Below are 144,179 nucleotides of genomic sequence, written 5' to 3' on the forward strand. Positions count from 1 at the left end.
AAATAATGCAGTTATCAAAGTACAAGTATGCTTACTTGTAAACACAACCTTAAACAGGCTTGCAGATTTAAATCCATTTAGAAATGATGAACAACCAGCCAGCCAACGATCTAACAGAAATTAACATCTGCCTGTCAAACAAAAATGATAACAAACCGACCGAATTAAATCCTTCACTGCCACACAGGCAAATGACAAATCGCTTAATAGCCGAACTAATTATTATTAAAGTGTCACTCACAGAGTGTGCATTTTACCGTTATGTTCTTTTCTTTTTCGTTGACAAATTGAAAATAATGTGCGTACTTCCATAAACCAAACGCTGTCCTCTCTGCCATCTAGACGGGAGTTCGAAAAAAAAACAAAAAAACACACACACACACACACAGGGTCAGGCGCAGGGCACAGACGTATCACAGCCATTGACTTTACGATCACAGAGCTTCGGCTCCGCTGATACATCCGCAGGTGGCACAGTAGACCTAGGCCTACTGTCTGACAAAAAGCAGGCTGCAGTCGGGATTTTCCTTTCCTTAAAATAACGGATTACTTTTTTTAAAAAATAACGAAGTTACTGATTACTTCCGCACGAAACTAACGCGTTAAGTTACACATTTCAGGAAAAAAGTAATTAGAGTACTCTAACGCGTTACTTTGTAACGCGTTACCCACAACACTGGTTATGAGAATGTTTTCACTCAACATTATGAGAACATCAGTCAAGTACAAATAACACCAAAAAAAGACGTTACAAGAAAGTTGTTATGAGAACCTTTTTGCTTAACATTACGACAATGTATTTTAACTATGAAAACATTATAAGAATGTTCCAAAAAAATTCTAACATTTACATAACTTTTAAATAACATTAGTGGATGTTTTGAGAATGTTCCCTGTTAGCTGGGCAGTATCTGGTGTGACCACTATTGCCTCAAGAACCGGTTGCATCGGTTTTCGGATCACCAGTAGTTCTTTCGAACAGTTTGATTGAATAAACCGGTTCTTTTGCGCTAGAGCTAATGACTTAATTTGCTATGATTGCCCTTGATTCAAGCCTTCGGTTTACCTAGGCTCATAACATTAGCACAGTATCTATCATCAAAAGAATCAATTTGGTTCAGACACTCTGTGTATCATTCTGCTTCACGCTGAATCACACATGAGCAGTATCATCAGCTCATCGGTTCTCAATCTGGATGCATCTGACAGACGGTTCTTGACTCGAGAACGAGTCAATCTTTTGTTCGTTATCTGGCTAGGCTCAGTGTTCATCTTCAGTCCTCTCTTCACACCAGTTCAGTCAGTGTCGTGTTTGAGTACACAAATTACTCCGGGATATTGGTTTGATATTGGTTTAACTCAGAGGGAGGGTTAGCCATTAAAAAAAGTTAATGGAGATGCGAACAATTTTAAACGATTCACTTTGATTTGGTGAACTGGTTCAAGAAGATCCAGTTACATCGAATGATTCATTCGTGAACCGGATATCACTATATTGAACTCTCTCAAAACAGACAAGGAAGAGAAGACAATGATGAATAAAGTCGTAGTTTTTGCTATTTTTGGACCAAAATGTATTTTCGATTAAAAAATCTAACTGACCCTCTAATGTCACATGGACTACTTTGAAGATTTTTTTCTTACCTTTCTGGACATGTACAGTATACTCTGGACACAGTTTCAATGGAGGGACTGAGAGCTCTCGGACTAAATATATAATGTCTTAAACTGTGTTCCGAAGATAAACGGAGGTCCCACGGCTTTGGAACGACATGAGGTAGAGTTAATAATAACATAATTTTGATTATTGGGTGAACTAACTCTTTAAGGACTCCTCTCATCCTAAATACAGACTGTGTAACCTCCTACCCTCCTGGAAGTGCTTCAAGAGCCTCCGGACAAGGCCCAGCAGATACAGGAACAGCTTTTTCCCTACAGCTGTCTCCTTACTGAACTCTGTCCTCTGACACCATGAACACAGACTCCTCACCCCTCCTCATCACATCTGATTTATTTACAAACAAGCACAAAAAAAGTAAACCTATTACTTGCAATACTGTCTGTTCATCCAGAATACGGAGTAATCCATTTGCACACAGAAATATTTTCTATGCACTTTACTATCCATTGCACTAGTGTAAATTATGTTCATATGTTCATAGTTTCTGCCTATAGTGTACATACACTTTTCCATAATCAATATGTATAGTATGTTCATAGTACACATATCATGCTGATAGTATTTAAAATCTGTAAATTATGCCCATAATACTGCCTTATCTGTATATGTATTGTACATTTGTAACTTCACCCTTACATCTAATCTGAAAGCGAATAGTAAGCATATTTTGGCGTGCTGTCCTGGGGGAAGGGTCAATGTCTTACTGGTGAGCCCTCTATGCCACTATGAGAGGAGCACGATGCCGGATAGCAAAAAATGAGGGACTCTTGCTGCATCCAAGGGAGCTGCGACTCTGCTGTACCGGAAGGTAGCCAGCGGCTGTACCACATCGGGAGGGAGATCCCGGGCCGCCATTGAGCATGTGACATAACTCACACGGGGGGTTCACACTGCAACCGAAGGGAGCTGTGGGTCTGCTGCACCAGAAGGGAGAGCCCCGTCAGATGCTGAATAGGCAGTGAGATTCAAGGTGGGGTTTGGCGCATAGGATGAAGGGCTCCTAATGCAACCGAAGGGAACCAGCAGCTCTACTCCACCTGTAGGGAGAACCCTAACCACCACTGAGCATGAAACATAACTCAGATGAGGGGGCTCACCCTGCGACAAAAAGGAGCCATGGGTCTGCTGCACCGGAAGAGGAGCCCTAGTCCGATGCTGAGAAGGCAAAAAGACGTGACTGATGGAGGGACTCCCGCTGCATCCGAAGGGAGCTGCAGCTCTTCTGCACCGGAAGGGGAGTCCCCCATTGCGATTTGATGAGAGGCACGGTTTTACGCCTCAGAGAGCTCTCTCAGCGACCAAAGGGGGCACGCGACTATGTTACGTCGGGAGTGCTGCACCGGAGGGGAGAGCCCTGATTGAGGCTAAATGGAAAATGACTGGTGGAGGGACTCTTGCTGCGTCCAAAGGGAGCTGTGGCTCTGCTGCACTGGAAGGGCAAGTCCCCCTTGTGACTAAAGGCATGCGAGGCATGGTTTGATGCGTCTGATGGAGGGCTCTCACTGCAAACGAAGGGAGCCAATGGCTCTATACCACCAGGAGGGAGCAACGTCCCTGTCTGATCCTGAGTAAGCAGTAATACGCGACTGATGGAGGGACTCTCACTGCGTCCGAAGGGAGCTGCTGCTCTGTTTCACCAGAAGGGAGAGTCCCCCTTTTTACTGAATATGAGGCGTGGTATGATGCATCGGATGGAGGGCTCCCACTGCGTGTGACCGAAGGGAGCCGATGGGTCTGCTGCATTGGGAGGGGAGCCCAGTCCGATGCGGAGTAAGCAAGAAAACGTGACTGATGGAGGGACACTTGCTGCGTCCGAAGGGAGCTCCGGCTCGCTGCACCGGAAGGGAGAGTCCCCCTTGTGACAGGATATGAGGCGTGGTTTGATGCATCGGATGGAGGGCTGTCACAACGACTGAAGGGGGTCTTTGGCTCTGCTGCACTGGGAGGGAGAACCCCGTCCGCCACTGAGAACGCAGCACAACTCAATGACAGACAAAAGGCTAACACTGCAACCGAAGGGAGCCACTGCCTTGCTACACCAGAAGGGAGAGCCCTGTCCAATGCTGAATAGGCGAGATGATTTGTAATGACAGCTGGAGGGCCCTTATTTTGACCAAAGAAGCGATAACTGACTGTGTTGGGAAGGAGAGCCTCCCATTAATCAAGTAAAAAACATGATTTAAAATGCAGAATTTTTTTTTTTTTTTACTGATCAGGGCTACATGGGTTGCCTTAATTGGAGTGGAGTTGATCATACCTGATGTAATTTGTAAATGTTGTCTGATGACCAACAACCGAGGGCCTCTATCTCATTTTGTGAGAGGCCCTTTTTGAGCTGCTGAAGTTGCTGCCCGATGCGAAATGAGTGGCTGGAAAATTTTCTGCGGGTAGGTCTGGTTGAGCAAGGATCATTTTTAAGTTTTTTTTTGTTTGTTTAGTTTTTTTTTTTTTTTTTAACCAAAGTCGTTGCCGAAGAGAGGCTCCAGCGTGAATTTAGATTGAGCATTCCGGAGTTGGACATAAGAAAAGCAAGCCTGATGAGTTTGAATTGGAGAATGGAAATTAAAAATTTTACATGTAGTGGCTTTTCCTTTCTCGGTCCACCTTTATCTAATGAAGTAGTTTTGCTATCAAGTATAGACGAATCAAGAGTTTGTGTTTTTTTTTTCTTGAGGCTCCTGCGGGAGTGAGACTGCTGTGGCAATAAGAGGGTTCGGTGAAGTTTTTGATATATAATTGGACTGACCACTAATAGGTCTTCGTGCTTGCTTCGGCTGCTGTAGTTTTTGGCTGCGGGAAACTAGAAGGGTTAGTAACATTTGATGAGGCAAGCTAAAAATGTCTGGGCAGCCTACTGTGCTGCCAGCTTAGCAATTGGATGCCTGATTTGACAATTGCTCAAGCCTTGTCCGCATTAACACATTCCTGTTGGAAAAGCATCTTTTCATCTCATTTCCGGCCTTTTTAAACGGCATCCAGAGCTAATAAATTTGGGATGCTGTTTTCCTGTTGTTGTATGGACTGTGGAAACAGAGGCTTGTGGAAACAGAGGCTTGAAAACGATGTAGCATGTTTAGTTTTGTAAAACATTGTACCAATAGACATGTCCATAGCATTAACGTTTATTGCAGTTATGTGATATTCAAATTCAAGTTGTTTCTAAAGATATTTACTTTGCATGCTTTTCATATTACAGTCCTAAAAAGAAAACAGAAAATTTACTCACACTTGCTGTCCTGCAGCAAAACCCGAGGGTAGTTGCATCAGAACAATTCTGAGTAATCATGCCAGTAAATGGTGAAATGTCCCTAAATAAATTGATCCTGCCAGAATAATTGCATGAAACTTATGTCTGTATCATCTCAGTGAGGTTTAAACATGCACAGTAAGGCAAATGTAATGTCTTCAGACATTTCAGTGTGGATGACAACTCTGGAAAAATGCTTTGTTTCGTGGTTAACAGTGGCAACTCCAACAGAGTTGTGTCATAACGTGGTTAAACAAACTTTAGCCGTGAAACCTGCATTTAGCGTCTTCACCTGAAAATGTACTGTTTTATAATGCACTAGTGGTGGAAATTATGATTCTTTCAAAAGATTCGTTCATTTTCAGTTCATTCACCAAAATGATTCGGTCAGTGTCCATTTCTTCGTATTACACAAAATATGCCAGCAGGTGGTGAAAAAGTGTCATATGTGTTATGTCTTATGTCTTAAGTCAACAAACGTATTCACTTGTTACAAAAACTGATTTGGTTTTATTAAAATGTGCGCATAATCGCATTCAATATAAAGTCTATTTAAATTATTTAGATGAACAAAGCACAAGGTTTCATAAATCAGGGATTAAACTTGGATTATGTTTTGTATGCTAAATATGAAAAGAAGCATTGTGCACAGTACCTATAACTGCACTTTGCATTTTACGAGATTGACATGCTAAATGGCCAACTGGATAAGCTATGTACCAGTTCATAGCATTCACGAACGACATGTATCCGTTCAATCAACTCGTTCGTGAACAACATGGGTATCAGTTCACCTAAAAGATTTGTTAAAAAAAAACGATTTGTTCATGAACGACACATCACTATAATGCACGGTCTTTGCCGCTAGTGGAGGCAGCCTCAAACTGCACCACGGCCAGAATAGCCACAGTGAAAGGTTGACCCGCGGCGGGAAGCGAGAGAGCCTTGCAGCGGTGAGAATTGGGATGCGCCCAGGCTGGTTGAATGCCCGCTGCGATCCAACATTCTAAAAGAGCCCGGTCTTGGGCTGGATATCGATCGTGATATCGAGTGAGGCGACCTCGGGGCTTTGCACGGTCTGTTGGCCGCAATGTGTGGCTTGGCGAGAAGAGCAGCTGACGCGATGACGCTTGTTGATGTTCAGCTGCCATGTTTGGCAGGGTAGAAGTGATCATGGGTCCAGCAAAAATGCGGCAGATCTGAAAAATCCCCAGTATAGATCTCTTTGTCGGAAGGAAAATTGGTTCTGTGATAAAATGACAGAGCAAACCGAATGCTGACAAACTGTCCATGCCAACTGTCATAGGACATGAGGTAGGAAGGCTGGATATATATACAGTTGTTGTTCTAGTTAAGATGGTTAGCTGAACGAGATGCACCTGTGCCAAATTAGATGATTAACTGATCGTGCTCCTCCCAAACTTTGTTAATAAAACCCCATATATTGTAGACCTTGTATATTCTGTACTTACTGCTTATTGCATTTCTGGTTAGATGCTAACTGCATTTCGTTGCCCTGTACCTTACATGTGCAATGACAATAAAGTAGAATCTAATTTAATCTAATTATCATTTATGACTTCAAGGTTAGATTTTTGTAATGCTTTATTGGGTGGTTGTTCTGCACGCTTGGTAAACAAACTACAGCTAGTCCAAAATGCAGCAGCAAGAGTTCTTACTAGAACCATGAACATATTAGCCCGGTCCTGTCAACATTGCACTGGCTCCCTATCAAACATTGTATAGATTTTAAAATATTGCTTATTACTTATCAACAAAACTGTTGTTTTATTGTTTTATTTTTAGTATGTTGTTGCATTATGTATGAATGTGTGCACTCCATTTTTGTATGTAAAATGTATTGTTTTATGTTATAAGAATATTTCTTTTTTTGTTGAAGTCTATAGACCCCTGGAAGAATAGCTACTGTTTCTTTCAGCAGCTAATGGGGATCTTAATAAACTAAACTAAACATAACATTGTTCGGGAGGCACAATCTTGCAGTTTAAATCTAGATTAAAGACCCATCTCTTTAACCTGGCTTACACATAACATACTAATATGCTCTTAATATCCAAATCAGTTAAAGAATTTTTAAGCTGCATTAATTAGGTAAACCGGAACCGGGAACACTTCCCATAACACCCGATGTATTTGCTACATCATTAGAAGAATGGCATCTATGCTATTAGGCTATTTCTCTCTTATTCCGAGGTCACCATAGCCACCAGATCCAGTCTGTATCCCCTTGTAAAGACCTTGTCTCAGATGACCACCAGGACAAGACCACAGGAAACAGATGATTCTTCTGCACAATCTGACTTGCTGCAGTCTGGAATTGAACTGCTGGTTTCATCTGGTCAGAGGAGAACTAGCCCCCCAACTGAGCCTTGGTTTCTCCCAAGGTTTTTTTCTCCATTCTGTCACCGATGGAGTTCCGGTTCCTTGCCGCGGTCACCTCTGGCTTGCTTAGTTGGGGTCACTACATCTACAGGGATATCGTTGACTGACTTCATTGGAAATAAATGCACAGACACTATTTAAACTGAACAGAGATGACATCACTAAATTCAATAATGAACTGCCTTTAACTGTCATTTTGCTTTTTTTTTTTTTTCAGTGTGGAAGTATAATGTCAAGTACTGTATTTTAACCTGAATGCAGAATTAGAAATACTGTTTCCTGACCATGTTCTTGGAAGCACACAAACACAATTTCAAACTCTTTCTAATTAAAGATGGTTCAATTCATATTTTTTTAGAGAATTAAATACATACATTTTCCTGATAACTAATGAATGCGTTCACAAGACAGTAAGTAAGACAAGGGAGAAAAAAAATTCTCTGCATAATATATATATATATATATATATATATATATATATATATATATATATATATATATATATATATATATATATATATATATATATATATTCGATCATAATTGTCGTTTATGATGATCAATTAAAGTAGAAGTTGTTTTATAGAAAAGTAAGGAAAATACTAGATATATTGTAGTTATTACATGTAAATTTATATAAATTAAACACCTTTCTCCTTCTTAAAATCACAGGTTACCATTTCTCTGGTGCTCAACCATGTCTCAGCCTTTTCTGCTAACTAAATTCCAGCATGTTTTGAGCTCCTCCCCTTTTCTTCTCTAATTCGGGGCTGTCCCAACAATAAGAGCCCACCTCTTGTAGCACAGCATTACGGACAGACCGTGGAGGAAGAATACGTTAAAGGATTTGTACACAGAAGCATTAGTTTTAAACCGAGCTGTTGCCCCGCAGCGGGGGCTGATCAATCGGGGCAAGATGTGGGTTTGGTACTTTCTGCTCGGTTCGGGAACACGCACGGTCTCGATCGGTGAGTCGCTACGCCTTCATCCATTGTTTTTCCGAAGCTCCTTCTTTAGCGCCATTAGTGCAGCAGCTATAGTGTTTCAGGAGTGCTCAGCCATCGCAGCTGTTGCACTTTCCTTTATAAGTACTTATGTAGCAGCATAACTTTTGCAACATGTTATACAAGTAACGGATTAGTGAAGCACACCGGTATTACCGTGCACGCCCCCCCCCCCCTCTTTCCCCTTTAAACGATTAGTTATTTGAACCATATTTGATTTAGGTCGACGCAGGAGTCTACATACTTATGGTATGAGCCTGTGAAGCCAATTGAAATATATATAAATAATATATATTTATAAAGTGAAATATAAATAAATAGTTGTATCATTTCCCTATTTTTCTGGACTTTTTCCAAAATATTACTAATGAGATCTAAGCCCAAAATGGAGCGTCTGTATCTGCTGAAGGTCACCAGAACAGCAACCATTTAATGGTCAGATAAACAATGCCTGACAAAGTATCTTTTCTACTTAAATTGTTATTATTATTATTATTATTATTATTAATTATTTTATTTATTTTTTGCACCAGATAGTTATTATAAAATTTATAACAAGATTTATAACCATTTATAACAATAGAGGAAAAATATTTTTTGATTGGTCAAATATGTTACATTCTAAGTAAAAGGGCATCTTTATGTATGTGTATGTGCTTAAATTTATCATTATTTTATTGCAGTGTAAGGCTTTTAGTACAACATAGCATGTAATTGATTAGACCTACTTTTTATTATTTACTGATAAAAGCTGTTGTATTTTATGAAAATTGGACGGCACTAATAAGTGATCTATAGCACAAGTTCATGCGCTTTACAGTATCCAGTTAAATTTATTGATCGATTAGCAGGAAGTGGCAGAGGTTTTAAACACTCTGAGGGCATTTAACTAATACCATTTTCAACTAAAAACAGGACACTTTTGTGCATTTTGGCCCTTCATTTACACAACATCATTGTTTTGTGGTCCTAAAAAGCAAAGTTTTGAAACAGGGTTTCAGAGTTTAAAAACCCAAATTTGTGAAAATGGTGGCATTATGCACATGCATGCATCTTGATTTTTTGTATTCACCGCTCTGTAGAAGAATGCTTTTCATAAAATGACATTGGCACAGACAACACACAGTAAAGAACAACCTTAGTTAAAGGGTTAGTTCACTCAAAAATGAAAATTAGTCCATAAATTAGCCCCTTGAGGTGATCCCAGGTGTATATGACTTTCTTCTTCATACAAATCCAGTCAGAGTTTTATTTAAAATTGTCTTTGATTTTTCAACCCGTTTGATGCAACTCAGTGGGTGTTGCACTCCATCTGTCCATGAGAAGTTTAATTGAAAGCGCCTCCATTAAAAAAGTGACTCACATGGATCCAGGGGGTGAACAAGGCCTTCTGTAGTGAATCAGTGTGTTTTTGTAAGAAAAATATCCATATTCTATGGAGCCACATTACATGACATGCAAGAAAAAATTAATTGTGCGCAAGATTTACTAATTTGTTCCCTCAGTGTACTAAAACTATTGCTTTCCCTCGATTTGCCAAATCGTGTGCACCAGTGTGCACTTTTAAAGTGGCCGGTGAGTGTATATATTTCTGTTTTTCTATTTGTATTTTTATCTGTATTTATGTTTAAAGTGGTTAGTTCATTTCGTGTTCAGTGTTTTCCAATGTTCCTATTAAAGACTTTGAAAATAAATAAAGTGAATGTAATTTTATATTAGGGATGCACCGGTTGACCGCCCATAAATCCCACAAAACCCACAGATCAACTTCTCACGTGTTTTTTTTTTTGTAAATTAGAACTTACATACATGTTTGAAAAGCCAGAACTAAACGTCAGTTCTGCATTTGGATGATTATTTTTATTTTACCTTAAAATTACATAGACTTTATTTGATTTAAAAGTCACCTGCTGTAGCACACTCAAAGTGTTTCATTCACCCAAATTAAAAAATATTAGGGTAATGATTCACATTTTTTTTTTTTTTACTTGAGACAATAGTTATTTATTTTTCAGTAAAAATATATATTTTTTTAATTGGATGAATGAAACACTGCATCTTTGTTTTATTCACACCAACATTATTTGATTTTAACATTTTAGAATAATGTATTTATATAGCATACTTCTAGTGTCACTGGTAAAGACCTTTTTTTTTTTTTTAAACTAAATTTAAAAACTAAAACAAATACTGAATGCTGATTAAGAAACCTTTTATTTAATGTGTGTTGATTGTAGTGTTTGGACTGTAGAACTATGCAGTTTTTAATCTTACAGTTAAGTTTTCATTTAAGGCCAGTTCTATGTAGTTTCAACCCAATTCAAAAACAAAAGCTAAATGCTGATGTCTGTACCATCTGTGTTTGTATTGAATGTAGGCTACTTACTGTGCAGTTACTGCTTTTAATTTCAGATGGTTACTGTTATTGTTTTCAATACCCAAAAGCCAGTTTGGCCTATTAAATACCAAATAAACATCTTGTTTATGCACACTTTCCTTCTTGTTTGTTGCTTAAAGATAAAAAAAAAAAATCGGAAATTGGTATCGGCCATGAAAAATCATGATTTGTGCATCCCTAAATTATATGTAGTCATTTAGCAGATGCTTTTATCCAAAGTGACTTACAAATAAGGAAAATAGAAGCAATCAAACCAACTAGAGAGCAATATTGTGGAAGGGCTGTTACAGGGCCCAGTTAGTCTAAAACTTTTTAGCACTAAAAATAAAACCAATGCCATTCTTTATACTTATTTACAATTCTGTTTAAAGTTTTTCTACAAGTTATATAATTATGAAAAACAGTAAACAAGTATCACCCAAATTTAATTTGTCTATTAATTTATGAAATTTAAACACATTTTATTTTTGGTAAATAAAGGGGATTTGCTATTAAAATTAAAACATGAAAACATATTGTGATTTATTTCTTTAAGAAATAAAGTTTTATAAATTTTTTCAACAGTAGTAGCAGTATCACGTACATTTTACTAAATAATAGTAATATTTCTAGCACAATGCCTTTATGTAAAAATTAACTTTTAGGCCGCATATTTGTCATTTTAACTGAACTTAAGACTGGTGGTGATGCTTAAGATATTTTTGGTCATTGAGGGTTTCTATAAAAAAAATAGTAATAGATCATATTATTTATTATTAAAAGATAATACTACTAATTCTACTAATCATACTAATGTATATACAATGCACTATGAATTGATGAGCTGCTGGGTTCATGAATATTAATCATATTGTCTGCGTTCGGTCAAACTGATTTGCTGAAATCAAAACAGGGATGGTACTAAATCAGCGCCAGCCAATGAAATTGCCAAATGAATATGAATAATTCTAAATGAACTCCATTATTTTGACAGGAGAAGAAAACAAAGAATAGTTTACATATAGCGTGTCGATTCAGCGTGGTAAGACTCTCGCTCTCTCTCTCTTTGCATTTGTGAGAAACAGCGCTATCAGTAATGCGATGGTGAGTCGTGCGCCTTCACAAAAAGTTTACAGAGCATCAAATACAGGTGCGCTGTGTGTCCATTGAGATGAACTGAAAAGTTCAGATCGCTTGATGGAGAGAGAACTCTGAAGCTCAGATGCTGAAATTAATGCAAGTGTCATACGCTTCAGTCTATGTAGTAAACAAACCCACACGTCTCTGCCATTCATTAATTCACACAGAGACGCGCAGAATACGGATTCATATTTCAAACAACTTTTGCGGCTTAACATTTACAGATACTGGTCCATATGGAGATTTGATTTGATTAATTTATGCTAACTTTGACAAATTCCATGACTGTCCATATTAAAATGTAAGTTTAATTTTCATGACTGGGTTTTGAGATTCCGTCCTCGTCTTCTGCTTCGCGGAAATCATAGCGCTGAACCGGGTTTGAACGGGACCTCGGTACTAACGGTATTTAAAGGAACCTGGTACCGTCACATAAAAGAAATCTTTAGTACCAACGTACCGGATCTTTTGACAACACTAGATGCACCGATACCACTTTTTTCAGTACTCACCCGATACCCTAATCCTTGTTACTTGTTGATACTGAGTACCGATACCAGCATTTTTATTGCATTTGTTTTAAATATTGGGTATAGAAACCAAAAGAGTAAATATTATTTTAGCTGGTTAACTTATTTTATTAAATAGATACAGTCAAACCAAAATTTATTCAGACACCTTCAACATTTCACATTATCACAGTTTATTCCCTGTAGTTTAGAAGATGGTAATAAAATATGACAAGAACTTATAGTTAAACTGTGTCAGAACAAATTAATCTTGATAATGTTAGATAACTTTGATAGAAAAGTATGTAATGGATTAAAATCAACCAAAAATTGTTGAAAAACTGTTAGTATGACAGTATTTAGACAACTATCAATACTTAGAGCCTTAATGACTGCCTGTAATCTCCTGGGCATGCTGTCATCCAGTTCATGCAAACTTGAACTTCAATTTATTTCCCCAGACTTGGTCTGAATAATTTTTGGTCCCAAATTTGTATCAGTTTTACTGGTAGTCCACTGTATGAATAATTTTTGGGTATAATTTGTCAGTTTACTTTATTTTTCTATGAATTAAGTGTCCTGCACCCACAAGTAAAAAAAAAAGTGAAAAAAAAGTATATATATACAGTAGGTGACCAACCAAAACAAAAATCACAGCATGTACCACCGCAATGTCTGCAAAGTGCATTTGCAGCTCTTGACCACTGAGTGGCGCTTTAACCACAAGTTATCAAACAAGCACATCAAACAAGCGCATCAAAACACATTTTTGCAAATAGACATCAGCTTTGTGTCACAGTGTCTGGTCTGTGTTTCCCTGGGTGTCCACTAGTGGTCTCACTTCCCCATAGTCACCCAACTGCAGGCACTACATTTCCCACATAGCCTTGTCCCTTCATCACTGTTAATTGCACACCTGTTAATGGCACTCAGTTGTCTCCACTTTCATCGTTTTCATCTGTCTATATAAACCGGTCTGTTTCTATCTGTTTCATCTGAGTCCTTGTTTTCCGTCACCCGGCTTTCTCGTTTTCCCTTGTGTTTTTCTTGTTTCTTGTTTTGGACTGATTTTGTGGTCATGACCTCTTTCCTGTTTTTTGGATTTTGATTTTGGATTACCCCATTAAAATACTGCGACTGGATCTCTCGTTTCCTGTGTGCATTTGTTACACTTTGCCTCACAGAAATGTTACATTTGACAGCTGCAGCCAAGGTAAATGAAAGAAAAACACTGTAGTTAAAATGTTTAATATTCACAGATGAAAGTTTATTTATTATGAAGTTATGTGCGTTTCTTAGAACGAATTTAAGCAGGATAAATGTCAAGCCTATAAGCCTGTGCTTATATTTTCTTTAAGATACACAGTATTAAACCATACCCAGTATTATTTATATAATATGAATATTATTTTAAAGAAATTGTGTCATCAGAGCATTAAAAGTGGTAGTCTATTTTAGTGAGCTGCCTATATTTAAGTTTTTTGGGAAAAGATATTTGTCTGTACACTGATTTAAGAAATTGTTGCGCATTTTATAAGTTGTTTCCTTTATTTTAGTCAAACGTGAGGCACTGTAATTTAGCTCGCATTGTTAAGGTCTAATTAAAACAAGAAATGAATAAATTAAACCTCCACAATTTAGTTAAATCATTGAAAATCTAAAGAATGGACTGATTAATAGAACGTCCTCACATTTAAACTCAGTTCCTCTCATTATAATCAGCAAAATGCACACAATGTAAATAAAAGATTAATTAATTAACAACTTCAGTGATTTTAAAGGGAGCCTTCTTTACTTTCTTTCATATATATTTAAGTAAAAAAAAAATCCAGCTGCTTTTAAATGCAGGTGTGTATCATATTCTGATGCTGAGTGCGAAGCAAAGCATTTATTCTTACTTCTCTACTTATTTATTATTATTATTTATTATCATTTATTTATTTTGGATAACTGCATGTAAAAATGATTTACTTTGTAATGGATATGCAAAATATGAATTATTATTCAAATTCAAGTGTTTGTGTGAAAATTATTAATGCGCATGCATGACAGGGAGGCGTCCTCTCAATCACATTATTTTTTTTTCTGAAAATGACATTGGGGTGTCTCACATACATGACAAATATATCTACAGAAAGCTTGAAACGTCTTTTTAACAAATCAATTCAAAACTAAAGGATTATGTAATCTGTGAAGGTTGCATTTCTCAAAAGTACGTCCATGTGGAGAGAGCCAGCACTGTGAATTTCATCTTGCAGCCGACACGAAAAAATTTGTTTATAAAGAATTATTTAAAATGTCTCCTTTTTCACAATTATTAAGCTACTTCTGCTTGTGCTTTGTGACAAACATGTGCTTGAGCACAGAATATATTAAGGCTCATTATGGATTATAGATGTCAATTTTGACTTGGGAAATCCAAGATGGCGGCATGTATGGTTTGATGTGTGTTTGTCCTCTTATCTATATTCATTTGTTTGTGCTCATATATGGAGTAAAATTTTTAGAAGATTCTATGATTGAGCTCTTTGGTTTTTAGATGAAATAATTTTTTAATTGGATTATGGACTATTTTGATGCAGAAAAGCTTCCATCTCCAGGCTCTACTTGGATCCTGAGGCTCTGTTAGCTTCTCTAGGCCTTAGCAGCCTAGCAACCATCTCTAGGCTCCAGGCCCTAGCAGCCTAGCTACCATCTTCCTTTTCTAGCCCAGCTCCAGCATCATCTCTAGGCTCCAGGCCCTAGCAGCCCAGTTTCCATCTTCAGGCTTTATTTGGATCCTGAGGCCTTGTTGGCCTCTCCAGGCCCTAGCAGCCCAGCTACCATCTCTAGGCTCCAGGCCCTAGCAGCCCAGCTACCGTCTCTAGGCTTTGTTTGGATCCTGAGGCCCTCTCCAGGCCCTATCAGCCCAGCTACCATCTCTAGGCTCCAGGCCCTAGCAGCCCAGCTACCGTCTCTAGGTTCTGTTTGGATCCTGAGGCCCTCTCCAGGACCTAGCAGCCCAGCTACCATCTCTAGCCTCCAGGCCCTAGCAGCCCAGCTACCGTCTCTAGGCTCTGTTTGGATCCTGAGGCCCTCTCCAGGCCCTAGCAGCCCAGCTACCATCTCTAGGCTCCAGGCCCTAGCAGCCCAGCTACCGTCTCTAGGCCCTGTTTGGATCCTGAGGCCCTCTCCAGGACCTAGCAGCCCAGCTACCATCTCTAGGCTCCAGGCTCCAGGCCCTAGCAGCCCTGCTACCATCTCTAGGCTCTGTTTGGATCCTGAGGCCCTGCTAGCCTTTCCAGGCTTTACTTGGATCTTGAGGTTCTGCTAGCTTCTCTAGGCCCTAGCAGCCCAGCTAACATCTCCAGGCTCTGCGTGGATCCTGAGGCCCTGTCAGCTCCTCTTCTGCTAACATGGCTCTTCTCTTAATGCTGCTTTGTTCATTGTTGTGCAGAATCTAAGACCAAGTGATTTATACTGGATGAGTACATCGTACAATATTTGTGGCTCTTTGGACATAGCCTATGGATTTAACTGTTCAGCCTTTGTGCATTCCCCTCAAATGCCAAAAGAGTTGGCAGAGGACTTAAATTTAGTCTGGTTGCTATCCAGAGATATTCTTCAGCTTCAGAATCTTTTGATTTTAAATGACTATTTTGCATTTGATGGCAGACATTACTGGGACTCTCATTTTAAAAACTCTACAGATTCTTCATATACTGATGGTAAACGGAGATGGTTAATATTTTTATTGCTGCTTTTATCTGGCAATGTGCAGCCAAATCCAAGCCCTGAGTTGCAGTGTATTCCATTGCCATCTGATGTGAAATCCATGTCTGGTTTGAGTATAATTCACCTTAATGTTCGCAGTTTGTTACCCAAAATGGATCTGCTTAGAATTTGGGTGAATTTAACAGATGCAGATATTGTTGTGCTATCTGACCTGGCTGACAAAATCAATCACTGATATGGATATTGGAATGTGTGGTTATAACGTGTTTCGTGCTGACAGACCAAGGAAGGATGGTGGGGTTGCTATTTAGGTCAAATCTAAATTTAATGTGAAGTTAGTAGATTCAGAATCAATCGGTAAGCAGCTGGAATTTTTGGCAGTGAAGGTGGAGTTGGCCAAGGGCCTTAATGTTACTGTCGTTGGGTGTTATAGGCCTCCTTATGCCATGAGTACTGCATTGCAGACTCCTATTCAACTCTTATCCAGATTGGACTACTCTGAAATTATTTTAGCAGGTGATCTAAACTGGGATTGGCTGAAACCTTGTTTAGATGAATTTAAGTCATTTTGTGATTCTGTCAATTTTACACAGTTAATCAATTCTCCCACTCGTTTAATCAATCAATCAATCACCTTTATTTATATAGTGCTTTAAACAAAATACATTGCGTCAAAGCACCGAACAACATTCATTTGGAAAACAGTGTGTCAATAATGCAAAATGATAGTTAAAGGCAGTTCATCAATGAATTCAGTTATGTCATCTCTGTTCAGTTTAAATAGTGTCTGTTTTTATTTGCAATCAAGTCAATGATATCATTGTAGATGAAGTGACCCCAACTAAGCAAGCCAGAGGCAACAGCGACAAGGAACCGAAACTCCATCGGTGACAGAATGGAGAAAAAAACCTTGGGAGAAACCAGGCTCAGTTCGGGGGCCAGTTCTCCTCTGACCAGACGAAACCAGTAGTTCAATTCCAGGCTGCAGCAAAGTCAGATTGTGCAGAAGAATCATCTGTTTCCTGTGGTCTTGTCCTGGTGGTCCTCTGAGACAAGGTCTTTACAGGGGATCTGCATCTGGGGCTCTAGTTGTCCTGGTCTCCGCTGTCTTTCAGGGCAGTAGAGGTCCTTTCTAGGTGCTGATCCACCATCTGGTCTGGATACGTACTGGATCCGGGTGACTGCAGTGACCCTCTGATCTGGATACAGACTGGATCTGGTGGCTACGGTGACCTCGGAACAAGAGAGAAACAGACAAATATTAGCGTAGATGCCATTCTTCTAATGATGTAGAAAGTACGGTGTTATGTGAAGTGTTTCCGGTTCCGGTTTACCTAATTATTGCAGCCTAAAAATCCTTTAACGGATTTGGATATTAAAAGCATATTAGTATGTTATGTGTATGCCAGGTTAAAGAGATGGGTCTTTAATCTAGATTTAAACTGCAAGAGTGTGTCTGCCTCCCGAACAATGTTAGGTAGGTTATTCCAGAGTTTAGGCGCCAAATAGGAAAAGGATCTGCCGCCCACAGTTGATTTTGATATTCTAGGTATTATCAAATTGCTGAGTTTTAAGAACGTAGCGGACGTAGAGGAGTATAATGTAAAAGGAGCTCATTCAAATACTGAGGTGCTAAACCATTCAGGGCTTTATAAGTAATAAGCAATATTTTAAAATCTATACGATGTTTGATAGGGAACCAGTGCAGTGTGGACAGGACTGGGCTAATATGGTCATACTTCCTGGTTCTAGTAAGAACTCTTGCTGCTGCATTTTGGACTAGCTGTAGTTTGTTTACCAAGCGTGCAGAACAACCACCCAATAAAGCATTACAATAGTCTAACCTTGAAGTCATAAATGCATGGATTAACATTTCTGCATTTGACATTGAGAGCATAGGCCGTAATTTAGATATATTTTTGAGAAGGAAAAATGCACTTTTACAAATGTTAGAAACGTGGCTTTCTAAGGAAAGATTGCGATCAAGTAGCACACCTAGGTCCCTAACTGATGACGAAGAATTGACAGAGCAACCATCAAGTCTTAGACAGTGTTGTAGGTTATTACAAGCATAGTTTTTAGGCCCTATGATTAACACCTCTGTTTTTTCTGAGTTTAGCAGTAAGAAATTACTCGTCATCCAATTTTTTTAAATCTTAAGTGCCATGAGAAATCCACCTTAATTGATTTAATTTTGACTAATGTCCCACACATTAGTTTTTTTAAATTTTAAGTGCCATGAGAAATCCACCTTATTTGATTTAATTTTGATTAATGTCCCGCACAAATTTTCTGCTGTTGGTGTTTTTTGCTATGACCTTAGTGATCATTGTGTTGTTGCTGCTGTAAGAAATACTAAGATGCCTAAATGTAAACCTCGTGTAATATGTAAGAGGAATCTCAAAAAATTTAATGAACAGGGCTTTTGCCATGATTTGTTTAATTGTGATTGGAGTAGAATAGAGCTGATGAGTTAAGGGGTGGGACAATCCCTGGTTTTCCTCTGAGCCTGGAGATATTCTTAATGACCGCAATTTAGCTTGGGTCAAAGCAAGAAAAACGGGCTCTTCGTCTGATTGGCTTGTTTTTAGGCAGTTAAGAAATAAATTTTCTTATTTTATTAAGAAAGCAAAATCTGACTTTTATCTTACAGCTACTACTAACACCTTAAATGATCCAAGGAAATTTTGGAAGGCTATAAAATTACTTTCTTTAAACAAAGATAGTATTAATGTTGCTTCTTTTATTATGAAAGAGTCTGTAGTAGTTCATGACAAGCTGGAGATATTGAACCATTTTAATGAGTATTTTATTCAGTCTGGTTCTTTGTTTGACACTGCTTGTCCTTATACTGTGACACCTTGTAGAGATGTACCAGTCTCTACAAGTGTCTTCAATCTCACTCCATTCTTAGTGGCTGACGTTCAAAAAGCCCTAAAAGGGCTGGCTCCTGAAAAACCTCCAGGACCTGATCTTATAGAGCCCTACTTCTTAAAAATAGCTGCTGATTGTGTAGCACAGCCTCTAACGTACCTTTTTTAATCTTACTTTAGAGAGCAATACTATTCCTCAAAATATGGAAATCTGCATTTGTCTGTCCATTATTGAAAGGGGGTGACCCTTTAAATTTAAATAATTACAGGCCAATTTCTAATTTGTCTGTTTTGGCCAAAATGCTTGAATCCCCGGTGAGTGATCAGATGAAAGACTTCTTGCATGTACAGGACATTTTATCCCCAGTTCAGTCAGGTTTTAGAAAAAAACATAGTACCATCACAGCTGCAATGAAGGTGATAAATGACATCTCTGTTGCTCATGACAAGAAGCAGCACTGTGCAGCACTTTTTATTGATTTGTCAAAAGCTTTTGACACAGTTGATCATGATGTTTTAAAGATTAGGCTTCTTAATTCGGGGTTTTCAGAGAATACTGTCTCTTGGTTCTCAAACTATCTTAGTGACAGAACCCAGTGCATTAAGTATGATGGTGTTCAATCGGGTATTTTACCAATCCTTAAAGGGGTTCCACAAGGCTCTGTGTTAGGCCCTCTTTTATTTACTATTTATATAAATAACCTTAATCAGCATGTGTCTGATGCAAACTTTCATTTTTATGCAGATGACACAGTTATTTACTGCTGTGCACCCTCTCTTAAACAAGCCAATGCACATTTACAGAATGCCTTCACTGTGGTCCAAAACACGTTGCTACAGTTGAAACTTGTGCTTAATGCAGAAAAAACCAAATGTATGCTCTTCACGGGCACTCGGAATAGACCACTGAATGTTCCTTCAGTGATTACTCTTGACGGACGTGAAATACAGACTGTTACAACTTATAAGTATCTTGGAATTGTTATTGATGATTGCCTGTCATTTAAGCCTCATGTTCACTGTCTAGTGAGAAAGTTGAGGCTAAAATTGGGTTTTTACTTTCGAAATAAGCTGTGTTTTTCTTTTAATGTTAAAAAACGGTTAGTGGCATCCACTTTTTTATCTGTGCTGGACTATGGTGATATATTATATATGCAATCATCTGCTCAATGCCTTCATATGATTGACACAGCCTATCATGCATCGCTGAGATTTATTACTAATTGTAAAGCTCGCAGCCACCGCTGTGAGCTGTACTCTCATGTAGAGTGGTCTGCTCTGGCCACACGGAGGCTTTGTCATTGGTACATATTCATATATAAGGCTATTCTTGGTGTGCTTCCATCCTATTTATGTTCACTTCTTATGAAAAAAAGTGCTGGTCATTACTCTCTCCGTTCTCAGGCTGTTGTCTTGTTTTCTGTCCCACATGTCAGTACTGAGCTGGGTAAAAAGGACTTTGTTTATTCTGCTCCCTTTACATGGAATTTGCTGCAGAACAACTTAAAACTTAGTAAATTGATTCCTTTGAGTGTTTTTAAGTTAAAAATTAGATGTTTTGAGTTGGACTCCCTCACATGTCAATGTTTTTAATTGAGATTTCATTGTCAGTGCATAACTGGCTTTCAAACTGTTTCTATTAATTTTTGTTTTTATTTTCATGTTTTTTTGGTACGTGTACGTGTCTTTGTACGTATGTAATGATGTGATGTTATTCAGTTGCCTATCTTGGCCAGGTCTCCCTTGCAAAATAGATTTTTAATCTCAATGGGCTTCTCCTGGTTAAATAAAGGATAAATAAAAAAAATAAATAAAAAATAAAAAAAAATAATTCAATATAAAACTGCGGTTAGTTGAATAATGCAACGAATAATGACAAATGAACGACTAGTAACTAGAGGGTTCTCTAGACATCTCTATTAAAGTTTTTAAAGCATTTTATATGTGTTTGCATAAATTCTTCTTTCAGAACAGTCTGTAATGGAGAAATGCTTTAACAATGATTTCTACTCTGAAACACAAAAACAAAAATTTAAATAAAAATTATATTTTATGTTTTGAGAATGGCCAGCCCTTCTCTGCAGATATTGTTGCTTCTGGTTTGTGCATTGTAAATACAAATAATAATAATAATATGAATAATGTTTCCAAAAAATCTAAAATAGAACATGTTCATAGACATTATTTTACTGATGTCTGGACTCTGTTTGGGATTTAGAAAAACTAGACAGGCTACATTCTGTGAGAATTTATATTTCACACTTTAAAAAATACTATTTAGTCGAAACAAAAGAAAATTAACACAACCGTTAGCATAGGCTATTTTATTTTTATTTTTTTTGGAGTTAAGGCAACTTCCTCTGAAATTAAGTAATAATAGCTAATAAACCCCGTGGCTATATTTGTCATGATCCTGGTTTCTTCTTTCTCTGTCTCCCTCTTGTGGTCACACACCCACTCACACAATCAGGCACACACATCCACCCCTCCGCTCATTATCTCTTTCAGCTGTTTCCCCTTTCGTTCCCCTATACTCACCTCTCTCTTGATTGTCTTTGCTTCTTATTCCCTCTTCCTAGTTCAGTCGTCTGGCTATTTCTGTTTTGGCTCTGATTGAAGCCTGTGATTTATGTTCTAATTATTCAGTGAAGGCAATTTGCTTTATTAAACACTGTTAACTGCATCCTTGGTCTTCCATTGTTCTTACCTCTAACAATATTGTGCTATACAGTAGTCAACATTTGAAGAGGATCAAAACCTTTCTTCAGCATTATTCTAAAACCAACATGATGAGACAATTGTTCTACTTTGTCTTATGAAGGTTTCAAACTTGCAGAGCAGGTTTAGCCAGTGTCCATATGAAAGAGCAAGAAATTTATTGTTATTTGTGAACGTAGATGAAGAAGAATACTTTAAGTGAAGTGAGAGAAAGTGACATTCAGCCAAGTATGGTGACCCATACTCAGAATTTGTGCTCTTCATTTAACCCATCCGAAATGCACACACACAGAGCAGTGAACACACACACACACCCGGAGCAGTGGGCAGCCATTTATGCTGCGGCGCCCGGGGAGCAGTTGGGGGTTCGATGCCCTGCTCAAGGGCACCTAAATCATGGTATTGAAGGTGGAGAGAGAACTGTTCATGCACTACCCCCACCCACAATTCCATCCGGCCCGAGACTCGAACTCACAACCCTTCGATTGGGAGTCCGACGCTCTAACCATTAGGCCACGACTTCCCAAGCGGAATCCTCCATCAGCTGCTCCTCCTTCACTGCACACGACTCATGCAAACTGACCCAACATTTAGCAAGGCAGGAAAACCTTCAGTCTTCCTGAAGGAAAATATGTTTCACTGTAATTTAATGCTGTTAAATAGAAAGTGTAAAAAAATGAAAAAACTAGTGTAGGCTATTCTTTAAAATATATAATTCTACTTGCAGTATATAATAATATAGGGTTGGCTATAAACAAACAAACACACAAAAAATGTTAAGCAATGCATAAGGTAAGGTTGGGCTCTCTCATTCCCTCACTCAGGAGAAATCCAAACGTTTACATATGCGTGATGTTGCCCATTTGAAGCTTAACTATTAATCATTGGGTAAAACAGGTTGTAGTTCACGCGTGTTTCAGTATGGATGGAAAATTATAATTAGCAAAAATAAGCCTTCATATTGTAACCTTATCAAAGAACCTAATAAAATATGAAAATATGGAATATAGGCTCTGTGAAATTGCACTAGTGATGGTTCGTCCATGAACAAATCTATAAGGCTTTCTCATGTTCCCTTGTGTTTTTCTTGTTTATTGTTTGTTTCTTGTTGTTATGATCTCTTGCCTGTTTTTTGGATGTGATATTGGATTCCCCATTAAATACTGCTATTGGATCTCTCGTTTTCTGTGCGCATTCGCTAACAGAAACCCCCTTTCTAACGACAACAAAGGGAACCCCCTTTACACAGGCAACGCCAAGTAACTTATCTCCAGACTCTGATCTGTACTGATGTATCTAATATAATTTTACCTTCATCGATGAACTCAATGGGAGGGTTAATTAAGTGACCGATGGCTGTTCATGTCTATGCAATTTAACGTATTGCTGTAAACTTGGGATTTCACATTTTCATTCTCTTTTTCTCTTAAACTCATTCTTTCCTGACTTTCTCTCTTCCTGCAACTTGTGTGAATGTGTAAGCGCGTGTGCGTTAGATTAGTTTATGTAGTTTATTTAAAATAAAGCCTTATTCTTATTGAAAATTGACGATCTTGTTACTGTCCTAATTAATTGTGTTTTAACTATACTTTGGATATTAATATCCAATGCAGAGTTGATGTTATACAGCTCTTTCAATGAATCGCTGGCCTTCTCAGTGATCAGCCATGAAACAGTGATTCTGTTCAAATTCCCTTTAAATCTTTAATGATTCCCTTTCAGCTAAACTGAACTGTTTCCCTTACATGCCCCTTCACTTAACCAAAGGGCCAGCTATGAGGGTCTATGGACCCTTCCCTCGAAATGCAATTAACACGTCAAACCTGCCTCCTCATATTTGCGGTCGGCCTCCTCAACGATGTGTTTGGCCTCTTTGAGCTGGATCTCCTGGATCTCCATCTTCTCCTCATCCTTCAGAGCCCTGTTCTCAATCACCTTCATGCCTCTGGAAGCAGAAAGCAAGAAATGGATTGAAAGAGACAACAAAATCTCTCTATAGCATTACTAGGACTCAGTTTGGATCGATAGCTTGCTAAAAAAAATAAAATAAAAGAGGAATTTTTTTTTTAAAGCAGCCAACTTATCTGCAACTAAGCTCTGGGATCAAAGACAAAGTTTAAGCTTCTAAATGTTTTCTTGCATTATCACAACAGTCACTGTCAGAACAGATGAATGGGAGGGAAAAAGCACTTAAGAGCTAGGCCAGGTCTCGGTACAGAGTGGTTCTATGCAGGCGTGCTGGGCTGGAGACAGAGGGACTCTGTGTGTGCAGACAAAGGGAGGGAAATGCAGCCTAGTGGCTCTACAAATTACTGTTTATTCAGGAACCCACTGGCTCTACGCAAACAACTCATGTCAGTGGTTAAGGCCAAAAACAGCATCACATAACTACGACCGACCGAAGTTTTTTCAAAACGTTCCAAAAAAAAAAAAAAAGTGTTGGTGAAAAGTGAAAACCAAAATGAAATAAAAACTTGACACACATTTTTGGATGTTTTATACTACAAGTATTTTTAATGTATGAAAAAAATGCTTTGATTTATTTTATAGCATTATTTAGTTAAAATTAATTTATTTTATTGTTAAAATAAAATAAAAATAAAAACAAACCAAATTATTTCATATTATAAAGTTAAAGCAATAATAATAATAATAATAATAATAATAATAATATTAATAATACTTCCCTAAACCACTACGATTACGAACTACTCATGTAGGGTCGTGGTGCTGGTGATAAACAGATTACATGGACTTCCCTCGGCGCACACAAACAGTCTTTATGCAGGGCACCAGATGTGCAGTGCAGGCAGCATGTTGTCATTTCAATAGCAACACATCGGCGGAGCTGCGGAGCTTCCATGGCAACCAAAGACATACCATCTGATAACATTATTTCTAGGGCTTAAAGTCATATTATATGTTGGTATATATAGGCAATATATTATTATTTTAAGAATCAGTCAAAATTTTGCATCAACACACAATCAAGTTCCATTTACCAATTGCCATGCTCTCAGACAAAGGGTTGTGAAATCGGTCGTAAAACCCCTCCATAACTGCATTTTCTCAGATCTTAAGAGATTTAATGTCTCTTTTATTCAGTTAATCTAAGGCTGTGGCTAAAGAAAATTGTAGTTTGTGATCTTGTGTCTCTTTCTTTCAGTGTTTGTTCACAGCAGATGTTGGAATGATTGAAATAATGTTTCAGAAGCATCATACTAACTTTTAAATAACATTCTACTTACATTAAGGTAACTGGATATTTGAATTTTTTTGGAATGTTACAAATAAAGGTTCCTAGAACGTTGAATGTTTGAGTAACATCAAACCTTTTAAAAACGCTCCAAATTTTATGTTCCCAGAACCAACACTGAATATTTGGAGAATGTTTTTGTAACAAAATTTTGTTAGCTGGGTCGCTGGAAAAACACATTAGTAGATGGCAATTTAATTCTCCTACAGTTACTACTGACAGCTCATTTAAATATTTGTAATTATTCATAATTAATTGTAATTATTTATATAAATTTCCCTTTTGACCTAATTTACTACAAGTTATTAAAATGGCTACCAAGATAAGTTAGGAGACTAAACTGCTCAAGACATTTTTTGTCCCTCAATTATCTAACAGTTGTGTCAGGAATGTTGTTTCTGGAATCCTTTCACCAGTCTTATAATCTTCAATAGACTGTTAGTATAGACTGTAATAGACTGTAAATGCAGTTGTCTCTTTTCCTCAGATTGTCAGCTTCTACCTGGAAATAACTTTACAACAGAGTGCAACATTCCAGGAAATTTTATGTGCAGAGATGGTGAATGTATTCCTGGAGGTTTGCAGTGTGATGGCTTTTCAGACTGCTTCGACAAGAGTGACGAGAAGGGATGCCGTAAGTCTTACCTTCACTGCACAGTAGAGTCCACACAGAGCTGAACAAATTTTAATCTATAAAAATCTCTTACATTGTTAACCACCATTGCACTTCACCATCTAATAGGGGACCAGTGTCCTTCAGCTTAGTGAAATCACTACTACATTGCCAGATCTGTTGCTGTGTATGTTTAGCATGTACAGTTTAGCCTGTGTGGAAATGGCCATGCAATAGTGAACAAAATGGTGACCTAAGCATGGAAACATCTAAATTAACTGATATTGTTCAAGTAAAAATAATTATTTAACATCACTGAACCAAACTTAAACACGTCAGGTTACACCAACAAAACTCATTTTATGGGTTTAAACAAGTAGAGAGAGCTCTTTAAGGTAACAACTGCAGGTCAATACTTGGAAGAGTGAAGAGTGAATTTGTTAAATAAAATGACTTTGGTCCCCAGTTAGATGGCGATCTGCGATGCCTGTTTGGCTGATTTTCCTTTTTTTTGCATCATAAACACACTGTATATGATTTAAAAGTCAAAAAGCAACATTTAATGACAAATTGCTGCGTTGAAAAGTTTCAGTTGATTTCGATAAAATACATTTTAACATTGGCACTTAATGTACTTAAACTTGACCATTTATGGCACTCAGATAGGTATGTTCTACGCACTAGTTTTGATAGTGATAAATAAGCTATATATCTGGTTTCAACATTATTTATCCATTAGCCATTCTCTTTAAATATAATAAGAACCAGCTGTATGCAAAGTGACAAAACGTATAATTCCCCTTCAGGAACTTGAGCTGCGTCCGAAAGCGCTATGGGAACGGCCTTCAGCGTGACCAGTTTTGAATAAGGTGTAATCAGTCCCATGAATGGGCGTGATGTCATAGGCTGGTGACGTAGGAAGCTATAAAAGCATGTGAGGTGGAATGAGCATCAATTCTTTTTTTCATTGTCGGGGCTAATGGTGAATTGCTTCAGTCAGATTAATAAGGCTCAGGAGGCAGAGTTCCAGATGTCAAAATATAGACTTTATTACTCAAAGCAACAAAGCCGAGATAACGGGCACCACATCTGAGTTCTCTGTCTGTCTCTTTTTTTTTTTTTTATACATTTTTTATTGTTTTGATGTCTTTCAACTCACAGAATGATTAAGACAACATTCAGCCATTACAACAGCAAGGAAAAAAATCTCACAACAAAACATAACATACAAAAAAAATAAAAAAAATAATAATAAATAAATAAATAAATAAAAAATTATTAATTTTGAAAAAGTATATAAAATTAAAACATGGATGGAAAAGAAAATAATAATAATAATAATAATAATAAAATCATTAACCGTTCGGTTACACTGAAGTGTAAACAACAGATATAAAAACAAAAGATGCATGTATTGCTTCAGAATATGCGAGACTGTACATGTATAACAGTGCTGAAAGAAGTCTATAACAGTTATAGAAAAGGCAATTAGAACCAAAACAGGGAACTGTAAATACAATTATAAACATATATAAAAATAATAACTAAGTGTATAAAGAAATAGAGGGAGAAAAAAAAAAAAAGCAAACAAAGCCTGAAACCTGGGGGGGGGGGGTTAATCTCCTTAATTCAAGTCAGTAGACCTTTGAGCTTCTCCAAAGTTTGAGCCCAGAGTCTGATGGTGTCCTCTCTTGCACCATGAATGCGTGCAGTGGACAATTCGAGATATACCACATCTATAAATGTGAGAACCCAATGTTGTTTATTAAGAGAATGTGGAGGCTTCCATCTCGTTGCAACTAATTTCTTGGCAGCTGTTAAGCCATCTAAAAACACCCGTTTCTGAATTTTGTTAAGTTGGATGCCAGAGAGCTCATTTAAGATTAAAACAGATGGAGACAAAGGGACAGAGACATTTAATATAGTGGACAAATTATCTTTAACCATAATCCAAAAGTTAGCAACCCCAGGGCATTCCCAAATCATGTGATAAAAAGTACCAAATTCACTTGTGTGGCAGAGTGTACAATTAGGATCAGGTTTAAGTTTCATATAATAAAGTTTACGTGGGGTCAGGTATGTCCTATGGATAAAATTAAAATGGATTTGTTGATGATCTGGATTCCTAGAAGCAAGCATTACCATAGCCCAGACATTGTTCCAATCAAAACCAGGGGAAAGGTCTGGAATATCTGCCCGCCAAGAAGAGTCTATTGTCAAAGGGGGATACACTTTTGAAGAAAAAAACCATATAATTTAGAAACTAATCCTCTCGTTCCCTGGGTCTCACATAATATTTTCAGTAAAGGGTGGTCTTTAAGAGGAGCCTTCCAAGGGACCCCATAGGCCTTCATGGCTGCTCTCAACTGCAAGTAAAAAAAAAGGTGGATCTCTGCAGATTAAATTGAATAGAAAGCTCTTCAAAGGTGTAAAGGCCCTTGTCACCCATTATATCACCCAAGGAATCCCTTTGTCTTACCACTGTCGACACTGGCCAAACTTAATAGGGTGCTTACCAATGAGCAAACCATAGTTATTAAAGATAGGAGAGTAGGGATTCCAATTAGAGCTGATATCACATGCTTTTCCTGCTGCTCTCCATACTGAAAGAACGTGTGACACTAAAGGACCGAAACAAAGTTTACTTTTATTTATAGGGATATTAGCAAATAAAACTTCGTCCAACTTTAGTGGAAGAACCAGATTCTCCTCCAGGGAACGCCAAGAGACATAAATTCCACCATCATACCAGCTGAACAAGGGACGTAATGTAAAAGCCCAGTGATACAACTTAAAGTTGGGGAGTGAGAGTCCACCAGCAAATCTATCTCGTTGCATTGTGGAAAGTTTAAGAAGTGGTCGTTTGCCATTCCAGACAAATTTGGTGATTATGCTCTGTAACCTGTCCCAAAAACGGGACGGAGGAGGCAAGGGCAGCATGGAACTTACAAAGTTAATTCGAGGTAGTACATTCATTTTTATAATCGAGACACGTGATCTAAGAGAATTTGGAAGTGACAACCAATTGTCCAGGTTACAAGAAATTTTAGACAGAATACCCTCATAGTTGGTTTTAATTATATACTGCAATGAAGCACCAATCGTGATACCCAAATACTTAAATTGCTGAACCACTGGTATATCTGAGGGTAGAGCTGTTTCTCATTGCGTCATTCAGTGGAAGAAGTGCCGACTTTGACCAGTTTATTTTATATCCAGAAATCTCGCCAAAGCGGCCAAAGATTGTTAAGATGTTACGTATGGACTGCAATGGGTTACCTAAATAAAGAAGGACATCGTCTGCGTACAACGAAATATGATGACTGGTTCCACATATTGTGATTGGGGTGATACCTTTATCTATGCGTATGGTCTGTGCAAGTGGCTCAAGCGACAATGCAAAAAGAAAAGGACTTAGAGGGCATCCCTGACGAGAGCCTCTGGCTATGTCAAACAACGAAGAACAAGTTCTACCTGTCAACACCATGGCTGTGGGATTTGCATACAACACTTTGATCATACGAATGTAAGAGGACCCCAAAGCCATAACCTTCAACACAGACCACAGACGATCAAAGCGCTTTCATAGCATCTAGAGAAAGAACAGCAGCAGGAACAGTTGATGAAGAAGTGCCATATATTATATGGAGTAATCTTCTAACATTATCAGATGTCAACCTGGTTCTAATAAAACCAGTCTGGTCACAGTTAACAAGCTTAGCCATGACTGGCTGAAGCCTTCGTGCAAGCAATTTAGCATAAATTGTTAGATCAGCATTTAGAAGAGACAAAGGCCTATAACTTGAGCAATCATTTGGGTCCTTGTCTTTTTTGAGCAAGAGTGAAATAACGGCAATATTCACATCTCTAGAAAAATACCCTCTTTCAACAGCAGCTTGAATCATATCAAAAAGTAGAGGGCCCAAAGTGTCCCAAAAGGATGTGTAAAATTCAGGGGGAATTCCATCCAACCCAGGAGACTTACCGCTACGCATATCGGAAACAGCCTCCTTTAGCTCATCTAAGGTTATGGGGGTATCTAATTTTAAAGAGTCTTCCTCAGATAGTTTAGGGAGCAGTATTTGTTTTAGAAAATTGTCACACGTATCCTGGTTATGCAATACCTACGAGCTGTATAATTCAGAGTAAAAGCTGCGAAAGGTATTATTAACCAGTGAGGGTTCATTAAGAATGTCACCATCTTTGGACTTGAATGCGCTGATATCTGAAAAATGTTCATTTGACCGCAATCTAAGAGCGAGTAAACGGCTGGGTCTAGACCCATTAAAATAGTACAACTGCTGCGTCCTATGAATTAAAAATTCTGTGCGCTGCTTCATAATAGCATTTATCTCTTTTTTCACAAGATTAAATTGAAGCCTTACATTCTCATCATAACTTTGTTGTAAAAGGAAATCTAAAGCTGAGAGTTTAGACTCTAAACAGTGTAATCTAGATGAATGAGCTTTCCTTATGCTAGAAGCATAACATACAGTAAAGTTCCTAATAAACCCCTTGATAGCATCCCAGAATATGCGTGGGTCCTCGACTGAACCTTTATTTATATTGACAAAGTCTATTAGTTGACTTAAGAACTTGGATTTGAATGCTTCGTCTCGGAGAAGTGTGGTGTTGAAACGCCCTCTAGGGGCCTGAGCTGGATTAGAGCTAAACAAAACAGAAGCAATCACTGCCTTGTGGTCAGAAAATGCCACTGGCAATAAGCTAACATTAACAATCTTATGAAACAAGCCTCTAGAAGAAAAAATAAAGTCAATTCGCGAGACTGTCTGTCTCTTTTTATACCGTTATTTCTTACCAAAGTTGGTAGTTCCTGTTTTTATTTGGCACTGCCTGCCCGGTTTTCCACACTTTATCACAAGTCCACCTAGTCATTTTTTTTTTTATGATGGAATTCGGACAAATCAACAATTAAGGAATCGCCTCTCCCTATTGGTTGGCTGTGGTCACGGGGGCCATACAAGCCATAATTAATTCTGGCACTCTCACACACATACATTCTCCATTTACCTACATTTCTACTCTCACACACTTACATTCTCTTTTCACATACATACATTTCTAGGTTGCACTTTATTTTACAGTATGTGTACTAACATGTACTTATAGTGTACTTACAGTGTATTTATCTAAGAAAGTTCTGGTAATACAAGGTAACTACATGGGGTAGGGTTAGGTTTAAGGGTAGGTTCAGGGTTAGTACCTAGTTATTACATAGTTATTGTAATTACTATAATAAGTACATGGTATGTACATGAGGAACAGGACTGTAAATTAAAGTGCTACCCATTTCTACTCTCACACACTTACATTCTCCGTTCACATACACACATTTCTACTCTCACACACATACACTATCCTTACACATACATACATTTCTACTCTCTCTCACACACTTACATTCTCCTTTCAAATACATATGTTCTTGCTTTATACACATACATTCTCCTTACACATACATATATTCTTGCTTTCACACACTTACATTCTCCGTTCACATACACACAGTTTTACTCTCACACACATAAACTCTCCTTACACATACATACATTTCTACTCTCTCTCACACACTTACATTCTCCTTTCACATATGTGACCCGTCACGGAAACCAGTGACACAAGTCGGCAGCACAACTTTCGAGCAAAATGAGAAAGAAGCGTTTTTTTTTTTCAAAATTGGTGATTTTCGTTTTTTTGCACAATCTGTTAGTTGATATCACAAAAAAGCCTCTCCGTGTTTGAGATAGCAGTATTGGTATATTTAAAAGCGTACATTTTGAGGTTGAAATCAGGTTGTTTGTCGGAGATTCTAGCACGCAGTAGGGGCGTTTCATTGTCTGTCTGTATTTCCATACTGGATAAGCCGGCTTTTGTTTCTTTTGTTATTGCCCCCGCCCTCCGAGGGACGTGTGGCTACTTAGTAAGCAGCGCTCTGGCCGGCTGTAGCTTATATCAAAATTCAGTGAAGATGTACGCCGCAAAGATGATCGCAGACAAGCTGAACCATGGCCGTTACACCTAAAATGTTTTGAAGTACTTCTTCGACAAGCCGGATGCTTATAATCAAGCGCTCACTGATTCTGAAGACGATCTGAGCAAAGATGAAAGCGGCATAATAAGACTGTAATATCCCCCCCCCCCCCGGAGGGATCTGGCGGCTCCGAAGGAAATCATCAATGAGAGAGCGATCCAGGACGTCCCGGGATGGAACCCAGCTTCTCTTCCCAGGACCGTAACCCTCCCAATCCACTAGAAATTGATGGCCGCGACCGCAACGACGCATATCAAGAATCTTGCGTACAGTGTAGACTGACGTGTCTACGGCCTGAATAGGAGGAACGGAAATACGAGAAGGAACGCGTACAACTGACTTTATGCAGGAAACGTGAAAAACCGGGTGAATCTGTCAGAGCTTAGGAGGTAGCCTCAATTTTACCGTGACAGGATTGATGACCTTGGAAATCTGAAAAGGTCCGATAAAGCGGGGAGCTAATTTACGAGACGGTGCCTGAAGAGGCAAATTGGTAGTGGAAAGCCACACTCTTTGACCACACACGTACCTAGGACTCTTGACACGACGTTTATTAGCATTTCTTAGAACGCGGATCCTTGAACGACCCAGAACGTCTCCAAGTGCGTTTACAGCGTCTAATAAAAGCTTGAACGGAAGGAACGTTGGACTCGGTCTCTTGCGAGGAGAATAGGGGGGGTTGGTATCCCAGACAACAGTGAAACGGCGACAGACTGGTAGCGGAGGACGGGAGCGAATTGTGAGCATATTCAGCCCAAGGTAATTGTTCGACCCACGAAGAGGGATTCTGAAACGCCAGGCTGCGCAAAAGTTGACCGATTATCTGGTTGGTGCGTTCCGCTTGCCCGTTAGTTTGGGGGTGGAAACCAGATGAGAGGCTGACCGACGCACCAGTCAGACGACAGAATTCCTTCCAGAACTGAGACGCGAATTAGGGACCCCTATCGGAAACTACATCAGAGGGAAGCCCGTGATTCTTGAAAACGTGAGATACCAGTACTTGGGCGGTCTCCTTAGCAGAGGGGAGCTTAGGAAGTGGTATAAAGTGAGCGGACTTGGAAAAACGGTCTACTACAGTGAGAATTACAGTATTACCAGCCGAGGGGGGGAGGCCGGTAATAAAATCAAGACCAATGTGGGACCAAGGACGCGACGGAATGGGAAGTGGTCTAAGGAGACCGGTCGGAGGAGAGTGACCAGTCTTAGTCTGAGCGCAAACAGCGCAAGAGGCTACGAAGCGACGTACATCGGGCTCCAAAGTGGGCCACCAAAGACGCTGACAGACTGTAGCTAACGTGCCCCTAACGCCAGGATGGGCAGTCAACTTGTTAGAGTGGGCCCACTGAATAACTGCCAAGCGAACAGAAACCGGGACAAATAGGAGGTTCTTAGGAACGTTACGCGGAGCGGTCGATTGGGACAGAGCGCGCTTTACGAGCCTCTCAATACCCCAGACTGCGGTACCAATTACTCGCCCCGGAGGGATTATCTCCCGGGGTGTGGGGATGGCGTCTGAGGAGTCAAATAGACGAGACGAGGAGTCAGGCTCGACGTTTTTAGAGCCAGGTCGATAAGAGATAGTAAAATCGAAACGCGTGAAGAACAATGACCAACGTGCCTGACGCGCATTAAGTCTTTTCTACATTTCTATGATCGGTCGAGACAATAAACGGAATGGTAGAGCCCTCTAACCATTGTCTCCACTGGCCAAGAGCCAAACGGATGGCAAGGAGTTCACGATCCCCCACATCATAATTACGTTCCGCAGGGGAGTGGCGGCGAGAAAAAAACGCGCACGGATGAATTCTATTATCTGAGTCTGAACGCTGGGAGAGGACGCCCCCAACGCCCGTCTCCGACGCATCAACCTCGACTATGAACTGTTTGGATACAGTATTGTTCAAAATAATAGCAGTACAATGTGACTAACCAGAATAATCAAGGTTTTTCGTATATTTTTTTATTGCCACGTGGCAAACAAGTTACCAGTAGGTTCAGTAGATTCTCAGAAAACAAATGAGACCCAGCATTCATGATATGCACGCTCTTAAGGCTGTGCAATTGGGCAATTAGTTGAATTAGTTGAAAGGGGTGTGTTCAAAAAAATAGCAGTGTGGCATTCAGTCACTGAGGTCATCAATTTTGTGAAGAAACAGGTGTGAATCAGGTGGCCCCTATTTAAGGATGAAGCCAACACTTGTTGAACATGCATTTGAAAGCTGAGGAAAATGGGTCGTTCAAGACATTGTTCAGAAGAACAGCGTACTTTGATTAAAAAGTTGATTAGAGAGGGGAAAACCTATAAAGATGTGCAAAAAAATGATAGGCTGTTCAGCTAAAATGATCTCCAATGCCTTAAAATGGAGAGCAAAACCAGAGAGACGTGGAAGAAAACGGAAGACAACCATCAAAATGGACAGAAGAATAACCAGAATGGCAAAGGCTCAGCCAATGATCACCTCCAGGATGATCAAAGACAGTCTGGAGTTACCTGTAAGTACTGTGACAGTTAGAAGACGTCTGTGTGAAGCTAATCTATTTTCAAGAATCCCCCGCAAAGTCCCTCTGTTAAAAAAAAGGCATGTGCAGAAGAGGTTACAATTTGCCAAAGAACACATCAACTGGCCTAAAGAGAAATGGAGGAACATTTTGTGGACTGATGAGAGTAAAATTGTTCTTTTTGGGTCCAAGGGCCACAGGCAGTTTGTGAGATGACCCCCAAACTCTGAATTCAAGCCACAGTACACAGTGAAGACAGTGAAGCATGGAGGTGCAAGCATCATGATATGGGCATGTTTCTCCTACTATGGTGTTGGGCCTATTTATCGCATACCAGGGATCATGGATCAGTTTGCATATGTTAAAATACTTGAAGAGGTCATGTTGCCCTATGCTGAAGAGGACATGCCCTTGAAATGGTTGTTTCAACAAGACAATGACCCAAAACACACTAGTAAACGGGCAAAGTCTTGGTTCCAAACCAACAAAATTAATGTTATGGAGTGGCCAGCCCAATCTCCAGACCTTAATCCAATTGAGAACTTGTGGGGTGATATAAAAAATGCTGTTTCTGAAGCAAAACCAAGAAATGTGAATGAATTGTGGAATGTTGTTAAAGAATCATGGAGTGGAATAACAGCTGAGAGGTGCCACAAGTTGGTTGACTCCATGCCACACAGATCTCAAGCAGTTTTAAAAAACTGTGGTCATACAACTAAATATTAGTTTAGTGATTCACAGGATTGCTAAATCCCAGAAAAAAAAAAATGTTTGTACAAAATAGTTTTGAGTTTGTACAGTCAAAGGTAGACACTGCTATTTTTTTGAACACACCCCTTTCAACTAATTGCCCAGTTGCACAGCCTTAAGAGCGTGCATATCATGAATGCTGGGTCTTGTTTGTTTTCTGACAATCTACTGAACCTACTGGTAACTTGTTTGCCACGTAACAATAAAAAATATACTAAAAACCCTGATTATTCTGGTTAGTCACATTGTACTGCTATTATTTTGAACAATACTGTACATCAGGAGTCATGAGAATAGGCGCAGATGTAAATAGATGTTTTAAACGATCAAAAGCCTGCTGAGCAGCCTCTGTCAACCTAAAACTTGACTTGACCGAAGTGAGAGCTGTGAGAGGCGCGGCTATTTGGCTGAAATTGCGTGTAAAGCGTCTATAGAAATTGGCGAACCCAGGAAACGCTGTAACGCGACTCGAGACTCAGGAATGGGCCACTCGGTAACGGCTCGTACCTTAACGGGATCCATGCTTATTCCCCCTGCCGAGATTACGGAACCAAGAAAGGTAACGGAGTGGGCATGAAATGTGCATTTCTCGGCTTTTACGAACAGACGGTTCTCCAGGAGGCGCTGGAGAACACGGCAAACATGTTGGACATGAACCTGGAGGGACTGTGAGAAAATAAGAATATCGTCTAAATAACGAAGACGAAAACGTTAAGCATATCTCTCAGTACGTCGTTGACTAATGCTTGAAAGACTGCAGGTGCATTTACAAGGCCGAATGGGAGAACCCGATATTCAAAGTGCCAAAGTGGGGTATTGAAAGCGGTCTTCCATTCGTCCCCCTCCTTAATGCGGATCAGATGATATGCGTTACGTAAATCTAACTTAGTGAAGACCCTCGCTCCCTGTAAAAGCTTGAATGCGAATGCCATAAGCGGCAAAGGATAACGATTCTTAAAGGTTATCTTGTTAAGCCCCTGGTAATCGATGCAAGGTCGTAGTGAGCCGTCCTTCTTCACAAAGAAAAACCCGCACCTGCAGGCGAAGAAGAGGCGACAATGGTTCCTGCGGCTAACGAATCTGACAGATAATTTTCAAGTGCTTTGCGCTCAGGACCAGATAATACAAACTGCCACGAGGGGGCGAAGTACCGGGTAACAGATCAATACTGCAAATCATAGGGACGGTGTGGAGGGAGAGAAGCGGCCCGGAACCGACTAAAGACCGCCCTCAGATCATGATACTCCTCCGGAACCCCAGTCAAATCGGCTGACAGGGACAGGGGAGACAGAAGGGTTAGCGGATAACAGACAATTGACATGACAAGACAGGCTCCATGACAGAATACTATTACTAGACCAATCGAAGTGGGGATTGTGTCTGACTAGCCAGGGGTGACCTAGAACTGTCGGGGAGTAAGGGGAGTGAAAAACTAAGAATGAAAGAGTCTCTTGATAGTTACCTGAAACAGTTAAAGCTAACGGGATAGACTGAAGACCGATACTGGGCAGGGGACTGCCATCTAAGGCAAAAAGGGGTGTGGTCTGTTTACGGCTCCTCAAAGGAATACCTTGTCTACGAGCCCAGGCTTCGTCAAGGAAATTCTCCTCAGCACCTGAGTCTATTAAAGCCTTGCATGCAACGGTGGTACCAGCCCAGCTTAAGGTGATTGAAATGGTTGTGCAGGACGTGGACAAGGAGGTCAAGGAGGTTGCGGTCGCCAGTACCCCCTCTCCTACTGGCAAGCGTTGGCTTTTACCGGGCAGTACAAAACAAAGTGGTTGGCCGCTCCGCAGTACAGGCAGAGTCGATGGACTAGGCGCCGTTCTCTCTCCTTGGCAGATAGACGCAGACCGCCCAGCTGCATTGGCTCTGGAACAGGGCTGGAGGTGGGAGGAGACGACGCTGCAGCCGTAGAATAGGAGGTGGAGTCAATGCCTCTGACGCGGCGACGTAGTTCAAATCTCTTCTCCACGCGGATAGCGAGATCTATGAGTGGGTCGAGACTCGTAGGCAACTCGAGGGCTATGACTTCATCCTTGACATGAGCGCTAAGTCCCTCCAGAAAGCGTGCCGCAAGGGCGGTCTCGTTCCAACCGCAGGTGGTCGAGAGAGTATGGAACTCTATGGAGTAATCCACCACGGATCGCCCTCCCTGGCGGAGTGAGGAAAGCAGATGGGAAGCCTCCTCACCATGGGCCGAACGGTCGAATACCCGTAACATCTCCTCCTTGAAAGTATCGAAGCACGTGGTATATTCGCCCTTGCTTCCCACGCAGCTGCTCCCCAACTGCGGGCACGCCCAGTCAGAAGAGAAATGACATATGCAATCCGGGCTCGTTCATGAGCATAGGTGACTGGCTGGAGGGAAAAAAACACCTCACACTGAGTAAGGAACGGACGACATTGAGTGGGCTCTCCACTATAGCACGGGGGATTATTCACCCGCGGCTCTGGTGTGTCAGGCGACCCTGGAGGGCGCGGTTGATCTCTCCGGAGCAGCTGAACCTGGGTGGACAAATCAGATAGCTGAGCAGCCAGCGTCTCGACCGCTCGACGAGTAGCGGTAAGTTCCTCATCATGTCTTCCTAACATTGCACCCTGCAGTTCAACAGCCGTGTGTATGGTTCTCTCCTTTGCTGGATCCATCGTTGGCCAGATTATTCTGTGATAAGGATGAGATCAGATCCAAAAATGCAATGAAAAGAGTTTATTGAGAGAGCGGAGACACGAGTCTCTTCAAACGGGAACTCAGGAAGTTGCAGGTTATGCAAAATAAATAGTCTCTTTTAACTTTAACACAGGCTGATAGCAAAAAGGACAAAGGAAAGGTTACAGGGCGGTCTCAGAAGAGGGTCCCCTTTTCAACGGGTCAGTGGCTCTCTCGTGACTCTTGTGAGTAGCTGGTATGCAGCAGGTAGTCAGGGAAACCGGTTAGCGGAACCTTGACTTCTCATCCCCACGTACTGTGTGGCTGGAATGCACAGAGCTCAGCTCAGGGAGATCGACGACAGGAGAAGGGCTGGGCACAGTAGAAGAGAGGTTAATAGGCAATGATATGGTGTAGCTGACCTGAACCAGACAGAGACAGGACTGTGACACGACAAGAGAAATACAGCAGGGTTTGTAGATAGCCACCAGCATCACACTCTGACGAAATAATCCGGCAACTGACAAGAAAGCAGAGGACATTAAGTAGCAAGCGGGTTAGAGGGGGGAACAGGTGAAACGGATCAATGAGACAATAACTAATGAGGCATAGCTGAAGAGGGAAAGGGAAAGAATGAGATAGTAATCAGCGGAGGGAGGAAAAAGGAAAGGAAAAGCCAGAGAGAAGAACCAGACTCATAACATTATGGAGTGAGTTTCCATAAACATCAAAGTTTGTCATTTTGTGTTCATTCTAAGAACACGTACACGTTATCTCCTGTTTAGTCCATGTTTAGACCTTCCCATATCTACCTATTGTTATTAGCTAGCTCATAGCTCATCGGTTATTACAGAATCCTGTTAAAAAAGTCCTAATGCTACACAATTAAATCAATTCACCAAGTTTTATGTAGAAAATTAGCATCAATATGTACTTTTTGTTTACATAAACATTAAAATAATAACATTAAAAATGATGGCCACATTTGAAAGAGTAAAGATTTTTTATAAAAAGATAAAACACACATATTTTCAATCATTTTTAAAAAAGTCAAAAAAGATAAATTACGGACATTTACAATGCACATTCTCCTTTATTATTAATAGTATGCGGTCTGATTTTTCCCGTTGTGTCTATTGTTGCTATGCAGGGGGTATGGCTTATCTAAATGGAGATGTAAATGAGCCCCATTGTCACTCGCAGCAGTGAGAACTGCAAATCTTCAGAGGCTATTTCTGCTGTTCCAGCTTTTTTGAGTGCCTACCTTCAAATGGCCACAGCTTCTCCAAATATTATCAGATTTCCATGTGTTACACATCATTGGAAAGCTTGGAGACTACACTTTCAGAATCTGTGAATAACTCAAAATGCCCCAGACTTGTGTCCCTATTTTCCGTGATTGGTCACATATGTTCTTGCTTTACACACATACATTCTCCTTACACATACATCTTTTTTTTTTTGCTTTCACACACATGCATTCTCCTTTTACATATATATATTTCTACCTTTTGTGGTATCCATTACTTCCTGTTTAAGCAGGAAGTCACTCTTTATTTATTTTACTATTTTTACTATTTATTTTAATATTTGTACTTATTTATTTTACAATCAATTGAGCCGATTCCCATTCTCGTTGCCAATTTATTTAGTTCTTTGTTTTTTCTTTTTTTTCTTTTTTTACATTTATGAAATGTTTATTTTGCTCTGTTACTGGCCAAACTAACCTTGAGCAAACAAACAAACAAACAAACAAAAAATATGCAACATGAAGCAAGTGCACAAAACAAAAACATCAGATTGGCTGAATTAATATTTTATTATTACTATTTATTATTATTGGTTTTATTTCCTTAATTATATGTGTGTCTGCACTATATTTGTAGTTTCTGTATTGGAAGCTCCTGTCCAAATTTCTTCTGTGTCAATAAAGCTCTTTCTGATTCTGATGAAAATGCTAATTCAATCTCTGACAGCAGGTGGCGCTTATAGAACACTAATATAGCACTGAGTTATTGCTGCACGCAGAGCTGCAATTGAAGAAACACAATATTAAATAAGTAAATGAAAATCTAAAAATGAATAAACCACAATGAGTCTTGAGTTATTTAAATAATACAAAGATATCGCTGTCCCTAACTTGCAACCTCCCACTTAATTCACTTCCTAAATTAAATGAAAAAAATAAAAATAAACTCGGACTCTTATAATACGTCTATCTGGCAACACGACTGAGGCTGAGCTCGCATCCTCAATCACAACTCGCTCAAAGGACGAGGCCATGTAACCTTTTCAGAACAATAATATGTATTTATTTATTAAAACCCAGACTATACTCCTTCCGTTTCAACTAAACGCCTTCCGTTTCCACTATACTCTCTCTCGCACATACATACATACTCTCTCTCGCACATACACACATTCTTCTCTTACATACATACATTCTATATATGTATGTGTATATGTATGTGAAAGGCGAGTGTATGTGTGTGAGAGTAGAAATATATGTTTGTAAGGAGAATGTATGAGTGTGAAAGCAAAAATATATGTATTTGTAAGGAGAATATATGTGCGTGAAAGCAATATATGCATATGATAGGAGAATGTGTGTGTAAGAGTAGAAATGTATGCATGTGTAAGAAGAATGAAAGTGTGTGAAAGCAAGAATATATGTATCTGAAGGGAGAATGTAAGTGTGTGAAAGCAAGAATATACGTATGTGAAAGGAGAATGCAAGTGTGTGAAAGCAAGAATATATGTATGTGAAAGGAGAATGCAAGTGTGTGAAAGCAAGAATATATGTATGTGAAAGGAGAATGTAAGTGTGTGAAAGCAAAAATTGTATGTATGTGAAAGCAAGAATATATGTAGGTAAAAGGAGAATGTAAGTGTGTGAGAGTGCCAGAATGAATTAAGGCTTGCACGGCCCGCATATATATTAGGGGTGTAACGGTTCACAAAATTCACGGTTCGGTTCGATACGATACACTGATGTCACGGTTCGGTTCGGTTCGGTTCGGTACGTTTTAGATACAGCAAAATGTAAAAACATCTCAACTTTTCAGAATGCTGCAAGCGCACCGCGGGTCATGTGACAAGAACTAACCAATCAGCTTCATCCTTTCCCGTAACAACGTTGAAAACTCAGCCAAGATGAAGGATCAGCTGATCATAGTTGTATATGGATTGCAATTTTGAAATAAATTTAGTAGCAGAGCTACTGCAAGCGATTTTTAGAGCTTGCAAATCCATTTATCATTCGCTGAAATTTCCGCGTCTCATGGAGAGAGCACGTCATTGTTGCTTAGCAAAGACAGACGCCTCATGAGCGCTTCTGCCCGAGCGCTTTGGAAAGGAGGAGAAAGACGTGCTTAGTGTTTTCCACGCGTTTTTAGGCGCGATATGTGAACGGCCCCTAAGGCGCTCGCTCACTCAGTACGCGCTGAAGGCTCGTTGCAAAATGTCTAATGCATTTAACAGACCAGAAATATAAGATCCTAAAATAACCAACAGGTCTGGTGTGGGTGCACTTTGGATTCCCTGTAAGCTATAATACCGGTGTCTAAATGCTGCAGGGATAGTTTGTTGCGTGCTTGTTTCTCATTTTTTTCGTCTTTTCCCAGATACTGACACAATAAGGTGATGTCAGCGTAAATGAGTTGACATGTTTCAAGTATTCCCGCTGGTGGTTTTTTTTTTTTTTTTTTTTTTTTTTTGTATTCCCGCTGGTGTACCCTGTCGTGTTGCAGATGCGACATACCGTTGTTTTTTTATCCACCACTCTCTTGCCAATTCATACCTGTCAAGTATCCCGTTTTGGCCGGGAAAGTCACGTATTTTACCCTTCTTTCCCGCCGTCCTCCCGTATTAGTATTTTCCCGTAAATCTCCCGTATTTAATTTTTTTTTATTATAACCTGCGTTATTAATAAAATAATAATAATAAAAACATTCCCAATCTGAGCTCTGTCACTAGTCTCGCGATAACTGCCACCTGTAAGTAGCCTTTCGCGAGGGGTGTGTGAGGTCAGGTGACATGAGTTATAACGCGGGAAAAACAACAACAACAAAAGAAAAAACCGAGACGGATGATGGATGCTACGATAGAGAGTGAAGGCACACCTGCCAAAGAACCAAAACCCATGTGTAAATACCAGGATAAATGGGACAGCGAATTTACTTTTTTAAAGAATGCAAAGTCTGCAACAAATTTGTACAACAACTCACTAAAAGAGTAAAAGAAAAGTTATGTGAAATAAAAAGAAAAACTGTAAAAGAAAAGCAATATGAAATGAAAAGAATGTGTGGAATGAAAATAAAATGTAAATGTAAAGACAAGCAATGTTATATTAACAGAAAATATGCAAATAAGCCTTTAAATAAATGCTCTTCATATATACCCTTTTGTGTTTTCATTTGGGCTATAACACCTGTCTTAAAATGTAAGGAGCTCTGTTGGGGTGGTGGGACTGTTTGCGGTGGGCGCCGGAAAATTTCCCTTATTTTCAAATTCAAAACTTGACAGGTATGCTTGCCATCACCATTATAGCTTAAAGGGAATCCAAAGTGCACCCAAACACCAGACCTGTTGGTTACTGGAGGATCTTCTTTTTTCTGGTATGTTAAACACATTGGCCATTTTGCAACGAGCCTTCAGCGCGTACTGAGTGAGCGAGCGCCTGACTGAGTACCCTAACATAAACATATAAGATGGTGTTTTTTTCTTCTTCGGGAGTGTCAGGGGCGTTGCCTGTTACGTCGTTTGGGTTATTGGGATACCTTGTTGAACGCATATCATTATATTTCTCTTTTTTTTTTTTTTTTTTTTTTTTTTTTTTTAATATAATGAATTAGTCCAACGAACCGTTCGGTATACATAATGCGTACCGCGTACCGAACCGAAAGCGTCGTACCGAACGGTTCAATACGAATACGCGTATCGTTACACCCCTAATATATATATATATATATATGAAGGCGAGAATATATGCGGGGCCGTGCGAGACTTAATTCATTCTGGCACTATATATATATATTTCTGGCGTATATATATATATATATATATATATATATATATATATATATATATATAGTCATATATATATTTCTTTTTTTTATATATTTCCAACAAATCAGCAACCTCGGGAAACCCCCTTTCAATGACAACAAAGGGAACCCCCTTTACACTGGAGACAGCAAGTAACACCTCCAGGCTCATAATTTAACTTCATTTAAGAACTCAATGCAAGGTTTAATTAAGTGATAGATGGCTGTTCTTGACTATGCAATTTCACATATTGCTGTAAACTTGGGATTCCACATTTTCATTCTCTTAAACTCATTCTTCCCTAACTATCTATCTTCCTGCACCTTGTGTGAATGTGTGAGTGTGTGTGCTTATGTGTTAGATTAGTTTATGTGTCTTAGATTTATCTAATAAAGCCTTATTCATATTGAATAGAGAAATATCTTGTGTTTTGTGCTTACAAGTTAATGTCTTAAACTGCCGATCTTGTTACTGTGCTAATTAATAGTGTTTTCACTATACTTTTAATATCCATACAATAATATCCAGTGCAGAGATGATGTTAAATGGCTAATTCAGTGAATCACATGGCGTCTCAGTGATCAGCCATGAAAAGTGATTCTGTTTAAATTTCCTTTAAAATATTAAATGATTCCCTTTGAGCTAAATTGACCTGTTTCCCTTATAAAAACAATGGACCAACACCAGCAGGTGACATTGCACCCCAAATCATCACAGAATGTGGAAACTAAACTCTGGACTTCAAGCAACTTGGGCTATGATCTTCTCCACCCTTCCTCCAGACTCCTAGGACCTTGGTTTTCAAATGAAATACAAAGCTTGCCTTTATCTGAAAAGAGGACTTTGGACCACTGGGCAACAGTTCTTCTTCTCCTTAGCCCAGATAAGACGCCTCTAACATTGTCTGTGGTTCAGCAAATTCCTTGACAGGTCTGTGTGTGGTGGCTCTTGATGCCTTGACCCCAGCCTCAGTCCATTCCTTTTAAAGTTCAAATCAAATTCTTGTATCAATTTTGCTTGACAATCCTCATAAGGCTGCGGTTCTCTTGGTTGGTTGTGCATGTTTTTCTTCCACACTTCTTTCTTCCAGTCAACTTTCTGTTAACATGCTTGGATACAGCACTCTTCTTTGCTAATGAATGTTTGTTGCTTACCCTCCTTGTGAAGGGTCAGATCAGCAGTCTTCCCCATGATTGTGTAGCCTAGTGAACAAAACTTAGAGACCATTTTAAAGGCTCAGGAAACCTTTGCAGGTGTTTTGAGTTGATTAGCTGATTGGCATGTCACTATATTCTAATTTGTTGAAATGTTTTGTTGTTTTCACAATTTGAGTTGAATTATTGAAAGAAATGAACTTTTCCACAACATTCTAATTTATTGAGATGTACCTGTATATTAGGGATGAATGCTTAAAATGTAACTGACAGTGTAATGTGATTTTTTTGAGCAATTTTACAGCATCTGCTGAATAGTTAGAAAAATATGCTACACATATCAAACTTAATTGTGTCTTTGAAAGAAAAAATAAATAGGTTCATATGTTTAATTAAACTCAGAAACAATTAAACAAATAAACACTATAAACACAGCAGGCTATTTAAGTTTCCCTCAGTCCACAACAAACCCTTTAAATTTAACAGTATTCGACAGTAACAGAATTGTTGAGTATTAGTATAATGCGTTTATGATGCAAGAAATGGCAAATAAACCAAACAGGCGTCTCACTTCACCATCTTACTGGGGAACAAATTTTATTTGAACAAATGCACTATTCTGTGTCCTCACCACACTGCTTAAACTCTACCAAAGTATCAAAGGCGGTGCTCAATACATGCAATTTTTCTTGTGCTTCAGAGTTCACTGTTGTTCCTACAGATGCAGTAAATCAACACATTGTTGGCCTAAATGGTCCCCAGTTAGATGGTTAAGGGTGACATGATCTGTTCGGTTGTCTTTACATTTAACAATTTAGATTGTGTACATTTTTCAAAGTGTCAATGTTGAAATGTATTTTATTGAAGTCATTTGAAAATTGCAAATCAAAAATATAATTTTGCATCTTGACCTTTAAAACTTAGTTTGTGATCTAATAAATAGAGAATCAGCCAAACATGTGTCGTATTTACCATCTAACTGGGGACCAAAGTCATTTTATTTAACAAATTCACTCTTCCATTCCAAATTCACTCTTAAAAGATTTGACATGCAATTGTTACCTTAAAGAGCTCTTTCGGCTTGTTTTAACCCATAAAATGAGTTTTGTTGGTGTAAACTTAAGTGTGTTAGTAGGGTCAGATTAAGGTGGTCAGGGGCCCCTAGGCTGCTCTTTGCGTGAGGCCCCCACTTAATCATTATGCTTTACTGTAGAAATTAATATAGTGCCATAAATGGTCCAAATGCAAATAGTAAGGAGAACTGGCATACACACACACACACACACACACCAGTCCTACAGTGTTTCCTCTACATTCCCAGTATTCCTGCAGGATTTTGTGAGACTGTTATGGGTGCACTATGGTTCCCCTTGTCTAAAGAGTTTTGTGGGTATAAGAATATTTTGTTTATTTTTAACTTAAATGCTTAAGTCTAGTGCATTTTGAGAGCAGAATCAAGTGACTAGATCAATGAAGAATGTGCTCTTTCTTAGCAGTAATAGTTTATTTATATGGTGGTAGGGAATAATTTACACTATATAAATTCTAATAAAAGCTACAAATGCAATTATGTCAAGAGCAGGGAATTATTTTTCTCCACATATTTAGTTGTTAAGAAAATATTTTTACAGAAAAAAAAAACTCAATGACCACATACATGACTGGAAAAAAAATGAATAAATTCTACTTTCTGAGTATGAATCATCATATGCAGTAAAAGTCATAAAAGTCTCTTTAAACCTTAGAACTGAACATGAATTATGAGCTTCTAGAATGTTTATCTACCAAACTGAAGTCCTTTCCACAAATTGAACATTTAAATAAAAACAGAATAAATAACAAAAAAAGTCATATTAAGTGCAAACAATAAGTGCTCTCTCTATATTCAAAGTGCAAATAGAGACCAATTTATTTTAAAGCAAGATGCAGAGGTAAAGACAACTACAAGTCCTAAAAATCCTCCTTTGATATTTCTTATGGGCAATGAGTTTTTTTTTTTTTTTTTTTGTGTGTGCTCAAGAAAATTTAGAATAACAAAAAAATAGTCCGGCGGTCGACTTCCAGACGGCAGATGGAGTAGACCTGTTTGCCGTTAGAGTGTCTCACCCACTCTAACTATTTGTTTTGAGTCACTCCATATGTTAATTTCCCCTTTAAACAGATCATAAGGACAAAATGTATACTCTTTGGTCTCAAAAGTGAGTAAACAAGGTAGAAAAGAAACCAAACCGGACCCTACTGACAGATAGTCCATTGAGCTCAATATGGCAGGGATCACTAAATTGTTGGATGAACATCGTCAGGCCTTAACAATATTCACAGCCGGCGAAACAATATTCACTTAATTGGTATGCCGGAATCTATTGAGGGGCCCCGTCCTTCTGCATTCTTTTCACAGCTCCTATTTGACGTCCTAGGGAAGGATGTTTTGTCTTCTACACCTGAGATTGACCGTGCTCATAGGGCTCTCATCAGAAAACCTGCGGCCGGAGAAAAGTTGTTTTCTATATGTTTTGCCGTAACTAGGATTTACACAAGCTCCAGTCTGGATCCAGAACACCTGAGAAGAGATGATGCTGACCCTCAGAGGACCCCAGATGATGCTAACCCTGAATGAACAAACAGAAATAACAAATATTGCTACAAGTGTGTCTGCATTATATAATAATTGCTGTTAATAATGTTCATCATCTGGCTGACTATGACTTGTATTATTTTTTTCTGAAAAATCCTGTCATACGCGCACAAACTGGCAGTCACCACTTATAAGCTACTACTAAATATTGTAGAAACATACTTTTCTGTAAAGTTGCTTTGTAATGATTTGTATTGTAAAAAGCGCTATACAAATAAACTTGAATTGAATTGTGTGCTGTCATCATTCGACTGCACCGTTATCAGCAAAAAGACCTGATCATCCACCAGGCCAGAGCTAAAAGAGGCAAGCTGATGTTCCAAGATAGCCTGATCAACATATATGAGTACTATGCACCGGAAGTGATGGTATAAAGATCTAACTATAGACAGGTGATGACTGATCTGTAAAATTTGGGACTCAGACCAGCTGTTATCTTTCCTGCGAGGCTGTCCATCAGGACCAAAGATGGGAGTAGGAGGTCGTTCTCGTTGTTGTCTGAGGCCCCGTCCACACGGAGACGCGTTTCTGTGAATACGCACAAATTTTTTATCGGATAGGATCCGGTGTTTTCGCAAGGTGAAACCGCTATTTTTTGAAACCGGGTCCCAGAGTGGATAAATTTGAAAACGCCGTCTTTGCGTTTTCGTCTGGACGGCTAATCCGTATATTTTCTGAAACGATGACGTCATCAGCCCACGTCTCCCCCCTAGTCAGACACCTCTACGTCACGTAACAGCAACAAAAACATGAACAAACACATGTTCGTTTGTCTACCACGCGCAAGGTTTATGAGCATAGTCCAAGTCTTCTTCTCTGTTTTTAGTGTATCTCTGTGGCAGAATTACAGCGCCACATACTGGTCTGGCATGTATACTACATCATTTTGCGGTTTCGTGTGGACGCGGATATTTCTTGCGACGAGAAAAAAAAAAGATTGGATTGGGGTAAGCTACGTCTCCGTGTGGACGGGGCCTGAGACTAAAGAGTATGTGGCATTAGTCCAGAATGACTCTCTGTAGTAACTAGTGCATCATTCATTCAAAATATAAACAGCAGTTTATTTCAAATATACAGTATATGTATATGGCATAGACTGTATTTCAGCCTCACCCAGATGTTATAGTTACACATACTTATGAAAAGGGATACATTGATTTTAGTTTTGCAGTGTCACATTTACTGCATTTACATTAATGATATAATTTACAATTTTATTATGAAAGCGTCCCTGCTTTTTTGTATTGTATTTTATGATTGATTTAGTCTGGACCACTGGTAATGCAGCCATGTTAGCTGAGTCAGTTCAGTGTATGCCTCTTTGAGGACAGGTTCATCTTGTTTCTTTGTGCATCTAAGAGCCTTATTTAATCAATGATCTGTATTTAAGTGATTTACCCTCGGCTCATTTGCATTGAATTAATATGGCATATTTGGGGTTCTGCATTTATTTGTTTGGTTATTATAATTTTATTTTCTTCTTTGTTTACTTATTCTTTCTTTGCAAGAAGTACTGCAGACGTCAATTTTCTAACTCCTGACTTCTTGTTTTGATCTTGTGAGTGTGTGGGCTCTAATTTTTGCCTCCGTTTAAGTAAAGTTTTTCTGTGTGGTGAGTTTTTTTTTCATGTTCCTTTTTTCGTTGGAGTTTTGGGTTGTTCTCTTCTGTTCTTCTCATCTTTCCTCTTTTTCAGTGTGGACCTTATCAGAATTTTAAATCTATAAAATTACAAGTGTGACTACAATGACAGACCATGCACTGTGTCTAGTCTCTTGGAGTGTCAATCTACCTGCTTCTTAAAAAAAGATAAAGACCCCACCTCTTGTGGTAGCTACAGACCTACAGTCACTCATTAATGTTGATTGAAACATTTTGGCCAAAGTCTTATCTTGTTGTCTTCAGTTGGTTTTACCATCTTTTTACACCAGGGATACATTCATTCTTTAATACTAGGAGGCTCCTTAATATTCTTATCTCCCCTCCATCTGACTCACCAGAAATAATTCTGTCTTTAAGTGCCGAGAAGGCATTTGACAGTGTTGAATGGGTTTATTTATTCTTTATTTTAGTGAAGTTTGGGCCTTAACTTTATTTCTTGGATTTAGCTTCTTTACTCATCATGGGTTGCTTCAGTTTATACTAATGGCTTGCATTCACCTCTTTTTTTCTCTCCAGCATGGGACGTGTCAGAGCTGTCCTCTTTCAACTTTACTTTTTAATCTTGCTATAGAGATTCTAGCCATTTCGCTTTGTAGCCATACTGATTTTAAGGGAATGTCTCCTTATGGTTCAGTTAATAAACTATCTCTCTTTGCTGACAATCTTTTATTGTACATTTCAAATCTCGCATCCTCCTTGCCTGTGATTCTGGACATTCTAGATAAATCCGGTAATCTCTCTGCTTACAAGATAAATCTGCAAAAAAGTGAGCTATTTTATTGTCAACTCCGAGGCTAGCAAGATCTCATATTCTCTTTTTCCCTTTAGAATAGCTTCAGGTGGTTTTAAATACTTGGGTGTTTTTTTTTCACCAATTCTTTTAATAACTTATTTGCCAAAAACTTTCAACCACTTGTTGTCAAGTCAAGTCAAGTCACCTTTATTTATATAGTGCCTTAAACAAAATACATTGCGTCAAAGCAACTGAACAACATTCATTAGGAAAACAGTGTGTCAATAATGCAAAATGAAAGATAAAGGCAGTTTATCATTGAATTCAGTGATGCCATCTCTGTTCAGTTTAAATAGTGTCTGTGCATTTATTTGCAAATAAAGTCAAACGATATCGCTGTAGAGGAAGTGACCCCAACTAAGCAAGCATAGGTGACAGTGGGAAGGAACCGGAACTCCATTGGTGACAGAATGGAGAAAAAAACCTTGGGAGAAACCAGGCTCAGTTGGGGGGGCAGTTCTCCTCTGACCAGACGAAACCAGCAGTTCAATTCCAGGATGCAGCAACGTCAGATTGTGCAGAAGAAGCATCTGTTTCCTGTGGTCTTGTCCTGGTAGTCGTCTGAGACAAGGTCTTTACAGGGGATCTGTATCTGGGGCTCTAGTTATCCTGGTCTCAGGGACCTCTTTCAGGGCTGTAGAGGTCCTTTCTAGGTGCTGATCCACCATCTGGTCTCGATACATACTGGATCTGGGTGACTGCAGTGACCCTCTGATCTGGATACAGACTGGATCTGGTGGCTACGGTGACCTCGGAAATAAGAGAGAAATATTAGACTAATATTAGCTAAGATGCCATTCTTCTAGTGATGTAGCAAGTAAATTGGGTGTTATGTGAAGTGTTCCTGGTTCCGGTTTACCTAATTAATGCAGCCTAAAAATCCTTTAACAGATTTGGATATTAAAAACATATTAGTCAAGTCAAGTTACCTTTATTTATATAGCGCTTTAAACAAAATCCATTGTGTCAAAGCACCTGAACAACATTCATTAGGAAAACAGTGTGTCAATAATGCAAAATGACATTATGAAGTTTCAATAACATTATACAATACTATACCATTCAAAAGCTTGATGTAAATAATATAAATGTGACAAATAGAGATAACTCTAACAAATGTAAAAACAATGCAGTTCTTTCAATTTATTCCCCCTAAAAAAAACCTGAAAGATATTCTCAGCTCTTTTCAACATTTAATAATAATAATAATAATAATAATAATAATGATAATAAATGTTTTTTAGTTTTTTTTGGGTAGAAAATAAGATTGTTAAAAGGATTTCTGAAGGATTGTGTGACTGGAGTAAGGATGTCAAAAAATTTGTTTGAAAGTAAGCTTTGATTGTCCCTAATAAACTGTTTAACTTCTCCCCCAAGTGGATATTAAATTATGTTGTGGGATAATTAAATATATTCTTAATAAACTAAAAACATAAAATTATATAGATTTATTTTATTCTCACATTCTTTCTTGTAAGTCCTCCCTCAGTGTCACAGCTGAATGAGAGGCTCATTATGCAGGCCTTTGTCTTCTCAGGTGTAAATCACAATGATTTGCATGATAGTTGACGCCTACTCGCATATGACTTTTACCAACAAAAAGTGTCTTAGAAAATTTAAATCAATATATTGTTTTCTGTGAATGAGTAAACAAGATGATTTTCACATAATTTAGAAAGAAAAATTCTAGGGTACAAGCTCCAGTTCTCAACAATCCCGGGACCCAATGTTATGTATGTGTTCTATGGCCTTATTCAAGTGATTTAACATTTTTAGTTTTTCACTAACCATGCATAACATTTTTTTCTCAAAAATACAATCATGTACATGCATGCATTTAACATATTATTATAGCCCAGTTTATGCTGATTACAGTGATATTAGACTTTACCCATTTAGATAGAATGGGTAAAAAAATGAAAAAGAAACTGAAAAAAGCACAAATATCAGGGCATGACAAAACTTCTCCAGGCCCCAAAAATACCATTAGACTCCAGAGGGTTAAAGGCAGGTTATCATTGAATTCAGTGATGTCATCTAGGTTCAGTTTAAATAGTGTCTGTGCATTTATTTGCAATCAAGTCAACAATATCGCTGTACATGAAGTGATCCCAACTAAGCAAGCCAGAGGCGACAGCGGCAAGGAACCGAAACTCCATCGGTGACAGAATGGAGAGAGAAACCAGGCTCAGTTGGGGGGCCAGTTCTCCTCTGACCAGACGAAACCAGTAGTTCAATTCCAGGCTGTAGCCTTACTAGGTGCTGATCCACCATCTGGTCTGGATACGTACTGGATCCGGGTGACTGCAGTGACCCTCTGATCTGGACACAGACTGGATCTGGTGGCCACGGTCACTTCGGAACAAGAGAGAAACAGACAAATATTAGCGTAGATGCCATTCTTTTAATGATGTAGCAAGTACCTAGGGTGTTATGGGAAGTGTTTCCGGTTCCGGTTTACCTAATTAATGCAGCCTAAAAATCCTTTAACAGATTTGGATATTAAAAGAATATTAGTATGTTATGTGTATGCCAGGTTAAAGAGATGTGTCTTTAATCTAGATTTAAACTGCAAGAGTGTGTCTGCTTCTTGAACAATGTTAGGTAGGTTATTCCAGAGTTTAGGCGCCAAATAGGAAAAGGATCTGCCGCCCGCAGTTGATTTTGATATTCTAGGTATTATCAAATTGCCTGAGTTTTGAGAACGTAGCGGACGTAGAGGATTATAATGTAAAAGGAGCTAATTCAAATACTGAGGTGCTAAACCATTCAGGGCTTTATAAGAAATAAGCAATATTTTAAAATCTTTACGATGTTTGATAGGGAGCCAGTGCAGCATTGACAGAACCGGGCTAATATGGTCATACTTCCTGGTTCCAACCACCCAATAAAGCATTACAATAATCTAACCTTGAGGTCATAAATGCATGGATTAACATTTCTGCATTTAACATTGAGAGCATAGGCCGTAATTTAGATTTATTTTTGAGATGGAAAAATGCAGTTTTACAAATGCTAGAAACGTGGCTTTCTAAGGAAAGATCGTGATCAAATAGCACACCTAGGTTCCTAACTGATGACGAAGAATTGACAGAGCAACCATCAAGTCTTAGACAGTGTTCTAGGTTATTACAAGCTGAGTTTTTAGGTCCTATAATTAACACCTCTGTTTTTTCAGAATTTAGCAGTAAGAAATTACTCGTCATCCAGTTTTTATATTGACTATGCATTCCATTAGTTTTTCAAATTGGTGTGCTTCACCGGGCCGCGAAGAAATATAGAGCTGAGTATCATCAGCATAAAAGTGAAAGCTAACACCATGTTTCCTGATGATATCTCCCAAGGGTAACATATAAAGCGTGAAGAATAGCGGCCCTATAACTGAGCCTTGAGGTGCTCCATACTGCACTTGTGATCGATATGATACATCTTCATTCACTGCTACGAACTGATGGTGGTCATATAGGTACGATTTAAACCATGCTAATGCACTTCCACTGATGCCAACAAAGTGTTCAAGTCTATGCAAAAGAATGCTGTGGTCAATTGTGTCAAATGCAGCACTAAGATCCAATAAAACTAATAGAGAGATACACCCACGATCAGATGATAAGAGCAGATTATTTGTAACTCTAAGGAGAGCAGTCTCAGTACTATGATACGGCCTAAATCCTGACTGGAAATCCTCACATATACCATTTTTCTCTAAGAAGGAATATAATTGTGAGGATACCACCTTGGTCTAGTATCTTGGACAGAAAAGGGAGATTTGAGATTGGTCTATAATTAACTAGTTCTTTGGGGTCAAGTTGTGGTTTTTTGATGAGAGGCTTAATAACAGTCAGTTTTAAGGTTTTGGGGACATATCCTAATGACAATGAGGAATTAATAATAGTCAGAAGAGGATCTATGACTTCTGGAAGCACCTCTTTTAGGAATTTAGATGGTATAGGGTCTAACATATCAGTAATGATAATTTGTAACTGATACAGAGCTTAATAGTTAGCCAGTGCAGAGACTGTGAAATTGGGGTAATATGATCATATTTTCTTGGCCTGGTAAGCACTCTAGCTGCTGCATTTTGGACTACATGTAGCATGTTGCTGTCTAATATAACACCCAGATTTTTGACTGTAGAGGAAGTAACAGTAAATCCGTCTAGTTGCAGATTGTAATCTACAAAATTCTGTGTAGTGTTTTTTGAGATGCAGCCTTGATCTGACGCAAAAAGCAGGTAATTTGTAATTTTAACTAGTACAGTTTCTGTGCTATGGTGGGGCCTGAAACCTGACTGAAATTCTTCATACAGATTTTTGTGCAGGAATGTGCTCAATTGAGCAGACACAACTTTTTCTAAAATTTTTGACATAAAAGGAAGATTTGAAATAGGCCTATAATTTGCCAGTTCACTAGGATCTAGTTTTGTTTTTTTAATAAGAGGCTTAAAAACCGCCAGCTTGAATGTTTTTGGTACGTGACCTAAAGATAACGACGAGTTCACAATTTAGTGGGTACAGGATCTAATAAACATGTGGTTGGTTTAGATACAGTGATAAGTTTATTTAGCTCTTCCTGTCCTAGAGTAGTAAAGCACTGCAGTTTATCTTTGGGTGCGATGGATGAAACTGAAGTGTTAGATGCTGTAGAATCTTCATTCACAATTTTATTTCTAATGTTATCTAGTTTATCAGTGAAGAAATGCATTACTATTAAACCTTGGTGGAATATTTGAATCAGGTGGCGTCTGGTAATTTATTAATTTAACCACTGTGCTAAATAAAAACCCTGGATTGTTTTGGTTATTTTCTATGAGTTTGTGTATATGCTCTGCCCTAGCAGTTTTTAGAGCCTGTCTATAGCTGGACATACTGTTTTTCCATGCTGTCCTAAAAACTTCCAAGTTAGTTTTTCTCCATTTGCGTTCAAGACTACAAGTTACTTTCTTGAGAGAGTGAGTATTACTGTTATACCATGGCACAGTACTTTCTTTGGTGACTGGAACAACAGTTCTGCCCAGACGCTGAGACATATAGTTAATATCAGTTATACGCAGCATGCACGATACAAGGAAGTCTGTAACATCATCACATTGAGGTACAATATCTATAGCAGTAAGATCCATTCCATGCGATATAATTAAATCTAGTGTATGATTAAAACGATGAGTGGGCCCGGTGACATTTTGCTTGACTCCAATAGAGTTTATTAGGTCAGTAAACGCAAGTCCTAATGCATCATTTGTATTATCAACGTGAATATTAAAATCTCCCATGATTAGCGCCTTATCAACTGTAACCAGAAGGTGATGCTGTTTGTGAGGTTGTTTAATCAGATCTTGAGAGATATAATGTATTTTATTTAAGCAGATTTTGTCTAAAGCTGTGGCTGAATTCAGTTGTAGTAGTTCTTGTGTTTCTCTTTCCTTCAGTGATTCTGTTTGTTAACAGCAGCTCTTCATCACTAATGCTCAATCAGCACTTAATTACTTAACTGCAATGTATATCTTGTTTTAGTGAATTAAACTGTATTAAGTTCTCACAACCAGATGTGGGTAGAGTAGCCAAAAATTGTACTCAAGTAAAAGTACTGTTACTTCAGAATAATATTTCTCAAGTAAAAGTAAAAAGTAGTCATCCAAATAATTACTTGAGTAAGAGTAAAAAAGTGCTTGGTTAAAAACTACTCAAGTACTGAGTAACTGTTGAGTAACGTCTGATTTATTTTTTAACAAGCATTCAATCAGACAGACAAAAATACAAAATAATAATGTTTAAGCAAATTATAGTTCATCAAATCAATAAAATCATTTAAAATAGATTAATTAATTACAAAAAACTTAAATTAAAATAATCCAGGTAAATTCAAGTAATTAAAAATAAAATAAATAAAATAATAAAAAAGAAATAAACACAAGTAAACACAAATTTCCAAACCTTTATACTTTTTACCGTGCTTTGCAGACAGAACTAGAACAAGGCAGCCCATAAACTCTCATAAACTGTGTGTGTGAGAGAGTGTGTGTGTGTGTGTGTGTGTGTGTGAGAGAGAGAGAGAGAGAGAGAGAGAGAGAGAGAGAGAGAGTGTGTGTGAGAGAGAGAGAGAGAGAGAGAGAGAGTGTGTGTGTGTGAGAGAGAGAGAGAGAGAGTGTGTGTGTGTGGTTTTGTGTGTGTGTGACAAAACATGCAGAAACAACTTCACAACAACTTCTTTTGAGTGGACTTAAATTGTTAAAATGTGTGTGAGAGAGAGCGTGTGTGTGAGAGAGAGCGTGTGTGTGTGTGAGAGAGAGAGTGTGTGTGTGTGTGTTTTTGTGTGTGTGTGACAAAACCAAGGGGCAAGGAACTCGACCGGAAGTTGAAGTCGGGTGGGGGCTGCCATCTTTTAGCAGAACTTCACTTGCGTTAGCATTCCCATTGACTCCCATTCATTTTGGCGTCACTTTGACAGCGAATAACTTTACATCTGAGGCGTTTAAAGACTCTGTTTGTCCATTATTTATTTCTAAAGATACACGACAATGTATAAAGGGCTCCATTACCTTCTATGTTACATTATGGACCCGTAGAAACAGTTTTTGTAAAAATAGGCTAACGATTGCGTCATAACCACTCGGCTCTCTGTCGCATTACCGTACAGACAGGAGGAGAAGCTCGCAGGCAATTAACTTAATATGGTGTACTGGCGTTACATTTTAAAATACTATACAAAATAATTAATCAGAATACTTACTCCTGCTCACTCACGACAAAGAACTCTCCGCTCAAGCTCGCCGTCTCTGCAAAATTAACGATGGCAGTTTACACGCACAGCCACTTAGAAGATTTACATCTGTCAGACAGGTTGCTGACATCGTCAAGCTTCGTTTGAGTCTGCGCGTCAGAAACGGAAGTGCTAAAAAACGCTAAAACTGGGCTTCATTTGTCTCAATTGAGTTCCAATGGGGTCGCTGTGTCCATTTCTTTTACTGTCTATGGACAAAACATGCAGAAACAAACAACTTCACAACTTCTTTTGAGTGAACTTAAATTGTTAAAGTGTGTGTGTGTGTGTGTGTGTGTGTGAGTGAGAGAGAGCGTGTGTGTGTGAGAGAGCATGTGTGTGAGAGAGCGTGTGTGTGTGTGTGAGAGAGAGAGTATGTGTGTGTTTGTGACAAAACATGCAGAAACAAACCTTTATTTATTTTATTTATATAGTGCTTTAAACAAAATACATTGCGCCAAAGCACTGAACAACATTCATTTGGAAAACAGTGTCTCAATAATGCAAAATGATAGTTAAAGGCAGTTCATCATTGAATTCATTGATGTCATCTCTGTTCAGTTGAAATAGTGTCTGTTTTAATTTGCAATCAAGTCAACGATATCGCTGTAGATGAAGTGACCCCAACTAAGCAAGCCAGAGGCGACAGCGGCAAGGAACCGAAACTCCATCGGTGACAGAATGGAGAAAAAAACCTTGGGAGAAACCAGGCTCAGTTGGGGGGGCAGTTCTCCTCTGACCAGACGAAACCAGTAGTTCAATTCCAGGCTGCAGCAAGGTCAGATTGTGCAGAAGAATCATCTGTTTCCTGTGGTCTTGTCCTGGTGCTCCTCTGAGACAAGGTCTTTACAGGGGATCTGTATCTGGGGCTCTAGTTGTCCTGGTCTCCGCTGTCTTTCAGGTCAGTAGAGGTCCTTTCTAGGTGCTGATCCACCATCTGGTCTGGATACGTACTGGATCCGGGTGACTGCAGTGACCCTCTGATCTGGACACAGACTGGATCTGGTGGCCACGGTGACCTCGGAACAAGAGAGAAACAGACAAATATTAGCGTAGATGCCATTCTTCTATTGATGTAGAAAGTACGGTGTTATGTGAAGTGTTCCGGTTCCAGTTTACCTAATTAATGCAGCCTAAAAATCCTTTAACGGATTTGGATATTAAAAGCATATTAGTATGTTATGTGTATGCCAGGTTAAAGAGATGGGTCTTTAATCTAGATTTAAACTGCAAGAGTGTGTCTGCCTCCCGAACAATGTTAGGTAGGTTATTCCAGAGTTTAGGCGCCAAATAGGAAAAGGATCTGCCGCCCGCAGTTGATTTTGATATTCTAGGTATTATCAAATTGCCTGAGTTTTGAGAACGTAGCGGACGTAGAGGAGTATAATGTAAAAGGAGCTCATTCAAATACTGAGGTGCTAAACCATTCAGGGCTTTATAAGTAATAAGCAATATTTTAAAATCTATACGATGTTTGATAGGGAGCCAGTGCAGTGTGGACAGGACCGGGCTAATATGGTCATACTTCCTGGTTCTAGTAAGAACTCTTGCTGCTGCATTTTGGACTAGCTGTAGTTTGTTTACCAAGCGTGCAGAACAACCACCCAATAAAGCATTACAGTAGTCTAACCTTGAAGTCATAAATGCATGGATTAACATTTCTGCATTTGACATTGAGAGCATAGGCCGTAATTTAGATATATTTTTGAGATGGAAAAATGCAGTTTTACACATGCTAGAAACGTGGCTTTCTAAGGAAAGATTGCGATCAAGTAGCACACCTAGGTTCCTAACTGATGACGAAGAATTGACAGAGCAACCATCAAGTCTTAGACAGTGTTCTAGGTTATTACAAGTAGAGTTTTTAGGCCCTATGATTAACACCTCTGTTTTTTCTGAATTTAGCAGTAAGAAATTACTCGTCATCCAATTTTTTATATCGACTATGCATTCCATTAGTTTTTCAAATTGGTGTGTTTCACCGGGCTGCGAGGAAATATAGAGCTGCGTATCATCAGCATAACAGTGAAAGCTAACACCATGTTTCCTGATGATATCTCCCAAGGGTAACATATAAAGCGTGAAGAGTAGCGGCCCTAGAACTGAGCCTTGAGGTACTCCATACTGCACTTGTGATCGATATGATACATCTTCATTCACTGCTACGAACTGATGGCGGTCATATAAGTACGATTTAAACCATGCTAATGCACTTCCACTGATGCCAACAAAGTGTTCAAGTCTATGCAAAAGAATGTTGTGGTCAATTGTGTCAAACGCAGCACTAAGATCCAATAAAACTAATAGAGAGATACACCCACGATCAGATGATAAGAGCAGATCATTTGTAACTCTAAGGAGAGCAGTTTCAGTACTATGATACGGTCTAAATCCTGACTGGAAATCCTCACATATACCATTTTTCTCTAAGAAGGAATATAATTGTGAGGATACCACCTTTTCTAGTATCTTGGACAGAAAAGGGAGATTCGAGATTGGTCTATAATTAACTAGTTCTCTGGGGTCAAGTTGTGGCTTTTTTATGAGAGGCAAACAACTTCACAAAAGAATTACTCAGTGATGTCACTATTAAGCTTCAACAGTAGTTGGCTCTCAAGGTTCTTGCTGTGAAGCCGTGATCGTTTAGCAGTGAACATGAGTCCTGCATGACTGAAAAGTCTCTCACAGGCTGCAGATGCAGGAAGACCTATGTTGAGTTTGAGTGACAGCTTCTTGATGTGAGGAAAGGAGTGGAGTAGATCCATACCTGCAGGGGACATACATGAAAGGTACCTCTCCAGCTCTCCTACTTGTGATTTTCCCAACTCCATGGATGCAAAGAAGTCGTCTTCATCAGAGAGGCTGCTGTTTGTGCTGGTGATATCATCCAAGTCGGTGTCTTTCAAGGAGGTGATTTCTGATGTAATCAAGGCCTATAGCAAGAGAAATCGTTTTTCAAAATAATTAGGTCTGCACATTATTCTTACCCTTCTACTGTATAGGCTGTCAAGCTGCTGGTGTTTGACATTAAAAGCTACCTGAGTTTCTAACTATATTGTCACCCTGTGGTTTGTCACTGACACACTATAATCTTAAATGACAGTAACATTATACAGATATATAAAGGTCAATGTCTACTGGTTCACATTTGAATTGATAAACAAGTATATTTACCAGCATTTAAGATGTTCTCCTCTGTGGTCCAGGATGTTCTGAATCTTGGTAGGAGTATTGCTGCTGCAGTCAGCTCAGGCTCTTTCATGACGTCTCCAAAACGTTTCTGGATCCCTTGCTGCAGGGTGTGAACAAGAGATGTACACATTTTACAAGATGACTCCAACCTCTTCAGCTTGTCCCGCAACTGGTAAAGTGTTGGCAGCAGGAGGGCAGCCCATATGCACAGATGATTCCCCTTGGAGGATATTAAGGGCCATGGCAACAGGCTTCATCACAGCAGCATACTCGACCAAAAAACCCATTTCAGCTTGATTGAACCTATAAAAGATGTAACAATAAAAAGATTACTTATAGCTATTTCTGGTACAATGTCCTTATTATGCATTGTACATGTTAAATACACAAATTAAAAAAAAAGTAAAAATACAATAAATCACATGAATTCAAGTCATACACAATTGTTACACCACCATGCAAAGAAAACTTGCTTGGATTCCCCCATTAATCTTTTTTTTATTATTCTTTAAAAACAAAATATAAAGCTCGTCAACTTACATCTTTATCTTTAATGCTGTGCAAACATTGCGAATTGCTTGTTCTCCTTGCTCTCGGTGAATGCGCACAATCCTTTCTCCAGCGTGTCTGATTCGGTCGGAGAAACTGCAGCTTGCATTCTCGTTCCACTGTTTCATGAGCCATGGTTGACCTGCTGGTTTTATTCCAGAGAGCATGACATTTTGCAAAAGCAGACCGAGAGTGCTTCTTGTAGGTTTCGTTTGCAGCTCCTCCTGCAGCAGTGGCGTCAACTGTGGATATAAGATTGAGGAGATGGCATGCACACTTTTGGTGCCTTGGAAGTTGATACTCAAGGCCTGTGTTGTCATCCAGAATAGCAGACACATCTTAATACTCCACCTCTGACTCACTCTGATCTTCTGTTGCATCATCAAGGGTGGAGTCACTTTCCTCTTGCTCATTGGTGGCTTCCTCCTCTATCTCCTCACCATATAATCGAAAGGCTTTTAGGAAATTTGAGCCACTGTCTGTTGTCGTCCTGGTCACTTTTTCCCTGATGTGGTACTCTGAATGTATTTCCTCTAATGCAGCAGCAAGGACGTCAAACGTGTGCGAGCCTTTGAGCCTTCTACAAGCTAACGCAGCAGAGTGCCTCTCCAGTGAGGTGTTGTCTATCCAGTGACAGGTGACACCTAAGTAGCTGCGTTGTCTGGCAGACCAGCAGTCTGTTGTGGTAGCAACATAGTTCACCGCACTCAGTTTTTTGATGAGTATACTCTTCTTGTGTTTTGCAGCTTCTTGTATTCTTGTGCATAATGTTTTCATTGTCATTACTGTATGAGGTTTGCAAGGTCGGTGTATTTAGACAGTTTATTGGGGTGAACCCTCTGTGCATAAAAAAAAACAAAAAAACTGTGAGGCTACATGGAGATCAAGACAATAAAAGAGACTTATCACATCAAATTTGGATATATATATATATATATATATATATATATATATTAGGGGTGGAACGGTACACAGAAGTCAGGGTTCAATTCATACCTCGGTTTCTGTTTGGTAAGTGTACCTGAATTAATTTAAAATTACAATTAATTTGAAAGTTAATTTGCTACATTTCAGATTAATATATTTGTTTTCCTTAAAATTTTATTTAACAGTAACTTCAACACTTTGCAGTTTGAATGATGTCCTGCATAAACAAAATTATGGAAAATGTTTGTTTCCACTGTTTGATCTTGCCCACGCCTCATAAACACACACACACACATTCACACACATACAGATATAAGTAAACACTTTGTGACTTTTCGATCGCGCCCACGCCATTCTCTCTCTCTCTCTCTCTCTCTCTCTCTCTCTCTCTCACACACACACAACATACTAAAGCATTGCAATGCAAACGCAGCCTGCTTCAGAGCTAAAGCGGGACTACAGATTAAGTGTCCCTAAAGAACCCACGTATCTAACAGTAGTTCTGCATTATATTAATTAATTTGCACGCAAGTTTTATTTATTTTTATACCGTGTAAGTTATTCTCTGTGTAAGTTAAATGTATGCACCGAACCGTGACGCCAATACCATTTCGGTTCAATACAAATACATGTACCGTTCCACACATAATATATATAGGAAATGTTTAAAACATATGTAACATAAAAGACAAACATTCGTCTATCCACAGAAAAAAAACAAAACAAAACAAAAAAACGATTTTAGAAAACTTACTGCTACATGTTTCCTCAAGTTAGATGTTGAGTTTTTGAATGCTGAAATGTCCGTTTGTTTTGGGAGACACAGAAGACACCGCATAATGTAGCTGGTGTTTCGCACTTTTACTAAGGTAAACATGCTTTCAAAAGGAGGCCAGGGGTGTTCCTCCTCGCCTGTGTCTGCATTGCCGATGGTTGATTGTGACATTTTTGTTTTGCTACGACTGTAAACTAACACGTCCCGCCGAACGCCGCTGAGATTGAGTATGGTCACGTGACGAGACTGCGCAACTACGTTTGATTGGTGAAACACAGTCACATGGTAGAGCCTTTGGCAGAAGTCTCACTCTCTGTCAAAATAAAACAATGACGCATAGAATATCAAAGAGGTCAAAAGAAAAGTAACGAGCTTATTGTAGCCTAATGTAGCGGAGTAAGAGTACAGTTTCTTCTTCACAAATCTACTCAAGTAAAAGTAAAAAGTATAGTGATTTAAAACTACTCCTAGAAGTAATTTTTTCAAAAACTTACTCAAGTAAATGTAACAGAGTAAATGTAACTCATTACTACCCACCTCTGCTCACAACTGTATGTTTTAAAACTTAAATGGTTTAAGGGAATCTGTTTCCTCAAACTGTTTGAGTTGACCTCACTCACTTGCAAGGTTTTGAAGTCAATCCGTTTACTCAAATGGTTTGTGTTATGTGACTTGTCGGGTTTTACAGTGATAGGTGCAGTCTTGCATTGTAAATTTATTGAAATAAGACTTTCCATTGTCTATTCATTTAAAATCAAGCAAAAAAACACTCTTAACTGAAAAACGTACTCGGTTACTAACGTAACCTCGGTTCCGAGTACTGCGTTACTAACGAGTACTGCGTCGAAGACGCATATTGGAAAAACTCCTTTTTTTTCTCCTGAACTGAAGCCTTATTCAAACACGCAGTGAAACTGCATGGCCATTGGATCGTGCAGTGTTATTTAAACAAACCAATGGCTTGGCAGTGGTGCTGCACGAACCTATGGCAGCGAAGCCCGCCAAAATGGGCGGAGAATCTGGCTATATATTGTCCGCTTCGCCACAGGAATTCAGGTTACTTCGACTGAAGCGACGACTTAGTTGTGCAGCCTTTTTAGCATGGCAAGGAATGCAGTACTCGTTCCAGTATTTCAGGGAACCGAGGTTACGTTAGTAACCGAGTACGTTCCCTTTCAATACTTCACTCGTACTGCGTCGAAGACGCATTTGGGAACCCAGTTCAATCACGCCATGCTAAGAAGGGGGGACGACCAACGCAATCATACTTGATCTGCAAAACCAAGATATGACAATAGCAACTAGGAGCAGAATAAGCTCAATGAGGTTACGTCTGGCCTAGCCTGATCATCCCATGTTCGTATCGCCTCAGTACCAAAGGGACCGAGTGCATACGAATAGAGTTTGAGTCTTGGGCAAAGAATGGCCAAGAGCAAGCAAATGAGGAACATAAAAGGTGACCTTCACACAGAAAGTACCCTAGCATGAAGCGCTGGGACGTTTAGATTATAAAATCTAGCAAATGTGGACGGCGAGTTCCAACCAGCCGCCGCACAAATTTCTGCAATGGTCACACCACTAGACCATGCCTAGGACGAAGACACTGCTTTTCTCGAATTGGCTCTTACTCCAATTGGGCTTTGCAGGCCCAGAGAAGAGTAGGCTAGCTGGATTGCATCAACAATCCACCTTGAAAGCCTTTGCTTTGAGACCGGTAACCCTCTGGTGCGGTTTCCAAAGCATATGAAGAGCTGCTCTGATCGCCTTGTTGGCGCAGAACGCTCAATGTAGACTTTTAAAGCCCTCACTGGGCAAAGCAGATTCAGCCCTGGATCATCCTCTGTGTTTTGTAATGCAGAGAGAGTGACCACTTGTGCTCTAAAAGGTGTGGAGAGCACCTTTGGCACATAGCCATGCCTCGGTTTCAGGACGACTCTTGAGTCGTTAGGCCCGAATTCTAGGCAATTAGGGCTTATCGAGAGTGCTTGCAAATCGCCCACACGCTTAACAGACACAAGTGCCAACAGCAGAGCGGTCTTTAGCGACAGGGCCTTAATGCCTATGGACTGTAGTGGTTCAAAGGGGGCCCCTTTTAGGGCTCTCAGTACAGTGGGCAGGTCCCATGAAGGGACAGTGGGAGGGCAAGGGGATGAAGCCTTCTGGCACCTCTCATAAATCGGACGACTAAGTCGTTTCTGCCCACCAACTGGCCTGCTATAAGGGCGTGTGATGCCGCTATAGTTGCTACGTAGACCTTGAGCGTGGAGGGGGATCGTCCCTTCTCTAAGAGCTCTTGCAAAAATGACAGTATCACTGATACGTCACAAGAGGTCGGGTTTTCACCATGGTCTGAGGACCATTTGGAGGCATAGAGGCGTCGTGTAGACGGAGCTCTAGCCTGTAAAATTGTGTTTACGCACGCTCGGAGAGTCCTGCGGGCTCCCGTCGAGTGACCAAAGGTGCAGAGACCACCTCTCTGGGTGTGGATGGCAAATCGTTCCATCCGCCTGAGAAAGGAGGTCCCATGACGAGACGGCATTTGCAACCACGTCGTAGAAAGGTTCTTTTAGAGAAATTTGCTCTTTTAAATTTATCTCTCTCTCGCCGGATGGCCGCAGGGAAGCGATGAGTCTGCAGCGGGGACCAGCAGTCGCGTTCCATTGCAAGGCGTGTCAACGGTGAGCAGTTCAGCATAGATCAGCGAAGTGATGTGACGTCGTCGCTGAAGGAGAAGAAATCTGAATTCCTGTGACGAAGCAGGCAATATATAGCCAGATTCTCCGCCCATTTTGGTGGGCTTCGTTGCCATAGGTTCTTGCAGCACCACTGCCAAGCTATTGGTTTGTTTTAATAACACTGCACGATCCAATAGCCGTGCAGTTTCATTGCGTGATTGAATAAGGCTTCAGTTCAGGAGAAAAAATTAGTTTTTCCTATATGCGTCTTCGATGCAGTACGAGTGAAGTATTGAAAGGGAACTGTAGCAGCTTTAATAAACCCTTTTTAGCTTGATACTGGGTGAGTTTCAAGATTTCTTTGTTCTATTGCTTGTATTTCTTTGTTCTTCATTTCATTACATACTGACAGTTCGCTTGACCTTTTGAAAGCAATATTTGTAGCATAACATAAGCTACATGTTTTTGCTATGTAGTATTGCAGTGTTATCTGATTCTGTGTGTTTGCAACCATTTTGTCTTAATGGGGTTTGTACTTGCTTTGATAAGAAAGTGTTTGCACTGTCCTACAGAATTTTTTTTTTCTCTGTTTCTCTCTCCCTCTCTCATCTCCTCACAGTGAAGGTGAAGGCAAAATGTGCACCCACCTTCTTTGCTTGTGCAAACGGGGTCCACTGCATTATTGGCCGTTTCCAGTGTAATGGTTTCAGAGACTGCCCTGATGGCAGCGATGAAGACAACTGCAGTGAGTATCCAATGTGCCGCCAAGTCAACTGTTTGTTCTAATAGCAGCCATTACATTTAAGGTTTTCAAATGAAGAAGGTTACTACAAAAATTTATGATTATAGCATTATAGTATGGGCAGGCCATCTCCTAAGTAACCCCGAGGTCCAGGCCCATCTATGTGCCCAAGATTCCTACTACCTCCTTCAGCAGTTGTGAACCTGCAAGTGCTGCACCCAGAGGAGGCAGACCCAGCCATAGCTATACTCTGGCCTTAAGATAGTACGTGGACCAGATACAAAGCTCCAGGACCTCAGATAAGCTCTTTGTCGGTTACAGATGCCATCTCTAAGCCCACTCATGTTGTGAGGTCACTCTACTAGGAGTGTTGCATCCTCCTGGGTGCTGGCTCATGGTGTCTCGTTGATAGATATTTGTAGAGCTGTGGACTGGGCAACTCCCAACACGTTCACTAGATCAGTGGTTTTCAAACTTGTCCTGGAGGCACCCCTGCCCTTTACATTTTGCATGTCTCCCTCATCTAACACACCTGATTCAAATCATCAGCTCAATAGTAGAAACTGCAAGACCTATTTTGGGTGTGTCTAATAAGGGAGACATACATAATGTGCAGGGCAAGGGTGCCTCCATGACAGGTTTGAAAAGGAAAGTGGCCCTGGAAGGACCAAGGTTGCTCAGCCCTGTCTTTGAGTTTTCAGTAATGAGCTGAGTTGAATCAGGTGTGTTTGAATAGAGAGACATCTAAAATGTGCAGTGTTGGGGGTTCTCTAGGATTGGGATTATATACATTAATAATACAGCTAATTTATTAATCTCTCTACACACTCCACAGTTGATAATCCTCTGGTGTGTTCATCTGCACGTTTCCACTGTGACAATGGACGGTGTGTAGATCGCAGCTTTCTATGCAACGGACAGGATAACTGTCAAGATAACAGTGATGAAGAAAACTGCCTTACAACAGCAGGTACAGGCATATACCACCCAAACACCTTTTCACACACCTGATTAAATGCATGTTTTGAATACATTTTAAAACAACTTCACCAAAATGTTTATGCTTAATGTTTTAAATTGTAATTCACTTTGCATAGAAATTTCTGTACCCAGAGGTCAAAGGCTCAGTTTCCAAGAAATACCTAAACTGCTAAAGTGTATACTTTTTAGTGCTGTATAAGTTAGTATAAAGTTTCATTAAAAAAATAACTGAATATTTTAATAAAAGTTAAAAAAAAAAAAAAAAATTTTATGTAAGGATAAATAAATGTCAGCGTTTGTCTACAAAACGTCATAACCTTTAACACACAAAAAAAAATTGAGATCCTGACAGTCTCCCTCATGTAACTCACCTGATTCAAATAATCAGCTCATTAGTTGAGACTGCAAGACCTGATTTGGGTTAGTCTGATAAGGGAGACATACAACATGTGCAGGGCAGGGGTGCCTCCAGGACAGGTTTGAACACCACTGGGCTACGGTGACCTTGGAATAAGAGAAACAGAAAGACTAATATTACCTTAGATGCCATTCTTCTAATGTAGTGGTTCCAAATCCTGGACAATGGAAATGCTGTACATACCAGATCCGTCGTAATAACGAGTCATAAACACATCCACAGCTGTAAATCCCGGTTTAGTTAAGAAGGTAAGGGTCCACTGAACGACATCTCATGAAGCACGTTTCGTCGAACGAAGCAATAACGTTGTAATATGGATCATAATTTCTTTATTTACGTTTCAGTTCTTCAGCGACAGTACTGTTTGTGTCCATTATGGAATACCTCAAGGTCAGAAACTGCATCTTGGTAGTAAAAAAACGGCATGGTTTTGCAGCGTACAGTGTCACTAACAGAATGAGACAATCCACCGGAAAAAATAATGAATGAAAGATAGGCGAAAGATAGTGTATTTGAATTTTGGTGCTCTCTCCTGAAGGCCTGTGACGCTCTGACGCACCTTTCAGCTGGAGGCGGAATTTATAGCGATCGCCTTTTTCTTTGTTTCTTTTATTTTTCAACAGTTTTTATATATGTGAGAGTGTGTTTTAAGTTGAATGTGAATGTATCTGCATGATTACCATCTGTTTGAGGGCAAATCAGCCCAAATCAGCTCGCTATTACTGTACGATCACGGCTATCAAAGTGAACGCGTCTATATGAATAGAGAAGTGGATTATTTACTTTATGGCGCATTTGTGTTATTACCATCTGTAATTCATAGTAAATGCTGCATTTCTAGCAATCTCAGGATTTTCTGTAATTGGCAAACAAAGTTAAATCTTTTTTTTCTTATCATTCTTATTTTTCTTACTCAAATTATTCTTATTTTATTTTTCTAGTGCTCAGATAAATCACTTATATGATGTCTAAGTTTCTGTCTATTGTTTTATAATTGAAAAAGCTATGCAGTGGTATGTTTAATGACTAAATAGTTTGTAGAAGCCTTCAATACAGTTTTTTAGATTTGGGTGTGGGTTGGGGGTGTAGACATAGTCTCATAAAAATATTAGCAGGAGTCTCATTTTTCATGATCTCTTATTCAGATTTGAAATAGAAACTCATGAGACATGTGACTTTCAACCCATTTTCCTACTTGTCTAGATTGCTCCAGGACTGATTTCATGTTTTTTTTATTTCAAATAAAAATATTTAAGTGTGGTAAAAAAAAAATAAAAAAAGTGTCTATAGCTTTTAATATTTTTGAGCATTATCAAATCAGGTTGATAAAAAATAAAGCCCAAATGGTCTTCTTTCCAAAGACACCAAAATTATGTTTGTAACACACTGACGTAGGTAACTGTTACAATTATAAATTAGGTAGAGCACTTTTAGCTGTGAGTCCCATAATGGGTGGGAGGGGGTGCTGGCTAACAGGTTAAATACACCTGAACCGGCTAATCGTTGTCTTCAAGACAAGAGGTGGGACTTTCAAGCTGTTATTGAGAATTACAGATAGATCAGATCTTGATGTTTCATCGGTTAAAATTATGTCACCATCATGGAGACCAGTGTTTGGGCTCTTTAGTCTAATAGTCACAATAACTGAATTTTTAATCTACATAATATAAAAAAATTGAAGAACGGTTGTATTTAGACACAGAGAAACATCAAGAACCAGTATATGAATCTCAACAACGGTATTTCAACAAAATAGGCTTGTTTGAGATGTGCCTTGCTTCGCCCGAAATGTAGGCGAGAGTAGGCGGCTACAGTAAGAGGAGGGGTCAAAAAAGACCTTTGAAGTGGGACACTTCCCGGATCTCGCTGTTTTGTCGCCTGCAACTGTCAGCAATGGAGGAGATCGCATTCGCGTATTTTATCGCAGACGAAGTGGATGTAATCGAAATACCACTGTTTTGTCATCATATGCATCAATTCCTTTGTTCTGCTGAACACAAAAGAGGGAATTTAGAAGAATATTTGCAAACAAGCAGGTTTCTGCCACCATTTCACGTCCATAGTATTTTTCTATATTATGCAAGTCAAAGCTGTTTTGTAGCAAACATTCTTCCGAATTTCTTCCCTTGTTTTAAGCCAGACCCTGATTCAGATGAAACCACACAAAGATGAGGCATAATGGTTAAACAGTCTATTTAGATATGTATGTGTGCATGTATATTTTTAATGGATTGATTTTTTATTAATTCACACAAACATACAATAGAAAAAAGAGAAAAATTTAATAAACGCATGTCCAAATTCTTCACTTCACTAGGCGTGTTGTTTTTGCTTAGTTTATGCATGTAAATATTAATAAATTAATCGGTCATCTAATTCTTAGAATAAAGAGAAAATGTATCAGCTTACATTCTCAGCCAATGAGCATGAGGCTGTGTCATCAGCCAGTCGTTTCCCATCATGCTTTGGATCAGCACAGTCGGTGGAGAGCAACTGCGCTTGACTGCTCAATCTGACACAGCTGCCTCGCCGTCGCGAGAGTTTTTTGCACACGACATCATGACATGACATGAGCAAGGCTGACGTAACTTGAACACTTTTCTAACCGGCATGCATCTCGCGGTGATCACCGGTGATTAATTCTGTGCAGAAGTTGCTAATCTCAAACTAGCCTATTATTTCATGCTGCAATGCATTCTGGGAGCCACCATAGTAAAAACTCCCATCATGCACTGCTGTATGAAAAACATCAAGATCTGATCCTCTGTAATCTTAACCCTTTGGAGTCGATTCACCCGTATACTTGATGACATACATCAATATACATTACATCAAAGCAACTGAACAAAATTCATTAGGAAAACTGTTTCAATAATGCAAAATGACAGTTAAAGGCAGTTCATCATTGAATTCAGTGATGTCATCTCTGTTCAGTTTAAATAGCTTCTGTGCATTCATTTGCATTCAAGTTAACGATATCGCTGTAGATGAAGTGACCCCAACTAAGCAAGCCAGAGATGACAACGGCAAGGAACCAAAACTCCATCAGTGACAGAATGGAGAAAAAAACCTTGGGAGAAACCAGGTTCAGTTGGGGGGCCAGTTCTCCTCTGACCAGATGAAACCAGCAGTTCAATTCCAGGTTGCAGCAAAGTCAGATTGTGCAGAAGAATCATCTGTTTCCTGTGGTCTTGTCCTGGTGGTCATCTGAGATAAGGTCTTTACAGGGGATCTGTATCTGGGGCTCTAGTTGTCCTGGTCTCCGCTGTCTTTCAGGGATGTAGAGGTCCTTTCTAGGTGCCGATCCACCATCTGGTCTGGATACTTACTGGATCTGGGTGACTGCAGTGGCCCTCTGCTCTGGATACAGACTGGATCTGGTGGCTACGGTAAACTCAGAATAGGAGAGAAGTAGATTAGCATAGATGCAAGTACATCGGGTGTTATGGGAACAAGTGGTACTGAAAACAAATATTCTGTGATAAAGTAATCCATATGAAAACACCGCGATGTCCAGTCTTTCACATCTCCCTTCATTATATCTAATGAGACCACGCCCATGCGCTGAAGGCGCTATTGAAATTATAATGTCTCACTGAAGCGCGCGGCTTGAAAACGCCCATTCAGAAAACAAAGCAGCGAGACTGTTCTTCAAGTGTCATTTTATTTTAACGTTTGCTTCATGATGAGAGGAATAAGACATAATTCACCCCAAGAAGATGTGATGAGGATTACTTCAGGATTTAAGATTTGGATTTCCTCAGAAAAGCAATGAAACACTTAATCATAAACATGAGTAAGTCTCTTTTTATTTATTGATATACTTTGTATTGATATACCCGTGGTGACTAGATGCATAGCACATTGTCATCACTCAATGGCTGGATGTCTAAGTGGTGTCCACAGAGAAACATAGGTTTCATATACAATTGGACAAGCTTTTGGGGCAGACCTGACCTGTTGAAAAGAGATGGTCTTCATACCTCCTGGGGTGGCGCCGCTCTTCTCTCTAGAAATATGGCACATAGTCTTAGAGTTTATACTTGACTAACTGGGGCCCAGGTCAGGAAGCAGACAGACTGGCTAAACCGACCGTCTGCTAGCTGCCTCACGTCACAGAGGTCAGTTAATTCTCAGCACATAGAGACTCTTTCACCTAGATATCACACTATAGAGACTGTGTCTGTTCCATGAACTAGAAAATACAAAAAACGTCCAAACCAAGTTAAGAGTAACAATTTAATTGAGGTTCAACAAATAAAAAACAGATGCAATACGGATAAACAAATGATAAAGCTTGGCTTATTGAATATCAGATCCCTTTCTACGAAAACACTTTTTGTAAATAATATGATCACTGATCATAATCTAGATGTGCTCTGTTTGACAGAAACCTGGCCAAAACCTGATGATTACATTATTTTAAATGAGTCCATCCCCAAAGATTACTGTTATAAACATGAACCTCATCTAAAAGGCAAAGGGGGAGGTGTTGCTTCAATTTATAACAACGTTTTCAGGATTTCTCAGAGGGCAAACTGGTTTGAAGTAATGGTGCTTTATATAACATTATCCAGAGAAACAAATGTTAATGATAAATCCCCTGTTATTTTTGTACTGGCTACTGTATACAGGCCACCAGGGCACCATGCAGACTTTATTAAAGAGTTTGGTGATTTTACATCACCAATGTAAGTTAGTTCTGGCTGCAGATAAAGTTGTAATAGTTGGTGATTTTAATATCCATGATGATAATGAAAAAGATGCATTGGGATCAGCAATTTTAGACTTTCTGAACTCTACTGGGGTTAGACAACACGTTTCAGGGCCTACTCATTGTCGAAATCATACTCTAGATTTAATACTGTCACATGGAATTGATGTTGATAGTGTTGAAATTATTCAGAAAAGTTATGATATCTCAGATCATTATTTAGTTTTGTGCAAACTTCATATAGCCAAAATTGTAAATGTTACTTCTTGTTACAAGTTGTTGCGAAGAACCAGACAGAGTTGGATCCATTTGCAGCTCTTTATTTAGGATAGTCAAACAGACGGGGTCAAACGACAGCAAACTGAGCAATGGGGGCGAGACAGAGACAGGTAATCAGGCAGAAAGTCGCGGCAGGCAGAGAACAATCAATTACGTTAAACAGTCCAGGGTCAAGAGAAGAAAACAAACACGGGTAATAACGCTCAGAACTGACAGCTGGGGCAAATCAAGACTTCGCAATGAGTGTGTGTGTGTGAGCAGTTTATATGAGTGTGGAAATGAGGTGCAGGTGTAATTAGTCCCAGGTGTGAGGCCTTGTGGGAAATGGAGTTCATAGTAAACCTAATATTCGGGCGATGGCTCCCTCTGGTGGTGCAAGGGAGGCGGTACAGGAACCTCCTCTGTAGCACAAGTATGGAAGAACCATCACTTCTACCACAAAAGACTGCTTTTTTAAGTTATCTTCCTGATGTATCCAAATTCCTTAGCATATCCAAAACCTCAGAACAGTGGCTAAATTAACCCTCTGTAGTCGATTAACGTATATAGGCGTAATGAGTCATTTTCTCCTGATAACCCCGAAAATAACTTAAATTACACTTTCAGTTTTAATCGTACAGATAAGATCAATACATCAATTGAATCTGTAAAGGTACTACTTTTTTTGGATACAGACATAATAACAACAAAACTTTGTGAACTTATAAAATAAAGATAACAAACAAGGTGTGCTATCTGCAGCCTTTTGTCTGCACTGATCTTCATTTACAAACACGTCTTTAAAATGAACTGTAACTCTGTGAATACGAAGAAGAGAGATGAGAGAGATATCTATAGAAAGCTTGACATGTCTACTTTTAGACTAAACAATTGCCGCCGAAAACAAATATTCTGTGATAAAGTAATGAAAACTATATGAAAACAACGCCATGTCCGTTTTTTACTCCATTATATCTAATGTGACCACGCCCCCACGCTGAATGCGCTATTCAGATTCAAACTGAAGCGCGCGGCTTGAAGTTGAAGTTTTTTATTTTTTATTTTACTGTTTGCTTCGCGATGAGAGGAATAAGACACAATTCACCCCAAAAAGATGTGATGTGGTTGAGGATTTGAGATTTGGATTTCCTCAGAAAAAAAGAATGAAGCACTTTATTCAGCAGAGATCATAAACATGAGTAAGTCTCTTTTTATTTATCCATATACTTGTACTAGTTTTCACATAACCTGTAAACATTTTACTAGTTAGACTTTTTCCAAAGACTTTTTCCAAACTATAATTCCTGACTAAATGTATAATCAAATGAAATATTATGAAGTTTCAATAACAATATACAATATTATACCATTCAAAAGCTTGATGTAAATAATATAAATTTAACAAATAAAGATTACTAACAAATGTAAAAACAATGCTGTTCTTTCAATTTATTCCCCCTAAAAAAACTGAAAAATATTCTCAGCTCTTTTCAACATTAATAATAAAAATAATAATAATAATAATAATGATATTATTATTATTATTTTTTTTTAGAAAATAAGATTGTTAAAAGGATTTCTGAAGGATTGTGTGACCGGAGTAATGATTAGTTTAAAAGTCAGCTTTGATTGTTCCTAATAAACTGTTTAACTGCTCCCCCAAGTGGATATTAAATTATGTTGTGGGATAATTAAATATATTCTAAATAAACTACAAACATAAAATTATATAGATTTATTTTGTCCTTTTATTTTTATGGCTTTATTCAAGTGTTTTCAATTTTTTAGTTTTTCACTAACCACGCATAACTTTTTTTTTTTTTCTCAAAAATACAATCATGTACATACATGCATTTCACATATTATTATAGCCCAGTTTGTGCTGATTACAGTGAGATTAGACTTTACCCATTTAGATTTTTATAAGAAACTGAAAAAAGCACAAATGTCAGGGCATGACAAAACTTCTCCTGGCCCCACAAATCAATCAATCAATCACCTTTATTTATATAGTGCTTTAAACAAAATACATTGCATCAAAGCACTGAACAACATTCATTTGGAAAACAGTGTCTCAATAATGCAAAATGATAGTTAAAGGCAGTTCATCATTGAATTCAGTTATGTCATTTCTGTTCAGTTGAAATAGTGTCTGTTTTTATTTGCAATCAAGTCAATGATATCGCTGTAGATGAAGTGACCCCAACTAAGCAAGCCAGAGGCGACAGCGGCAAGGAACCGAAACTCCATCGGTGACAGAATGGAGAAAAAAACCTTGGGAGAAACCAGGCTCAGTTGGGGGGCCAGTTCTCCTCTGACCAGACGAAAGCAGTAGTTCAATTCCAGACTGCAGCAAAGTCAGATTGTGCAGAAGAATCATCTGTTTCCTGTGGTCTTGTCCTGGTGGTCCTCTGAGACAAGGTCTTTACAGGGGATCTGTATCTGGGGCTCTAGTTGTCCTGGTCTCCGCTGTCTTTCAGGGCAGTAGAGGTGCTTTCTAGGTGCTGATCCACCTTCTGGTCTGGATACGTACTGGATCCGGGTGACTGCAGTGACCCTCTGATCTGGATACAGACTGGATCTGGTCGCCACGGTGACCTTGGAACAAGAGAGAAACAGACAAATATTAGCGTAGATGCCATTCTTCTAATGATGTAAAAAGTACGGTGTTATGTGAAGTGTTTCCGGTTCACCTAATTAATGCAGCCTAAAAATCCTTTAACGGATTTGGATATTAAAAGCATATTAGTATGTTATGTGTATGCCAGGTTAAAGAGATGGGTCTTTAATCTAGATTTAAACTGCAAGAGTGTGTCTGCCTCCCGAACAATGTTAGGTAGGTTATTCCAGAGTTTAGGCGCCAAATAGGAAAAGGATCTGCCGCCCGCAGTTGATTTTGATATTCTAGGTATTATCAAATTGCCTGAGTTTTGAGAACGTAGCGGACGTAGAGGAGTATAATGTAAAAATAGGCAAACATCAATGCATAAATACCCTTAGACTCCAGAGGGTTAAAGAAAAATAAAGCCTCAACAAGTGTTGACATTTCCCAAAATCACAGCAGTAATGACTTTATGAACTACTTTACTTCTAAAATCGATACTATTATAGATAAAATTGTAACCTTGGAGAGGTGAGGTGTCCAAGTCTCAACATCTAACTACTGGGGTGCCTCAGGGCTCAGTTCTTGGACCACTTCTCTTCTCTGTCTACATGGCATCATTAGGTTCTGTCATTCAAAAACATGGCTTTTCATACCACTGCTATGCTGATGACACTCAACTCTACCTCTCATTCCATCCTGATGATCCGACGGTAGCTATTCACATCTCAGCTTGTCTAACTGACATTTCTTCCTGGATGATGAACCATCACCTTCAACTCAACCTTGCCAAGACAGAACTGCTTGTGATTCCAGCAAACCCATCGTTCCATCACAATTTCGCCATCAAGTTAGGCAAATCAACAATAACTCCTTCAAAAACAGCTAGAAGCCTTGGAGTTATGATTGATGATCAGCTGACTTTCTCAGACCACATTGATAAAACTGTCCGATCCTGCAGATTTGCTTTATTCAACATCAAGAAGATCAAGCCCTTTCTTTCGGAACATGCTGCACAACTCCTTGTTCAAGCTCTTGTTCTGTCCAGGTTGGACTATTGCAATGCTCTCTTGACAGGTCTTCCAGCCAATTCTATCAAACCTTTACAATTAATTCAGAACGTGGCAGCAAGATTCATTTTTAATGAGCCAAAAAGAATACACGTCACACCTCTGTTTATCCATTTGCACTGGCTTCCAATAGCTGCTCGCATAAAATTCAAGGCATTGATGTTTGCCTATAAAACTACCACTGGCTCTGCACCCATTTACCTAAATTTGTTACTTCAGACTTATGTGCCCTCTAGAAGCTTGCGTTCTGCAAGTGAACGTTGCTTGATTGTGCCATCCCAAAGAAGCTCAAAGTCACTTTTATGGACTTTTAAATTAAATTTTCCCTTCTGGTGGAATGAACTCCCCAACTCAATCCGAGCAGCTGAGTCCTTAGCCATCTTCAAGAATCGGCTTAAAACACATCTCTTCCATCTTTATTTTACCCTCTTACTTTAACACTCACTATTCTAATTCTATTCTTTAAAAAATCTAACTACCTTTCTAATCTTTTTGTATTCTATTTTCTTTTAATTTATTATGCAATTGTATATGTATGTGTGTGTGTTTGTGTAAAGACCTCTAACTAGCTTGCTCTATTTTTTCATTGTTTTATTCTATCTGTTTTCTTTTCATTTATTATATTAGTTAAAATCCCATGCTACGTGTACTGTGTTAACCTAACTGAGACTTGTTATAGCACTTATATATCATTGCTCTTTTTGTTGTTTTTGATTGCTTCCACTGTCTTCATCTGTAAGTCGCTTTGGATAAAAGCGTCTGCTAAATGAATAAATGTAAATGTAAATATAACCATTCAGCCGTCAGCTACAGTATCGCATCAGACAGTGCACTATAGGGGAACCTGAGGAACAGTTCCACTCATTCTCTACCATAGGAGAGGAAGAATTGTATAAACTTCTTAAATCATCTAAACCAACAACATGTATGTTATACCATCTAAGCTCCTAAAAGATGTGCTTCCAGAAGTCATAGATCCTCTTCTGACTATTATTAATTCCTCATTGTCATTAGGATATGTCCCCAAAACCTTCAAACTGGCTGTTATTAAGCCCCTCATCAAAAAAAAAAAAAAAAAAACACAACTTGACCCCAAAGAACTAGTTAATTATAGACCAATCTCGAATCTCCATTTTCAGTCCAAGATTATAGAAAAGGTGGTATCCTCACAATTTTATTCCTTCTTAGAGAAAAATGGTATATGTGAGGATTTCCAGTCAGTATCATAGTACTGAGACTGCTCTCCTTAGAGTTACAAATGACCTGCTCTTATCATCTGATCGTGGTTGTATCTCTCTGTTAGTTCTATTGGATCTTAGTGCTGTGTTTGACACAATTGACCACAATATTCTTTTGCATAGACTTGAACACTTTGTTGGCATTAATGAAAGTGCATTAGCATGGTTTACGTCATGTAATAATCTAGAACACTGTCTAAGACTTGATGGCTGCTCTGTCAATTCTTCATCATCAGTTAGGAACCTAGGTGTGCTATTTGATTACAGTCTTTCCTTAGAAAGCCACGTTTCTAGTATTTGTAAAACTGCATTTTTATATCTCTTGACTTGGTTACAAATAAATGCAAAGACACTATTTAACCCTTGTGGATTGTTCAAATTCAATACCCTTTCGAGTTGTTCTTTTTTTTTTTTTTTTTTTTTTTGAGTTGTTCATCATTTATGAACTTGTCAATTAAAGAGTTAAAATCTTGGATTTTTTTAAAACGTGGTAGTTTTGATCAGGACTGAGGTTGATTAACAGATTTATGCAAAAAAAAAAAAAAAAAAAAAACAGCCACCAACAACAAATTAGGGAGAAAAAATTTAAATATAATGCTGCACAAAAACTAACAATGCATCAAAGCCAATCTTGTTACTAATCTTTGACATGCCCAAGACTGTGACAAAAGGTAAAAAAATATCCAGTCCACAATCATTTTTTATATTGAAAATATGTAATTTTGTGTTTTTTTTTTTTTTTTTTTCAAATCAGTGACATCATTTATGATCTTGGTAATTAAAAAGTTAAAATCTTGGAATTTTTTTTTTTAATTTAGTAGTTTTGATCAGGACTGAGGTTGATTAATAGATTTACGCAAAATAATTTAAAAAAATATTTATCTGATACATTTTTACAGCAGTTTAATTTAGTGAATGTTTTCATCCACGAACATCCCGAAAGGGTAGTGAATTTGCCCATAGTGTACCGTTGAGTTTTTGAAAAATTTCGTCCCCAACAACGCACAAGGGTTAAACTGAACAGAGATGACATTTAACTGTCATTTTGAATCTGTGTATGATTCGTTCTTTCATTTTTCTAATTGTAACCAAAAATCTGTTAAATCTGTTTCCAAAACCAAAATGAAAAAACAGATAAAAAGCTTCATTTTACGATTTTCAAAATTGTGCTAATATCAAAAAAGAAGAAAAACGGATAACAAGCGTGTGTATTTCACTTTGTTGTTCTCATCTGATGCCAGTTAGTGACGGTCATTCTAGAACGATTTGGTCATTTTAGACAAATCTTTAATGTGACTCGGGAAGAACAAGTCATCTCGGGGAGTTGATTCGTTCAGTCGCGCATGCTCAAAATTCTATAGTTTCTGTACAGGAATTAGTCTAGTTCACCTGTTTCAGTCAATGCAGTCTTAGCTGGAAAGAGAATTGATTAGTTCATCTCATGAGTCTTTCGGGTTTTCGAGTCGCTCCTCACGTGACAGACCCATAAGCTTTGACCATAGACTGAAGTTACCCTGGCAACAAATCTCTGTGTATATTATTATTATTATTATTATTATTATTTGTCCTTATGATTTTAAGTGTACTGCCTTACAGGTCCCGTTTTTCGTGCTTTTTTGAAGCTTTGATTGTGTTTACAGTGTGCAATATAACGTGTTCATTTTTCACGTGTAAAAAAACTGTATTTTTCACACAATTCACCTATCTGTATACTGCTGTTTTCACTGTCATAAAAATGGGCTGATGACTTTCTTGTTCTATGAAGTCCCTCCTTCAGAAATACGTAACGATTTCTGATTGTGCCTGTGGTTCCTGTGTTGTGATTCGACGAGCAGCTTAGCCCACGCTGCCCTCCTGGAAACGCGATTGGGCTAGCTGATTGAAGCAAGTGGGCATGATTTGTTTTGAAAACCTGGCAATCCTGATCTGAACGCATGGGCTGGAGATGTACATATAATCAAAGGAGCGTTTTTACTGACGAGATGCGCATGAAAATCACATTAAAGTTTTTTTGCACAGCCCTAACATCTAGTTAACAAAGCTAAACAGTGTTGCCCTTTGTGTGATAAGTTACAGAAACTGTTAAACGCACCAACTTAAATAATAGAATACACTTACCGGTTGTGGTCTATAAACAATGCCTTCTCCAGACAAAGAGGGAACTGCTTCATCTTTCAAGAATAATCTTTGTGCGAATCCGGCATTAAACTGATTGAGATTGAGGATGCTGTCCTCAGCAAAATGTGCTGCACATAGTTTTACATGTGGATTATAATATTCAGGAACCGAGTTAAACATAAATTGTAACCATTGATCTCCAAGTACAGTGTCCCTGGAATGGCCAAACAAAGATGATTGGGATCCGAGATGAAAATAACAGCATTTCGACGACATGGTGACAAACTAAAAACGCAACTCTTCCTCTTCTCCGTCGGGGCGCAACAAGACATGTGGGCGGAGGTTAGTCAAAAAACTGTTTTAGTGACGTCATTACTGCAGGAACTAGAGGGATGTAGTCCAAATGGGTCGTTCGTTGTAGGCGAATTCTGTTAAATAAAATATCTTGCTTGGCATTGAACTTTGAGCTTTAGAACTTTAAAGATATTATTTATACTCTAACAATAACATTACACACTAACTAAAGTTTAAAACATGGGATCATGAAGAACGAGACCTTTTAATGTTTTAATGTTTGTATTGTTTAATACTAATAATAAAGACTGTATAAAAGGTTTTATCCTATCATTCGTTCTTTTGTCACGTGACGTGACAGCATTGGATAGAGAAATTAATTTACATGCTTCCTTACAAATAGGTGCCTAGTCATTATTATAATCATCATTGTCATCATTATTGTAATTATTATTTACTCTTACTGCATTTCTGAGCTTTTTACTTCTTAAAGTTTATTAATGTATAAATTTATATCATAATGGTTATTTTCTATACACTGAATGTTGTAACAAAGGTAATAAAGAGTACTTATTAATGAACACATATGATTATGGTGGGTTTAATTTCCTTGATTCTTCACCTCCACCTCCCTCCTTGTTCTCCCTGTTTTGTGTTTGCACGTCTGGTGTCTGTTCCCCATTTACATGTCCCCATTTTTTCTGGCCCTCCGTCCCTCCCCCTGAGCCTCCACCTGTCCGCCTACCTCCTGGTCTCTGGTTTTGTAATCTTGTCTTGGAACATCTGGGAGCAGCTCTATAGAGGGAGGGTATTGTCACAGTGTCTGGTTTGTCAAAGACACCTTTATTTATATAGGGCTTTAAACAAAATACATTGTCAAAGCAACTGAACAACATTCATTATGAAAACAGTGTGTCAATAATGCAAAATGATAGTTAAAGGCAGTTCATCATTGAATTCAGTGATGTCATCTCTGTTCAGTTAAATAGTGTCTGTGCGTTTATTTGCAATCAAGTCAACGATATCGCTGTAGATGAAGTGACCCCAAGTAAGCAAGCCAGAGGTGACAGCGGCAAGGAATTAAACATACCACTGCATTTTTTTTATTATTATAAAACGCTTGACAGAAAATGAAACCGAAACAGAGACATCATATAAGTGATTTATTTGAGCACTGGAAAAATACAGTAAGACTATTTGAGTAAGAAAAAAAAAAAAGATTTAACTGTATGCCAATTACAGGACATCCTGAGATTGCTAGCAATGCAACATTTACAACTGCAATGAAAATATGTGCTGATGGCCAGTTATAGAGATGGTAATAATACAAATGCACCATAAAGAAAATAAACTACTCTATTTATATAGCAGTGATTACACAGTAATAGCGAGCTGATTTGCACTTAACATATGGTGATCATGCAGATACAGGCACATTCAACATAAAACACACTCACAAATGCAAACTGTTGAAAAATAAAACAAATAAAGAAAAAGGCGATCACTAAGTTCCGCCTCCATCAGATGACAGGTTTGAGTCAATAGGGCTGTCACGAAAGAGCGCCAGAATTCAAATAAACTATATTTCACCCATTTTTCACTTTTCACTTTTTTGTGGATCATCTCATTCTGTTTGTGACACTGTACACTACAAAACCATGCCATTTTTTTTTACTATCAAGACGCAGTTTCTGACCGTGAGTTATTCTATAACGGCCAAAAACAGTTCTATCTCTGAAGAACTGAAATGTAAACAAAGGAATTATCTCCATATTAATACGTAATTGCTTCGTTGGACTAAACATGCTCCCTGAGATGTCGTTTAGTGGACCCTTACCTTTCTTACTAAACAAAAAGTTTAGTAAAGTTTGGTCAAAAACCAGATTGATTTGAACACAAAATAGAGAATTCAGTAATATATTTGAATAATTGTTCAAATATTCGTTTTTCAAAAACTTTTGCTATGCTAATGATAATGGAAATAGGTCTGTAGTTGTTGAGATCGAGTGCATCGCCCACCTTGGTATAACTCTGGCAGATTTCCACTGAAGTGGATTAAGATAAATTAAATATATCTGATAAAGGAAATGCCAGTACATGAGACGCGAGCTTGATAAACTTAATCTCCAGATAATCAGGATCAAAACCATTACCCGACTTTAGTTCAGAGATTACCTGCTGAACGTCAGTAGGATTTATTGAAGCAAATGAAAAGGAACTGTTAGGCTCATCTGCCAAACTATAGAAGGGAAAATTAGAAAATTGTTAGCTACAAATATAGGAAAAGTTTTGGTTAAAAGCATTGGCAACCGCGTAAGGATCAGAGATAACATCATTATTAACTTTATTTTTGGTAGCAATGCTTTTAAAAGAATTGTGTAATAAAGAATTACATTTTTTTCAGAACTTCTAAGGATTATTGAAGTTATTAGACAAAGAGCTTTTAAAGTAATTCGATTTAGCATTTCTTGTTTTAGTCATACACATATTTCTTAATTGTTTATATGCAGCCCAATCTTCTGAGTCCTTTGACTGGCCGTACTTTTTTTTCCATGCGTTCTCTTTGTTTAAAAAGATGTATTAAGTCAGCTTCAATACATGGTAAATGTCGGCCCTTAACCTTTACTGAAATCCATGGGGCATGTTTATCAATGACTGTAAGATCTTCTGTTTAGAAAAAAATCCAAGCATCCTCAACAAAGGGGATAAGATAAAACCTATTCCAATTTATATCTTATAAGTCATTTATAAAAAAAATCGCTGTTAAAATGTTTGTTTTGTCTTACCCTGATCACCTTGGGTGGTAGGCGAGGTATTGTAATTTTCCATACACAGAAGACCATTGAATGATCACTAAAGCAATCAGGGAGAACACCAGATTCAGTAATTCTGTTAGAGTGGGTGACCAAAATCCAATCCAACAAAGATTTGTATCTGTGGTCAACTCGAGTAGGTTCTCCAATAAGTATTTTCCTTATTGGCTATAGACTCAGATAATGAAGTTGAGGAGAAATAAGTAGCTACCCCTCCTCCATGATTACCCCATCAGCTCTATACAAAACATAACCATCCAGTTTAATTTCCTAATCTGATATATTGTTATTCAACCAGGTTTCAGACAGTGTGATAACATTAGGTTTATTATAGACAAGCCAGGCTCTTAGAAGATCGATTTTATGTTTCAAGCTACATGATGACAAATAAACCTTTACCCATGTTGACTATTCATAGACATAGAAAAAAAAGGTAGGAAGGTGGGGAGCAGCATACACACAAACATGCTCGCACACAACAATCATAGAGTGTGTAGGTCAAAACAACAAAATATAGATACGGTCTGCTAAGTTTCTCACTAGAATTACATGAAGTGAAAATCTGATATTAAATAATTCATAAAAAAAGAATCATTTAAGACAAGCTGAGTCCAAGCCGTTAATTATGTGAAATAAAAAAGTACATTGGTTCATATCATTATAAAAAAATATATATAAAAAGAAGGCCAAAATTATGTTAATCGGCCTGAGAGACAGGTAGCTCACTTCAATAAATATATAGGCCTTTCATGCCACAAATGACAACAGTATCATGATCATATCAGTTGAATACCTCACCAGTTCAATGAGACAAACGAAGTCAGTCATTCTGGGAATGAGCCTCAAAATCCCGGACGAAAGACTCCGCATTATCAGGATTTTTCCGGAACATACAAAAAATGCAGGTTGTATGCCCTGCTACGATTCTCTGCATCCTCGATTTTATCACGCAGGTAAGAGTTTTTGCTCTTTAATGTTTTGACATGCTTTTGAAGTTCCGTTAAATTGTCTTCATTTGCGCTTACTCTTTGTTCAAGTTCCGACACATGATCACCAAGTGTGGACATTGAGCCTAGTATTGTTTGTAAGCCCGATTGGATATGATCCATTTTTGCGTCGAAATGAGAAAACATGTCCAATTACAGTTGCTGTATAGCGTCCCAGATTGATTGATTGGAAATCAGTGTTTTCTCCATTGCGAACTCTAGACACGCAGATCTCGGATTAGATGATGGAAACTATGAAACAGTTTCTTTGCAACAAACTAACGTTCAGTTCGTATTCAATTTGTTGCAAAATTGTATGTATGTTTAGGATTAGGGCATGAAACTGAGCCTGGTTTCTCCCAAGGTTTTTTTCTCCATTCTGTCACCGATGGAGTTTCGGTTCCTTGCCGCTGTCGCCTCTGGCTTGCTTAGTTGGGGTCACTTCATCTACAGCGATATTGTTGACTTGATTGCAAATAAATGCACAGACACTATTTAACTGAAGAGAGATGACATCACTGAATTCAGTGTTGAACTGCCTTTAACTATCATTTTTGCATTATTGACACACTGTTTTCCAAATGAATGTTGTTCAGTTGCTTTGACGCAATGTATTTTGTTTAAAGCGCTAAATAAATAAAGGTGACTTGACTTGACATGAAGGCCAAAATTATGTAATTTAGCAGACTACACCTGAAGTACATGTCACTCATGCCGCCATTTTGACTTTTTGTTTTATGGGTGTATGTGCAATCAGTGCAATGGATAATAGGAACTGTAGTCCAGAGTGACATCTGTGTGGTGTAAGAGGCAATATGAAGGAAGGGCGACCTCTGATGGTGAGTGGACAGAAGACCATGAACCAGATTCATAACAGAGACCTCCCACCCCACCAAGCTTCCAGATGCTCCAAACCCAGAACAATCTAACTGGCCAGGTCCATGAGGAAGTGAACAGACTGGGAACTGAGGCAAAGCCGGCAGAGCACCAATGCAGACCAGAAGGGACTAGAGCCCACCAGGGAGGAGCAGACGGGACTGGAGCACATCAGGGCAGAGCATATGACCACCACAGTGGAGCAGATATGGCAGAAGACCTCCACAGTGGAGCAGATGGAGCAGGAGCCCACCAGACTGGGGGGGACGGAGCAGGATTCCACCAGTGCAGAGCAGACACATGGCATTACAAATAACTCAATATAAGGGAAATACTGGACACTACTATAAGTCAAATGGCCACAGTGATAACAAAAATAAAATATTTCACACATATTACACAGCCTTCTACTCATGCTGCTTAAGAGTGCACTGATTGCACTGGGAGATGATTCTTCTGCACAATCTGACTTTGCTGCAGCCTGGAATTGAACTGCTGGTTTCGTCTGGTCAGAGGAGAACTAGCCTCCCAACTGAGCCTGGTTTCTCCAAAGGTTTTTTCTCCATTCTGTCACCGATGGAGTTTCGGTTCCTTGCCGCTGTCGCCTCTGGCTTGCATAGTTGGAGACACTTCATTTACAGTGATATTGTTGACTTGTTTGCAAATGATTGCAGTGATTCTATTTAAACTGAATTGAGCTGAATTCAATAATGAACTGTCTTTAACTGTCATTTTGCATTATTGACACACTGTTTTCCTAATTAATGTTGTTCAGTTACTTTGACACATTCTTTTTTTTTAATGAATGATATTTTTTTTTTACTTTCTGTCATCAATTCTTGTAGGGTAGAATGTAATTATGCTTTCGAAACAGGCTGTGTTGCCCTGCCATTAGCTGATGCTGTGTGAACAAGCAACAGGAAAAAGAAGAAAGCAAGCCAGCTAATCAATCGGTTGTCCTATAATTCTTCTGCACAATCTGACTTTGCTGCAGCCTGGAACTAAACTGCTGGTTTCGCCTGGCCAGTCAATTGCACAGATACTATTATACTACTGATATGAGTAGATACTACTGATATGAGCTGTATGATGACATCACTGAATTCATTGGTGAACTGCCTTTTTGCTTTATTGACACTATTTTCCTGCTGTTCAGTTATTGTCACAATCTGTATTGGATTGGATCATTATTGCAGAGATGAATATGTTTCTGGCATGTTGTAAGTTTGGCAACAATTCTTTGATCCCTAATTTATTCAGTGTGTAGCTATTTCACCCATCATTCAAGGATGATAAATGTAAGATTTATTGAATCCCAACTGTGAAACAGTGGTTCAGTGAGCATGAAGAATCATTTTTCTTTTATGAATTGTCAACGACAGAGTCCTGAGCTTAACCTTATTGAAAGATTCACCTATTCTATTGCCAATAAAAGATCTTGGCCAGAGATTAATGTGACTCTTGATTGAAATAAATGCTGTGGCATTGCATAATGCTGTTTAATATAACAATAAAACAATGCCACAATGAATACATTATAATGTATAACAATGCATAATAAAAATGTGATCCTTAAAAATCTTAATTTTGCAGTCCTCTGTCTCTGTTTTGAAACCTGCAATTGCAGTTATTTGCAGAATTATCTACTTTGCATCGGTTGTGCACCAGCATGGCTAAAGCGCAGGAGTATGTGTGGCTGTCAGTTACCGCACTGGTATGAATACTGTACTTCAGAACCACAGATTCTAGCCTATTTTATTTTTTAATATATGACCCAAATTAAAACGGATTTTGACATCTGAACAATTTGGAATCAAGTCTGCCACTTTTTTTCTAACCAACTGATGTAAAAGCATTACAAAATAATCGCACTACAAATATTGATTAAATCATGCTATCCATCAGCATCAATCACATCAAACCATGCTAATTGTTTTTGTTATAATATTATTAGCATATGTATTAGCATACAGATTTCAATTTTAGTACAGCCTAATATCTAATTATCATACCATGTGAATTTCATAAAACAAAAAAGTTACCCAAAAAGCAAATTGTCTTTCCTTAGAACTGGTTCTCTTTAAAATACAAATCTTGTGTAATACCACATAGACCATCTGTAATCAGATGCACATTTAAAACTGGAATATAATCTAATTTCGGTCAAACATGTGTTTATAAAAACATAATCTTATCTAGATTACAATCTGACATCAAAATTATTGATTTAATTATTCCAGCTGCTGTTAGAAAAGGCTATAAATGATCCACCACCTGCTGGATCTTCACATGCGATATAGCCAACTAGGCAGGATGACTTCTTTATAATTGCAGAGTTGACATAATGACTTGGTGGCATGCTCGATTTTCCCACAAATTCCTACCAGTACCACTCAAATTAGAAAAGATTATTATAGGTTTACTGTTGTGAATCAGGATTAGGAGGTAGTTTTGAATACTGGCTGGTTATGTACTTGCTCAAAAAAGTTATTTCAGATCATGTAGCTTTTTGTTTTTTTCTTATTTAAATACAGATACACCGACTATTTTATTTATTTATTTTACACAACTTTAGTCTCATTTATACACTTATTCAAATCACTTTACTGTTTTGTTTTTGTTTATAGTGTGTACAGCTTTTTTAATAATTCAGATCTTTTTCCACATTTAATGTAATATTAAAATTTGTGGGGGTAAACAAACTAAAATGAAACCAGTAATACAGGTAAAAGGAATTTGTTAAAAAAATATATTTTCTGTTCCTCTCAGAATCCCCTGGACAGGACTTTGTGACACTGGACTATCAACTACACTATTACCCCAGTATCACGTATGGAGTTATTGGCAGTGCTATCATCTTTGTCCTGGTATTGGCATTGCTGGCCCTTGTCCTGCACCATCAGAGAAAGCGAAGTGTCTTGCTGCCACAGGGGGTCTACAGAGGTGCCTGCCATCAACCACTCCTGCTCTCCCGGCTTGTCATACTGGAAAGAGGACATACCCATCCTGGAAGCCATGACCTTTCACCCCAGTGTTCATCCTCAACAGAGGCATTCAGCTCAGTTCATAGTCTCCAGTTGCTCTCTCTTTCACAATATCCAAGAACTGCGATAGACTTGCCACCATCATACTCACAGGCTGTAATGGATATTGGGTATGCTTACAAATTCTAACAATAGTGGTTGGCCAATGTGAATTATTTTATTTTTTTGGATGTCTGATGCCAATATCTTAGAAAGTAAAGTGGCCAATGGCTAATATGATGCTGAAATATAGGAGATCATTATTTAATTTAAAGGTAGTAAATAACATATGCTAAAGAGATGTGCGGATGAGCTCAAACGTCACCCGAATCTGCTGCTTCAAATAAATTATCCACTCTCCACCTATCCACACCTGATCATATATTTTTTCTGATTTAGATATCCCACACCGACCTGCACCTGATCATCACAATACATTGATTCTAATTAAGTTTTGCATGATGGTATGATGAATGTATGGTTCATTTTTAAAAGCAGATTCAGTGATGTGAGAGTTGATCTGCCATCACTGCACACCACTGTTACACTGTAACTTCCTGAACAGGCGAACACACACACTAGAAAAAAATTGCATCTGCCTGATTAAAATGTATATGCATTTAAAACACATGGAAAATTAGACATTAGAAAATATTTGTATCATGAATGATTTATCTCATCCACCCACATTTATTTATTTTTATTACCCAACACATAGATTATCCACAATACCCTACTTATAAATTAAAACAGATTTATACTTTAGATAACTTCATACTTTAGCAAACAGATACATACAGATTATGGGATTATATTCTGTAATTAACATAGGACTTTTAAAGAAATTAAAAAAAAAAATGAATGAAAATAAAGTTAACACAATGGATACTCTAACCAAAATAGTACTCTACAATGTGGTAAGTCTGATGACTCAACATAGCTGTATGATATATATGAAAAGGTATTATAGCATTTGCCTTTTTTGCCTTTTTATCATTAATAATATAAAGAATTTGATCAGCTGTAGCAGTTCTGGCTTCATCCCAGGAAAGGTTGAGGTTTTTGTGTGGTCTTCAATGAATGTCCATTGCCACATGATCTTGGGATGTCCTTGTTTCATTTTCCTTTGCTGTGAGTTTCAAAGTATGGCAGTTCATGGGAGCCTGGTAGGCAGCTGTCGGAGGACATATATAGCAAAGTGCATCTGATGCTTGACCACGTTTTTCACCAGCGGGCAAGTTGATGTCTGGCTATCCACTTTTATTAGTCACCCAATATCGATATGTGATTTTCAGGATGCATCTCAGGCAACAATGTTGAAATTTATTAATGTATGATCTTTGCCCTCATCTTCCCCATTTCACAAGCATAAATAGCTGTTGGAATGATGATGGAATTGAGCAGTCTTATCTTGTTATCGCAGAGTAGGTCGCTTTTCAGGACTATTGTAGTTTTCCCAGTATGGCAGAGATTTTCATGGTCCATGTCACCATTCACCAAAATATTGCTGCCCAGATAGGTAAAACAGTTGACGTCCTTAATTTGCTGATGGCCACTGGTTATGGGTACTCATCTGCGGGTATACCCAACCCACATGATCTTGGTTTTAGAACAACCTATCCAGAGCCTGATCTTTGCTGACTTCTTCTCCATAATCATATTAGCCAAGCCAGGTTGGGTGGAGGCCAGCAAATCAATATTGTCGGGGAAGTCCAAGTCTGCCAACTGCTCCATATGTACCCGTGGGAGACAGCTTCCTTGTCGGTCAAATGACAAAGTCCAATGCCAGTTGGAACAGGAATAGAGATTAGACACAGCCTTGGCCTTCTTGTTTTTATGGAGAAAAAAAAAAATGTTGATGCTGTTTTTAGTCAGCACAGTAGAGATCGCGGAACAGGTCGATAAACTTGCACGGGATGACATACTTCTTCCAGGATGATCTTCCACAGGGTCTCATGTATGTTGATTTGTAGATTGATCTGAAACTGGATGACCATGTGCAAATCCTTGATTTTTACAACGTCGAATGGACATGGCTGATGAAAAAATAAATCTTAAATTCTCATAATATAAAGGCAAACACTATAATACTTTTCATTTAAAGTTTACTTTATCTTTATATATACATATATATATATATATATATATATATATATATATATATATATATATATATATATTGGTAAAGGTTTCAGTCATCTGCTTTCATCAGATGAATAATGAATAATTTGCCTCATTTCTCAACCATAATCACATATCTAAAGGTTGAATATTACCTTTTTATTATTATTATTATTTTAATGTGTTTTTTTTTTTTTTTTTTCATACAGCCGACCTACATGGTTTGATCTCCCACCTCCTCCTTACCCTCCAGAGACTACTACAGCTCAGTCTGAGAGAGAACCACCTGTATATGAGGACCCAGCTGAAAATACAGAATAAGCCAGAGCTGTATTATCTCAAATCTGGATCAACAACAACACTGACACCAGTTGTGCAGAGTAAAGAGTATTGGCAGCCACCACTGTAAATTCAGAAGATATGGACTGTATGTGTGTTATGCAAAAGTCTGTGCAGAGTTTTTAGAAAATCATTATTAATTTAGATCTATGCAAATTCACCAAATATGTGTAGGAGCATCCCAGCTAACAGAATGTTGTTACAAGATCGTTCTCCAAATATTCAGTGTTGGTTCTAGGAACATAGAAAATCACCATTTTTTTTGATGTTAGGGGTAAAATTCTAAAAGGTATGATGTTCCTCAAACATTCTGTCACCTTAATTTTTTATTTAAAATTCAACATTCTATGAACATTGATTTGTAACATTCCAAGAACGAAAAATTTATTTTTCTTTTTTAAAGTTTCTATAATGTTAGCAGAATGTTATTTAAAAGTTAGTATGATGTTCCTGAAACATTATTTAAATTATTTAAACACCTGTTGTGAACAAGCAAAAGGGAAATAAGAACACAAACTATAACTTTCTTCAGCCACAGCCTTACAAGACTTGGAATCTCACAAGATCTGTTTAAACAACTCCACAAACAGCATTGCCAGCTTCACAGTATTACTAACCAGATTGACTTTATTTCTTTTACATGTCTACAGAATTTCTGGTTGCACTTTATTTTACAGTACGTGTACTAACATGTACTTATAGTGTACTTACAGTGTATTTATCTAAGAAAGTTTTGGTAACACAAGGTAACTACATGGGGTAGGGTTAGGTTTAGGGGTAGGTTCAGGGTTAGTACCTAGTTATTACATAGTTATTGTAATTACTATAATAAGTACATAGTATGTTCATGAGGAACAGGACTGTAAAATAAAGTGCTACCGAAGTTCTTATTGTCTGTATCCAGATCAAAAGAAAGGACCTCTACAGCACAAAAAAGACAGCGGAGCCCCAGATACAGATCACCTGTAAAGACCTTTTCTCAGACAACCACCGGGACAAGACCACAAAAAAAACAGATGATTCTTCTGCACTATCTGACTTTGCTGCAGCTTGGAATGGAACTGCTGGTTTTAGCTGGTCAGAGGAGAACTGGCCCCCCAACTGAGCCTTATTTCTCCCAAAGTTTTTTTGCTCCATTCTGTCACAGATGGATTTTTGGTTCCTTGCCGCTGTCGCCTTTGGCTTGCTTAGTTTGGGTCAATTCATTACAGTGATATCGTTGACTTGATTGCAAATGAATGCAGAAACACTATTTAAACTGAACAGAGATGACATCACTGAATTTAATGATGAACTGCCTTAAACTGTCATTTTGCATTATTCAATTCAATTCAATTAAGGTTTATTTGTATAGCGCTTTTTACAATACAAATCGTTACAAAGCAACTTTACCGAAAATTATGTTTCTACAATATTTAGTAGTAGCTTATAAGTGGTCACTGTCAGTTTGTGCACATATGATACGATTTGTAGAAAAATTTATACAAGACGTAGTCAGCCAGGCGATGAACATTATTAATTTTATTAATAATTAATAATTATTATATGATGCAGTCACACTTGTAGCAATATTTGTTAGTTATGTTTGGTGATTCAGGGTTAGCATCATCTGAGGTCCTCTGAGGGTCAACATCATCTCTTCTCAGGTGTTCTGGATCCAGACTGGAGCTTGTGTAAATCCTAGTTACCATGGGATTTCCTGTGGCAAAACATAGAAACAAATAGAGACATCATTAGCATAGCTGCTGATCCAACAAAGTAAAATGAATTAGTTTAACCCAAGCTACAGATTAACAATGCACATTTGATCAGATGCAACTAGACACAATTTAAGAGATACATTATTCGAATGCTTGGCAAAAGAGATGTGTTTTTAATCTAGATTTAAACAGAGAGAGTGTGTCTGAACCCGAACATTATCAGGAAGGCTATTCCAGAGTTTGAGAGCCAAATGTGAGAAAGCTCTCCCTCCTTTGGTGGACTTTGCTATCCTAGGAACTACCAAAAGTCCAGCATTTTGTGACCTTAGGGATGGATTGTAACGTGGTAGAAGGCTAGTTAGGTACGTAGGAGCTAAACCATTTAGGGTCTTATAGGTAAGTAATGATAATTTGTAACTGATACGGAACTTAATAGGTAGCCAGTGCAGAGACTGTAAAATTGGTGTAATATGATCAGATTTTCTTGACCTTGTAAGGACTCTAGCTGCTGCATTTTTGGACTACCTTTATTGAGCTGCATTTTTGGACTACCTGTACTCGATGGCGCCGCGCATGGCTGCTTCAGTGCTTGGCTCTCCAGTGTTTGTACTGTTTTTGTTCGTTTTTCCTGTTTTTTGTTTAACAAACACTATCAGTTTCACCAGGGATGAACTGCTGAACATTCGGCAGAACACACCACAAGATCTTTTACAAGATTTAAATTATTCAGACGTTTTACTGAACGTTGTTATCGGAGGAGCGGCGGCGCTGATCAAACGTTTCAGGACGCGCAGACGGGGGAAGCGGGAGCGCTCGTCAGACTCAGGAAGCGCGGATTTCGAACGCTGTTGCCTAGCATCCATCTGGCAAATCTCCGCTCTCTACCTAACAAAACAGACGAACTCCTTCTGCTCTCTCGGACAAATAAGGATTTCTCTCACTCTGCTGCTCTGTGTTTCACGGAAACCTGGCTGAATGACGCCATACCGGACAGCGCGCTCCATCTGCCGGGCTTTCAGCTGTTCAGAGCGGATCGCGAATCAGAATCCACGGGGAAATCGCGCGGCGGCGGGACATGCTTTTACATCAATGAGCGGTGGTGTAGAGATGTAACTGTGTTAAAGAAGATGTGCTGTCCTGATCTAGAAATGCAGTTTGTCAACTGCAAGCCGTTCTATTCGCCGCGGGAGTTTCACTCGTTCATTCTGGTTAGTGTTTACATCCATCCGCAAGCGCACGTGAGCTCAGCTTTACAGAAACTTGCTGATCAGATCACAGAGACAGAACAACAACACCCGGACTCTGTTTTAATCATTCTGGGGGACTTTAATAAAGCCAATCTCTCCTGTGAACTGCCAAAATACAGACAGCATGTTACATGTCCCACCAGAGACAGTAATATATTGGATCACTGCTACACCACAATAAAGGATGCATATCACTCTATTCCACGAGTAGCTTTGGGAAATTCTGATCACTGTCTGATTCATCTTATACCATCCTACAAACAGAAACTTAAATCTGCTAAACCTGTAGTAAGGACTGTGAAGAGATGGACCAGCGAAACGGAGCAGGATTTACAATCTTGTTTTGACCTCACTGATTGGAGTGTTTTTGAAGCTGCTATCACCGATCTGGACGAACTCACAGAGACTGTAACATCCTATATTAGTTTCTGTAAGGATATATGCATTCCTACCACGACTTATTTAACATTCAACAACAATAAGCCATGGTTTACAGTAAAACTCAGACATCTTCGTCAGGCCAAAGAGGATGCCTACAGAAATGGGGACAGGGTCTTGTACAATCAGGCCAGGAACACACTGAACAAAGAGATCAGAGCGGCTAAAAAGACCTACGCTAAAAAGTTGGAAGACCAGTTTTCTTCCAACGACTCAACTTCAGTTTGGAGAGGACTGAGGGCCATCACAAACTACAAGACACCATCCCCTTGCACTGAGGCTAATCAACGGCTTGCTAACGACCTGAATGATTTTTATTGCAGATTTGAAACCCCCAACACCCATTCTGACAGTCTCCCTGCACAACCATTAACACCTCCTGCAATCCCCCGTTCCACACCTACTGCTCTTCAAATCTGTGAAGATGATGTGCGCCAGGTCTTCAAGAAGAACAAAAGAAGAAAAGCACCAGGCCCAGATGGTGTTACACCAGCCTGTCTGAAAATCTGTGCTGACCAGCTGGCCCCCATCTTTTCACAGATCTTCAACAGATCCCTGGAGTTGTGTGAAGCACCTTCCTGCTTCAAACGCTCCACCATCATCCCCATCCCAAAGAATCCCAAGATAACAGGACTTAACGACTACAGACCTGTGGCTCTAACGTCTGTCGTCATGAAGTCGTTTGAAAAACTGGTTCTGGCTTATCTGAAGGACATCACTGGACCCTTACGGGATCCCCTGCAGTTTGCTTACCGAGCAAACAGGTCCGTGGATGATGCAATCAACATAGGATTGCACTTCATCCTGCAACATCTGGACAAAACAGGGACTTATGTGAGGATCCTGTTTGTGGACTTTAGTTTGGCTTTCAACAACGTCATCCCAACAACGCTCCAGACCAAACTGACCCAGCTCTCTGTTCCTAGCTCTATCTGTCGGTGGATCACCAGCTTTCTGACAGATAGGCAACAGTTAGTGAGACTGGGGAAATTCACATCAAACAGCTGCTCCACCAACACTGGCGCTCCTCAGGGATGTGTTCTCTCCCCTCTGCTCTTCTCCCTTTACACCAACGACTGCACCTCTAAAGACCCCTCTGTCAAGCTCCTGAAGTTTGCAGATGACACTACAGTCATCGGCCTCATCCAGGATGGTGATGAGTCTGCTCACAGACAAGAGGTTGAGCAGCTGGCTGTCTGGTGCAGTCTTAACAACCTGGAGCTGAACACGCTCAAAACAGTGGAGATGATCGTGGACTTCAGGAGAAACCCCCCTGCACTTTCCCCACTCACCATCATGAACAGCCCTGTGACTGCAGTGGAGTCATTCAGATTCCTGGGAACCACCATCTCTCAGGACCTGAAGTGGGACAATCACATTGACTCCATTGTAAAAAAGGCCCAACAAAGGTTGTATTTCCTTCGCCAGCTGAGGAAGTTTAACTTGCCACAGGAGCTGCTGAAACAGTTCTACTCAGCCGTCATTGAGTCTGTACTGTGTACTTCTATAACTGTCTGGTTTGACTCAGCAACAAAATCGGACATCAGAAGACTACAGAGAACTGTTCGGACTGCTGAAAGGATTATTGGTGCTCCCCTGCCCACCCTTCAAGAACTGTATACATCCAGAGTGAGGAAAAGGGCTCATAAAATCACTCTGGATCCCTCACATCCAAGTCACCCCATTTTTGAACTTTTGCCATCTGGCCGGCGTCTCAGAGCCGCAAATACCAGAACAGCAAGGCACAAAAACAGTTTCTTCCCCCAGGCAATCTACCTCATGAACAGTTAAATGTTCCCCACTTATGCTTATGCAAACAAAAGTGCAACATCCTTATATTTATTTATTACCCCTCCATCCTAGTACATCCCTGCATCTTTTTCAATCCTATCCCATTATCATTTATAGCACAATTGTTTATACACTTATTTATTTGACTACATTTTTTTTTTTTTTGTCTGTGTGTTGGTGTCTCTGTGTACTGGAAGCTTATGTCACTAAAACAAATTCCTTGTATGCGCAAACATACTTGGCAATAAAGCTCTTTCTGATTTCTGATTTCTGATTCTGATTCTGATTCTGATTCTGAAATACTGTTTTCCTAATGAATGTTTTTCAGTTGCTTTGACGCAATGTATTTTGTTTAAAGCGCTATATAAATAAAGGTGACGTGACTTGACTTGACTTGACTTGAATGTCTTTTATTTTCAGTTCATCTAAGGCTGTGGCTTAGGTAAGTTTGTGTTCTTATTTCTATTTCTTTTAGTGCTTGTTCGCAGCAGTTGTTTGAATGATTCAATGTTTCAGGAACATCATACTAATCTTTAAATAACATTATACTAACATTATGGAAACTGGACATTTTATGTTTTTGGAATGTAACAAGTCAATGTTCCTACAAAGTTGAATTTTAAATCTAAATTAAGTTAGCAGAAAGTTTGAGGAACATCATACCCTTTAAAGACGTTTCTCTAACATCAAGAAAACTGGACATTATTTATGTTCCTAGAACCAACACTGAATATTTCAAGAACGTTCTTGTAACAAAATTCTGTTAGCTAGGATGACAGTACCATTATTGGGTGGCCAATTAACTGCATTACTCTTATCATAAGCAATGCCATTGGCAGCTAAAAAAGCACTATACCGATGGTGCTAATCTAGAATGAGCTTTTTACTACTGTTGCAGATGTACAATTGATACTCTCAACTGCAGTAATTATACAAGTATAGACGTTACCTGCTAGTGTTTTAAAGGTGTCAAACCTCATTCTCGTGAATGGCGGTTTAAGTAAAAGATGTGCTCAAATAATTTTCAAGATTTACATAAAGAGTGTTATAAGTGTGTAAAACAGTGTGTTTTAATATTTAATTATCATGGGTTTACATGTGTTTCATTACAAGGGTTTCATTGGCTATGTTTACATGCACACTTTTTGGTTCGATCGCGCTGAATTCATTATGACTGATGAATATGATTGAAGTGTTTACATGAACGCAAAATTAAGTGATGCACAAGCTTCCAATCGAAATAGTTTTTTTTTTTTTTTTTTTGACATGCACACACTGCTCAAATAGTGAAAGTGAAAAGTGAAAGTGACATATAGATAATATTGAGTTTCTCACTGTTTGCACATAATAACCACTCTTCTACACGGTTTCTTTAGTTTTTAACAGCAGACTTAATATTTACCCGTTTATGGATAAATATACAATACATATAAAGCGCTGTGCTGTTCATATTTATCAAGCAAAGATAAAAAGCTCTCCCTGTGCCCAAAACTGTTTGCCTGTGGATGAGTATCCAAAACAAGGTTGTCTTGCTCCACTTAACAGTTGCAGAGTAAAAGAAGAGTTTTATAATGACAGGACACACATTCATACAACACTTTTTTTCAAAAGGAAGAGCCTCTCGTCCTTGCGTCATATATCATTACGTTATTTCTGTGTCATTGCACATACACAGTTCTTTCAATTTCGTGGTTCAAGTCGATCGTGTGTTTACATGTACGGTCAATCATATTAGAAGAGAAATGAACCACCTCCTTCAATCCGATCAAAATTAAATTATCGATTTAGGTCTTTATATGAACATTTTTCAATCAGAATGAGCCATCAATCCATTTGAAACTGATTATTTGGGTGTAAATGTAGCCATTGTTGATATTCCCTGTGAAATTGGAAATGCAGAATGTCTCTGTATCCTTGGTTTAATGTTTATGAACATTGTTAAATAACACATTTCTTTTTCTTTATCTTTCGATGTAGTTTGACCATTCTCAGTCCTTGAATGAGCTCATGGAAAGAATAATAAACCTGAAGCCATTTAGTCTATTCACAAACTTCTTCAAAGTTTATTATTAAATCCACACATTATATAGTTGCATTGCAAGGGGTGGGGTTTTAGTTTATCCAATGAGATATGGATTACATACAGGTATGCGTGATACACAAGCCAAGAAACATATATCCTATATGAAATGGAAGTCTGGCCAGAAAGTTCTGGACATATTAGGAGCACACTTGGCCAAGGATACATCAACTCTAAGCAGAAGGACAGACCGAACTTAACAAACTTCGGGCCTATAATCCCCATTCTGGTCTGAAAGTCTGAACTCATGAGGAAATATACATGTCTGCGCATGAGTATATACATTGATATGAGGGACCGTGCAAGACTTAATTCATTCTGGCACTCTCACACACTTACATATCTTCTTTCACATACATATATTCTTGCTTTCACACACTTGCATTCTCCATTCACATACATATATTCTTGCTTTCACACACTTACATTCTCCTTTCAGATACATATATTCTTGCTTTCATACACTTTCTTTCTTCTTACACCTGCATGTATTTCTACTCTTCCACACACACTCTTACACACACCTCCTTTCATATGCATATATTTTTGCTTACATGCACACATACATTCTCCTTACAAATACATATATTTTTGCTTTCACTCTCATACATTCTCCTTACACACATATATTTCTACTCCCACACACATATACTCGCTTTTCACATACATATACACACATACATATATAGAATGTATGTATGTAAGAGAAGAATGTGTGTATGTGCGAGAGAGAGTATGTATGTATGTAAGAGACTCTCAAAAAGGATGTGTTAATTAATAACACATTTTTGTGTTATGGCTATTTTAACACATTTTGTGTAATTTTAAGTTGATCATGTGTAAAAAGAAAAGGATAGTGAGAGAGAGAAACAACACAGTGTGTCCAACACAATATGTGTTAACTATCATCCAATCACATTGCTGCAACGTCACTCCCGCATCAAGAAGCAAGTTCGCGCCTCTTTTTTCATCGATGGACGACTTGGATGCACAAGTCAGGTATTTCGGTTTTTATTTTTTATTAGAAACCGCAAATATAAGTTGTCAAATGTATTTTATTGTTGTTTTTTAGACGGGCAAATGTGCATTTAGTTAGCGACCTCTACTATGTGCGGGTATTTTTTGTTTGGCCCGAGAGGCAGTGTTGAACAAGGCAGCAACCGCGTCTGATAGTTAACGTTAGTGCTTCACAAATTATTTTTAATTCTCCTCACGCATTTTTTTAAGTTTGTCCCTCACTCTCTGGAGAGAACTAATTTTTAACGAGTATTGTTTTTCTTTGTTTGATTTGTTGCAAATGGCATGATGTCTGATAAAATGCTGCAGCTCGTTAACAGGTTTAACAAAATGGTAATGTTAACCATTGCTATCTGTCGCCTCTCTTTCATTAAACAACAGAATTTATTAATGTGTAGTTAAATGCCCTTAAATAATAATATGATTTATCAAGGTAACGGTAAAAATTTGATTGACTTTGACATTCAAGAACGTTAAGTTACATCTTCATTTCAAAAAGGATGTGTTCATTTGACTATTTTAACACTGTTTGTGTCATTTCGTGTACATAATTGACACAAATTGGTGTGTAGAAAATTAGCAGAAATAACACCTTGTTGAGTTAAAAGTAACACAAAATGTGTTGTCCTCAACACAGGTCGTGTTGTTTTCAACATCATTTTAAGAGAAGCGCAGATCCCTGGGCCGTGTGCTCAGGGTCTCGTGCTCCCCCGGGATTGTCACTTCTCTTAAAATATAAAATAAAAAATTGTAATTTGAGACAAACAGATGCGGAATCGCGTACTAGCACACTACTTTTAATATATATATATATATATATATATATATATATATATATATATATATATATATATATATATAAATATATGCCAATATATGGCAGAAATAGTTAAAGTTCAGGAAGACTCTTCGTTGAAAATTGAACGACTGGTTTTCGGAGATCAAAAGATTGCCATTTATCTCGGAAATGTATTACCTATGTTAGCTTGATGTTTTCGTAAATAAATGGATATTGTTCATACTAACACAGCTTGTTAACTTGAAATAATTGATGCTTCCAATTGTCTCCTCCCCTGTGCTGCAGAGTACCACCGAATTTTTTAATTTAACACTGATTTTAATGAATTTATTGACACAAACCTAACTGAGAAAGTGGAAACCTTGGACAAGTTTCAAGTTTTAAGTCGATTAAGAGAAGTGGATCAGGATTATGTGCATTGGTATGTAATTTCCCTTTTCAGTAACATTACTAATAAGTGACCTCTGTGTCATGCATACAGATTCCAGTATTATTGTACTTTTCTTAAGCATTAAATATTAATATTGCTTTTCACTTTTGAGCATGGTAAGAAACCGTTCAAGTGGCATTTCCATTCAAACATGTGTGATGATGATTACAAATGATAATGTAGTATTTATCTACACTTTCTTTTTTATTTGCATGGTACATAATGGTAGCTAATGAACTCCTATTAACATGTTAATAGTAAAGACACTTTACTAGTTTGGGATTGTTTAACTTTGTATATATTTTATGATAATCCACCATAAAATGCTTCAGCATTTGCCTGTAGTATTACACGTCAAACTTTTGTGTCATGTACATTGTAACCCTGATCTCATATAAACACAAAACAAAATAAGAATAAAAATCACCATGCCATCTGGCACACTGACACTGTTTTTAGCAAGAAGCTCTATTCAGACCAGAAACAGAAAACTTTATAAGCTAAACTTATCAATTGGTAAAAGATCACTTTAAACTTTTTGTGTATAACATAATGCAGTTTCATTTTATTTAATATCTTTATTATTGTACTACTACTTGTTACATTTGTTGTCCTTTAAGGATGAAATATTGGATGTAGATGTTATGGTTGGTAAACCGTGATCTCGGGGTGTTTGCACTTTGTGGTGGAATCTGTGTGTTTCGCGTCTGCACTGATTAGCATGTGGGCATCTCCGTTAATTGTCATCAGCAACAGCTGCCACTCATTACTCATCCACTATATATTGGCTTGTCTCACGTCTTGTGTTTGTGAGATCATTGTTACATGTTTGATGTGGTTTCCCTGTTCGTCTAGCTTTAGTGTTGTAAGCGTTGGATGTCTGTGTTTTCCCCAGAACCTCATCCACTCTCCGCACGTTCACTCAGCCATGGACACTTACCTTCGGCTCATTGTTTGTTTGTGTACTCATTTTCATATCTTCCCATTAAATCTGTTAACTCGCATCTGCTTCCAGACTGTCCTTTCACCCACCGTCACAGTAGATGCAGCCAGTTCAAGTCATCAACAGAATGTATGTTCATGGAGGACTTGCATATACATAATTACTTGTAATATACTTAAACATATTTAAACTTTTATTTATTTTTATTTTTTTATTTATTTTGAAGGTTGCACCAAAGAACACACATGAAGCTGGTCCAAGTAGTCAGCAGAAGGTTTGTATATAAAACTTGAGTGCTGAAATAACAGCACTCTTTTCAATATTTGTATCACTCTGTTTGAATTTGTTTGCCCATTCCACAGAAACTAATCATCTGTACACTTGTATCAGTGAGTGAATCATTCATCAGTTCTTTCAAAACTGCTGATTCAATCTGGAGCAATATAAGTGAGTGACTTTAAGTAACTGAATCACTAATTCATCTAATAAGAACTTCTTTGTGCTTTTTATATTTCCAGCATCAACGTAATATAGTTGATGTAGACACAATGCGAGCACTAATTGAAAGCAAAGGTCCAAGTATATATAAGGATTATGAAGCTTCAGGAATGCTTTCAGAGACATCAAGAAAGGTCCTTGTGAAGATAGGGGTAAGCGCGTTGGTGGAACAAAGTGGATTGTAAGTTTACAGTTGAGAAATTAACTAAAACAACTGTGAATTTGATAACTTAAAGATGCTGAATACTTTGAAAACACACTGATTACTTTTAATAATTTGAACATAATTGGGAAAAAAACTTATAAAACAAACTGCTGATCAGCAGCAGAGAAAACTGACTGAATTTGGTTCTTGTATTTTATTTTAATGTATTATGTACGAGTTGAATTGGGCAGTTCTTCCATGTTTTGTCTTTGTTTTGCTTATAGTTAGATGGGAGAAGAGAATGAAGGATTTGTAAGTTGCATTTATTAAAGAACCCCAAAGAACTTGTTAATTATAGACCAATCTCGAATCTCCCTTTTCTGTCCAAGATACTAGAAAAGGTGGTATCCTCACAATTATATTCCTTCTTAGAGAAAAATGGTATATGTGAGGATTTCCAGTCAGGATTTAGACCGTATCATAGTACTGAGACTGCTCTCCTTAAAGTTACAAATGATCTGCTCTTATCATCTGATCGTGGGTGTATCTCTCTATTAGTGTTATTGGATCTTAGTGCTGCGTTTGACACAATTGACCACAGCATTCTTTTGCATAGACTTGAACAATTTGTTGGCATCAGTGGAAGTGCATTAGCATGGTTTAAATCGTACTTATATGACCGCCATCAGTTCGTAGCAGTGAATGAAGATGTATAATATCGATCACAAGTGCAGTATGGAGTACCTCAAGGCTCAGTACTAGGGCCGCTACTCTTCACGCTTTATATGTTACCCTTGGGAGATATCATCAGGAAACATGGTGTTAGCTTTCACTGTTATGCTGATGATACTCAACTCTATATTTCCTCGCAGCCCGGTGAAACACACCAATTTGAAAAACTAATGGAATGCATAGTCGATATAAAAAATTGGATGACGAGCAATTTCTTACTGCTAAATTCAGAAAAAACAGAGGTGTTAATTATAGGGCCTAAAAACTCTGCTTGTAATAACCTAGAACACTGTCTAAGACTTGATGGTTGCTCTGTCAATTCTTCGTCATCAGTTAGGAACCTAGGTGTGCTACTTGATCGCAATCTTTCCTTAGAAAGCCACATTTCTAGCATTTGTAAAACTGCATTTTTCCATCTCAAAAATAAATCTAAATTACGGCCTATGCTCTCAATGTCAAGTTCTTACTAGAACCAGGTTCTAGTAGTTCTTACTAGAACCAGGAAGTATGACCATATTAGCCCGGTCCTGTCCACACTGCACTGGCTCCCTATCAAACATCGTATAGATTTTAAAATATTGCTTATTACTTATAAAGCCCTGAATGGTTTAGCACCTCAGTATTTGAATGAGCTTCTTTTACATTATACTCCTCTACGTTCGCTAGGTTGTTAAAACTCAGGCAATTTGATAATACCTAGAATATCAAAATCAACTGCGGGCGGCAGATCCTTTTCCTATTTGGCGCCTAAACTCTGGAATAACCTACCTAACATTGTTCGGGAGGCAGACACACTCTTGCAGTTTAAATCTAGATTAAAGACCCATCTCTTTAACCTGGCATACACATAACATACTAATATGCTTTTAATATCCAAATCCGTTAAAGGATTTTTAGGCTGCATTAATTAGGTAAACCGGAACCGGAAACACTTCACATAACACCCTATGTACTTGCTACATCATTAGAAGAATGGCATCTACGCTAATATTTGTCTGTTTCTCTCTTGTTCCGAGGTCACCTTGGCCACCAGATCCAGTCTGTATGCAGATCAGAGGGTCACTGCAGTCGCCCGGATCCAGTACGTATCCAGACCAGATGGTGGATCAGCACCTAGAAAGGACCTCTACTGCCCAGAAAGACAGCGGAGACCAGGACAACTAGAGCCCCAGATACAGATCCCCTGTAAAGACCTTGTCTCAGAGGACCACCAGGACAAGACCACAGGAAACAGATGATTCTTCAGCACAATCTGACTTTGCTGCAGCCTGGAATTGAACTACTGGTTTCGTCTGATCAGAGGAGAACTGGCCCCCCAACTGAGCCTGGTTTCTCCCAAGGTTTTTTTTCTCCATTATGTCACCGATGGAGTTTCGGTTCCTTGCCGCTGTCGCCTCTGGCTTGCTTAGTTGGGGTCACTTCATCTACAGCGATATCATTGACCTAATTGCAAATAAATGCACAGACACTATTCAACTGAACAGAGATGACATCACTGAATTCAATGATGAACTGCCTTAACTATCATTTTGCATTATTGAGACACTGTTTTCCAAATGAATGTTGTTCAGTGCCTTGACACAATGTATTTTGTTTAAAGCACTATATAAATAAAGGTGATTGATTGATTGATTGATTAAAACACCCAAAGCCAACTTTAAAAAAATGCAAATAGAAATATTAAGTGTGGGATGTTAATTAGTTAACAGGTTACAAATCAATGGAAATTCTGGTGACTGCAATTCGTTTTTTTTTTTTTTTTAATTACCAATATTCCAATTACAATAACACTTAAAGTACATCCACTCTGCTGGTTTGTTTGTCACACATCATGGGTTCTTGTAAAGGTAACAATTGTTATCCTCCGCTTTTCATCCAGGAACATTTCTATGACCCAGTCTCCCACAGTGGATTTATTGAGATTCGAAAATCATTCGAAATCTACGGAGGAAACTTCATGATGATCAGCATCGCTACCAGCGCAAACGTAGTCGATTCAGTTATTCCTCTGGTGTGTCTATCACTTTGGAGGTACCTGCTGAAGGAGAGGAGGAGTCCTCTCGGGAGTGGATGACTGTGATCAAAAGGATGAAACCATTTTTTTTATGTTTTATTTAATTTTTTACTGTTATTCATAACCTGGAATGGCCCACAATGCCTCTCTGAAGTTGAAATTGCATAAACTTGACTCGAAAAGACTCAATATTTTGTGAATATACTGAGGAAACAGTAGTGTTGTAATTGTTTATTTTATCCCATGTTGTAGCTTGACACTGAGTTTGGAAAAATGTTTCCTGGTAAGGCTGACCTCTTTCTCCGAAAATGGGAAGGAAATGTTGTTCCAAAATTGCAAAAGATGTCCGCAGCGAAAAATCCTCTGGTCATGCCAACTGATAATGAGAGTGAAGGTAGGCTACTTTGCTCGTTCTGTCAAAATGTGTTTTTTCTTTCAGTGGACACCATTAGTTTTATGTTAGCTTTATTAATGTTTGTCAGTTTTCGGTTAAAGCACTTTGTGATGTTATTAAATTATATGACTCAGTTTGCATAAATGTTAATTTTTTTGTTTTGTTTTTTAGGTATGCATGATAGATTTTTTGCAGATATTTTTTAATTTTTTTTGCCAAATGTCTTAAAGTTATTTGTGTATTTTCATTTTATTTATTTCTGAATGGGCATTAGGACCCAGGGGAGGCTGTAGTTGCAGCTCTTGCTAGTGACTGTTTACTCTATCATGCTGGATGTTTCATTCTGTATGTACATTTTTTTATTAAATGCAGTGATCCAAAACCGTAAAGCTAATCATCATTCAGGGAAAAGTTTGCTTCAAGAATGACAACACTACTTGCGTGATTTTTATCACTAGCACACCCTGAGCATATGTGAGCTTTTCAACTTATCTGCAAGGCATATTGGGATTTTTTTTTTTTTTTTTAATCAGCTGATGTCGTTGTTTACATCTTAAGCTTTTATAATCCAATAACATTCCGATAAAATAATGCATGCCTGTTTTCATTTGAACAAAAATAAGAAAATATCCCTGGCCTATAGTTCAATTAATGCAGATGAATTGAAGGTATATTCAACCCAAAAAAAATATTCTGTCATCAATTACTCTCCCTCATGTCGTACCGAAGGTCTTATGGGTTTGGAACAACATAAGGGTGAGTAATTATTGACAGAAGTTACATTTTGGGTGAACTATCCCTTTAAAAGAGAAACTTCAGTCACTTGAACTGTGTTGATGATGGATTTTTATAAATTGTAATTTTATTTTTACAGGCTGCAACCAGCATCTCCAGCCTCCTGGATAATTCCCAGACAATGGTGGAAAGCCATCAACCCCACATTGTCTGTTTAGGAGCCCCAAGTTCTACAGCGCAATACATCATTGTGGCGGAGAATGACAAAGTCACCATTCCACTTGAGGATAAAAGTCTGACGTGTGCCATCGACAAGCTGTTTAAACTGTATTGGGTTTGCCAATGTAGAATATCCTGTCCAACTCACATCTGTCTTTAATTTCTTTGAAAATGTGTATCACATTCCATTCTCTGGTGGGAAGAGATCTAAAGTTGTGGAGCTTATTTCAAAGCTTCAAGCACTTTCCTAAATTGTACCGCCATGTACATATGTCTGAAGTGCAAAAAATCTACTTCGAAAGACATCCGGAAACTTTTAAGTCATCTTAGGCATGTCCATGCACTTTCTGATGGACAGGATTATAAAATTGTTTGTAGTCAAAACAACTGTCAACGAACATCCCATAACTTCAATTCTTATGCTAAACATCTCAATAGAGAGCATGCTCAAGCTGCAAACCCAGTACATTTAGAACAACACTCTGACAACCAGCATGAGTGAGGACTTCTCAGCTGCATCTTGCTCTGCTTCTGATATTCTTGAGACAAATTTTGATGGCTCCAGTAATTGCAGGACTTCTGACTACCAAAGCTGTGCAGCAGCATTTGTTGCTCCTCTTCAAATTGTACCCTGACTGATGTGCAAAGAAGCATCACATGCACAAAATAACTACTCTGTGAAACCTTGGACTGTTTGCAAGAGAGAACCACATCTCTGCTTGATCGTTACTCTATACCCAATGATGAATTGCAGACTTTGATGGAAGATTTTGAAAGAGGACGAAATATGTTTGAGGAAGTTGATACCCCCTACAAAATTACCAAATATTTTGCTAAAAACCATTCTTTTATCAAGCCAACAGAAATCTTCCTTGGAAACATAGAGGTGACACTGCAAGAAAGCAAGGTAAATTAACTCAAGTGTTAATAGCAGATACATGTCAATACTTATCTATCATTGATACATTGAAGTTTCTTTTTGACAATGAACAAATGCAAAAGCTTTTTGTGGTTTCAAACGAAAGTGATGATAAATTGTGTGACTACTGTGATGGCTCACATTTTAAAAATCACAAATTGTACAGCAGATTTCCTCAAGCTTTACAAATTCAACTTTATTTTGATGATTTTGAAACAACAAATCCTTTAGGCTCTAAAACCAAAGTTCACAAAATGGGAGCAGTTTATTTTTGTTTGAGGAATTTACCTGCTATATTTAACTCATCTCTTGAAAACATCCACCTATGTTTGCTTTTTAATTCCATTGACAAAGAAGTATATGGTTTCAACAAAATATTTGAGCCATTGTCGGATGATATTAAAAATTTCTTGAAACCAGAGGGTTAGAAATTCAGATAAATGCCCAAAGTTCAGTGTTATTTGGCACAATATGCTTATTTACTGCTGATAATCTGGCCTGCCATTCACTTGGAAGATATTTAGAAAGTTTTGCAGCCAACAAATCCTGTCATTTCTGTCTGATTGACAAACACGAGATGCAGGATATATTTGATGACGATTGTGTCGAGATGCGCAATGAAGTTAATTACAATGAACATGTCAAGCTTAAAAAGCAATGCATAAAAGCAGACTCTTGCCTAAACTCTCTAGAGTACTTTCATATTACCGATAATGTCTGCATTGACATTATGCATGACATTTTAGAGGGTGGCTCTACACGAGATCAAACTAATGTTACAACATTTCATCTGTGAGCAAAAACTTTTCACTTTAGACCAGATGAATGACCGAATGATTAGCTTTGACTATGGTGTGACAAACGAAAAAACAAGCCTAGTGCCATTCATAATTTAAGAACATCAGAGAACCCCATTAAGCAAAATGCCAGTCAAATGTGGTCATCCTTTTTTTGCCTTTACTGATTGGAAATTATATAAGTGAAGGTGATAGTCACTGGAAATTGTTCCTTCTCCTTAGAGAAATTTGTAGTATCATTTTTGCACCAGTTGTTACCAAAGGATTAGCTGTATTTTTAAAGCAGCTTGTTATTGATCACCATAATTTGTTTAAGACTCTATATCCAAACAAATCACTAATACCAAAGCATCATTTTATGACTCATTACTGGTCAATGATGATAAAATTTGTCCCACTGTCTAAAGTTTGGTGCATGAGATTTGAGGGAAAGCACGGTCCTCTAAAGGTTCCATTAGTTAACATTAGTTAATGCATTAGTTAACATGAACTAACCATGAATGACACCTCTGTTCCGCATTAGTTAATATTTGTTAACGTTAACCCACACATGTACTAATGCATCAATTCACATTAACAGCACGGTTAGTTAACATTAGTTAATGCATTAGTTAACATGAACGAAACCTCTGTTCAGCATTAGTTAATATTTGTTAACGTTAACTCACACATGTACTAATGCATAAATTCACATTAACAGCACGGTTAGTTAACATTAGTTAATGCATTAGTTAACATGAACTAACCATGAATGACACCTCTGTTCAGCATTAGTTAATATTTGTTAACGTTAACTCACACATGTACTAATGCATCAATTCACATTAACAGCACGGTTAGTTAACATTAGTTGATGCATTAGTTAACATGAACTAACCATGAACGACACCTCTGTTCCGCATTAGTTAATATTTGTTAACGTTAACTCACACATGTACTAATGCATCAATTCACATTAACAGCAAGGTTAGTTAACATTAGTTAATGCATTAGTTAACGTGAACTAACCATGAATGACACTTCTGTTCCGCATTAGTTAATATTTGTTAACGTTAACTCACACATGTACTAATGCATAAATTCACATTAACAGCACGGTTAGTTAACATTAGTTAATGCATTAGTTAACATGAACTAACCATGAATGACACCTCTGTTCAGCATTAGTTAATATTTGTTAACGTTAACTCACACATGTACTAATGCATCAATTCACATTAACAGCACGGTTAGTTAACATTAGTTGATGCATTAGTTAACATGAACTAACCATGAACGACACCTCTGTTCCGCATTAGTTAATATTTGTTAACGTTAACTCACACATGTACTAATGCATCAATTCACATTAACAGCAAGGTTAGTTAACATTAGTTACTGCATTAGTTAACATGAACTAACCATGAACGACACCTCTGTTCCGCATTAGTTAATATTTGTTAACGTTAACTCACACATGTACTAATGCATCAATTCACATTAACAGCAAGGTTAGTTAACATTAGTTAATGCATTAGTTAACGTGAACTAACCATGAATGACACTTCTGTTCCGCATTAGTTAATATTTGTTAACGTTAACTCACACATGTACTAATGCATAAATTCACATTAACAGCACGGTTAGTTAACATTAGTTAATGCATTAGTTAACATGAACTAACCATGAATGACACCTCTGTTCAGCATTAGTTAATATTTGTTAACGTTAACTCACACATGTACTAATGCATCAATTCACATTAACAGCACGGTTAGTTAACATTAGTTGATGCATTAGTTAACATGAACTAACCATGAACGACACCTCTGTTCCGCATTAGTTAATATTTGTTAACGTTAACTCACACATGTACTAATGCATCAATTCACATTAACAGCAAGGTTAGTTAACATTAGTTACTGCATTAGTTAACATGAACTAACCATGAACGACACCTCTGTTCCGCATTAGTTAATATTTGTTAACGTTAACTCACACATGTACTAATGCATCAATTCACATTAACAGCACGGTTAGTTAACATTAGTTAATGCATTAGTTAACATGAACTAACCATGAACGACATCTCTGTTCTGCATTAATTCATATTTGTTAACGTTAACTCACACATGTAGCCTACACTGTTAGACCTTACCGGGGTTTTTTTTACAGTAAAATACTGGCAACACTGTTGCCAGCTAGTTGCTGTAATGACTCTTTAACAGTGACTAATTGGCAACAATGTTGCTAGTATTTTACTGTAACTGAAACATTACGGTGACTAACTGGCAACAGTGTTGCCAGTTATATACTGTAAATAAAGAATTACTGTGAATAACTGGCAGGAGTGTTGGCAGTTATTTACTGTAAATACACAAAACCACTCAGTATAATACTGCATATAAATTTACTGTATATCATTTTTGTGTAACACCAGAATGACAATATATTTATTTATATAAGAGAATGCATATAAAATGTTCATACAAATATATTTTATTAATTTTGGAAAAACAAATAAATAACATGAAATATATCACAAAATTACACAAATCAGAACATAACCTAAAATGAAAAAAAACAAAACAAAAAAAAACAACCACATTATCTATAGAATTGGCTAAATAACATCTTACAACATCAGTAAAAATTATAAACAAAATACAAGTATTCTTATTTCCTTAACAATATAATAACAAAATTAAAATAAATAAACAATTACGCCAGTGTCACGGTTTACGCTGCCTGAAGGAATACGGAGTCGGGGATAAACGGAATAAGGCTTTTAATATATACCATTCATGGAGCACAGCGATAGACACACGTAAGTCAGTGATTTAGTCACAAGTGAGGAGTGAGGAGACCCGACAAAACAGAACTGAAAGGACAAGGCTTATGTACAAAAGGATAATTGGGGAAACACAGGTGGATGGCATGACTAAATTAACAGGGACATGGAACACATGAGGAATAGAGTAGACACACCTGGGAACTAATCAAACCAAACACGGAAAGACAGAAACTGGGTCACGGGCAAAAACACATTAAATGAGTCCAGGTGTGACAGCCAGTGTATTTTAGTAACTTAATTAATCAAGCATATTTTCAATAAAAGCAAATTAATGAAATCAATATTTACAAAAAAATTATAACCAAATAGAAATAAGGTTTTCTTCCTTTACAATATTACACACACACACAACATATGTAGTGACAAAATATAATACTCAGTCACCATTGACCCACATGTTGTTCCAAACCTGTAATTATTCAACAAAAATTAAATTACCAGTTTATGTCTTTATAATGAAAGTCTTAAGAAATACTGCTTTTGCTTACTTAATTAGATGTTTTCTATTCAAATTCGGTAAGGCTCTGCAGAAATGTATGGACATGTGGATTCACATTTTGAACCTTTTTTTTAACTGTAGACCCAGTTTTGCAGCTGAAAAACAAAGAAAAGGAAAAAAACAATACCTGTATTATGAGAACCAAGTACAACAACAAATACATATTGGCAAAAAAGATATTCATTAAATAAAACCATGATTGGACATAATGATTTTTAACACTTACCTTTGAATAAGCTCAAGTGTGGCACTGGCTGACTCCTGGTACTCAATATTAAAAAAATAAAAGCAACCAAAAAGCACAGAGAGTGCTGCAGCAAAATCCAGCTTCTCTTCAATGCAATGTTTCACTTTCCCCTCAATGCTGACCATCCACTTAGATGAGGTTAGAAGTTTATCTCCTGAAAAATGAAAAGTCACCATAAAAACTGCAAAGAAACATATAGGTTGTTTCCTATATATTTTATGCTTACCAAGCATGATGAGCCTTGGTGTGGCTGGTAGGGTTTGCTCAGTCTCTATTGACATCTTGGTGGAAGTTTCCTTGAAAACAACATAACAAAAAAAAGATTACTCAGCAAAAACTTAGCAATGTTCCCTTTAAAAGGGTTTATTTTAATAGTTTTATTTAATTATTTAAATAAAAATTATTGCATTAAAGGGAGTGAGCAAACTTTTCTACCATCTCATATGAATTTACAAGTGGAAGCACAGCTCTGAAAAATTATAAGCCACACATGCACATCCTAGGACCTGACAGTGGAGGTTCGCCTGTGGATGCCGATGTATAACTTTATCTTGTTTTTGTGACTGTCTGTGATTTCTGTGCATATGAGACCTAAACGAGGAGAATGTCTTAAATGTACAAGGGCACTTCTGCATTCCACAGGCAAAATTTGCTCTATGTTGGTGTCTTTTTATATACAGTACATAAAAAACACTAAGCTGGTGGAAAGGCACATTGCACAGTTTGCATCTGTACATTGCGACAAATATTGACTAACCAATTAAATTAATAAATTAAACATTACTAAATAAATAAACAATCTGAGTTGGTAAATTTTTTATCAATTAAATATTTTGCAACACCAAGGGATGTCACTCAAAGTTTTGAGGAGAGGCTCAAAACTCAGCTAACCATATAGCATTCTGGAAACAAAGGAAGTCCAAGAACAAATAATAACGATTTAACTTCACATAAAGTATTCTAGGAACCTCACTTATATTTGAACAGTTTACTTACTCCTTGTGTAAGGTTCCATTTTATGGCTTAAAATGTGAAAACGTTGCAACTGGTTGACTAACGATGCAAGCTGAAAAGTAAACAAATGACTTGACCACCAGGCTGCCTTAAAGAGGCAACACCTTAACTTTTAGGATAAGGCAGTCAGTGCGTGTGTATATGTGTGTTAATGCATGTTGCATAAATCCTTGGTTTTTGCCTGAATATGTCAACACTTCACAATATAATGTGACGTAATGCACTCGAGTAGTGTCGGAGGACAGTAATTTACTGATTAATGTTACAGTTGGTTCCTGTAATTGGGTACATAGAGTAATTTACTGTAATTTATTATTTGAGCTGCATAGATTCTTAAAGATGCACCTCATATTACAGTAAGATATTGTTCCCAGAAGATACAGCAAAACACTGGCTATTTTACAGTTATTTACCCTAGAAAATACAGCAAGGGTTAACAGTGTACTAATGCATCAATTCACATAAATAAGGCATTGATTTGTTGGTAAACATAATTCTACAGCGGAAAAATGTTGTTCATGTTTATACGCACTTTACTATCATTACTTGCATTCAAATAAGCATTTATTAATGGATTGAGTGAACCTTATTGTAAAGTGTTCACTATTTTAACATTAACTGATGTGTTACTAACATTTGTAGACTCTTTATTGACATGACTTACCATTAATAAAGCATTTATTGATGGAATTTATGAACCTTATTGTAAAGTGTTCACTATTTCAACATTAACTGATGTGTTACTAACATTTATAGACTCTTTATTGACATGACTTACCATTAATAAAGCATTTATTGATGGAATTTATGAACCTTATTGTAAAGTGTTCACTATTTCAACATTAACTGATATGTTACTAACATTTGTAGACTCTTTATTGACATGACTTACCATTAATAAAGCATTTATTGATGGAATTTATGAACCTTATTGTAAAGTGTTCACTATTTGAACATTAACGGATGTGTTACTAACATTTGTAGACTCTTTATTGACATGACTTACCATTAATAAAGCATTTATTGATGGAATTTATGAACCTTATTGTAAAGTGTTCACTATTTGAACATTAACTGATGTGTTACTAACATTTGTAGACTCTTTATTTACATGACTTACCATTAATAAAGCATTTATTGATGGTATTTATAAACCTTATCGTGTACACTATTTCAGCATTAACTGATGTGTTAGTAATATTTGTAGGTACGTAAACAGTCAATATTTAATTTATCGGACCTTAAATGTGTGAAAGCCATTCATTATTAACATTTTCAGGATGTTGAGAAAAGACCTCTTTATTACATTATCAGAACTGGTCAACATTGGCAATCTTTGGCAGAACAAAACATACAAAAAAAATTTTTTAAGGACAAAACAAAATGTGCTGCCCTATCAATACAGGCCTAAACAAGGCAAAATATATTATTGTAATAAACATGGAAAACACGTAAATGGTTCTTTTTTTTTTAGCGACTTTTTATAACATGAAAATTTACTATTTTCTTATCGGAAGCAACTTCCCATCCGTTTTCATTGTTTGTATTATGTTTGCAATGTTCTCATTGGCCATGATTGCGTCTTGACATTTCTGGGTTATGTTTGATAATTTCCCTCCCTTTTCCTGTTTTTCATGGATTTCTGCATATTTCTCTGGTGCTGCAATCGCCAGTTCAGCAATAGCTGCACTCTGCACGATTGTGTTCCGGTCAGCACCATACTTCCGGAAAGCTTCTGCCATGTTGCTTCCTCTTTTGAAAAACTCCAGGACTGATTTGTCCAAAAGTCCATATCAACATCACCACTGCCTGTTACATCTATCTTAGTTCAGTTTAATATGTGGGTTTACCAGATTTACCACATTTTATGTATTTAAAGAGAGATTTTAACACTAAAACAACACAAAATCTCACAAAAACTTTACAGCTGTTGTCTAAGGAAATCTCGATCTTTTGTTAAATCTTCTATTTTCTCCTGCAGATACTGACATTTCACCTTCCAGGTGTCAGTCTCTGCCTATAGACACAGTGGGTGCTGCTTCAGTGGGTTTATCTATAAAGAAAAAAAAAGAAAAAATAAATAATAATATTAGGCTATTTAACAACAAAATCATCCTGATTATGTTACACACACACAGAGGGAGGGAGAGGGGGGTTGGAGGGACTCTTAAGGTTTACTTAGTTAAAAATCGTTTCGTTTTCTCAGTAATTTCTACTATTCAAGCCTGGATCAACCGTTTTCTTGATGGTTTCATTTGTAAAACTTGAATAGTAGCTATGTAAAGTTAGCTAGTTGATAAACGTGCATCATTTACCGGATTTTTCTGTGCGTTCATCCCGAGACAGTTTTTTCTTCTGTCTCCCTCTGGTCTGATGGTTTAAATTGTCATCTGTCAGTCCACTCTCCATCATCAAACTTGCTTTGGCATTCCACACCTGTTTATCAGTCTCCGCTGGATAACCGCTGGCCGCTCTATTTATTTATTGCCGCAAAGTGCTGAAGGATTGTGGGTATGGTAGTTTTTCTTTAAATGAACTCCAGAAATTAAGCTTCTTTTTAACGAAGCTGAAATAACAATGACTGATGGCTTCGATATAATAACAGCATTTAACAATTTGAAAGTTGTTTTGATTTAAAATTGTATTGCTAAAAATATCTCGCGAAGGGGGAGGTCCTAAGATGGCGGAGTGAGTGGTGGTGTTCGCAGCAGGTGCTGAATGAAAACTTAAGTTTAGCCAAGATATTAATCCAGTTTGATTGTAATTGCCCTATTTTAATTCCTAACAATGACGTCAGACCACGACTATAACTTGATTGCTCTCCGAGAAGCCTGCGATGAAGAAATAATTGATGAGATTGAAGTGGACCAGTATAAGACCATTGAAGACAATGGCTTGTCTAAAGAAGATAAGGTTAACTGGGACCACACGCCAATAAAAAACAAAAAAACTAAAAGATGCAAGGTACAAGACGACCACGCAAAAGAAGATACAGTAAATGCAGTTCTCCGGGCGGTTCAGGAGCTAACTCAAAAAATGGATGACCAAACTCAGCGTTTTATACACTTTGAAAAGCAGATTAAGGCAAATTCTTCAGCCATTGTCAAGAACAAAAAAGACATATCAGAGCTTCAATCCCAAGTAGTTCATCTTAAAAAAGAGAATGCAATTCTGAAGAGCGTGTGTGATGAGCATGCTCGCTACAAGAGAAGGTGGAATTTGAGGTTGACCGGCTTGCCAGAAAAAGATGACGAGAATGTCCGGGAGAAGGTCATCGGGATTCTGACCCGGATTATCCCTGTGTCGGTGGAGAGACTGCGAGACACCGTGGATACCGTGCACCGGCTGGGTAAAAGAGAGAGTGCCGCCACCTCAAATAACGTTCCCAGAGTTGTCATCATTCAGTTTGGTATACGCACGATTCGGGATGAAGTCTGGAAAAAGTCTAAAGATGCCGGAGTCTGCAGAGATCTTCACATCAGCTTCAAGGAAGATTTTTCCAAAGGAGGACAGACTCGCTCGTGCCAAATTGTGGCCGTTGGTTCAGGAGGCCCGAAGGAGAGGGAAACGTGCGTACCTGAAGGAGGGCTATGCGCTGATTGATAACAAGAGAGTGGATCCAGACTGACTTTTCTTTTCGTACTTTTGTTTTTGTACTTAAGGTATGTTTTGAGCCTTTTTTTTACAGGGCTATTGCAATTTATTACGAAGTGTTTGTGGCTAGTTAGGCTACTCGTTCCTGCTCATCTCTTATGTTAACTCTACTGATATATCTGTGTATATTCAGATTCTTTAGTTTATGTTATCCTTGTTATCGTTAAATGTAAGGGGACTGAAAAATAACGTTAAACGTAAGGCAACTTTTCTTTACTGTAAGGAACAGAAGGTGAATTGTTTTTTTTTGCAAGAAACACATTCTGACTGTGAGGACACAAGTTTTTGGAAACTTCAGTGGGGGGACTCTGCTTACTTCAGTCACGGGTCGTCTCATTCAGCGGGGATTATGATTTTGTTTTATAGGTTTCAAGGCTCAATTATTGACCACAAAAGTGATTCAAATGGCCATTGGCTAATGGTGATTGTGGAGATTGACGGTGTTAAATTCATCTTGGTATGTGTATATGGTTACAATAGCAAAGCCTTAAACAAACTGTTCTATGCTGACCTTTGTATTAAGATTAACCAATGGAAGGTGACGTATTCAACGGATGAAGTTATTATAGGGGGTGATTTTAATTTGGTCCCTGACAACTCCGTTGACCGTCTTCCCTCTAGAGGGCACCTTCACACTCTTGATGACATTTTCAATAACCTAGCTTCTAATACTAATTTGGTTGACTGTTGGAGGTTAAAGAATTCAGGTGTTAGACAATATACGTGGTTCAACGGAGCTAACAATGGACAGTGTTCCAGGCTAGACTACTGGCTGATTCCATTTAACTGGATGGATAATATATCTAAATGTGAAATCTCTTCAGCTCCTCTAACTGATCACTGCTCAGTGACTTTGATCCTTACCATAAATAATAATAAGCGACCTCAAAACATAATTTGGAAATTTAATAGAAAGCTTTTGTTTAACAATAACTTCTGTGATGAAGTTATAAATCTCATTGTTGAGGTGACATCTTTAGATTCTTCACCATTAAATAAATGGGAATGGTTTAAATTTAAAGTTAAAGAAGCAGCTATTAAAATAGGAAAATTTTCTTCTAATCAATTGCGGGTGAAACAAATGGAAATTGTTACTAATATTAACTCTCTATGCTCTAAAGCTGTGTTGTCTAGTGAGGAAAAAGCCCTTTTAGAAAATCTTAAAAATCAACTAGACAATTTATACTTGGATAAAGCTCGGGGTGCATTTATTCGCTCTAGAGCTCGATGGATCGAGGAGGGTGAAAAAAATTCTTCTTACTTTTTTAATCTTGAGAGACAAAGGCAAGCGAAAAAGAAAATTTCAAAATTAAGTATCAATGGTGTTGTTACAGAAGATTTAGAGCTAATTAATAAGGAAGTTAGAGATTTTTATAGCAACTTATACTGTTCAAGATACTCTGAGGCTAGTTGCAAATCCTTTTTTCAGTCTATTCAAGGAAGGATTGATTTAATTAAGGATGACTTTAAAAGTATTATGGAGGATGATCTAATAATTGAAGAGTTGGATAAAGCCATCAATCAAATGGCCAAGGGTAAATCACCGGGCTTAGATGGCTTAACTGTTGATTTTTATGTCTTCTTTTGGAAAGACATCCGGCAGCTTTTATTTGAAGCCCTTGGCGAATGTATTTTAAGGCACAATCTTTCTCCCACAATGAAGCGTGGTCTCATTACGTTGATCCCAAAGGCTGATAAAGATCCAAGTTTTATTGAAAATTGGAGGCCGATAACTCTTTTGTGTACGGATTACAAATTACTAGCTCATGTTTATGCTAATCGCCTGAACAGTGGCTTGACAAATGTCATTAGTGAATGTCAATCTGCCTTTATAAAAGGAAGGAATATACATTTTCATTCAAGATTGATTCTTGATATGTTGGATTACAGTCATTTATTAGAAAAGGAGAGTTTAATATTATTCCTTGATTTTTATAAAGCGTTCGATTCGCTTGAGCATTGCTTCATTATAGAAGTCTTAAAAAGTTTAGGTTTTGGAGATAAATTTTGTAATATAATTAAAATGTTTTATTCTGATATAAGTAGTTCGGTATCTCTGGGGTCTGAAATCACTCCTAGCTTCAAGATGTCTAGAGGAATTCGCCAAGGTTGTCCCATATCTCCAAAATTATTTATTTTAACTACCCAGATGCTCACTTTGGCTATTGTTAATGATTTAAATTTACAAGGCATTAAGATTTTTGATAAGGAATTTAAGATTAGTCAATTTGCAGACGATACTGCAATTTTTCTAAAAGATAAAAGCATGGTTGATATTGCATTAAAACTAATTAATACTTTTTCTGTTGCTTCAGGTTTGTCTCTCAATATTAATAAATGTGTACTGTTGCCTATACACTCTTGTCCTGAGAGCTCTATTGCCTCAGTTAATGTCCAGACCGAGGTGAAATATTTGGGTTTAACAATATCTAAGAGTGTTCGTAGGATAGAGGAGATTAACATTGAGAAACGTATCGCTGAGATGAAAAAATCTCTAAGTCACTGGCTGACCAGAGACCTCACAGTATTTGGGAGAGTTATTTTATCTAAAGCTGATGGTGTGTCTAAGTTAATATATCCTTGTCACTCCTTGTTTATTTCTGACAGAAATATTAGGAAGGCCAATTCAATAATTTTTCAATTTCTGTGGAGAAATAAGACTAAGATTAAAAAGGTCCCAGTTAGTTAAAGAGTATATAAATGGTGGATTAAAGGCCTTAGATTTTGAAGCCTTGATAGGCTCATTTAGAATCAAGTGGTTAAAAACTTTTTTTGCTTATTCCAACTCTATGTGGTTTCACATACCTAGGGCTATTTTTGGAAAGCTTGGTGGTATTGATTTTCTACTGAGATGTGACTTTCATATTAATAAGTTTCCACTTGCACTGTCTAAATTTCATAGTCAAATACTACACTTTTGGAAAATGATTTTCACACATAACTTTACTCCACACAGTTCAGTTCTGTGGAACAATAGAACAATACTTATAAATAGAAAATCATTATTTAAAGCTGATTGGTTCGACAAGGGAATTCTTTTTGTAACTGACTTGATGGATTGTAAAGGTATTCTGTTGGATTACACCAGTTTTGTTGAACGTTTTAATATAAACTGTACTCTCAGAGAGTTTCAAAGAATTTGTAAAGCTATTCCTATAGCCTTGATCCAACTAATCCAGAATACTTTGACCTACTCTGATGTCACTCCAATATTGCCAAATCTAATAATTGGTCATCATAATTTAGTAGATAAAAAATTTAATAATAGAATTGTTACAGATGCTTTTAAATCTAAATTGTTCTATGATTACAATAAAAACAATGTGCTTGTTAACTCTTTTTATATGAGGGAAAAAGCCTTCTCTAAATATGTGAAATGGCCAATTCCCCCTAAAGTTAAAGAGACACATTTCAAAATTTGTCATAAGATTTATCCAGTTTCCAATTTTCTTCATAAGCGATTTAAATTTGATAAGGCGGGTTGTGCCTTTTGTGATTTTACTGATGAATCTCTAGAACACTTATTTTTCACTTGCTCCATTTCATGCCGGTTCTGGAGTGACGTTAGAAACTGGCTGAATTTAAAAATGTCAAACATCCCTGTATTTAACATCAACCATATCCTGTTTTATGTTGATGGTTTAGATAATTCAATATCAGACATTGTGAATATTGTTTTCTTACTTGCTAAATATCATATTCATTGTTGTAAGTGGAAAGACTCTCGCCCCTGTTTTGAACATTTCATGAACTAATTTAAAATATTCTACTCCTCATTGAGACTACTTAAAAATGGTTGTGCCCTGAAAATTTCATCAGACATGTCAGTGTTTCTTGTATTGTAATTTTATTTATTGATTATCTTTTGCCTTAAATGTATTGTGGATCCCCTTAAGGTTTGATATGGACTGTAATTGTATTTGATGTTATACTATGCTGTTACCTCTACGAGATATTGTATTGTATGTTTAATAAAAAAAAAAAAAAAAAAAAAAAAAAAATCTCTCGGGATTTGTACTTCCGGAAGGAACGCTACTTCCTGATGAAAAGCCCGCTCAACTCCAACGGAAATTAACAGATGCAACGGCGAACATCACGTACAATCCAGTGATACATCATGTAAGCTTTGATTACAGCTTTTAATTATGTAAATCTAAGAATTGTAAATTAGAAATGTTACATAAATGTATGTTTCTTTCTTCAGCTCTAACATGAAATGTAGCCTATATAGCACAACACTATAATTGTTTTTCTGATATATTTATTCTTTAACTATTTTATTAAATAAATAATTCTATATATTAGAATTATAATATACTGTATATTCATCTTTATTCATGAAATGCAAAAATGCATAAAACCTTACCATAGTAAATCAGATAATATTTACATTGTTTTCAGTCAATGTATTTGTTTTGTGTGTTGAGTAGGCCTATGTCTAAACCATCTGTTGCATGAATACTAAATATTAACGTATTCATTATTATTATTATTATTTTAAATATACTCTTTTAAATAATTGTTTATGTATTTATAAGGTGACATGGCTCCATCATTAAATCGAAAATTGCTGTCAATGATTGAAGGACGTCAAACAAAGAGGAAGAAATTGAAGTTGATTAAATGGCTCCAGAAAAAAAAATTGCTTAAAGCAAAAATGAAGTGCAATTTATGCCAGCATAAAATGAAGCTGACTCATAAACCCAACAAAGCAGACAACTATGTTTTGTAAGTATTATTATTGTTATTATTAATTTAAAATAATTGTATGACCAGTGCTTGCTTGATTAAATTATCCTTTTTAATAATTCATAATGTTATTGTCCAGACATAGCTGGACAATTTTAAATGTCAGCTATGGTTTTAGGAAAATTTAAACAAATATGACGCAGAGTCTTACTCACTAGAATCTTTTATAACATGTTTAAATGTCCTGTACATGAAACAGACATAAGGGAAGGTTTAAGTCAGTGAGGTATGGATCACTTTTTGCCAAGTCAAAGTGTAATTTATTCTCCTGGATGAAGTTCATATATCGGTATGTTTAAAAAAAAATTTAGTCTAATTTTGAAAGTAGTTGAACAGAAATATGAACACTAAAGTTTTGAAATTTTTTTAACAAAGGTTTGCTCAAGGCCTTCAGTTGAGAAAAATCGACATGATTGAAGATGGCATTGCTGGAAGCTCACGTACACTCAGCAGCATGACCAAAAAAGTTCAAGCTATTTGTAAAGAATCCATGAAGTTGTATGCCAGAAAGAAGGGCCAAATGATAGGACAACCCAGGGAGTTTGTTATGATTGATGAGAGCAACTTCCGTCACAAGCGAAAGGTAATTTAAATATTCCCATAAAATGTATCTTTATTTTAGATTAATAACCTTAGTTATGTTAGTGAAATTGTGTTTTACATTATGTACTTTTTACATTTGGCAAAATTTGCAATTTGGCTAAACAAAAAATACCCAGTTTGGTAACACTTTACTTGAAGGGGTGTGCATAAGACTGACATGACACCATCATAATCATGACATGACAGATGTCATAAATGTGAAGGAGGTCTTATGCATGTTTATGACAACTGTCATTAAGTGTCATTCGCTCAATTATGACATTTTTAATGCAAATATGACATTGTTTGAGATGTCTTTGTTATGACAACTTGACATAAACCAATACATCATAACCTGTCAGTGTCTTTGTCATTACAACTTGACATTACCAAGACAACATAAATTGTCATAAATATGTCATAAACATGACATAGCAGATTAACTATCAAACTTGAAAAAATAGAATACTATGGAAAAAAAAATACTATGGAAGTCAATGGGGTCCATCAACTGTTTGGTTACCGACATTTTTCAAAATATCTTCTTTTGTGTTCAGCAGAAAAAGAAACTCATACAGGTTTGAAACAACTTGAGGGTGAGTAAATGAGAACAGAATTTTCATTTTTGAATTTTCACTATCCCTTTGAGAAACCACTAGCTTTATGGGTTAACATTACATTAAACTGTCATGTGATTGGTTTTGACATTGGCTGTCAAAACCAATCCATAAAACCATAAAGCTAAGTGTTTGATAATGAATCGGCTATGTCATGTTTATGACATATTTATGACAGGTTGTGTTGTCTTAGTAAAGTCAAGTTGTCATAACAAAGACATCTCAAACAATGTCAGTGTCATGTCAGTCTAATGCACACCCCTTCAAGTAAAGTGTTACCAAGAGTTTTAAGTGTTAAGTTCAAAGAGTGTTCGATTGATTGTTAGGCCGATGAGTGTTAGAATGTATAGAAGGATTGCATTGTTTTGAATGATGTATGCCTTGTTTCCACCGAGCGGTACAGTATAGTACAGTACAATTCGTCATGGTAAACCCTGATCCGGCTTGCATTTCCACTGCCAACAGTGGGCCAACCCTTACTTGATTGGCGAGGTGTATGCCTGAAAGAAACGAACAATATAATTCTTGTAAAGTAGAAAACAACACAGAAAATAACAATGGAGTGCATACAGTATAGCAGATCTTGTTCTTGCTTCTCGGCTGTCCTGCTTGTCACAAGAAGAAATGGTATTGTGTTTCAACTGCATTAAAAATGGCTCCTCTTGTGTTATCATTCCTCTTATAGCAGTGTTGATTATCTGTCAACAAATCAACGTTCTGCTAACTCCACCCTTTAGTACCGGACTACTGTGCTAGGTAACCCAATGAAAGGGTCTCAAAAAAGTGGTACGGTATGGTTCGGTTCAGAATTAGGGTATCATTCACATCTTCTGACAATCGAAACTACACAAATTGAGTACCTTACTGAACTGTACTGTGCCGTACGGCTAATTGGAAATGAGGCATTCTATACATTTGGAAGCTTTGTATTTTTAAATATTGTATAGTTGTATACTTGTTTTTCAGTATGGACGTTGAAGGTTCGCAAAGACTTGGCGTAGAAGAAAGTGGGTCTTTGGGATGCTGGGGGTTGCACCAAGAAATAGCAAGCCTATTCTGAAACTCGTTCATCGAAGGTCCTGAAACCATCTTATCCCACATATTGTACGACATGTGCATACTGGAAGTTCCATACTTAGTGATGAATGGCGTGCTTACAGAGGGGTACTAACCGATCTTGGCTATAACCATTTTCCTGTGAAGCATAATCAGTGTTTTGTAGATCCAATAACAGGCAGCCATACACAAAATATGGAAAGAGCATGGTTAACTTACAAAGGAAAAATATGGCGTCTTAGAGGAAATAGGACAGAGGACCTACTAAAACAACATCTAAAACTGATAGAGTGGACTTACTGGCTTGGAAATCGGCAGAAAAATGGTCCTCTTGGAAGACTGTTGAAGGATATTCATCGAAAATATCACCTTTAAAACACAAAGCTGATAACTCCCGAAGCCCGTTATTTCTCCAGCCTAACTTGACCATGCTGGCTCACTCCCAGATCATCCTTATTTTTACTCTTTTGAAACACCTCTTCCATAGTCCCATTCATTGATACAAACAGTATATATATTTCTATATTTCTTATTTTGTACATTTTGTAATTCTGCTACAGATGATTTTTCTTGCTTCAAACACTACAGTTGTACAAATGAATTTCCAATTGTCTTTTTATTAATTTGTAATATGCATACATTGTTAATTGATACCATTGTTATGTAATGTAGTAAAGGTTTTGGAAATGCAAGTGATGTGTGACTTTCACTCATTTAAGGTCCAGTAAAATCCACAAATGTTAGTACATCAATTTATAATAAGGTTCATAAAAATCCAATAATACATGCTTTAATAATGGTAAGTCATGTTAATAAAGAGTCTACAAATGTTAGTAACACATCAGTTAATGTTGAAATAGTGAACACTTTACAATAAGGTTCATATATTCCATCAATAAATGCTTTATTAATGGTAAGTCATGTCAATAAAGAGTCTACAAATGTTAGTAACACATCAGTTAATGTTGAAATAGTGAACACTTTACAATAAGGTTCACTCAATCCATTAATAAATGCTTATTTGAATGCAAGTAATGATAGTAAAGTGCGTATAAACATGAACAACATTTTTCCGCTGTAGAATTATGTTTACCAACAAATCAATGCCTTATTTATGTGAATTGATGCATTATTAGGCTACATGTGTGTTAACGTTAACAAATATGAATTAATGCAGAACAGAGGTGTCGTTCATGGTTAGTTCATGTTAACTAATGTATTAACTAATGTTAACTAACCGTGCTGTTAATGTGAATTGATGCATTAGTACATGTGTGAGTTAACGTTAACAAATATTAACTAATGCGGAACAGAGGTGTCGTTCATGGTTAGTTCATGTTAACTAATGCATTAACTAATGTTAACTAACCGTGCTGTTAATGTGAATTGATGCATTAGTACATGTGTGACTTAACGTTAACAAATATTAACTAATGCTGAACAGAAGTGTCATTCATGGTTAGTTCACGTTAACTAATGCATTAACTAATGTTAACTAATGGAACCTTATTGTAAAGTGTGTTACGTCAGTGAATGTAAACGGGATTTCATAGGGGTGAACGTGTATTTGGGTTGTGCTTTGCTCTCCTTGCTCTGTTCTCTTTCCTTATTATCACAGGTTCTCAAACCAGCTGTACTCAATCTATGGATGACTGACGTGATTGGAGGGTGAAGGGGAGGAGCCAGGATATAAACCGGAGTGGATCTGTTGAGAACAGAGAGAGAGACTTTGGTGGCCAGGATTGATACCTCCTCCTGTCAGCTCAGATCACATTGTTGATTTGTATGCTTATACAGTTGTTGATTTGTTCTGGAGTAAGTGAGCTCAGGAACGTGTTGTAAGTGTTCTTAAGTTGAATAGAGAACTGAATCTGTATTATGTTTAATTCCTTTCTTATTTCATGTCCAGTCTGTTATTTCTTACTTATCCTGATTTGGGGAATGTAGGGGGAGGGTGCCATTTTTGTTTGTATTCTTCCTTTTCTCCTGTTTATGGTGAGCTAGGGAGAGAGGGAAGATTGATGTTCTTTATTTTTCCGGGATTATCTTGTTCTAGGTAATTTAAGGTTTTTGGGCTAGTTAGTTTAAGTTTCGTTTGTTATTTTGGCCGAGCTCTCCCCCGAAGTTATTATTTATTAAACTGTTATCTTGTTTGTGATTTTGTTATTCTTTATATCTTTCAAACTATAAAGATATTATTTGGATTTGTTGTTGTGTGATATCTGGGACGGGAGGTTGGATTATCCTGGAACTCTCTCCAAGGGTTAATATTATTTAATTTAAGTAGTAGTTTCTTTTTTTTTTTTTCATTTTGTTACTAACTTCCCAACCCTAGATGGGTGGTTATGTAACAAATGGGGGCTCGTCCGGGATTAATTGTGTTAATGGTCTTAATAACTTGGAGATGTGTCTCTTGTTATAGAATCCGGTATGAGGTACAGTTCAACTCCTTGTTTTGGTGAGTGCTCATTTCTCTAAGTCTTTGCTTGGAAGTCTTTGAATTTTGTGGGAGGGACAGAAGCATTAAGATATGGATTTTGATTTGGTAAAATTCTCTCTTAACCCTACCATAGAGGTTTATAATCGTTGTAGGAAGAAAGATTTAATTCTTATAGCTGATTTTTTTTCACATTGCTGTACCGAAAGAGTCCACTAAACAGGCTATTAAAGAAAATCTTTTTGGCCAGTTGGTTTCTGCTGGTATTTTGCCTGATGAATCCGAGACACCTGAAGAGGAGTCCGAAGTTACGGAGCCTTCTGAGGTTTTGCTCAAACCAGATGTTTCTGGCGTTGAAAAACATGATGGAAGTAAATTGGCTGTTAAATTGAAAGAGTTAGAGCTATTGATCAAGAAACAAGAGTGTGAGGCAGGGTTAATTAAACTGGGTGTTGTGCAAGCAGAAACCGATCGTGTAGTTACATTACGTCAATTAGAGTTACAGAGAGATCAAACGGCAAGTAAATCAATTACAGTTCCTCGCGCTGAACCTCTTTCAGATGCGACAACATCGGTAAGTCAGTCGAGTTCGGTTGAGCACCCTGACTTTGACGTGAGTAGATACGTAAAGCTTGTTCCTCCTTTTAGGGAGGCGGAAGTCGACTCGTATTTCATTGCCTTTGAACGTATAGCAGTGAAATTAAGATGGCCTAAGGATATGTGGGCATTATTGTTGCAGTGCAACTTGTCGGGGAAAGCCCAAGAAGTATGTGCGGCATTGCCTGTAGATCAGTCACTTGATTATGAGATCATTAAAGTGGCAGTGTTAAAGGCATATGAATTAGTCCCAGAGGCATATCGTCAAAAATTTAGGTCTCATTCAAAGTCTTTCAAGCAAACCTATGTAGAATTTGCACGAGAGAAGCGAGTACTTTTTGAAAAGTGGTGTTTAGCGAGTCGAGTTGTAGATGTTGAGCAACTCCAGGAGTTATTACTATTAGAGGAGTTCAAGAATTGTATGCCGGAGGCTGTTGTAATATATTTAAATGAACAAAAGGTCAGTTCTCTTTTTGATGCCGCGGTATTGGCGGATGAATTTGTTTTGACACACCGAACACGCCCTGAGAGAACTAATCATCCCATAGGTAGTATTGTGAGGGAAGAATCTCGTGTTTTTCCTCCGATGCCCAGGCCAGGGAAAAGTGTGAAGCCAGCCCGTCAGTTTACTTCGGGGCGGACAGTTGAGAATAGGGTTTGTTTTTTTTGTTTAGATCCCGGCCATTTAATTTCTGATTGTAAGGCCTGGAAGCAGAAAATGTCTGGTAAAGCTAAAAATGTGGCTATTGCCCAATCTGCCTATGAATCGGAGTCCACCTATGGACCGTTTATTCTGCCTGGTACTGTATCATTTAGTAATGATTCAGAAATGAAACCAGTTTTGATTCTGCGAGATACAGGGTCGGCTCAGTCCTTTGTGTGCGAGGATGTTTTGCCCTTTTCAGATGAGTCATATACCGGTAGAAATGTACTTATGCGAGGTATCGAGATGGGATGTGTGAATGTTCCACTTCATAGTGTTTATTTAAAGTCTGATCTGGTTACAGGAGCTGTTGAGCTGGGTGTGCGCCCCAAAATTCCTGTGGATGGGGTTAGTATAATATTGGGGAATGACCTTGCTGGAGCTAACGTTTTCCCTTGCCCCGTGGTGGCTAATCGACCTGTCACCAGTATCCAGCCTGACCTGTCTGTTCAGTTTCCTTCAGTGTTTCCTGCTTGTGTGGTAACAAGGTCACAATTGAAGAAGTTTAACGATGTAATTGACCTTTCAGAAACTTTTCTTGGTACTGATGTGGAACCTAGAAAAGATCCTGTAGTTGTGGCATCTGAAATAAAGTCTAGTTCAGGAACTTTGACATCGGAGGGGGTTTCTTTACCTGTGGGTCGAGATCAGTTATCCCTAGCCCAGAAGTCTGATCCTACATTGCAAAATTGTTGTGAGATGGCCGTTAATGTTAATGAGATCTGTGACTTAGATACATCATATTTTTGGGAGGATAAGCATCCTTCAGTTTGGCAAGATTTGCACTGAATATTGAATGAAACAGCTTTCTCTAATAGAGAGAAAAGCTTTTGAGCAGATTTCGGCTAGATTTCACTTCATTTGAACAAAAGCAGTATTTCAACATTACTGCTCTCAGAAACCTGTTTTTGTGAATATAACTTCTAACACATTAAAAACAGTCTTACAGCATTGCAAAAAACATTGTATTTCATAAGGCATAAGCATCCTTCAGTTTGGCAAGATTTGCACTGAATATTGAATGAAACAGCTTTCTCTGATAGAGAGACAAGCTTTTGAGCAGATTTGGGCTAGATTTCACTTCATTTGAACAGAAGCAGTATTTCAACATTACTGCTCTCAGAAACCTGTTTTTGTGCATATAACTTCTAACACATTAAAAACAGTCTTACAGCATTGCAAAAACATTGTATTTCATAAGGCATAAGCATCCTTCAGTTTGGCAAGATTTGCACTGAATATTGAATGAAACAGCTTTCTCTTATAGAGAGACGAGCTTTTGAGCAGATTTGGGCTAGATTTCACTTCATTTGAACAGAAGCAGTATTTCATCATTACTGCTCTCAGAAACCTGTTTTTGTGCATATAACTTCTAACACATTAAAAACAGTCTTACAGCATTGCAAAAACATTGTATTTCATAAGGCATAAGCATCCTTCAGTTTGGCAAGATTTGCACTGAATATTGAATGAAACAGCTTTCTCTTATAGAGAGACGAGCTTTTGAGCAGATTTGGGCTAGATTTCACTTCATTTGAACAGAAGCATTATTTCAACATTACTGCTCTCAGAAACCTGTTTTTGTGCATATAACTTCTAACACATTAAAAACAGTCTTACAGCATTGCAAAAACATTGTACTTCATAAGGCATAAGCATCCTTCAATTTGGCAAGATTTGCACTGAATATTGAATGAAACAGCTTTCTCTGATAGAGAGAAAAGCTTTTGAGCAGATTTGGGCTAGATTACACTTCATTTGAACAGAATCAGTATTTCAACATTACTGCTCTCAGAAACCTGTTTTTGTGCATATAACTTCTAACACATTAAAAACAGCCTTACAGCATTGCAAAAACATTGTATTTCATAAGGCATAAGCATCCTTCAGTTTGGCAAGATTTGCACTGCATATTGAATGAAACAGCTTTCTCTGATAGAGAGAAAATCTTTTGAGCAGATTTGGGCTAGATTTCACTTCATTTGAACAGAATCAGTATTTCAACATTACTGCTCTCAGAAACCTGTTTTTGTGCATATAACTTCTAACACATTAAAAACAGTCTTACAGCATTGCAAAAAAAATGTATTTCATAAGGCATAAGCATCCTTCAGTTTGGCAAGATTTGCACTGAATATTGAATGAAACCGCTTTCTCTGATAGAGAGAAAAGCTTTTGAGCAGATTTGGGCTAGATTTCACTTCTTTTGAACAGAAGCAGTATTTCAACATTACTGCTCTCAGAAACCTGTAAACTGACAATCTTGAGCATTGAAGCTCAAACATAAGTTTTTGTGCATATAACTTCTAACACATTAAAAACAGTCTTACAGCATTGCAAAAAACATTTTATTTCATAAGGCATAAGCATCCTTCAGTTTGGCAAGATTTGCACTGAATATTGAATGAAACAGCTTTCTCTTATAGAGAGACGAGCTTTTGAGCAGATTTGGGCTAGATTTCACTTCATTTGAACAGAAGCAGTATTTCAACATTACTGCTCTCAGAAACCTGTTTTTGTGCATATAACTTCTAACACATTAAAAACAGTCTTACAGTATTGCAAAAACATTGTATTTCTTAAGGCATAAGCTTCCTTCAGTTTGGCAAGATTTGCACTGAATATTGAATGAAACAGCTTTCTCTAAAAGAGAGAAAAGCTTTTGAGCAGATTTGGGCTAGATTTCACTTCATTTGAACAGAAGCAGTATTTCAACATTACTGCTCTCAGAAACCTGTTTTTGTGCATATAACTTCTAACACATTAAAAACAGTCTTACAGCATTGCAAAAACATTGTATTTCTTAAGGCATAAGCATCTTTCAGTTTGGCAAGATTTGCACTGAATATTGAATGAAACAGCTTTCTCTAATAGAGAGACAAGCTTTTGAGCAGATTTGGGCTAGATTTCACTTCATTTGAACAGAAGCAGTATTTCAACATTAATTCAATTTTCAATTCAAGTTTATTTGTATAGCGCTTTTTACAAAATAAATCGTTACAAAGCAACTTTACAGAAAATTATGTTTCTACAATATTTAGTAGTAGCTAGTAGTTTGTGCACATTTGACAGGATTTTAGAAAAAATAATAATAATAATACAAGACGTAGTCAGCTAGACGATGAACTATCAATATTATTAATTAAGTTATTATATGATTCAGTCACACATTTAGCAATAATTGTTAGTTCTGTTTGTTGATTCAAGGTTAGCATCATCTGGGGTCCTCTGAGGGTCAGCATCATCTCTTCTCAGGTGTTCTGGATCTGGACTGGACTGGAGCTTGTTTAAATCCTAGTTACCACGGGATGTAAATCCCGTGGCGAAACATAGAAACAAAATACAGACATCATTAGCATAGCTGCTGATCCAACAAAGTCAAATTAGTTTAACCCAAGCTAATGAATAAAAATGCAACTTTGAACAGATGCAACTACACTCACAATTAAAAAGATACATTATTTGAATGCTTGGCGAAAGAGATGTGTTTTTAATCTAGATTTAAACAGAGAGAGTGTGTCTGAACCCCGAACATTATCAGGAAGGCTATTCCAGAGTTTGGGAGCCAAATGTGAGAAAGCTCTACCTCCTTTAGTGGACTTTGCTATCCTAGGAACGACCAAAAGTCCAGCGTTTTGTGACCTTAGGGTGCGTGATGGGTTGTAACGTGGTAGAAGGCTAGTTAGGTACGCTGGAGCTAAATCATTTAGGGCCTTATAGGTAAGTAATGATAATTTGTAACTGATACGGAACTTAATAGGTAGCCAGTGCAGAGACTTTAAAATTGGGGTAATATGATCATATTTTCTTGACCTCATAAGGACTCTAGCTGCTGCATTTTGGACTACCTGTAGCTTGTTTATTGAAGAAGCAGGACAACCACCTAGAAGTGCATTACAATAGTCCAGTCTAGAGGTCATGAATGCATGAACTAGCTTTTCTGCATCAGAAACAGATAACATGTTTCGTAGCTTGGCAATGTTTCTAAGATGGAAGAATGCAGTTTTTGTAAAATTGGAAATATGATTTTCAAAAGACAAATTGCTGTCTAATATAAAACCCAGATTTCTGACTGTAGAGGAAGTAACAGTACATCCGTCTAGTTGCAGATTGTAATCTACAAGATTCTGTGTAGTGTTTTTTGGTCCAATAATTAGTATCTCTGTCTAATCCGAATTTAATTGGAGAAAATTGTGTGTCATCCAATCTTTTACATTTTTAACACACTCTGTTAGCTTAGATAATTGGGAAGTTTCATCTGGTCTCGTTGAGATATATAGCTGAGTATCATCAGCATAACAGTGGAAGCTAATTCCGTATTTTCTAATAATATTACCAAGGGGCAACATATATATTGAAAATAGAAGGGGACCTAGGACGGATCCTTGTGGCACTCCATATTTTACTGATGATAAATGAGATGACTCCCCATTTAAGTAAACAAAATGGTAGCGATCGGACAGGTAGGATCTAAACCATCTTAGAGCCTGCCCTTGAATACCTGTATAGTTTTGTAATCGATCTATGAGTATGTCATGATCTATGGTGTCGAACGCAGCACTAAGATCAAGTAAGACTAGAAATGAGATGCAGCCTTGGTCTGACGCAAGGAGCAGGTCATTTGTAATTTTAACAAGTGCAGTTTCTGTGCTATGGTGGGGCCTAAAACCTGACTGAAATTCTTCATACATATCATTTTTATGCAGGAAGGTGCTCAATTGAGCAGACACAACTTTCTCTAAAATTTTAGACATAAATGGAAGATTTGAGATAGGCCTTTAATTTGCCAGTACACTAGGATCTAGTTTCGGTTTCTTAATAAGAGGCTTGATAACCGCCAGCTTGAATGGTTTTGGGACGTGTCCTAAAGTTAACGACGAGTTTATGATATTGAGAAGCGTTTCTTCTGCTACAGGTAACAGCTCTTTCAGTAATTTTGAGGGTACAGGATCTAATAAACATGTTGTTGGTTTAGATACAGTGATAAGTTTATTTAGCTCTTCCTGTCCTATGGTTGTAAAGCACTGCAGTTTATCTTTGGGTGCGATGGATGAAACTGAAGTGTTAGACGCTGTAGAATCTACATTCGCTATTGTATTTCTAATGTTATCTATTTTATCAGTGAAGAAATTCATAAAGTCATTACTATTTAACGTTGGTGGAATATTTGAATCAGGTGGCATCTGGTAATCTGGTACTGCTCTCAGAAACCTGTTTTTGTGCATATAACTTCTAACACATTAAAAACAGTCTTACAGCATGGCAAAAACATTGTATTTCATAAGGCATAAGCATCCTTCAGTTTGGCAAGATTTGCACTGAATATTGAATGAAACAGCTTTCTCTGATAGAGAGACAAGCTTTTGAGCAGATTTGGGCTAGATTTCACTTCATTTGAACAGAAGCATTATTTCAACATTACTGCTCTCAGAAACCTGTTTTTGTGCATATAACTTCTAACACATTAAAAACAGTCTTACAGCATTGCAAAACATTGTACTTCATAAGGCATAAGCATCCTTCAATTTGGCAAGATTTGCACTGAATATTGAATGAAACAGCTTTCTCTTATAGAGAGACGAGCTTTTGAGCAGATTTGGGCTAGATTTCACTTCATTTGAACAGAAGCAGTATTTCAACATTACTGCTCTCAGAAACCTTTTTTGTGCGTATAACTTCTAACACATTAAAAACAGTCTTACAGCATTGCAAAAACATTGTATTTCATAAGGCATAAGCATCCTTCAGTTTGGCAAGATTTGCACTGAATATTGAATGAAACAGCTTTCTCTTATAGAGAGACGATCTTTTGAGCAGATTTGGGCTAGATTTCACTTCATTTGAACAGAATCAGTATTTCAACATTACTTCTCTCAGAAACCTGTTTTTGTGCATATAACTTCTAACACATTAAAAACAGCCTTACAGCATTGCAAAAACATTGTATTTCTTAAGGCATAAGCATCCTTCAGTTTGGCAAGATTTGCACTGCATATTGAATGAAACAGCTTTCTCTGATAGAGAGAAAAGCTTTTGAGCAGATTTGGGCTAGATTTCACTTCATTTGAACAGAATCAGTATTTCAACATTACTGCTCTCAGAAACCTGTTTTTGTGCATATAACTTCTAACACATTAAAAACAGTCTTACAGCATTGCAAAAACATTGTATTTCATAAGGCATAAGCATCCTTCAGTTTGGCAAGATTTGCACTGAATATTGAATGAAACCGCTTTCTCTGATAGAGAGAAAAGCTTTTGAGCAGATTTGGGCTAGATTTCACTTCTTTTGAACAGAAGCAGTATTTCAACATTACTGCTCTCAGAAACCTGTAAACTGACAATCTTGAGCATTGAAGCTCAAACATAAGTTTTTGTGCATATAACTTCTAACACATTAAAAACAGTCTTACAGCATTGCAAAAACATTGTATTTCTTAAGGCATAAGCATCCTTCAGTTTGGCAAGATTTGCACTGAATATTAAATGAAACAGCTTTCTCTAAAAGAGAGAAAAGCTTTTGAGCTGATTTGGGCTAGATTTCACTTCATTTGAACAGAAGCAGTATTTCAACATTACTGCTCTCAGAAACCTGTTTTTGTGCATATAACTTCTAACACATTAAAAACAGTCTTACAGCATTGCAAAAACATTGTATTTCTTAAGGCATAAGCATCCTTCAGTTTGGCAAGATTTTCACTGAATATTGAATGAAACAGCTTTCTCTGATAGAGAGAAAAGCTTTTGAGCAGATTTCGGCTAGATTTCACTTCATTTGAACAGAAGCAGTATTTCAATATTACTGCTCTCAGAAACCTGTTTTTGTGCATATAACTTCTAACACATTAAAAACAGTCTTACAGCATTGCAAAAACATTGTATTTCATAAGTCATAAGCATCCTTCAGTTTGGCAAGATTTGCACTGAATATTGAATGAAACAGCTTTCTCTAATAGAGAGAAAAGCTTTTGAGCAGATTTGGGCTAGATTTCACTTCATTTGAACAGAAGCAGTATTTCAACATTACTGCTCTCAGAAACCTGTTTTTGTGCATATAACTTCTAACACATTAAAAACAGTCTTACAGCATTGCAAAAACATTGTATTTCATAAGGCATAAGCATCCTTCAGTTTGGCAAGATTTGCACTGAATATTGAATGAAACAGCTTTCTCTAATAGAGAGACAAGCTTTTGAGCAGATTTGGGCTAGATTTCACTTAATTTGAACAGAAGCAGTATTTCAACATTACTGCTCTCAGAAACCTGTTTTTGTGCATATAACTTCTAACACATTAAAAACAGTCTTACAGCATGGCAAAAACATTGTATTTCATAAGGCATAAGCATCCTTCAGTTTGGCAAGATTTGCACTGAATATTGAATGAAACAGCTTTCTCTAATAGAGAGAAAAGCTTTTGAGCAGATTTGGGCTAGATTACACTTAATTTGAACAGAATCAGTATTTCAACATTACTGCTCCCAGAAACCTGTTTTTGTGCATATAACTTCTAACACATTAAAAACAGCCTTACAGCATTGCAAAAACATTGTATTTCATAAGGCATAAGCATCCTTCAGTTTGGCAAGATTTGCACTGCATATTGAATGAAACAGCTTTCTCTGATAGAGAGAAAAGCTTTTGAGCAGATTTGGGCTAGATTTCACTTCATTTGAACAGAATCAGTATTTCAACATTACTACTCTCAGAAACCTGTTTTTGTGCATATAACTTCTAACACATTAAAAACAGTCTTACAGCATTGCAAAAACATTGTATTTCATAAGGCATAAGCATCCTTCAGTTTGGCAAGATTTGCACTGAATATTGAATGAAACCGCTTTCTCTGATAGAGAGAAAAGCTTTTGAGCAGATTTGGGCTAGATTTCACTTCTTTTGAACAGAAGCAGTATTTCAACATTACTGCTCTCAGAAACCTGTAAACTGACAATCTTGAGCATTGAAGCTCAAACATAAGTTTTTGTGCATATAACTTCTAACACATTAAAAACAGTCTTACAGCATTGCAAAAAACATTGTATTTCTTAAGGCATAAGCATCCTTCAGTTTGGCAAGATTTGCACTGAATATTGAATGAAACAGCTTTCTCTAAAAGAGAGAAAAGCTTTTGAGCAGATTTCGGCTAGATTTCACTTCATTTGAACAGAAGCAGTATTTCAACATTACTGCTCTCAGAAACCTGTTTTTGTGCATATAACTTCTAACACATTAAAAACAGTCTTACAGCATAGCAAAAACATTGTATTTCATAAGGCATAAGCATCCTTCAGTTTGGCAAGATTTGCACTGAATATTGAATGAAACAGCTTTCTCTGATAGAGAGAAAAGCTTTTGAACAGATTTTGGCTAGATTTCACTTCATTTGAACAGAAGCAGTATTTCAATATTACTGCTCTCAGAAACCTGTTTTTGTGCATGTAACTTCTAACACATTAAAAACAGTCTTACAGCTATGCAGAAACAATGTATTTCATAAGGCATAAGCATCCTTCAGTTTGGCAAGATTTGCACTGAATATTGAATGAAACAGCTTTCGCTAATAGAGAGACAAGCTTTTGAGCAGATTTGGGCTAGATTTCACTTCATTTGAACAGAAGCAGTATTTCAACATTACTGCTCTCAGAAACCTGTTTTTGTGCATATAACTTCTAACACATTAAAAACAGTCTTACAGCATTGCAAAAACATTGTATTTCTTAAGGCATAAGCATCCTTCAGTTTGGCAAGATTTGCACTGAATATTGAATGAAACAGCTTTCTCTAAAAGAGAGAAAAGCTTTTGAGCAGATTTGGGCTAGATTTCACTTCATTTGTACAGAAGCAGTATTTCAACATTACTGCTCTCAGAAACCTGTTTTTGTGCATATAACTTCTAACACATTAAAAACAGTCTTACAGCATTGCAAAAACATTGTATTTCATAAGGCATAAGCATCCTTCAGTTTGGCAAGATTTGCACTGAATATTGAATGAAACCGCTTTCTCTGATAGAGAGAAAAGCTTTTGAGCAGATTTGGGCTAGATTTCACTTCTTTTGAACAGAAGCAGTATTTCAACATTACTGCTCTCAGAAACCTGTAAACTGACAATCTTGAGCATTGAAGCTCAAACATAAGTTTTTGTCAGAGGTGTCAAGTAACGAAGTACAAATACTTCGTTACTGTACTTAAGTAGAAATTTGGGGTATCTATACTTTACTTGAGTAATTATTTTTCAGCCGACTTTTTACTTCTACTCCTTACATTTTCAGGCAAGTATCTGTACTTTCTACTCCTTACATTTTAAAAATAGCTTCGTTACTGCTATTTCATTTTGGCTTGTTTTCATTCCGGGTGTCATCATTCAAAACAAACAAACAAACAAAAAAAACTATAGTATCCAGATAAATCGCGCCATCCGGAAGCAGTGAATTTGATTGTGGTTGGATGAGAAGGATAAACATATACCATTCTGACACCCTATTGGTTTGTACGTGATCCATCGCACCTGCACATGACACAAATCACATCACACTCCAGCAAGGACATAGCCAGTTTTGGGCTCGTTTATCAAAAAATATATATTTCTTAAAAGTAGGGTTGGGTTTGGAACCGGTATCCGATCGCCTCAGAGTCAGTCCCCTTAAATTTCACATGAAACCAGCGTCAGACCGGTCTCCTCCCGTCTTTCAGCGCGCTCTTCAATCCACAGAGGCGCAGACCGCGAACGGAGCAGCGCATGCGCACTTAAATAAACAGAGGACAAGGTATGTGTTTAATAAACAATCACTCGGTATCTCATCTGTAAAGTTTTCGCTCATCACACCACAGCCGTTTCCTCCAGCGAAAATCTAGCCCTTAACACATATGAACGAACACATACTTTAATTACACTTTTTTAAATATACTTAATTTAATCATATGTACTTTATACATACACTACTGTGCAAAAGTCTTAGACACGTTAGTATTTTCACTTAAAAGAATGGTGTTCGGCCAGTAATTTATATATATTGCTGTAGTGTGTCAGTATAAAATATCAGTTTACATTTCCAAACATTCATTTTGCTGTTGTCAAGCTGCTTGTGCATTCAAAATCGCACTAGATTATTATTAAAATTAATGGCAAACTGATATTTCCTACTGACACACTGCAGCAAAAGATATAAATAACTGGCTTAAAACCCTTTTTGGGGTGAAAATACTAATTTTTCCATAAGACTTTTGCACAGTACTGTATTTTAAAAACGACATTTTTGCTACTTTATAAAGAATGAGCATACAGTAATTCACAGAACTGATAAAAGACAGTGACAGACAGCACTCATCTTAACTAAATATCAGAGTGATTGACAGAGATACAGTAGAAATATTATGTGTGGTTTTGTATTAAATAATGACCCAGATTGAGAAATACGTTTATTAGCCTTAGATTAAGGGAAGCACAACTTGGGAAATGAGAGCATCCAAGCTGAAAGCTATGGATTTATTTTAAATATTTGTAATGTTCTTTAAAGTTATCCATAGTTTTTTTTGTGGTTCTTTTTTTTAAAGGGGGGGTGAAATGCTATTTCATGCGTACTGAGTTTTTTACACTGTTAAAGAGTTGGATTCCCATGCTAAACATGGACAAAGTTTCAAAAATTAAGTTGTACGTTTGAAGGAGTATTTTTGTTCCCAAAATACTCCTTCCGGTTTGTCACAAGTTTCGGAAAGTTTTTTTTCGAGTATGGCTCTGTGTGACGTTAGATGGAGCGGAATTTCCTTATATGGGTCCTAAGGGCACCTCTGCCGGAAGAGCGCGCGCTCCCGTATAGCAGAGCGCACTAAGAGGCTGAGAACAGACACTGATCACTGATCAGAGCGAGAGCGTCGCGAAAAGTCACAAAAGAAGTGTGTTTTTGGTTGCCAGGGCAAGACAACCCTGCACAGATTACCAAAGAAAAAACAGCATTAAGGGACCAGTGGATGGAGTTTATTTTTACAGAGCATCAACGGAATTGTGCAAGTGTTTTTGTTTGTTCCCTGCATTTCGAAGATGCTTGTTTTACAAACAAGGCCCAGTTTGACGCCGGATTTGCGTATCGTTTATTTCTTAAGGATGATGCAATCCCAACGAAAAAGGGTCACGATCGTGTGTTGGAACCACAGGCGGTGAGTAAAACTGCTTCAAATATCTCTGCCTCCTTGTTAGTGCGTCCGCCTCCCATGCCGGAGACCGGGTTCGAGCCCCGCTCGGAGCGAGTCGTTGCTGCTGCTGCTCTCGTTCAGTTTCAGCCTCGGGATCTGATTCTGGATCATAAATAAACGGCTGAATCTGACTGTAAGCCATAGATTGTTTTGGATGATGTTTTTTTCCTCAAGGTAATGTCACAGCTTCCACATGCTCTCAACGCAAAAGCCTACTGGCGCTCGTGATTCTTTAGCTCCGCCCACACGTCACGCCTCCAGCCGCTCGTGTTTTTCCGGGAAAAATCGGTACAGACTATCTTTCTCTTATGAATATAATAAAACTAAAGACTTTTTGGAGTTATGAAGGATGCAGTACTACTCTATAGGTGCTCAAGATTAACAGGATATTGAGTGAAAACGAGCATTTCACCCCCCCTTTAAAGTATCAGTTCAGGCACTGTTTAGGAGTACCGTTTTAAAAGTATCGTAAAGGCACTGGACCCTACTTAAAAGTTATTATTTCTCACTGGCTCATTTACCAAATGAGTGCTTTTTCTTCGTCCTCCACAAATTAAGCTACTGTAGGTAGTTCGGTAGCGAGATGTTTGAATAAATTAGCGTTTTCGATTGACGATGCGATTGACAATGTTGTGATAGGCTTTACCAACTTTGTAACTCGTTCCCCCCCCCCGAACACTGGACATAGCAGACGTATGTACCGAATACAAGAAGCTATCAATCAAGAAGGTATCAGGATTATGACTTATTTTTCAGTTTTAGTTTTTGATTAATCACTTGGAATAATCATTCATTTTGACAGCACTATAATGTTTATTGTAAATAGACAGCCATACAAGTGTAATTGTTACTAAGCCTGCACCAATGTTCTTGTCCATTGTCCTCGCAGATTCCTGCAGCTAAGTTTGGATGTACATTTACATTCCATTAAGGGTTATTGATGACATACCTCTAAAGTTTGACTTTTTGCACCATAACAATACTTATTGGCAACTAGTCATCATATCTCTAGTCCTTTAATGTATTTGCATTGTACTAAAGTGCGTTCATTTTAAATGGGCATATATGCGGCTGATGAAGACCTGAAGGTCGAAACGTTGCTTGATTAAATTCCTCTGGAGCAGTAGTTTTCAGTGTTCAGACTTCACTTCTTTATTTGTCTATATCATTTAGTTGTCTTGCACCTGTGTCCTAATTGGATGTTTGGGATGTGCACACCATTTTTGTATTTTCATATATGCGGCTGAAACAGGAAGCCTGGTGCATCCCAAATTTTTCAACATGAACATTTTAATATAACATTATAGTCATTATGGCCTATGGCCTTTAGAAAAATGTTTTTTGAGGTGGTGGGGTAGTGTACAATAGGCCCATGTGGTGCGGCCTAAGCTTTTGTTCTTAATGGCATTTTTCACCCTTACATTACTTTTACTTTTATACTTTAAGTAGTTTTTTAAACCAGTACTTTTACACTTTTACTTGAGTAAAAAGCTTGAGTTGATACTTCAACTTCTACAAAAGTCTTTTTAAACCCTAGTATCTATACTTCTACTTGAGTAATGAATGTCAGTACTTTTGACACCACTGGTTTTTGTGCATATAACTTCTAACACATTAAAAACAGTCTTACAGCATTGCAAAAACATTGTATTTCTTAAGGCATAAGCATCCTTCAGTTTGGCAAGACTTGCACTGAATATTGAATGAAACAGCTTTCTCTAAAAGAGAGAAAAGCTTTTGAGCAGATTTCGGCTAGATTTCACTTCATTTGAACAGAAGCAGTATTTCAACATTACTGCTCTCAGAAACCTGTTTTTGTGCATATAACTTCTAACACATTAAAAACAGTCTTACAGCATTGCAAAAACATTGTATTTCATAAGGCATAAGCATCCTTCAGTTTGGCAAGATTTGCACTGAATATTGAATGAAACAGCTTTCTCTGATAGAGAGAAAAGCTTTTGAACAGATTTCGGCTAGATTTCACTTCATTTGAACAGAAGCAGTATTTCAATATTACTGCTCTCAGAAACCTGTTTTTGTGCATATAACTTCTAACACATTAAAAACAGTCTTACAGCTATGCAGAAACAATGTATTTCATAAGGCATAAGCATCCTTCAGTTTGGCCAGATTTGCACTGAATATTGAATGAAACAGCTTTCTCTAATAGAGAGAAAAGCTTTTGAGCAGATTTGGGCTAGATTTCACTTAATTTGAACAGAAGCAGTATTTCAACATTACTGCTCTCAGAAACCTGTTTTTGTGCATATAACTTCTAACACATTAAAAACAGTCTTACAGCATTGCAAAAACATTGTATTTCATAAGGCATAAGCATCCTTCAGTTTGGCAAGATTTGCACTGAATATTGAATGAAACAGCTTTCGCTAATAGAGAGACAAGCTTTTGAGCAGATTTGGGCTAGATTTCACTTCATTTGAACAGAAGCAGTATTTCAACATTACTGCTCTCAGAAACCTGTTTTTGTGCATATAACTTCTAACACATTAAAAACAGTCTTACAGCATTGCAAAAACATTGTATTTCTTAAGGCATAAGCATCCTTCAGTTTGGCAAGATTTGCACTGAATATTGAATGAAACAGCTTTCTCTAATAGAGAGACGAGCTTTTGAGCAGATTTGGGCTAGATTTCACTTCATTTGAACAGAAGCAGTATTTCAACATTACTGCTCTCAGAAACCTGTTTTTGTGCATATAACTTCTAACACATTAAAAACAGTCTTACAGCATTGCAAAAACATTGTGTTTCATAAGGCATAAGCATCCTTCAGTTTGGCAAGATTTTCACTGAATATTGAATGAAACAGCTTTCTCTGATAGAGAGAAAAGCTTTTGAACAGATTTCGGCTAGATTTCACTTCATTTGAACAGAAGCAGTATTTCAACATTACTGCTCTCAGAAACCTGTTTTTGTGCATATAACTTCTAACACATTAAAAACAGTCTTATAGCATTGCAAAAACATTGTATTTCATAAGGCATAAGCATCCTTCAGTTTGGCAAGATTTGCACTGAATATTGAATGAAACAGCTTTCTCTAATAGAGAGAAAAGCTTTTGAGCAGATTTTGGCTAGATTTCACTTCTTTTGAACAGAAGCAGTATTTCAACATTACTGCTCTCAGAAACCTGTTTTTGTGCATATAACTTCTAACACATTAAAAACAGTCTTACAGCATTACAAAAACATTGTATTTCATAAGGCATAAGCATCCTTCAGTTTGGCAAGATTTTCACTGAATATTGAATGAAACAGCTTTCTCTGATAGAGAGAAAAGCTTTTGAGCAGATTTCGGCTAGATTTCACTTCATTTGAACAGAAGCAGTATTTCAACATTACTGCTCTCAGAAACCTGTTTTTGTGCATATAACTTCTAACACATTAAAAACAGTCTTACAGCATTGCAAAAACATTGTATTTCGTAAGGCATACGCATCCTTCAGTTTGGCAAGATTTTCACTGAATATTGAATGAAACAGCTTTCTCTGATAGAGAGAAAAGCTTTTGAGCAGATTTCGGCTAGATTTCACTTCATTTGAACAGAAGCAGTATTTCAATATTACTGCTCTCAGAAACCTGTTTTTGTGCATATAACTTCTAACACATTAAAAACAGTCTTACAGCATTGCAAAAACATTGTATTTCATAAGTCATAAGCATCCTTCAGTTTGGCAAGATTTGCACTGAATATTGAATGAAACAGCTTTCTCTAATAGAGAGAAAAGCTTTTGAGCAGATTTGGGCTAGATTTCACTTAATTTGAACAGAAGCAGTATTTCAACATTACTGCTCTCAGAAACCTGTTTTTGTGCATATAACTTCTAACACATTAAAAACAGTCTTACAGCATGGCAAAAACATTGTATTTCATAAGGCATAAGCATCCTTCAGTTTGGCAAGATTTGCACAGAATATTGAATGAAACCGCTTTCTCTGATAGAGAGACAAGCTTTTGAGCAGATTTGGGCTAGATTTCACTTCATTTGAACAGAAGCATTATTTCAACATTACTGCTCTCAGAAACCTGTTTTTGTGAATATAACTTCTAACACATTAAAAACAGTCTTACAGCATTTCAAAAACATTGTACTTCATAAGGCATAAGCATCCTTCAATTTGGCAAGATTTGCACTGAATATTGAATGAAACAGCTTTCTCTGATAGAGAGAAAAGCTTTTGAACAGATTTGGGCTAGATTACACTTCATTTGAACAGAATCAGTATTTCAACATTACTGCTCTCAGAAACCTGTTTTTGTGCATATAACTTCTAACACATTAAAAACAGCCTTACAGCATTGCAAAAACATTGTATTTCATAAGGCATAAGCATCCTTCAGTTTGGCAAGATTTGCACTGAATATTGAATGAAACAGCTTTCTCTAATAGAGAGAAAAGCTTTTGAGCAGATTTGGGCTAGATTTCACTTCAATTGAACAGAATCAGTATTTCAACATTACTGCTCTCAGAAACCTGTTTTTGTGCATATAACTTCTAACACATTAAAAACAGTCTTACAGCATTTCAAAAACATTGTATTTCATAAGGCATAAGCATCCTTCAGTTTGGCAAGATTTGCACTGAATATTGAATGAAACCGCTTTCTCTGATAGAGAGAAAAGCTTTTGAGCAGATTTCGGCTAGATTTCACTTCTTTTGAACAGAAGCAGTATTTCAACATTACTGCTCTCAGAAACCTGTAAACTGACAATCTTGAGCATTGAAGCTCAAACATAAGTTTTTGTGCATATAACTTCTAACACATTAAAAACAGTCTTACAGCATTGCAAAAAACATTGTATTTCATAAGGCATAAGCATCCTTCAGTTTGGCAAGATTTGCACTGAATATTGAATGAAACAGCTTTCTCTTATAGAGAGACGAGCTTTTGAGCAGATTTGGGCTAGATTTCACTTCATTTGAACAGAAGCAGTATTTCAACATTACTGCTCTCAGAAACCTGTTTTTGTGCATATAACTTCTAACACATTAAAAACAGTCTTACAGCATGGCAAAAACATTGTATTTCATAAGGCATAAGCATCCTTCAGTTTGGCAAGATTTGCACAGAATATTGAATGAAACAGCTTTCTCTGATAGAGAGACAAGCTTTTGAGCAGATTTGGGCTAGATTTCACTTCATTTGAACAGAAGCATTATTTCAACATTACTGCTCTCAGAAACCTGTTTTTGTGAATATAACTTCTAACACATTAAAAACAGTCTTACAGCATTTCAAAAACATTGTACTTCATAAGGCATAAGCATCCTTCAATTTGGCAAGATTTGCACTGAATATTGAATGAAACAGCTTTCTCTGATAGAGAGAAAAGCTTTTGAGCAGATTTGGGCTAGATTACACTTCATTTGAACAGAATCAGTATTTCAACATTACTGCTCTCAGAAACCTGTTTTTGTGCATATAACTTCTAACACATTAAAAACAGCCTTACAGCATTGCAAAAACATTGTATTTCATAAGGCATAAGCATCCTTCAGTTTGGCAAGATTTGCACTGAATATTGAATGAAACAGCTTTCTCTAATAGAGAGAAAAGCTTTTTGAGCAGATTTGGGCTAGATTTCACTTCATTTGAACAGAATCAGTATTTCAACATTACTGCTCTCAGAAACCTGTTTTTGTGCATATAACTTCTAACACATTAAAAACAGTCTTACAGCATTTCAAAAACATTGTATTTCATAAGGCATAAGCATCCTTCAGTTTGGCAAGATTTGCACTGAATATTGAATGAAACCGCTTTCTCTGATAGAGAGAAAAGCTTTTGAGCAGATTTGGGCTAGATTTCACTTCTTTTGAACAGAAGCAGTATTTCAACATTACTGCTCTCAGAAACCTGTAAACTGACAATCTTGAGCATTGAAGCTCAAACATAAGTTTTTGTGCATATAACTTCTAACACATTAAAAACAGTCTTACAGCATTGCAAAAAACATTGTATTTCATAAGGCATAAGCATCCTTCAGTTTGGCAAGATTTGCACTGAATATTGAATGAAACAGCTTTCTCTTATAGAGAGACGAGCTTTTGAGCAGATTTGGGCTAGATTTCACTTCATTTGAACAGAAGCAGTATTTCAACATTACTGCTCTCAGAAACCTGTTTTTGTGCATATAAGTTTTAACACATTAAAAACAGTCTTACAGCATTGCAAAAACATTGTATTTCTTAAGGCATAAGCATCCTTCAGTTTGGCAAGATTTGCACTGAATATTGAATGAAACAGCTTTCTCTAAAAGAGAAAAAAGCTTTTGAGCAGATTTGGGCTAGATTTCACTTCATTTGAACAGAAGCAGTATTTCAACATTACTGCTCTCAGAAACCTGTTTTTGTGCATATAACTTCTAACACATTAAAAACAGTCTTACAGCATTGCAAAAACATTGTATTTCATAAGGCATAAGCATCCTTCAGTTTGGCAAGATTTGCACTGAATATTGAATGAAACAGCTTTCGCTAATAGAGAGACAAGCTTTTGAGCAGATTTGGGCTAGATTTCACTTCATTTGAACAGAAGCAGTATTTCAACATTACTGCTCTCAGAAACCTGTTTTTGTGCATATAACTTCTAACACATTAAAAACAGTCTTACAGCATTGCAAAAACATTGTATTTCTTAAGGCATAAGCATCCTTCAGTTTGGCAAGATTTGCACTGAATATTGAATGAAACAGCTTTCTCTAAAAGAGAGAAAAGCTTTTGAGCAGATTTGGGCTAGATTTCACTTCATTTGTACAGAAGCAGTATTTCAACATTACTGCTCTCAGAAACCTGTTTTTGTGCATATAACTTCTAACACATTAAAAACAGTCTTACAGCATTGCAAAAACATTGTATTTCATAAGGCATAAGCATCCTTCAGTTTGGCAAGATTCGCACTGAATATTGAATGAAACAGCTTTCTCTTATAGAGAGACGAGCTTTTGAGCAGATTTGGGCTAGATTTCACTTCATTTGAACAGAAGCAGTATTTCAACATTACTGCTCTCAGAAACCTGTTTTTTGTGCATATAACTTCTAACACATTAAAAACAGTCTTACAGCATTGCAAAAAACATTGTATTTCATAAGGCATAAGCATCCTTCAGTTTGGCAAGATTTGCACTGAATATTGAATGAAACAGCTTTCTCTTATAGAGAGACGAGCTTTTGAGCAGATTTGGGCTAGATTTCACTTCATTTGAACAGAAGCAGTATTTCAACATTACTGCTCTCAGAAACCTGTTTTTGTGCATATAAGTTTTAACACATTAAAAACAGTCTTACAGCATTGCAAAAACATTGTATTTCTTAAGGCATAAGCATCCTTCAGTTTGGCAAGATTTGCACTGAATATTGAATGAAACAGCTTTCTCTAAAAGAGAAAAAAGCTTTTGAGCAGATTTGGGCTAGATTTCACTTCATTTGAACAGAAGCAGTATTTCAACATTACTGCTCTCAGAAACCTGTTTTTGTGCATATAACTTCTAACACATTAAAAACAGTCTTACAGCATTGCAAAAACATTGTATTTCATAAGGCATAAGCATCCTTCAGTTTGGCAAGATTTGCACTGAATATTGAATGAAACAGCTTTCGCTAATAGAGAGACAAGCTTTTGAGCAGATTTGGGCTAGATTTCACTTCATTTGAACAGAAGCAGTATTTCAACATTACTGCTCTCAGAAACCTGTTTTTGTGCATATAACTTCTAACACATTAAAAACAGTCTTACAGCATTGCAAAAACATTGTATTTCTTAAGGCATAAGCATCCTTCAGTTTGGCAAGATTTGCACTGAATATTGAATGAAACAGCTTCCTCTAAAAGAGAGAAAAGCTTTTGAGCAGATTTGGGCTAGATTTCACTTCATTTGTACAGAAGCAGTATTTCAACATTACTGCTCTCAGAAACCTGTTTTTGTGCATATAACTTCTAACACATTAAAAACAGTCTTACAGCATTGCAAAAACATTGTATTTCATAAGGCATAAGCATCCTTCAGTTTGGCAAGATTCGCACTGAATATTGAATGAAACAGCTTTCTCTAATAGAGAGACGAGCTTTTGATCAGATTTGGGCTAGATTTCACTTCATTTGAACAGAAGCAGTATTTCAACATTACTGCTCTCAGAAACCTGTTTTTGTGCATATAACTTCTAACACATTAAAAACAGTCTTACAGCATTGCAAAAACATTGTGTTTCATAAGGCATAAGCATCCTTCAGTTTGGCAAGATTTGCACTGAATATTGAATGAAACAGCTTTCTCTGATAGAGAGAAAAGCTTTTGAACAGATTTCGGCTAGATTTCACTTCATTTGAACAGAAGAAGTATTTCAACATTACTGCTCTCAGAAACCTGTAAACTGACAATCTTGAGCATTGAAGCTCAAACATAAGTTTTTGTGCATATAACTTCTAACACATTAAAAACAGTCTTACAGCATTGCAAAAAACATTGTATTTCATAAGGCATAAGCATCCTTCAGTTTGGCAAGATTTGCACTGAATATTGAATGAAACAGCTTTCTCTTATAGAGAGACGAGCTTTTGAGCAGATTTGGGCTAGATTTCACTTCATTTGAACAGAAGCAGTATTTCAACATTACTGCTCTCAATCAATCAATCAATCACCTTTATTTATATAGTGCTTTAAACAAAATACATTGCGTCAAAGCACTGAACAACATTCATTAGGAAAACAGTGTCTCAATAATGCAAAATTATAGTTAAAGGCAGTTCATCATTGAATTCAGTTATGTCATCTCTGTTCAGTTGAAATAGTGTCTGTTTTTATTTGCAATCAAGTCAATGATATCGCTGTAGATGAAGTGA

At 37.6% G+C, this 144,179-nt stretch overlaps 1 protein-coding gene across 3 annotated transcripts; it reads left to right on the top strand.

The window, feature by feature from the left end:
• Positions 1-8,111: 8,111 nt before the first annotated feature.
• ldlrad3 (low density lipoprotein receptor class A domain containing 3) lies at positions 8,112-88,811 on the top strand. 3 transcript variants are annotated; one of them, XM_026259645.1, is made up of 6 exons: positions 8,112-8,299; positions 25,410-25,556; positions 64,271-64,396; positions 65,229-65,363; positions 85,531-85,915; positions 88,115-88,811. In XM_026259645.1, the coding sequence occupies exons 1-6, from the start codon at positions 8,248-8,250 to the stop codon at positions 88,224-88,226; spliced, it is 957 nt and encodes a 318-aa protein (XP_026115430.1). In that variant the 5' UTR covers positions 8,112-8,247; the 3' UTR covers positions 88,227-88,811. The 3 variants fall into 3 exon arrangements, with proteins under 3 accessions (XP_026115430.1, XP_026115431.1, XP_026115432.1); XM_026259646.1 differs by lacking the exon at positions 65,229-65,363; XM_026259647.1 differs by lacking the exon at positions 25,410-25,556.
• The last annotated feature ends 55,368 nt before the right edge of the window (positions 88,812-144,179 follow it).

Source organism: Carassius auratus, unplaced genomic scaffold (assembly GCF_003368295.1).
Source record: "Carassius auratus strain Wakin unplaced genomic scaffold, ASM336829v1 scaf_tig00215224, whole genome shotgun sequence".
Lineage (NCBI taxonomy): Eukaryota > Metazoa > Chordata > Actinopteri > Cypriniformes > Cyprinidae > Carassius > Carassius auratus.

Coding starts and splice junctions, on each gene's coding strand:
- ldlrad3 (XM_026259645.1), top strand. CDS start 8,248: ATGTGGGTTTGGTACTTTCTGCTCGGTTCGGGAACACGCACGGTCTCG. Junction 8,300..25,409: donor AACACGCACGGTCTCGATCG/GTGAGTCGCTAC, acceptor TCTTTTCCTCAG/ATTGTCAGCTTCTACCTGGA. Junction 65,364..85,530: donor AAACTGCCTTACAACAGCAG/GTACAGGCATAT, acceptor TGTTCCTCTCAG/AATCCCCTGGACAGGACTTT.